This window comes from Oncorhynchus mykiss, chromosome 13, assembly GCF_013265735.2.
Source record: "Oncorhynchus mykiss isolate Arlee chromosome 13, USDA_OmykA_1.1, whole genome shotgun sequence".
NCBI classification, from domain to species: domain Eukaryota; kingdom Metazoa; phylum Chordata; class Actinopteri; order Salmoniformes; family Salmonidae; genus Oncorhynchus; species Oncorhynchus mykiss.
The window spans coordinates 26,574,344-26,718,522 of record NC_048577.1 but is presented as its reverse complement, the minus strand read 5'-3'; the positions used below and the strand labels follow the sequence as shown (position 1 = coordinate 26,718,522).

The 144,179-nt window shown below is 40.4% G+C and overlaps 3 protein-coding genes, 1 long non-coding RNA gene and 2 pseudogenes across 5 annotated transcripts; 5 read left to right on the top strand and 1 right to left on the bottom strand.

The window, feature by feature from the left end:
• The window catches only part of LOC110487361, a 10,744-nt pseudogene extending 1,211 nt beyond the window's left edge, over nt 1–9,533 (top strand).
• An 18,395-nt stretch (nt 9,534–27,928) lies between these two features.
• Nucleotides 27,929–43,284, bottom strand: LOC110487400 (zinc finger protein 2 homolog). The gene is made up of 2 exons (XM_036942381.1): nt 42,636–43,284; nt 27,929–30,428 (listed from the first exon to the last, which is right to left on the bottom strand). Exons 1-2 carry the CDS (start codon nt 42,955–42,957, stop codon nt 29,134–29,136), a joined length of 1,617 nt encoding a protein of 538 aa, XP_036798276.1. The 5' UTR covers nt 42,958–43,284; the 3' UTR covers nt 27,929–29,133.
• A 435-nt stretch (nt 43,285–43,719) lies between these two features.
• On the top strand, nt 43,720–50,222 carry LOC110487408. 2 transcript variants are annotated; one of them, XR_005035720.1, is made up of 3 exons: nt 43,720–44,263; nt 46,275–48,899; nt 49,356–50,222. It is a non-coding gene; the product is annotated as an uncharacterized LOC110487408 (long non-coding RNA). The 2 variants fall into 2 exon arrangements; XR_002468231.2 differs by having other exon boundaries at nt 43,721–44,263; nt 46,275–50,222.
• Nucleotides 50,223–85,559: 35,337 nt separating this feature from the next.
• On the top strand, nt 85,560–100,541 carry LOC118938434 (zinc finger protein 420-like). Its single transcript, XM_036942374.1, has 2 exons — nt 85,560–85,698; nt 96,077–100,541. Exons 1-2 carry the CDS (start codon nt 85,647–85,649, stop codon nt 97,873–97,875), a joined length of 1,851 nt encoding a protein of 616 aa, XP_036798269.1. The 5' UTR covers nt 85,560–85,646; the 3' UTR covers nt 97,876–100,541.
• Nucleotides 100,542–104,658: 4,117 nt separating this feature from the next.
• Nucleotides 104,659–123,455, top strand: LOC118938438 (annotated as a pseudogene).
• A 7,149-nt stretch (nt 123,456–130,604) lies between these two features.
• Nucleotides 130,605–138,953, top strand: LOC110487404 (zinc finger protein 883-like). Its single transcript, XM_036942383.1, has 2 exons — nt 130,605–130,765; nt 136,323–138,953. The coding sequence occupies exons 1-2, from the start codon at nt 130,615–130,617 to the stop codon at nt 137,732–137,734; spliced, it is 1,563 nt and encodes a 520-aa protein (XP_036798278.1). The 5' UTR covers nt 130,605–130,614; the 3' UTR covers nt 137,735–138,953.
• The last annotated feature ends 5,226 nt before the right edge of the window (nt 138,954–144,179 follow it).

The window sequence follows — 144,179 nt, the reverse complement described above, 5'->3', positions numbered from 1 at the left end:
CCATTAATTTGGTTGTTGACCAAATTCAACATTTTCCACGTTGGGTTGATAATTGTTTGCACTTGGATACAACCTACTGGCATGGATACAACCTACTGGCATGGATACAACCTACTGGCATGGATACAACCTACTGGCATGTCCTAGAAAGCTACAGTTGTTAAATTCCTGGATTTTAAATGAGTATTTTCCATATTAATGGTAAATTGTGTCTTCCTATCCACATGTGGGATCCCTCTCCTTTGTTGTCCTCTCTACACCAATAACAGACTACTACTGTGATACTGCCTGGATTCGAACCAGGGACTGTAGTGACACCTCTTGCACTGAGATGCAGTGGCTTAGACCGCTGCGTCCGTAACTATTTAACAGTACAAGAATGCTTCAAAGGCAGCAAAACATTTTATATCGGTTATCGGTTTCGTTTTTTGGTCATGAAAAATGTAATATCGGTGCATACCATTATTCAAAAATGTATTATATTATACTTTTTTCCCTCATCAATCTACACACAATACCCCATAATGCCATCACAATAACCCATAATGCCAAAGCAAAAACAGGTTTTATATTTTTTGCAAATGTATTAAAACTATTCCCCATGATAACTAGTCTTAATGTAAGATGTACGATCCCAGGATAACTAGTCTCAGAGTAATGTAAGTCTCAGATAGTTTTAACCCATTACAGTCTAAGGGGGAGGTTCTTCTAAGCCATATGGAATTGTTTAAAGAAGGTTTAAACAACATGAAGGGCTTCCCCTGTATTGTACTGTTTTAAGAAGGTTATACCAAGGATCATTTTGCTATTTGATTTTGAACTGTAAGACCCATGGAATTATCAACAAAAAAGATTTGTCCATACTTCTATATCTCAGTAAAAGGCACCTGACAGCCCGCTTGGAGTTTGCCAAAAAGGCACCTAAAGGACTCTCAGACCACGAGAAACAAGATTCTCTGGTCTGATGAAACCAATATTGAACTCTTTGGCCTGAATGCCTTTTGGCAACCTCCAAGCTGGCTATCATGTGCCTTTTACTGTGGAGTGGATTCCGTCTGCCCACTCTTCCATAAAGACCTGATCGGTGGAGTGCTGCAGAGATGGTTGTCCTTCCGGAAGGTTCTCCCATCTCCACAGAGGAAATCTGTAGCTCTGTCAGAGTGACCATCGGGTTCTTGTTCCCTTCCCCGATGAAGGCCCTTCTCCACCGATTGCTCAGTTCTGCTGGACGGCCAGCTCTTGGAAGAGTTTTGGTGGCTCCAAACATCTTCCATTTAAGAATGTTTTTTCGTAACCCTTCCACAGATCTGTGCCTCGACACAATCTTGTCTCGGAGCTCTAAGGACAATTCCTTCGACCTCGTTGCTTGGTTTTTGCTCTGACACCTGTGGGACCTTATATAGACACATGTGTGCCTTTCCAAATCATGTCCAATCAATTGAATTTACCACAGGTGGACTCCAAACAAGTTGTAGATACATCTCAAGGATGATTAATGAAACAAGATGCACCTGAAAGCAATTTTGAGTCTCATAGCAAAGGGTCTGAATACTTATGTAAATAAGGTATTTCTGTTTTTTTAACCTATTTTCACTTTGTCATTATGGTCTATTGATGACACCCCTCTGACACAAGATAGCCATCAGAAAAAAACCTCTTCCTTAGCCTACTCCTCCCGCTGCTGCTTGCCTTCGTAAAGTTTTTGGTAATAGGCTACACCAGCAGTCGTTATGCTCCTATAGTTTCTGGTAATAGGCTACACCAGCAGTCGTTATGCTCCTATAGTTTCTGGTAATAGGCTACACCAGCAGTCGTTATGCTCCTATAGTTTCTGGTAATAGGCTACACCAGCAGTCGTTATGCTCCTATAGTTTCTGGTAATAGGCTACACCAGCAGTCGTTATGCTCCTATAGTTTCTGGTAATAGGCTACACCAGCAGTCGTTATGCTCCTATAGTTTCTGGTAATAAGCTACACCAGCAGTCGTTATGCTCCTATAGTTTCTGGTAATAGGCTACACCAGCAGTCGTTATGCTCCTATAGTTTCTGGTAATAGGCTACACCAGCAGTCGTTATGCTCCTATAGTTTCTGGTAATAGGCTACACCAGCAGTCGTTATGCTCCTATAGTTTCTGGTAATAAACTACACCAGCAGTCGTTATGCTCCTATAGTTTCTGGTAATAGGCTACACCAGCAGTCGTTATGCTCCTATAGTTTCTGGTAATAGGCTACACCAGCAGTCGTTATGCTCCTATAGTTTCTGGTAATAGACTACACCAGCAGTCAGCAACCTGACAGCTGACACCTACAGCTGTAGGCTATTTGTGAAAGGGATAAGAAGTAATCAGGTATTTTGACATTTCCACTGGATCAGCGTATTACGTATTTCCCTTCCATGCCGAGTGGTTATCGAAAGGGCGAGAGCTGGAAATATTTTTCAAATACTTTGAGGAACTATTCTCATTTGCAATTTTGATTAGACTTTGTTTACTTGCTGTTTGAGGTGAATAAAACATTACGTTGAGAAGCTCCAGAACTCATTAGTGGTGGTGCGTTAAGACAATCAGAAATACTATCAGACATCCCCAAATGGGCACATTTATAGGCCTACATTTGCGTGCAGGCCAGGTAGACTAGTCCTACTTCTATATGCATAATTAGGTGTGCGTCCTTACTCAACATTGACAGGAGTGTTTCTAACAAAACACAAGTAATAAATTGACGCATCTTGCGGGGTCAGGTCTGGGTGGTCTGCTAGGGGCCGTTTCATTTAGTATCCGTTTAGGTCGGCATGGGGAATGATTATATTTTCCCATAGTATGTTTTACCGAAGTTGACCGACTGAAAGAGAGTGTAACTTTATGACTATTGTTGGATTCGGGCTAAACTTTGAACATTGAGATATTAAAGACATGATAGATCAGACGCAGAGTATATACATGAGTGAGATCTGTAGAAAGACAGAGTGGCTGTGGAATGTGCTGGGTGGACGGGAGGAGATCACAGGATTGGTTTAGGGGAAGAGGATGGACATCTGTGGATTAGGCGAAGGAGGGTTTGAGGTCAGGTCAGAACCCCTGAAAAGGGAGTAATAGGGGTTTAGTATCCTGTTACCTTCTTCCTGTCGACCCAGAAGATGTAATGATGCGAGAGAAGGAGGAGTGTCCAAAGTGGGGTATATATACTTGTAATGGTGAGAACATGTTTTTGTCTGAATTACAGCTGTAACGACCCTTTGGGAAGAATTCAACTTGGTTAATCTTCTCTAGTGTGCGTGAGTTATTTACTCTGAACGATTAGAACCCAACACTATAATTACTGTTCCCCGAAGGAGGGAAACGAGGTGCAACACCTGTTTGGCCCCGCCCCTTCCTGGGTCGGTGAAGAGCCGTATTATATTTAAGGAATAAACCCGAGCGAGGCGTGAATTTAATAGTATGTTGTATCTAGTTTCCCTCCTTCAGTGAACAGTAGTTATAGTCATAACGTTACGCTTGTCATATGATGAACTTCAACTTAAATACGGATCTTGCTGTTGGACAGTTTTTTTGTATTCTGAAATGCACTTAAACTATGTATCATTTAGTGGCTCCTTATGTTACGCTGGGAAAACAGTTTGTGGGCACAGAAATACTAAATCATTTCAGTGTTTACTAAATCTAATGTTTTTTAACAGAGTCAATCCAAGATGGCGTAGCAGTAAGACGTGTTTGTTGTTGTAAATGTTTTTTTTTTTGTCATTTCTTGTATATATTGCAAAATATTTAAATCTCTTTTTCCATGTTTAAATGAAATATACCTTCCGGCAACCCGCCTCACCCAATGTGATACGGATCTGCAATTTTCCGTCCTCATAGCTAGAACCTCCAACAGAAGCTAGCCATCAGAAGCTAACCAGCTAATTAGCTACTAGCTATGTAGTCATTGTTAGCCACTGCTAGCGGCCTTTACATTTTTAGCTCAGACACCAGCCTCTTTTAGCCTGGATAATACATGCCAGTCTACACAGCGCGATATGACCCTATGATCACTTGGCTACATAGCTGATGCCTGCTGGACTGTTCATTAATCACGGTACTCCATTTAGTTTATTTTGTTTATCTGTCGGCCCCAGCCTCAAACTCAGGCCCCGTGTGTAGTTAACTGACCCTCTCTGCCCATTCATTGCCATTTTACCTGTTGTTGTCTTAGCTAGCTCTCCCAATCAACACCTGTGATTGCTTTATGCCTCTCCAATGTCAATATGCCTTGTATACTGTTGTTTAGGGTAGTTATCATTGTTTTATTTTACTGCGGAGCCCCTAGTTCCACTCATCATGCCTCAGAGAACTCTTTTGTACCGCTTCCCGCACATGCGGTGACCTCACCTAGCATAACTAGTGCCTCCAGAGATGCAACCTCTCTTATCGTCACTCAATGCCTAGGTTTACCTCCACTGTACCCGCAACCTACCATACCCCTGTCTGTACATTATGCCTTGAATCTATCCTACCACGCCCAGAAATCTGCTCCTTTTATTCTCTGTTCCCAACGCACTAGACGACAAGTCAACAGAAGTTAGAAATTACACCATAAATATTCCCTTACCTTTGATGATCTTCATCAGAAGGCACTCCCAGGAATCCCAGTTCGTTCCATAAATGTCCATAAAGTCTATAATTTATGTCCAAATAGCCACGTGTTGTTAGCGTGTTCAACCCAGTAATCCATCTTCATGAGACGCAGACACTTCGTCCAGACAAAAACTCAAAGTTCCGTTAGTCCTTTAGAAACATGTAAAACGATGTATGGAATCAATCTTTAGGATGTTTTTAACATAAAACATAAATAATGTTCCAACCGGAGAATTCCTTTGTCTGAAGAAAAGCACTGGAACGAGAGGTAACTCTGTCGAGAGCGAGCGTCATGAGACCAAGGCACTCTGCCAGACCACCGACTCAAAGAGGTCTCATGAGCCCCTCCTTTATAGTAGAAGCCTCATTCAAGTTTCTAAAGACGGTTGACATCTAGTGGAAGCCGTAGGAAGTGCAACTTTATCCATATTTCAATGTGTATTCGGTAAGCCAAGCTTTAAAAAACTACAAACCTCAGATGTCCCACTTCCGGGTTGGATTTTTCTCAGGTTTTTGCCATACTCACAGACATCATTCAAACAGTTTTAAAAACTTCAGAGTGTTTTCTATCCAATACTAATAGTAATATACATATATTAGCAGGAGTAGGAGTAGGAGGCAGTTCACTCTGAGCACGCTATTCATCCAAAAGTGAAAATGCTGCCTCCTATCCCAAAAAGGTTTTAACAAATCTCCAAACAAGCTTCAATGCCATACAACACTCCTCCCGTGGCCTCCAACTGCTCTTAAATGCTAGTAAAACTATCTTTGCCCGTACCCGCCCGTCCAGCATCACTACTCTGAACGGTTCTGACTGAATATGTGGACAACTATAAATACCTAGGTGTCTTGCTAGACTGTAAACTCTCCTTCCAGACTAATATTAAGCATTTCCAATCCAAAATTAAATCTAGAATTGGCTTCCTATTTTGCAACAAAGCCTCCTTCACTCACGCTGCCGAACATACCCTTGCACAACTGACTATCCTACCGATTCTTGACTTCAGTGATGTCATTTTCAAAAAGGCCTCCAACACTCTACACAGCAAACTGGATGCAGTCTATCACAGTGCCATCCGTTTTGTCACCAAAGCTTCATGTACCACTGCTCTCGTCGGCTGGCCCTCGCTACATATTTGTCTCCAAACCCACTGGCTCCAGGTCATCTATAAGTCCTTGCTAGGCCCTCTTAACTCAGCTCACTGGTCACCATAGCAACACCCACCCATAGCACGTGCTCCAGGAAGTATATCTCACTGGTCATCCCCAAAGCCAACACCTACTTTGGCCGCCTTTCCTTCCAGTTTTCTGCTGCCAATGACTGGAACGAATTGCAAAAATCACTGAAGCTGGAGACTCTCCCTCACTAACTTTAAGCATCAGCTATCTGAGCAGCTTACCGATCGCTGCAGCTGTACACAGCCCATCTGTAAATAGCCCATCCAACTGCCTACCTCACCCCCATGTTTTTCTTTACTTTTTTTGCTCTTTTGCACACCAGTATTTCTACTTGCACATCATCTGTACATCCATCACTCCAGTGTTTAATTTGTAATTACTTCGCTACAATTGCCTATTTATTGCCTTACCTTCTTACTCCATTTGCACACACTGTATATAGCCTTTATTTTGTGTTATTGACTGTACGTTTGTTTATCCCAAGTGTATGTAACTGTTTTTTTTTTGTCACACTGCTTTGCTTTATCTTGGCCAGGTCGCAGTTGTAAATGAGAACTTGTTCTCGACTGGCCTACCTGGTTAAATAAAGGTGAAATACAAAGAAATCTTAACTTTATTAGCAACACCCAAATGTATACTGTCATTAACGCGGTTCTTCAATAATTACACATAATTCTTAATACTGTAGCAAAGATTATATTAAGCAGGACATTCAAACGAGCCTCACAATTATAATCCAAAGTAGTGTGAAATGTACTCATAAGCAACCTGGAAATGGAGATTACTCCCCTGTGTTTTCCCCCCATTCACATTCAGAATACATTGTGAAAAACTATAATCTTTGCTCACCATTTTTGCTCCTGGCAGATATACTACATCCATAACTATCGGTTTTCTCATTAGCAGGGAGGTGTTTCTGCAATCACCTTGTGTGCTTATCGCCCTCGTCCTGCAATTTTATTAACCACAGAAAGGGGCCTATATTGTAGACCAAAAGTTGTCTGGCACACTGCTTAGGATTTCAACAACATGAATAACTTATTTATAGTCTACAATCATCAGTGTTACTACTAATGGGAAAACAAGACAAAATGTGACTATTCTTGCTCATTTTAAGACAATTGTCCAATAATTTTAACATTCATTACAGACGTCAATTGTTGTACAACATCCTGACTACGCTGTTGGCATCACCTCTGACTTTGTTATTCACACAGGAGAGAGACGGGACTATCGTGGATCCTCTGGGGAGCCTCAACAACCTCATGATGCTGAAGAGGCAGAGAAGAGTCTCTCCAAATCAGAACACCTCAAGAAACACCTGCAGAGACCCACAGAGAGGAGAATTCACTGCTGCTCTGACTGTGGGAAGAGATTCACCTCCTCATCAGGCATTAAAATTCATCAGAGAACACACACAGGAGAGAAATCTTATAGCTGTGGTCAATGTGGGATGAGTTTTAGACAATCTGGAAGTCTGACAGTGCACCAGAGAATACACACAGGAGAGAAACCTTATAGTTGTAATCAATGTGGGAAGAGTTTTACTACATCTGGCTCTCTGACTCTCCATCAGAGAACACACACAGGAGAGAGACCGTATAGCTGTGATCAATGTGGGAAGAGTTTTGTTAAATCTAGCAAGTTAACTCAACACCAGAGAACACACACAGGAGAGAAACCTTATAGCTGTGATCAATGTGGGAAGAGTTTTACGACATCTGGCTATCTGACTCTACATCAGAGAATACACACAGGAGAGAAACCGTATATATGTGATCAATGTGGGAAGAGTTTTGTTCGATCTGACCAGCTGACATTACACCAGAGAACACACACAGGAGAGAAACCTTATAGCTGTGGTCAATGTGGGAAGCGTTTTGTTACATCTAGCTCTCTGACATTACACCAGAGAACACACACAGGAGAGAAATCTTGTAGCTGTGATCAATGTGGGAAGAGTTTTGTTAGATCTAGCTCTCTGACATTACACCAGAGAACACACACAGGAGAGAAATCTTATAGCTGTGATCAATGTGGGAAGAATTTTACTACATCTGGCTATCTGACTCTACATCAGAGAATACACACAGGAGATAAACCCTATATCTGTGATCAATGTGGGAAAAGTTTTGTTACATCTAGCTGTCTGACATTACACCAGAGAACACACACAGGAGAGAAACCTTACAGCTGTGGTCAATGTGGGAAGAGCTTTAGTAATTCTGGTGATCTGACAGTGCACCAGAGAATACACACAGGAGAGAAACCTTATAGCTGTGATCAATGTGGGAAGAGATGTACTACATCTGGCTCTCTGACTCTACACAAGAGAACACACACAGGAGAGAAACCTTATAGCTGTGGTCAATGTGGGAAGAGTTTTGTTTCATCTAGCAAGCTGACTCAACACCAGAGAACACACACAGGAGAGAAACCTTATAGCTGTGATCAATGTGGGAAGAGTTTTGGTCAATCTGGCAGTCTGACTCTACACAAGAGAACACACACAGGAGAGAAACCTTATAGCTGCGGTCAATGTGGGAAGCGTTTTGTTTCATCTACCAAGCTGACTCAACACCAGAGAACACACACATGAGATAAATCTTATAGCTGTGATCAATGTGGGAAGAGTTTTGGTCAGTCTGACTGTACACAAGAGAACACACACAGTAGAGAAACCTCTTATCTGTGACCAGAGATAATCTGATAAAGGATCTCTGATCAAATATCAGAAAATACATACATGGAGTTGTTTCATGATATCAATGAATTAATGTCACAATGTAGAATGTTTTAACATTGCAGTAGGAGTATTTTAATGTCACAATGTAGAACCTAAAAAGCCATTTCACCAGGAGAGTGAAATCCTGCTGGCCTTTGATGAGGAGAACAGCCATGCCCTCGAGGACGTCCCCATGAGACTTAGGGCTCTGCTAGGGCTGTTTTTCATTTTCCCTTAAATTTCTCAAAAATGTCAGAAAAACACTTATGTTCTTAAGTTACTGTGTTTTGGAGTGAAGTTACCAGGGCCGGTCATAAAGATGGCAAACTTTCTAACATAACTAAGTGAATATGATATACACACTAAAGCTAAAAAATCTGCATTTAGCAGTCTACAATATTGTTAGTTTACCTATGATTCATTTTTAATTTGTTTTTATTGTACATCATTATTTAAAAAATGTTTAAATGTCATTAAAAGCACTATACAAAGTAAATGTATTATTTATTATGGTCTGACATGTCTGCAGAAATGTTGCAATTTTGTAATGTGTTTTGTTTGGTCAATTGCTTTGTACATATCAATTCACATTTGTGGTGCCACTAAATAAACTATTATTTAAGTCAATATTGTTATAATGGAGGGAGGGTGGACAGGGAGTTAAAAAAATTAACCCCGAAAGGTTCTTTGAGGGACCATTTTAATGGGTTCCCGCACAGTTTCAATTTGAAGAACCCCTAAAGGATACACCATGAACCTTTTCTTTTTAGAGTCACCTTGTCCAAGAGACATTTACATAGTTATACACAGCCCAATTTGGGATGACTATATTGGGGCGAAATGGCAGCCACAACAGAGACCTGATATCGCCCATAATTCGATGTCACGGGCTGAGTGGGTATGACCAAAGTTATTCTATTTAGCTACACTTTGTAGTACATTTTTACACGTTAATAAATGTTTCTGATGCCACATCCCGCGTTTTCAAACGGGAGTCATTGGTTTTTAGGGGCAGTCGCTTTGTAGCTATTTGTCTGAAAGTATTTTCTCAGCTGCGATACCAACTCCAGTCAGCAGATGGCGATGTGCGTCTTTCAGGTGAATCTGCCACTGAGACGTATAATCTAGTGGACAAAACGCTTCTTCAACATCAACAGCTAGTCAGCCACCTTGCTTCACTCTAACTTTATGGAAAAATGTTTATTCAATAAATCTAGTAATGCCTCTCATACAAGGAAGACCCCCCCTCAGTCCTTAAGGGCAGTTGCATTTCAAATGTAGTACCCGGACAGAGAAAATCCAAGAAGCGTATTATAGTTACATTGTTAGGGTAACTTGCCCTAAAGTGGACACACTCCCTTCAGTTTCTGAGACAATTGCCCAGACTTTGTAGACTGTTTAATAATGCTTAAAACTCATCTTTATCAAATTATCCATTAAAGATACCAACTCAAAACCTATGTTTGTCTATATATGGGTTGTTTAAATTGTATCTAATTATATTCCCAGTATTACTTTATCAAATCTCTAGTGTCGTGTCTTTGGCTATACCGGATTAAGTGATATGACCTGCTATTCTATAAAATAATTTCTCCGTAATTACTATTACCTGATTCAGCTAATCATGTAAATGTAATTAACTAGAGAATCAGGCACCACAAAATAATATTTATAGAGCTGTTATCTTCTGAATAAACTCTTAAAGACCTAGTAATATTTTACATCCATAGCAGTCCATATCAATCATCACCTCAATTCAGTCTCATAATCTGAAAGTTGTAAATTCTTGGTTATCTGCAAGAACCCTGGCTAACAAGTTGAATCAGCAATGCAAAATTGTGTTTAATTATTTATTTACTAAATACCTAACTAATCACACAGAATTCACATACACACAATTAATCATAACTTGATTACAAATTACGTCATAAAGGAAAACGTCCCTAGCGGACGGAACAGATATGACAGCTGGTTACACAAAGAAAAGGGGATTGGGTTTGAGTGAAAGAGCGGGAAGACTGAGGAACAAAGGGAGAAGCGATGTCTCTATCGGGCCGTAGGCAGCTACTCTATCGTGAATACAGTATCTTATGCATTCTAAATTACCGCCCATTTGGAAAAGGAAAATGCAATAAATATTTACTCTGAGCTGCGCTTTGATGGGTTGGTTGTAGATGGATGGCCGTGATGCCCAACAGAGTCCTTTGTCCATTGAAGAGTGTCTCTGGTGGTGAACGGGAAATGTTGTAGTGTCGTCGTTGGGAGGTAGACGGGATACTCTGTCTGTCCTTTCCTAGCCCGTGTTTTTAGCTGCTGTTGCTAACTCAACGGCTAGCAGGTATCACTTCTGTAGTGAATAAGAGCTAAAAGTTCATACCATTCGCAACCAAAGCTCTTGCTGAGTTTGGCTTCATTCTGTAGTTATCTGAACCATTCTGACAACGGGTCGTTATCCTAATGTACCCGGATTTGGAAGTTCTGTTGTCGTCAAGGCTTTATATAGGAAGGGAGAAGAGGGCGTGTTTGAAATGTTTTATAGCCCATTTCCCTTCACAGAGGTGGGCCACTGAGTGAGCAGCCCTAACTTATGAAAACCCACATCTCACATTTTAGAAGCAAAAATCACATTTCATCCCGTCACAAATAATTTCATATTCAAACATTTAAATTGAACAACAATTCTATCTGAATCCGATAACTCTGATGTGTAGACTTTCCACTGTAGAGTTTGTCATCTTCTCATTGATGAGAATGTCTCAGATGACAATCGAACTGACATCATATTCATTAAGTACCACTGCATATGATCAATTGTTCGGATTACCAGAATATAGTTAATTTCCCCCAACATTCTGACGTTCCCAGAATCTCTATGTTAACAAAGGTTTTTTTAAATGTAACATCAGTAGGTTAGAGAGAGGAAAAAGCAGGGGAAGAGGTATTTATGACTGTCATAAACCTAAGCCCCAGGCCAACGTCATGACACTAGTAATCATTATACACACATACAATTCATCATATTTTCATAGAATCCATATAAAGCGTAAGAAATTCTCAGCTACTCACGACAACCATTCCATTTTTCTTTTTCAAGGACTCTCCGCAGCTACAAAGCAGCTCTCCAAACATACTCCCAGCAGAACAAAAATGTACTTTTGTTTCCCGGACAATGACTATGGGATCCCCAACGGTTCACTAACTTCCCAGAGACCACGGCAAAAATCAAGCCTCCCAGGAACTATAGATCTTCCGCTGCTTTCTAAAATATCATCCCGCTTATTATCCAAATTTCAATCATCTGATTAAGCATATTTCAATATGTTACTATCCAAACGTCAGATTAAGACTCATTTCCACATTCACACAATGTTATTTCCAAACATAGTCAAGTTTTTTTTCAACAATATTTTAACCTGCAGGATTATTTTCACATTTCTATGTCATGGTTAGTTCCTAGGATAATGTAACTCATACATTTAGAACTTTCAATACCTCTAAAATGGGGTACAGGTTTAAAACATCTCAAGGTTTAAAACAATTACAGGTACACCTTACTATCTTCTACTCTATCATAAATGGTCTTAACTAGTAAACACAGATTCTAGTTTTCATCCAGTTCACACAGATAGCTGACTGGGTCCTGTTTACACCTCCACACAGCAATACACACTCAGAGCCTACTAGGATTTTCTAAAAACTCCACTTTACGTGTTACGCTCGTCTTTCTTTTTTTAAAACTACGTTTGAGATGTGGTATCCACTCGGCTCGCTGCCTCTCAGATCAAAGGTTGGACCATCTGCTCCGTTCCCAAAGTGTGGTCTCCCTGAGATCCCATGTTTGAGGGATCCCTCATGCACGATTTACCCAGGTCGTCAGGAGCGGTCACCAAGTGAAGAATAACATCCCCATCACCAAATGTGGTTAATTTATTTAATATCAAATGAGGAAACAAACTTACCACACAAGTCAGATTTATTCTTAAACTAAATATTTATTCACTCATAAGGGAGCAGGTCAATACAACACACACATATAAAGTGATTCAATTGAGTCTCTATGATAATGATGGCTGGTCGACGAATCACCCCCAGATGATTCATTGAGAGCCACGATACAAAAGTACAAAGGTCTTTTACAGCCAAGATACACCCCTTTCAACCTACATGACCAACAATAGATGTATTGAATGATACTGTCTGCTGAGAGTTATAAGTATATGCTTTAAAAACAGTACTCTTTGTGTAGAGATCGGGGTCTGGACCTGAGGTCATCTCTCCCTGGTAACATACAGAAACATTAACTCATGCTCTGGAATGTGGTCTCTTTAGGTTTTATCACCCAAAAGACAATGTAAATCTCCTGTCAGTGTTTTCTCGAAGAAGCCCATCCTCAGTAGAACACAGACACAATATTTATAAGAACCATCTATTCTGTTGCATAAAACCACCATTTGATACAATAAAAGTATAATAACAATCTTGCAATTTTGCTCTCACAGTGTCCACTGAAAGTTGACTGGTAACAACAACTGGGACCTAAAAGACACCCACCATGAGACCCACTAAATCTGCCCAAGAAGAGGGAAACAAAAGAAAAACCTACATCAACCTTAAAGACAGGACGTAAACCAAAAAGTGGGATCGACTAAAGGTGTTCACTCTCCACACAAGACAACTGGAGCACTAGGCCAGACTCTTAAATAGAACCTGGACCAGCTCAGGTGAAACACCTTCCCACTAACGAGATGGACAAGCCAGCACAGGTGTAACACATACTTTTTCGAAAACAGCTGGCTACATTTTGAAGTGCTGCATTTTGATTCAAGTGGGTCACCAACGCAGTAAGTGTAACACAGCTCTTTTTTTGGTAGTCACTTTTTGTTAAATAATACTCTTTCAATTCAGAGCCTGGTTTTCCCCTGAGGCTAATATCCATATCATGCTGTAATCAATTGAACAGGGCAAACGATAAGGTCATTATTAAAATACTCCTACTAAAATGTTAAAACATTCTACACACATTGATCACAGCTAAAAGGCTCCTCTCCTGTGTGTGTTCTCTGGTGTACAGTCAGAGAGCTAGATGTAGTAAAACTCTTCCCACATTGATCACAGCTATACGGTTTCTCTCCTGTGTGTGTTCTCTGGTGCATTTTAAGTTCTGATGAATATGTGCAACCTTTCCCACAGTCAGAGCAGAAGTGAGATTTCTTCCTTGTGGGTCTTTGCTGGTGTTTCTTGAGGTGTTCTGATGTGGAGAGACTCTGCTCTGCCTCGTCAGCATCATGAGGTTGTTGAGGCCCCCCAAAGGATCCACAATAGTCACGTCCCCTTGGAACGAGCGCAAACAAAACTCATCTACAATAACGAAAAATGTGCAGTCAAAATAAATTAAGATCAATGGCAACGCATATCGATTTGGGAGGAAATCAGGTTGAACCTGCCCTTGAAAGTCACACAAAACAAAAAACACATGGAAATGGAAGATATATTTTACCTGACTGGTTAGACAACCTGCAGAAGACAGTCAGATACATTTGGGGTTGCTAAACAAAGAAAAATAACACTTATTTGTCATCACTCATAGAAATATCACGTTGACATCAATTGAGCGAGAGAGGGGAGATGAGGTTGCAGGTCCTGTTAAAACAAACAGCTCAAAAACCACACGGAATCTGGGAATAATGTGAACATCACTGGTTAGAGAACAATTTGTAGAAAACAGCTGGCCACATTTTGAAGTGTTGCATTTTGATTCAAGTGGGTAACAACTCTTTTTTTGTTAGTAACTTTTTGTTAAATCAGATAAATAGTACTCTTTCTATTCAGAGCCTGGATATATTTCATGTTGAAATCAATAGAATAGAGGACAAACATTTAGGCTTCTACATATTGACATCATTAAATTACTCCTTCTACAATAATAAAACATTCTACATTGTGACATTAATTAATTGATATCATGAAATAACTCCATGTTTTTTCTGATGTTTGATCAGAGATATTTTATCAGAGTACATCTTGTCACACTGATCACAGCTATGAGTTTCTCTCCTGTGTGTGTTCTCTGGTGTTGAGTCAGATGGCAAAATCGACCAAAACTCTTCCCACATTGACCACAGCTATAACGTTTCTCTCCTGTGTGTGTTCTCTGGTGAAGCGTCAGATGGCTAGATGTTGTACATCTCTTCCCACATTGATCACAGCTGTACGTTTTCTCTCCTGAGTGTGTTCTCTGGTGAAGAGTCAGATGGTTAGATGTAGTACAACACTTCCCACATTGATCACAGCTGTAAGGTTTCTCTCCTGTGTGTGTTCTCTGGTGTGATATCAGGCTGGTTGACTGAGTAAAACTCTTCCCACATTGATCAAGCTGTAAAGTTTCTCTCCTGTGTGTGTTCTCTGGTGTAGAGTCAGAGTGCTAGATGCAGCAAAACTCTTCCCACATTGATCACAGATATAAGATTTCTCTCCTGCGTGTGTTCTCTGGTGGAGAGTCAGAGTGCTAGATGCAGCAAAACTCTTCCCACATTGACCACAGCTATAGGGTCTCTCTCCTGTGTGTGTTCTCTGATTAATTTTAAGGCCTGATGAGGTGAGTCTCTTCCCACAGTCAGAGCAGCAGTGAATTATCTTCCCTGTGGATCTCTACAGGTGTTTATTGAGGTGTTCTGATCTGGAGAGACTCTTCTCTGCGTCTTCAACATCATGAGGTTGTTGAGGCTCCCCAGAGGATCCACGATAGTCCCGTATCTCTCCTGTGTGAACAACAAAGTCAGACATGATTAAAGGCCCACAACAGCAGAAATCCACCATAAAAGGTGATTTCAACAGCGTAGCCATGATGTTGTACAACAATTGACGTCTGTAATGAATGTTAAAATTGTCTAAGATTGTAGACTAGAAATATTATAAATAAGTTATTCATGTTGTTGAAACTCTAAGCAGTGTGCCAGACGACTTTTGGTCTCCAATATTGACCCCTTTCTGTGTTTAATAAAATTGCGGCACAAGGGCACACAATTTGATTGCAGAACCTCCTCCCTGCTAATGAGGAAACCGCTAGTTATGGATGTAGTGTATCTGGTAATGAGGAAACCACTAGTTATGGATGTAGTATATCTGGTAATAAGGAAACCACTAGTTATGGATGTAGTATATCTGCTAATGAGGAAATCACTAGTTATGGATGTAGTATATCTGGTAATGAGGAGACCACTAGTTATGGATGTAGTATATCTGGTAATGAGGAGACCACTAGTTATGGATGTAGTATATCTGCAATGGTGAGCAGAGGTTTTAGTTTTTCACAATGTATTCTGAATGTGAATGGGGGTAAACTCAGGGGAGTAACCTCCATTTCCAGGTTGCTTATGAGTGCATTTCACACTACTTAGGATTATAATTGTAAGGCTCGTTTGAACGTCCTGCTTAATATAATGTTTGTGTTCATCATCGCAAATCAACCGCTTTGTATTTAAAAAAAACACTTCAACCAGTAAAATGCTCTTTGGCTAGTTTTACCATCAGCCTGGCAATGAGTTTTTGTACACTGTTTGCCAAATCAGCCCATTACTTCACCTAACAACAAATATACCTATGTAATGAACGAAGAGGCACTTTGGTTGTTGTTGCATGACATACATAGGACCCATAACAATAACACTGTAGGACCCATAACTTCACCTAACAACAACATAGACCTACTGTAGGACCCATAACTTCACCTAACAACAACATAGACCTACTGTAGGACCCATAACTTCACCTAACAACAACATAGACCTACTGTAGGACCCATAACTTCACCTAACAATAAATATAGGAAAATAGCTCTGTGTGTGGTACAATAGCCAATACATCAAGGAACAGTTCTCTACACATTATGAGCTATCTCTTTGTCCAAACAGACTAACGGGACCCTACTGTAAATCAAGCAGACAATAACATTATAAACATCAATTTGTTAGGGATGTTGGATCCAACATGGACCATGGCATAACTGTCTTTATCAGAGTAATGAATGAAGAAGCACGTTGGTTGTTGTTGCATGTTGTGATGTTTGTCAGTTGACTGGAATTCATTAAATTATTTCCTGGATCAGATGATGATAAATGAACATGTGACTGTAACTAAACAGCTACAGTATTAAGAATTATGTGTAATTATTGAAGAACCACATTAATGACAGTATCCATTTGGGTCTTGTCAATAAAGTTAAGGTGACTCTCGGTTAGAACCATTGGATTTAGCAAACTCTGAAATTATTTAGGATTTATGTGCCCATGAAAACTGTTTTCCCATCGTAATATAAGGAGACACTAAATGTTACGTAGTAGGGTGCATTTCAGAGATCTGAATACAAAAAACTGTACTAACAGGACAATGACCTAAACCACAAGGCCAAATCTACATTGGAGGAGCTTACCAAGATGACATTGAATGCTCCTGAGTGGCCTAGTTACAGTTTGGACTTCTTGAAAGTCTATAGCAAGGCTTTAAAATGGCTTTCTAGCTATGATCAATAACCAAATTGACAGAACATGAAGGATTTTAAAAAGAATAATGAATATTCACATGAAGATCAGTCTCCTATTGGATGACATCATGACTTCCCATCAAGCCAACTCCTTGAAGGCCTTACTATGACATCACTCACTCCTTTTAGTTTCCAGTTGTCAAAAAAAAAAAACTTTTGCCCAAATCATTTATTTGTTTACCTTTAGTGTGTATATACTTTACTGTATTTATATATCACTTTTCAACAAGAAAAGTTTAAAAATCACTGGAGGACGTCATGAACAATTTATACAGTACAAAAACATATTCAAGTGTAGAATGCCCTTTTAAAAATCACACATTAGTTCAACAACTGCAGAGTTTGTGTCCCTGTTTTATAAGATAGTACTCACTAGTACTCACTACAGGTATTCACTGGTGTTAATCAGATCAATGTCCATGTTTTATAAGATAGTACTCACTATATTTACTGGTGTTAATCAGATCTCCTGTCTTCTCTTCTTCGTCATCCTCTAATGTGACAGTAATCTCCCCCTCTTCATTCTCCACTCCAAAAACTGCATCTTCCTCCTCTTCTTTCACAGTAATATCCTCCTCCTCTTTCACTCTGAAGGCATATTTCTCTGTAACGCCTTTCTCTACTTCTTTCACGGTAGCAGCCTCACCCTCTACTTGTTCTTGTATTGTAACAGCCTCCTCTTTGACGAGAGCTTCTTTCTCCATCCAGCAGACCTCATCTTCTTAAGAAGGAGGAGAGTAGCTTAGTGAACTCATGGTCGGAGATAATAGCTAGTTAGCATTAGCGACTAGACCCCTCCTGTCTCAGCCTCCAGTATTTATGCTGCAGTAGTTTGTGTCGGGGGGCTAGGGTCAGTTTGTTATATCTGGAGTACTTCTCCTATCCGGTGTCCTGTGTAATTTAAGAATGCTCTCTATTCTCTCTTTCTTTCTCTCTCTTGGAGGACCTGAGCCCTAGGACCATGCCTCAGGACTACCTGGTATGATGACTCCTCGCTGTCCCCAGTCCACCTGGCCGTGCTGCTGCTCCAGTTTCAACTGTTCTGTCTGTGATTATTATTATTTGACCATGCTGGTCATTTATGAACATTTGAACATCTTGGACATGTTCTGTTATAATCTCCACCCAGCACAGCCAGAAGAGGACTGGCCACCCCCTTTATTTTGTTGGTGTAACAATAGATCATGTAGATGTATATAATGAACAGACTAGATCTATACTGCTCCTACATGGTGTAACAATACATCATGTAGATGTATATAATGAACAGGCTAGGTCTATACTGCTCCTACATGGTGTAACAATACATCATGTAGATGTTATAATGAACAGACTAGGGCTATACTGCTCCTGCATGGTGTAACAATACATCATGTATATAATGAACAGACTAGATCTTTACTGCTCCTACATGGTGTAACAATAAATCATGTTAATCCTGATTAGGTTCAGTATGAACACATGCTGTTGGTCTAATGGTGCCCATTAAAACCCGGAATCGAAAACACATTGGTGTGAATCTTGAGACGAAACAATGGCAGAGGCAAAAAAAAAATGTTTAAAAAAAACTTTAGTGTGAATGAAAAAACGTTACCAAAACAAATGTTGTCAAACCATCCAGTTATTGAATGTAAAACCACACTGCTGCTACTGAGCAGTAGAACAAGCGGGTTGGGCTGCAATTTGCTGTGAATTCAATGGACATGTGACCACAAGAAGAGTACAACAACTTCAGGTGAGATATCTGCATTATTATTAGGATTACAAAAAGAAACAACAAATGGAGGTGAGATATCTGCATTATTATCAGGATTACAAGAAGAAACAACAACTAGAGGTGAGATTGCTGTATTATTATCAGGATTACAAGAAGAAACAACAACTAGAGGTGAGATATCTGCATTATTATCAGGATTACAAGAAGAAACAAATAGAGGTGAGATATCTGCATTATTATCAGGATTACAAGAAGAAACAACAACTAGAGGTGAGATATCTGCATTATTATCAGGATTACAAGAAGAAACAACTAGAGGTGAGATATCTGCATTATTATCAGGATTACAAGAAGAAACAACAACTAGAGGTGAGATATTTGCATTATTATCAGGATTACAAGAAGAAACAACAACTAGAGGTGAGATATCTGCATTATTATCAGGATTACAAGAAGAATCAACAACTAGAGGTGAGATATTTGCATTATTATCAGTATCACAAGAATAAACAACAACTAAAGGTGAGATATCTGGATTATTATCTGGATTATTATCAGGATTACAAGAAGAAACATCAACTTCAGGTGAGATATTTGCATTGTTATCAGGATTACAAGAAGAAACAACAACTAGAGGTGAGATATCTGTATTATTATCAGGATTACAAGAAGAAACAACAACTAGAGGTGAGATATTTGCATTATCAGGATTACAAGAAGAAACAACAACTAGAGGTGAGATCTGCATTATTATCAGGATTAGAAGAAGAAACAACAACTAGAGGTGAGATATCTGCATTATTATCAGGATTACAAGAAGAAACAACTAGAGGTGAGATACCTTCATTATTATCAGGATTACAAGAAGAAACAACAACTAGAGGTGAGATATCTGCATTATTATCAGGATTACAAGAAGAAACAACTAGAGGTGAGATATCTGCATTATTATCAGGATTACAAGAAGAAACAAATAGAGGTGAGATATCTGCATTATTATCAGGATTACAAGAAGAAACAACAACTAGAGGTGAGATATCTGCATTATTATCAGGATTACAAGAAGAAACAACTAGAGGTGAGATATCTGCATTATTATCAGGATTACAAGAAGAAACAACAACTAGAGGTGAGATATTTGCATTATTATCAGGATTACAAGAAGAAACAACAACTAGAGGTGAGATATCTGCATTATTATCAGGATTACAAGAAGAATCAACAACTAGAGGTGAGATATTTGCATTATTATCAGTATCACAAGAATAAACAACAACTAAAGGTGAGATATCTGGATTATTATCTGGATTATTATCAGGATTACAAGAAGAAACATCAACTTCAGGTGAGATATTTGCATTGTTATCAGGATTACAAGAAGAAACAACAACTAGAGGTGAGATATCTGCATTATTATCAGGATTACAAGAAGAAACAACAACTAGAGGTGAGATATTTGCATTATCAGGATTACAAGAAGAAACAACAACTAGAGGTGAGATATCTGCATTATTATCAGGATTACAAGAAGAAACAACAACTAGAGGTGAGATATCTGCATTATTATCAGGATTACAAGAAGAAACAACTAGAGGTGAGATACCTTCATTATTATCAGGATTACAAGAAGAAACATCAACTTCAGGTGAGATATTTGCATTGTTATCAGGATTACAAGAAGAAACAACAACTAGAGGTGAGATATCTGCATTATTATCAGGATTACAAGAAGAAACAACAACTAGAGGTGAGATATCTGCATTATTATCAGGATTAAAAGAAGAAACAACTAGAGGTGAGATATCTACATTATTATCAGGATTTCTCATTCATATTTTTGTGACATTACTTCTATTATTAAATTATATCTACCGTTATAGACTCCGTGGAAGAATCTTAAACCTGCTTTAGAAAGAGAGAAAGCAGAGATCAGAAGAGAGAGATTTACTACTGGTGGTGGACCACCAAAACCAGACAAGACTGATGAACTGAGTGACTTCCTGTCTGGAATAATAGAGCAGCAGCAACCTCTGGATGGTATACCGGATGATGACCAACCTCTGGATGGTTTATCAGATGATGATGACCAACCTCTGGATGGTATACCAGGTGATGACCAACCTCTGGATGGTTTACCAGATGATGATGACCAACCTCTGGATGGTATACCAGATAATGACCAACCTCTGGATGGTATACCAGATAATGACCAACATCTGGCTGGTTTACCAGATGATGACCAACCTCTGGATGGTATACAAGATGATGACCAACCTCTGGATGGTATACCAGATGATGACCAACCTCTGGATGGTATACCAGATGATGACCAACCTCTGGATGGTATACCAGATGATGACCAACCTCTGGATGGTATACCAGATGATGATCAATCTCTGGATGGTATACCAGATGACGACCCAGCTCTGGATGGTATACCAGATGATGACCAACCTCTGGATGGTATACCAGATGATGACCCACCTCTGGATGGTTTACCAGATTATGACTCACCCCTGGATGGTATACCAGATTATGACTCACCCCTGGATGGTATACCAGATGTTGACCATCCTCTGGATGGTATAACAGATGATGACCAACCTCTGGATGGTTTACCAGATGATGACCAACCTCTGGATGGTATACCAGATGATGACCAACCTCTGGATGGTATACTAGATGATGACCAACCTCTGGATGGAATACCAGATGATGACCATTTGGACAGTTCAGATGAAGAACTGAGCACAAATGGTACATATACCAACTCACTGTGTACTGGCTCTTATAACCAAAGACAGTAAATTGGTTACTTCCTTTGGTAAATATATTCCTCTGTCTGTGTCAATCTTTATTCTTCTTCATTCTAAGAAGCATATGAGTTTATTTGTGCTTCTAACCGTGTTCTTTTTCCAGAGGAAAGGAATGTTACTATGTAGTAAGTATTAGTAGACCATATTACTATGTACTAACTATTAGTAGACCATGTTACTATGTAGTAACTATTAGTAGACCATGTTACTATGTACTAACTATTAGTAGACCATGTTACTATGTAGTAACTATTAGTAGACCATGTTACTATGTAGTAACTATTAGTAGACCACGTTACTATGTAGTAACTATTAGTAGACCACGTTAATATGTCGTAACTATTAGTAGGCCACGTTACTATGTAGTAACTATTAGTAGACCATATTACTATGTAGTAACTATTAGTAGACCATGTTCCTATGTAGTAACTATGTAGTAACTATTAGTAGACCATGTTACTATGTAGTAACTATTAGTAGACCACGTTACTATGTAGTAACTATTAGTAGAACATGTTACTATGTAGTAACTATTAGTAGAACATGTTACTATGTAGTAACTATTAGTAGACCATGTTACTATGTAGTAACTATTAGTAGACCATGTTACTATGTAGTAACTATTAGTAGACCATGTTCCTATGTAGTAACTATGTAGTAACTATTAGTAGACCATGTTACTATGTAGTAACTATTAGTAGACCATGTTCCTATGTAGTAACTATGTAGTAACTATTAGTAGACCATGTTACTATGTAGTAACTATTAGTAGACCACGTTACTATGTAGTAACTATTAGTAGAACATGTTACTATGTAGTAACTATTAGTAGAACATGTTACTATGTAGTAACTATTAGTAGACCATGTTACTATGTAGTAACTATTAGTAGACCATGTTACTATGTAGTAACTATTAGTAGACCATGTTACTATGTAGTAACTATTAGTAGAACATGTTACTATGTAGTAACTATTAGTAGAACATGTTACTATGTTACTATGTAGTAACTATTAGTAGACCATGTTAATATGTTGTAACTATTAGTAGACCATGTTACTATGTAGTAACTATTAGTAGACCATGTAACTATGTAGTAACTATTAGTAGACCATATTACTATGTAGTAACTATTAGTAGACCATGTTACTATGTAGTAACTATTAGTAGACCATGTTACTATGTAGTAACTATTAGTAGACCATGTTACTATGTAGTAACTATTAGTAGACCATGTTACTATGTAGTAACTATTAGTAGAACATGTTACTATGTAGTAACTATTAGTAGACCATGTAACTATTTTTTATTTTATTTTATTTATTTTTTACCCCTTTTTCTCCCCAATTTCGTGGTATCCAATTGTTTAGTAGCTACCATCTTGTCTCATCGCTACAACTCCCGTACGGGCTCGGGAGAGACGAAGGTTGAAAGTCATGCGTCCTCCGATACACAACCCATCCAAGCCGCACTGCTTCTTAACACAGTGCCATCCAACCCAGAAGCCAGCCGCACCAATGTGTCGGAGGAAACATTGTGCACCTGGCAACCTTGGTTAGCGCGCATTGCGCCCGGCCAGCCACGGGAGTCACTGGTGCGCGATGAGACAAGGATTTCCCTACCGGCCAAACCCTCGCTAACCCGGAGGACGCTAGGCCAATTGTGCGTCGCCCCACGGACCTCCCAGTCACGGCCGGCTACGACAGAGCCTGGGCGCGAACCCAGAGTCTCTGGTGGCAAAGCTGGGGCTGCAGTACAGCGCCCTTAACCACTGCGCCACGCGTGAGGCAAACTATGTAGTAACTATTAGTAGACTATATTACCATGTAGTAACTTTTAGTAGACCATGTAACTATGTAGTAACTATTAGTTGACCACGTTACTATGTAGTAACTATTAGTAGACCATGTTACTATGTAGTAACTATTAGTAGACCATGTTACTATGTAGTAACTATTAGTAGACCATGTTACTATGTAGTAACTATTAGTAGACCATGTTACTATGTAGTAACTATTAGTAGACCATGTTACTATGTAGTAACTATTAGTAGACCATGTTACTATGTAGTAACTATTAGTAGAACATGTTACTATGTAGTAACTATTAGTAGACCATGTAACTATTTTTTATTTTATTTTATTTATTTTTTACCCCATTTTCTCCCCAATTTCGTGGTATCCAATTGTTTAGTAGCTACCATCTTGTCTCATCGCTACAACTCCCGTACGGGCTCGGGAGAGACGAAGGTTGAAAGTCATGCGTCCTCCGATACACAACCCATCCAAGCCGCACTGCTTCTTAACACAGTGCCATCCAACCCAGAAGCCAGCCGCACCAATGTGTCGGAGGAAACATTGTGCACCTGGCAACCTTGGTTAGCGCGCATTGCGCCCGGCCAGCCACGGGAGTCACTGGTGCGCGATGAGACAAGGATTTCCCTACCGGCCAAACCCTCGCTAACCCGGAGGACGCTAGGCCAATTGTGCGTCGCCCCACGGACCTCCCAGTCACGGCCGGCTACGACAGAGCCTGGGCGCGAACCCAGAGTCTCTGGTGGCAAAGCTGGGGCTGCAGTACAGCGCCCTTAACCACTGCGCCACGCGTGAGGCAAACTATGTAGTAACTATTAGTAGACTATATTACCATGTAGTAACTTTTAGTAGACCATGTAACTATGTAGTAACTATTAGTTGACCACGTTACTATGTAGTAACTATTAGTAGACCATGTTACTATGTAGTAACTATTAGTAGACCATGTTACTATGTAGTAACTATTAGTAGACCATGTAAATATGTAGTAACTATTAGTATACCATGTTACTATGTAGTAACCATTAGTAGACCATGTTACAATGTAGTAACCATTAGTAGACCATGTTACTATGTAGTAACTATTAGTAGACCATGTTACTATGTAGTAACTATTAGTAGACCATGTTACTATGTAGTAACTATTAGTAGACCATGTTAATATGTTGTAACTATTAGTAGACCATGTTAATATGTTGTAACTATTAGTAGACCATGTTAATATGTTGTAACTATTAGTAGACCATGTTACTATGTAGTAACTATTAGTAGACCATGTTACTATGTAGTAACTATTAGTAGACCATGTTACTATATAGTAACTATTAGTAGACCATGTTACTATGTAGTAACTATTATTAGACCATGTTACTATGTAGTAACTATTAGTAGACCATGTTACTATATAGTAACTATTAGTAGACCATGTTACTATGTAGTAACTATTAGTAGACCATGTTACTATGTAGTAACTATTAGTAGACCATGTTACTATTTAGTAACTATTAGTAGACCATGTTACTATGTATTAAATATGTAGTAACTATTAGTAGACCATGATACTATGTAGTAACTATTAGTAGACCATGTTACTATGTAGTAACTATTAGTAGACAATGTTTCTCACCCTAATATGCTCTTGGAAGTGCCCATATTCATAGAATTGCACTTTAAAGTTGGCTTGACCAGCAACATCAGTAAACTTGATGTAAAGACTCCTCAGTTCACAAATGGACCTGCAGACTTTGTGAACAATTAAACACACAGTTGCCTCATTGGCACCACACAAATCACCAGTTTCACAATGAAAGATTTCAGATTCCAAAAACCTCAAAGTGATCAGAACTTGGAGAGAATCGGGTAAAGGCCTTCCTCTTTGAGTCGAGGCTCAAGCAGGGATATTATCTCCAATACATTATCTTTGTACATAGAAAAGCAGTCTCAAAGTAATGTAATGGATGACTCCTATCCACAAGTACTGGTCTGGCCTCTGTAGTGCATGTTGATCTTCATTTAGACATTCCACATAGCCGGGCTCCCTCACAAATAGCACGAGGCACAAGGTAAAACTACCTCTTTGAAAGATTCATTTAAGCTTCAATTTAGTCCTACAGCAGCTCTAATCCTCCATCTTGCAATTTACTTTGTTGAGTCCAGAAGAGGCTAAATCTACCACTATTTTAAGAGAAGTCTGTGCAAGTCGCTTTGAGATAAGACAGCTCAAACAAGCATTTTAGTCTGGGACTAAGCTTAAGATTTGCTGGGAAACCGGCCCTGATTGTTGTATATAGTATGACTAAATGTGTTTCTTTCTGTGTTGCAGGGACAGTCAATAAATGGAACAGCAAGGCCACAGAACATGACATACGCAGATCTGTGGGAGACCACATCAAGCCCCCGGTAGAGCTGGGGTTGGTGTTTACCACTCCACCACACCTTCAGCAGGCTGGAAAAGTGGGATTGATCCATTTGTGTTTCAGTTTTCAGTAGTTGAATCCTTTGACGTATTGTTGATTTCAACATTTTTAATTTTCAACAAATTAACTGGGTTGGTTGAAAAGTGATATTAAACTTACATACCATGCATAGTGGGAGAGAAACAGAATTTATACTGTTTTTCATACTAAGATGGACCAAGATATGTTTTGCTTTTGCACATATTTGTTCATTGGTTTAGCAAGAGTCTGTTGATTGGTCAGTCATTGGGTTAATTTGTTTTACTATATGTTCAAATCAAGCTTTATTTATACAGCACATTTCAGACATGGATGCAACACAATGGCTTCACAGGAAAAAACAATGAAAATAAACAAATATTTACCACAACAAACATAAGAGGATAAAAAACAGAAGATTAACAACTGAAAGACTAATGAGCATCCTAAGAAAATGCCATTGATTAAAATATGAACAATTGGATGCAACATCCAACCCAAAATATCAGCTTGTTTTTACTACATTGTTTGTTTTTACGTTCCCCAGCAAGAAAACATGAATAGAAAAACCAAAGCCTGTAACACCTTCCCCCTTAGTAAGGCTAGGCCTCCCGCTAGCGGGTCACCTGCCAACAACATCCGGTGAAATTGGAGGGCGCGCAATTCACATAAATAATCATAATATTAAACATTTATGAACATTTTTTTATTTATTTTACCTTTATTTAACTAGGCAAGTCAGTTAAGAACAAATTCTTATTTTCAATGACGGCCTAAGAACAGTGGGTTAAATGCCTTGTTCAGGGGCAGAACGACAGATTTGTACCTAGTCAGCTCAGGGGTTTGAATTTACATACAAGTATCTTAAATTCTTGTTAATCTAACTGCATTGTCCGATTTACAAAAGGCTTTACAGTGAAACCATGCGATTGTTTGAGGACGGCACAACATATTTTCCAACCAGCACAGGCTTCATAAAAATCACAAATAGCGATTAAATCAATCACTTATATTTGAAAATCTTCCTGTTTGCAATCCCAAGGGTCCCAGCTACAACATGAATGGTTGTTTTGTTAGATAAAATTCTTGTATCCCAAAAAGTCAGTTCAGTTGGTGCCATCGATTTCAGTAATCCACTCATTCAACATGCAGACAAAGGAGTCCAAAAAGCTACCGCTAAACTTTGTATAAACAAGTCAAACTACGTCTCTATTTAATTCTCAGGTATCCTAAAATCTAAATAAACGATAAAATGTCATACATAAAGAAGTATGTTCAATAGAAAAGTAAAATTAGCAAGCGCACGCGGCGCCCTCTTCATAGTGCGCCAACAGACTGATATTATACCGGGACTCTTTGTACAAAAACTTCAAATTCTTGCTAGTTTTTTAAGAAACAAGCCTGAAACAATGAAGAAAGACTGGTGACATCTAGTGGAAGCTATAGGAATTGCAATCTGGGAGCTGGAATTACATATAACCCATAGCTTTCCATTATAAGACCCTAGGAGCTCCTAAACAATTCCCGTTGGTTTTTCTTTGGATTTTCGCCTGCCATATCAATTGTGTTATAGTCTCATACATTATTTTATGCCCAAAGTAAACTGCCTGTAGCTCAGGCCCTGAAGCCATGATATGCATATAATTGGTACCATTAGAAAGAAAACACTTTGAGGTTTGTAGAAATGCTAAAATAATGTAGAAGAATGGAGAAAAGCCAAAGAAAAACCAACCAGAGACCATCCTCTTAGAATCGCAAGAGAAAGGTCATATTGAAAATTAGCTCCCTGCATGCAATTCCTATGGCTTCCACCGGGTGTCAGCAGTCTATATTCAAGGTTTCAGGCTTGTAACTTCAAAAACGAATAAGAAATATCAGTTTTAGTAGAGGGACACAGTCCTGGAAATTCTTGTTTGCGCGCTATGAAGACATTACGCACCTGCTAAAATCGGTTTCCTGTTGAACATACTTCTTTCCAAAATAAATATTATAGTTTGATTACATTTTAGGGTATCTGAGGAGTAAATAGCATTTGCATTTTGACTTGTTGAAACAAAGTTTAGGGGTAGATTTTAGGATTCCTTTTGATGTCGGGCGCCGTCCTCAAACAATCGCATGGCATGTTTTCGCTGTAATAGCTACTGTAAATCAGACAGTGCAGTTAGATTAACAAGAATTTAAGCTTGTTAAAATCCATAATATTTATGATGATATATTCCAACAGGAAGTTGTCCCTCTAGCGGATCCATATTACCATGACTACCGGGACTCCTGTCCCTAAACTGATTATAGACTCAATTCATTATACTGCGTCCATGTGTATAACTAGCTGGACCCCTGTCCCTAAAACTGATTATAGATTTATTATACTGCGTTCAGGTGTATAGGCTGCAAGTACATTGAAATTAAATTGTCTTCTTTTCAACTTTCACTTTCAACTAAAACCAAACTTATATTGTAGATCGGGCATAGTCTTATTTTCAATAACATTTTGCTAAGTGGGATAGCCCCAATGTCACAGTCTTAACGTGTCCAAATCAATAGTCCAAATGCAAAAGCAGTTTGTGATAAATTGAAAACATAAAATGTACTATATACACAAACATCTGCCGCAATAATCGTATTTAAAAAAACAACCAAGCACCTTATTAACTGCAGAAGAACCAAAAACGCTGTTGTTTTGACAAGTAGAAATAAATCACTGATATCGATTAGGGGGGAAATCAGGTTGTATGTGCTGTTGAAACTAACACAACTAAAAAAAAACATGGACATGGGAGATATCTTTTATCTCACTGGTTAGAGGACAATCTGCAGAAGACAGTCAGCTACATTTTGGAGTGATGCATTTAAATGTAGGGGTCGCTAAACAAAGGAACGCAACACTTATTTGTCATCACTCATTGATATCATGTTGAAATCAATTGTGTGACAGGAGGGAGATGAGGTTGCACGTTCTGTTAAAACTAAAAGATCAAAACCCACACAACATCTGGGACTAATGTTAACATCACTGGTTAGAGGACAATTTGTAGAAAACAGCTGGCCACATTTTAAACTGTTGCATTTTGATTCAAGTGGGTCACCGACATGGTAAGTGTAACACAGCTCTTATTGTGTTAGTCACTTTTTGTTAAATCACATAAAAAGTACTCTTTCAATTCAGAGCCTGGATTTTTCCCAAGACTAATATCCATATCACGCTGAAATCAATTGAATGGGGCAAACGTTTAGGGTTCTACATTGTGAAATACCTTTGTGACATAAATTCACTGATATCACAAAATAACTCCTTCATGTATGTATTTTCTGATGTTTGATCAGAGATCTTTTATCAGAGTATCTCTTGTAACATTGATCACAGCTATAAGGTTTCTCTCCTGTGTGTGTTCTCTGGTGTGATGTCAGATGGCCAGATCGACCAAAACGCTTCCCACATTGACCACAGCTATAAGGTTTCTCTCCTGTGTGTATTCTCTGGTGAAGAGTCAGAGAGCAAGATCGACCAAAACTCTTCCCACATTGACCACAGCTATAAGGTTTCAATCCTGTGTGTGTTCTCTGGTGTAGAGTCAGAGAGCCAGATGTAGTACATCTCTTCCCACATTGTTCGCAGCTGTAAGGATTCTCTCCTGTGTGTGTTCTCTGGTGTATTATCAGCTGGCCAGATTGACCAAAACTCCTCCCACATTGACCACAGCTATAAGGTTTCTCTCCTGTGTGTGTTCTCTGGTGTAGAGTCAGAGTGCCAGATGTAGTAAAACTCTTCCCACATTGACCACAGCTATAAGGTCTCTCTCCTGTGTGTATTCTCTGGTGTGATGTCAGCTGGCCAGATCGACCAAAACTCTTCCCACATTGACCACAGCTGTAAGGTTTCTCTCCTGTGTGTATTCTCTGGTGCATTTTCAGGTGGCCAGATTGACCAAAACTCTTCCCACATTGACCACAGCTATAAGGTTTCTCTCCTGTGTGTATTCTCTGGTGTAGAGTCAGAGTGCCAGATGTAGTACATCTCTTCCCACATTGAACACAGCTATAAGGTTTCTCTCCTGTGTGTGTTCTCTGGTGTAATGTCAGCCGGCCAGATGTAGTACATCTCTTCCCACATTGACCACAGCTATAAGGTCTCTCTCCTGTGTGTATTCTCTGGTGTAATGTCAGATGGCAAGATTGACCAAAACTCTTCCCACATTGACCACATCTATAAGGTTTCTCTCCTGTGTGTATTCTCTGGTGTTGAGTCAGAGAGCCAGATCGACTAAAACTCTTCCCACATTGACCACAGCTATAAGGTTTATCTCCTGTGTGTATTCTCTGGTGTGATATCAGGCTGGTTGACTGAGTAAAACCCTTCCCACATTGAACACAGTTATAAGGTCTCTCTCCTGTGTGTGTTCTCTGATGAATTTTAATGCCTGATGAGGTGAATCTCTTCCCACAGTCAGAGCAGCAGTGAATTCTCTTCCCTGTGGGTCTCTGCTGGTGTTTCTTGAGGTGTTCTGATCTGGAAATACTTTTCTCTGCCTCTTCAGCATCATGAGGTTGTTGAGGCTCCCGAGAGGAGCCACTATAGTCCCGTATCTCTCCTGTGTGAACAGCAAAGTCAGACAGATGATTAAAGGCCCACAACAGTGGAAATCCACTGTAAAAGGTGATGCCAACAGCATAGCCATAATGTTGCACAACAATTGATGTCTGTAATGAATGTTAAAATTATTTGACAATTGTCTTAAAATGAGCAACAAGTCACATTTTGTCTAAAATTTCACATTAGTAGTAACATTAAGATTGTAGACTGGAAATACGTTATTCATGTTGTTGAAACTAAGCAGTGTGGCAGAAGTCTTTTGGTCTCCAATACAGGCCCCTTTCTGTGTTGTTAAAATTGCGGCACGAGAGCAATTTGTTTGCAGAAACTCCTCCCTGCTAATGAGGAAACCACTAGTTATGGATGTAGTATATATCTGGTGTCGTGGAAATTTCCTGTATTACCACATCATGAGAGAGCAAACCACACACAAGTCAGAGTTATCATAAAGTCCATCTTTTAATAACATGAACTTCACCATAGCCCTCTGACTCTCAGATCAATTCAGTGTCATAAATGAATTCTCTGAGAGTGCTTACAAAACAGTCCTTGGTATCATTTATAGCCAAGACACCCATCAAAACTCACATGACGAATAACAGATCTTAGGAACATTATACAAATAACCTTTTACCAGAAAAAGGAGTATCCCATAATTTATAGCATTACATTATACAAATAACCTTTTACCAGAAAAAGGAGTATCCCATAATTTATAGCATATAGCATTAGCTATAAATTATCGTTCAGTTTGGTCTCCTAAACCAAAGCTCCTATCTCGTTCTTGGTACCACTTAGAACCCAAAACATTACCTCATCCAATGGCATATATCAAATACACCCCTTCCTGGACAAGCTTACAGAGAGACGTGACTGGCACACAGACATTGTGGAGCCACCTAACTGGTTCCCCATTAATCACACAATCCCCTCACATGGTTTAGGAATAGTTTACAGACACATTCACAGATAAGACTAACCCAACCTCTCCCCCCTCTGGGCCCAAGTAACTTTTCCCCCACATAAGCATGCTTATGAAATTAATAAAACATCTTATTTATAAATGTTACCTAAAGAATTCTGATTCTGCCACGACACTGGTAATGAGGAAACCACTAGTTATGGTTTCCATTGAGGCGGCAGGGTAGCCTAGCCTATGGATGGAGTATATCTGGTAATGAGGAAACCGCTAGTTATGGATGTAGTATATCTGGTAATGAGGAAACCGCTAGTTATGGATGTAGTATATCTGGTTATGAGGAAACCACTAGTTATGGATGGAGTATATCTGGTAATGAGGAAACCGCTAGTTATGGATGTAGTATATCTGGTAATGAGGAAACCACTAGTTATGGATGTAGTATATCTGGTAATGAGGAAACTGCTAGTTATGGATGTAGTATATCTGGTAATGAGGAAACCGCTAGTTATGGATGTAGTATATCTGCCAGGAGCAAAAATGGTGAGCAAAGATTTTAGTTTTTCACAATGTATTCTGAATGTAAATGGGGGAAAACTCAGCAGAGTAACCTCCATTTCCAGGTTTCTTATGAGTGCATTTCACACTACTTTGGATTATAATTGTAAGGCTCCTGCTTAATATAATGTTTGTGTCATCACAACCGCTTTGTACTTAAAAAATGCTCTTTGGCTAGCTTTTCCATCAGCCTGACAATGAGGGTTTGTACACTGTTTGCCAAATCAATTTGTTACGGATGTTGGATCCAACGTGCAGCACGGCATAACTGTCTTTACCAGAGTAATGAATGAAGAAACACTTTGGTTGTTGTTGCATGTCGTGATGTTGTCATTTGACTGGAATTCAGAAAATGATTTCCTGGATCAGCTGATGATAGATGAACATGTGACTAACTAAACAGCTACAGTATTAAGTATGATGTGTAATTATTGAAGAACTGCGTTAATGACAGTATCCATTTGGGTGTTGTCAATAAAGTTACGATTTTTTATTTCACCTTTATTTAACTTCTTATGGCTGGGGGCAGTATTGAGTAGCTTGGATGAATAAGGTGCCCAGAGTAAACTACCTGCTCCTCAGTCCCAGTTGCTAATATATGTATATTATTAGTATATTTGGATAGAAAACACTCTGAAGTTAAGAGTACGGTGATTGACAGAGTCGAAAGCCTTGGCCAGGTCGATGAAGACGGCTGCACAGTACTGTCTTTTATCGATGGCTGTTATGATATCGTTTAGTACTTTGAGCGTGGCTGAGGTGCACCCGTGACCAGCTCGGAAACCGGATTGCACAGCGGAGAAGGTACAGTGGGATTCTAAATGGTCAGTGATCTGTTTGTTAACTTGGCTTTCGAAGACATTAGCAAGGCAGGGCAGGATGGATATACAGTGCCTTGCGAAAGTATTCGGCCCCCTTGAACTTTGCGACCTTTTGCCACATTTCAGGTTTCAAACATAAAGATATAAAACTGTATTTTTTTGTGAAGAATTAACAACAAGTGGGACACAATCATGAAGTGGAACGACATTTATTGGATATTTCAAACTTTTATAACAAATCAAAAACTGAAAAATTGGGCGTGCAAAATTATTCAGCCCCTTTTAGTTTCAGTGCAGCAAACTCTCTCCAGAAGTTCAGTGAGGATCTCTGAATGATCCAATGTTGACCTAAATGACTAATGATGATAAATACAATCCACCTGTGTGTAATCAAGTCTCCGTATAAATGCACCTGCACTGTGATAGTCTCAGAGGTCCGTTAAAAGCGCAGAGAGCATCATGAAGAACAAGGAACACACCAGGCAGGTCCGAGATACTGTTGTGAAGAAGTTTAAAGCCGGATTTGGATACAAAAAGATTTCTCAAGCTTTAAACATCCCAAGGAGCACTGTGCAAGCGATAATATTGAAATGGAAGGAGTATCAGACCACTGCAAATCTACCAAGACCTGGCCGTCCCTCTAAACTTTCAGCTCATACAAGGAAAAGACTGATCAGAGATGCAGCCAAGAGGCCCATGATCACTCTGGATGAACTGCAGAGATCTACAGCTGAGGTGGGAGACTCTGTCCATAGGACAACAATCAGTCGTATATTGCACAAATCTGGCCTTTATGGAAGAGTGGCAAGAAGAAAGCCATTTCTTAAAGATATCCATAAAAAGTGTTGTTTAAAGTTTGCCACAAGCCACCTGGGAGACACACCAAACATGTGGAAGAAGGTGCTCTGGTCAGATGAAACCAAAATGGAACTTTTTGGCAACAATGCAAAACGTTATGTTTGGCGTAAAAGCAACACAGCTCATCACCCTGAACACACTATCCTCACTGTCAAACATGGTGGTGGCAGCATCATGGTTTGGGCCTGCTTTTCTTCAGCAGGGACAGGGAAGATAGTTAAAATTGATGGGAAGATGGATGGAGCCAAATACAGGACCATTCTGGAAGAAAACCTGATGGAGTCTGCAAAAGACCTGAGACTGGGACGGAGATTTGTCTTCCAACAAGACAATGATCCAAAACATAAAGCAAAATCTACAATGGAATGGTTCAAAAATAAACATATCCAGGTGTTAGAATGGCCAAGTCAAAGTCCAGACCTGAATCCAATCGAGAATCTGTGGAAAGAACTGAAAACTGCTGTTCACAAATGCTCTCCATCCAACCTCACTGAGCTCGAGCTGTTTTGCAAGGAGGAATGGGAAAAATGTTCAGTCTCTCGATGTGCAAAAACTGATAGACATACCCCAAGCGACTTACAGCTGTAATCGCAGCAAAAGGTGGCGCTACAAAGTATTAACTTAAGGGGGCTGAATAATTTTGCACGCCCAATTTTTCAGTTTTTGATTTGTTAAAAAAGTTTGAAATATCCAATAAATGTCGTTCCACTTCATGTCCCACTTGTTGTTGATTCTTCACAAAAAAAATACAGTTTTATATCTTTATGTTTGAAGCCTGAAATGTGGCAAAAGGTCGCAAAGTTCAAGGGGGCCGAATACTTTCGCAAGGCACTGTAGGTCTAACAGTTTGGGTCTAGAGTGTCACCCCCTTTGAAGAGGGGGATGACCGCGGCAGCTTTCCAATCTTTAGGAATCTCGGACGATACGAAAGTGAGGTTGAACAGACTAGTAATAGGGGTTGCCACAATGGAGGCAAATCATTTTTGAAAGACAGGGTCCAGATTGTCTAGCCCAGCTGATTTGTACGGGTCCAGGTTTTGCAGCTCTTTCAGAACATCTGCTATCTGGATTTGGGTAAAGGAGAAGCTGGGGAGGCTAGGGCAAGTAGCTGCGAGGGGTGCAGAGCTGTTGGCCGGGGTTGGGGTAGCCAGGAGGAAAGCGTGGCCAGCCGTAGAGAAATGCTTATTGAAATTCTCAATTATCGTGGAGTTATCGGTGGTGTCAGTGTTTCCTAGCCTCAGTGTAGTGGGCAGCTGGGATGAGGTGCTCTTATTCTCCATGGACTTTACAGTCTCCCAAAACCTTTTGGAGTTTGAGCTACAGGATGCAAATTTCTGTTTGAAAAATCTAGCCATTGCTTTCCTAACTGACTGTGTGTATTGGTTCCTGACTTCTCTGAAAAGTTGCATATCATGGGGACTATTCGGTGCTAGTGCAGTACGCCACAGGATGTTTTTGTGCTGGTCGAGGGCAGTCAGGTCTGGGGTGAACCAAGGGCTATATCTGTTCTTAGTTACACATTTTTTGAAAGGGGCATGCTTATTTAAGGTGGTGAGGAAATTACTTTTAAAGAACAACCAGGCATCCTCTACTGATGGGATGAGGTCAAAATCCTTCCAAGATACCCGGGCCAGGTCGATAAGGCCTGCAAGTGTTTTAGGGAGCGTTTGACAGTGATGAGGGGTGGTCGTTTGACCGCGGACCTATAACAGATGCAGGCAGTGATCGCTGAGATCCTCATTGAAAACAGCAGAGGTGTATTTGGAGGGCAAGTTGGTCAGGATAATATCTATGAGGGTGCCCATGTTTACAGATCTAGGGCTGTACCTGGTGGGTTCCTTTATAATTTGTGTGAGATTGAGGGCATCTAGCTTGGATTGTAGGATGGCCGGGGTGTTAAGCATATCCCACTTTAGGTCACCTAACAGAACGAACTCTGAAGATAGATGGGGGGCAATCAATTCACTTATGGTGTCCAGGGCACAGCTGGGAGCTGAGGGGGGTCTGTAACAGGCGGCAACAGTGAGAGACTTATTTCTGGAGAGATTAATTTTTTTAATTAGAAACTCAAACTGTTTGGGAATGGACTGGAAAGTCAGGCAGGCTCTCTTTTTGACAGTTCTATCTTGACAGAAAATGTTGTAGTTGGGGATGGAAGTTTCAGAATTTTTGGTGGCCTTCCTAAGCCAGGATTCAGACACGGCAAGGACGTCAAGGTTGGCGAAGTGTGCTAAAGCAGTGAGTAAAACAAACTTAGGGAGGAGGCTTCTGATGTTAACATGCATGAAACCAAGGCTTTATCGATTACAGCAGTCAACAAATGAGAGTGCCTGGGGACACGCAGGGCCTCGGTTAACCTCTACATCACCCGAGGAACAGAGGAGTAGGATGAGGGTACGGCTAAAGGCTATCAGAACTGGTTGTCTAGTGTGTTGGGAACAGAGAATAAAAGGAGCAGATTTCTGGGCGTGGTAGGATAGATCCAAGGCATGATGTACAGAGAGGGGTATGGTAGGGTGCGGGTACAGTGGAGATTAACCTAGGCATTGAGTGACGATAAGAGAGGTTGCATCTCTGGAGGCACCAGTTATGCTAGGTGAGGTCACCGCATATGTGGGAGGTGGGACAAAAGAGTTCTCTGAGGCATGTTGAGTGGGACTAGGGGCTCCGCAGTAAAATAAAACTACTACCCTAAACAGTATACAAGGCATATTGACATTAGAGAGACATAAAGCAAGGTATAAAGCAATCACAGGTGTTGATTGGGAGAGCTAGCTAAGACAACAACGGGTAAGACAACAGTTAATCAGCTAAGACAACAACAGGTAAAATGGTGATGAATGGGCAGAGGGGGTCAGTTAACTACACACAGGGCCTGAGTTCGAGGCTGGGGCCGACAGATAAACAAAATAAAACAAAATGGAGAACCGTGATTAACATCTTATGGCTGCAGGGGAAGAATTGAGTAGCTTGGATGAAAGGTGCCCAGAGTAAACGGCCTGCTCCTCAGTCCCAGTTACTAATATATGCATACTATTATTAGTATTGGATAGAAAACACTCTGAAGTTTCTAAAACTGTTTAAATTATGTCTGTTTGTATACCAGAACTCATATGGCAGGCAAAATCCTGAGAAAAAATCCAAACAGGAAGTGGAAATTCTGAGGCTGGTAGAGTTTCAACCAAGATCCCATTGAAATCACAGCGAGATATGAATGAGTATTCCTACTTCCTACGGCTTCCACTAGAGGTCAACAGTCTGTAGAACTTTGTCTGATGACTCCACTGTGAAGGGGAGCCGAATGAGAGTAGAATGAGTCACCACTGCCATGAGGTGAACATTCTTTGACCACGCGCGTACATGTGAGGAGGACCTCCGTTCCACCGCTCATTTGAAGTCAATGTAATTCTCCGGTTGGAACGTTATTCAAGATGGAACAACAGTCTAAAGATTGAGTCAATACATCGTTTGACATGTTTCTACTGACTGTTACGGAACATTTGGACATTTCGTCAGGTTTAGTGAACGCGCTTCGTGACTTTGGAATTGTTTACCAAACGCACTAACCAAAGTAGCTAATTGGACATAAATAACGGACATTATTGAACAATCAAGCATTTATTGTGGACCTGGGATTCCTGGGAGTGCATTCTGATGAAAATCATCAAAGGTAAGGGAATATTTATCATGTCATTTCTGGTTTCTGTTGACTCCAACATGGGGGCTAATTTGGCTATTGTTCTGAGCTCCGTCTCAGATTATTGCATGGTTTGCTTTTTCCGTAATAAAAAAAAAAAATCTGACACAGCGGTTGCATTAAGAAGTATATCTATAATTCCATGTGTATAACTTGTATTTTCATCTACATTTATGATGAGTATTTCTGTTGAAACGATGTGGCTATGCAAAATCACTTGATGTTTTTGGAACTAGTGAATCTAATAAACCAATGTAAACTGATTTTTTTATATAAATATAAACTTTATCAAACAAAACATGCATGTATTGTGTAACATGAAGTCCTATGAGTGTCATCTGATGAAGATAATTCAAGGTTAGTGATACATTTTTATCTTGATTTCTGCTTTTTGCGAATGCTAGATTTCGCTGGAAAATGGCTGTGCTTATTGTGGTTTGGTGGAGACCTAACATAATCGTTTGTAGTGCTTTCACTGAAAAGCCTATTTGAAATTGGACACTTGGTGGGATAACAACAAGATTACCTTTAAAATTATATAAGACACGTGTTTGTTTTAGGAATTGTAATTATGATATTTCTGTGGTTTGAATTTGGCGCCATCAATTTTCACTGGTAGTTGTCATATCGATCCCGGTATTGGGATTGCAGCCATAACAAGGTACACCATTCGTGAAAATCTATTTTTACACTGGGAGCAGAAAATGCTTTTCTCCTGTGTGTATTCTCTCATGCCTTTTCAGGTTAGTTAACATGGTAAAACTCTTTTCACGCTGGGAACATTGGTAAGGCTTTTCTCCTGTGTAGTAGTCTCACATTCTTTTTTAGGTTTCCTATCTTAGTAAAACTCTTTCCACACTGGGAACATTGGAAAGGCTTTTGTCCTGTGTGTAGTCTCTTGTGCCTTTTCAGGTTAGCTAACACAGCAAAACTCTTTACACACTGGGAGCATTGGAAAGGCTTTTCTCCAGTGTGTGTCCTCTCATGCAGTTTTAGGTTCCCACAGTTTTAGGTTCCCACTATTTTCACAGTGGGAGCAGTGGTGTTGTCTCGCTGTTTTGGGCATCTCTGTGCCTGGTTCCCCTGAAGGACTCTTCCTGCTGTCAGAGTGAGAGTCTGGTTCCTCTCCTTGCAAAGACACACAGAGTATGTCATTAAACACAGACCTAAATGAAACCTCCACATGATTAAACTGTCTTCCTATGAGGTTTAATCTAGACTTGATCCCTCAATAAAAGAGCAGAACTGGTCATTACAGAGTGGCTGTAGTGCTTTGTAGGCTGGGTAAATCCATTTGATTTCAATAAATTTTTTGACAGCATCCCTTTTGATTGAAAAAAATATTTCCTTACATGTTTAACTATGGAAGAAGTGGTAAGAAAGTGACTTCATGTAACTGAATGTAAAAACATTCATGAGATATACAGTACCAGTCAAAAGTTGACACACCTAGTCATTCAAGGGTTCTTTTGTAATTTTACTATATTCTACATTGTAGAATAATAGTGAAGACATCAAAACTATGAAATAACACATATGGAATCATGTAGTAACCAAAAAAGTGGTAAACATTTAAAAATATATTTGAGATTTTTCAAAGTAGCCACCCGTTGCCTTGAAGACAGCTTTGCACACTCTTGGCATTCTCTCAACCAGCTTCACCTGGAATACTTTTCCAACAGTCTTGAAGGAGTTCCCACATATGCTGAGCACTTTTTGGCTGCTTTTCCTTCACTCTGTGGTCCAACTCACCCCGAACCATCTCAATTGGGTTGAGGTCGGGTGATTGTGAAGGCCAGGTCAGCTGGTGCAGCACTCCATCACTCTCCTTCTTGGTAAAATAGCCCTTACACAGCCTGGAGGTGTGTTGGGTCATTGTCCTGTTGAAAAACAAATGATAGTCCCACTAAGCGCAAACCAGATGGGATGGCGTATCGCTTCAAAATGCTGTGGTAGCCAGACAGGTGTGTGCCTTTTCAAATCATGTCCAATCAAGTTGTAGAAACATCTCAACGATGATCAATGGAAACAGGATGCACAGCTGAGCTCAAAGTAGAGTCTCATAGCAAAGGGTCTGAATACTTAAATAAGGTATTTCTGTTTTTTATTTTTTTTCTCTAAACCCATTTTCTCTTTGTCATTATGGGGTATTGTGTGTAGATTGATGAGGATTTGTATTTATTTAATCCATTGTAGAATAAGGCTGTAACGTAACAAAATGTGGAAAGAAGTGACAGGGTTAAATACTTTCTAAAATATATCTCTAGATAAATAAATATTTATATTTGTTATTATATCTCTCAGATAAAGGACAGACACTCAGAACAAACTTCCTTTAGATGTTTTGGGGGAAACAATGTTACTATGGTTACTGTTGTTCCATGTTGTGAATGTTATCTAATGTGTTACTATGGTTACTGTTGTGCCATGTTGTGAATGTTATCCAATGTGTTACAGCAGTACGGCCAAATCATGTTTTGACATAAATCAATGATCCTTGGTATAACCTTAAAACAGTACTATACTGGGGAAGCCCTTCATGATGGAGGGTGTTTCTACAGTACTATACTGGGGAAGCCCTTCATATTGGAGGGTGTTTCTACAGTACTATACTGGGGAAGCTCTTCATATTGGAGGGTGTTTCTACAGTACGATACTGGGGAAGCCCTTCATATTGGAGGGTGTTTCTACAGTACTACACTGGGGAAGCCCTTCATGTTGGAGGATGTTTCTACAGTACTACACTGGGGAAGCCCTTCATGTTGGAGGGTGTTTCTACAGTACTATACTGGGGAAGCCCTTCATGTTGGAGGGTGTTTCTACAGTACTATACTGGGGAAGCCCTTCATATTGGAGGGTGTTTCTACAGTACTATACTGGGGAAGCCCTTCATATTGGAGGGTGTTTCTACAGTACTATACTGGGGAAGCCCTTCATATTTGAGGGTGTTTCTACAGTACTATACTGGGGAAGCCCTTATGTTATTTAAACCTTCTTAAAACAATTCCATATCGCTTAGAAGAACCTCCCCCTCAGACAAGGCTTAGACTGTAATGGGTTAAACTATCTGAAACTTACATTACTCTGAGACTAGTTATCCTGGGATCTTACATTACTCTGAGACTAGTTATCCTGGGATCTTACATCTTACATTACTCAGACTAGTTATCATGGGGAATAGTTTTAATAAATTTGCAAAAAATCTAAACCTGTTTTTGCTTTGGCATTTAGGGGTATTGTGATGGCATTATGGGGTATTGTGATGGCATTATGGGGTATAGTGTGAAGATTGATGAGGATTTAAAAAATAATAATACATTTTAGAATAAAGGGATTACATTTTTGGCCAATATTTTCCTTCTCCCAAAAAACGATACTGATAACCGATATTTAAAATTTTAGCGGCTTTTTAAGCATTCTAGTACAGTTAAAAAGTTAACAAACACACACACGGACGCAGCGGTCTAAGTCACTGCATCTCAGTGCAAGAGGCGTCACTACAGTCCCTGGTTCCAATCCAGGCTGTATCACATCCGGCCGTGATTGGGAGACCCACAGTAGTTGTCTGTTATTGGTGTAGAGAGGATGACAAAGGAGAGGGTTCCCACAGTAGTTGTCTGTTATTGGTGTAGAGAGGAAGACAAAGGAGAGGGATCCCACATGTGGATAAGAAGATGCAAATGATCCTTATTACTAGAAAATATTCATTTTAGGAATTTTACAACTTTAGCTCTCTAGGTCAAGCCAGTAGGCTACAGTAGGTTGTATCTCTCTAGGTCAAGCCAGTAGGCTACAGTAGATTGTATCTCTCTAGGTCATGCCAGTAGGTTGTATCTCTCTAGATCAAACCAGTAGGCTACAGTAGGTTTTATCTCTCTAGGTCATGCCAGTAGGGTGCAACTCTCTAGGTCATGCCAGTAGGGTGCAACTCTCTAGGTCATGCCAGTAGGGTGCAACTCTCTAGATCATGCCAGTAGGTTACAGTAGGTTGTATCTCTCTAGGTCATGCCAGTATGTTACTGTAGCTTACATCTCTCTAGGTCATGCCAGTAGGTTACAGTAGGTTGTATCTCTCTAGAGCAAACCAGTAGACTACAGTAGGTTGTATCTCTCTAGGTCAAGCCAGTAGGTTACAGTAGGTTGTATCTCTCTGGGTTCATTTTCTAACACGGTGGTTGTGGAATTTCTCTGCTTTTTATTCAGGAAACACGTTCATGTGGTACAAAGAACTGATGTGTCAGTAGCACAGAGGGAATGAAGGAACATGGAATAAGTACTGTAATTGCTTTTGTGTTGAGGGAGTATTTTATAGAGAGCTATAATGGATTTATTACAGTAGGTTGCTTCTCTCTAGGTCATGCCAGTAGGCTGCAACTCTCTAGGTCATGCCAGTAGGCTACAGTAGGTTCTATCTCTCTAGGTCATGCCAGTAGGTTACAGTAGGTTGTATCCCTCTAGGTCATGCCAGTAGGTTACAGTAGGTTGTATCTCTCTAGGTCATGCCAGTAGGTTACAGTAGGTTGTATCTCTCTAGGTCATGCCAGTAGGTTACAGAAGGTTTTATCTCTCTAGGTCATGCCAGTAGACTACAGTAGGTTGTATCTCTCTAGGTCATGCCAGTAGGCTACAGTAGGTTGTATCCAAGTGGAAACAATTATCAACCCAATGTGGAAAGTGTCGAATTTGGTCAACAACAAAATGAATGTCTTATTTGCTACGTGAAGTTTGCTTGATCCAACAGAAGTGTCGTAATGATTAAGTTGTTATGTGGACACATGACATACCGACAACTTTGATAAAAACACTATAGGAGTTGTCTCCAGATCGCTATGCATATTCATGCTAGTAGCTTAGCATCTCTCTCCATTGAAAACAGGTGGTTGACCACAACAACCCTCATAGATTATAAACAATAGATTACAATAATAAGATGTATCCACCAATCCAAAGAAAGGATAGGCGGGAGCTAGACAACCCGCTGTGCCGCTTTGTGGACAACGACTCCCCTTGTTAGGGCGGAGAGACATCTTGTCAGTATATCCATAATCTTTGGTGTGGCCAACACAACTCTCACATGGCACTATTGGGGGGCACGGTGTGTAGTAAAACATCACTACACGAAAATCACAACATGCCGTGCCACCCAGTCTGCAGTCAGCAGATAGACCCTTCTCAAATATACATGTTAAGTGACTTTTTGGAAACGGAACGGAGAAAACAAGGGGTAGCTTGCTCTCTACGTCGTCTGATTCCAGACATATCAGTCATCATCCCAGGGCCCTCCGTTGAAGAGGTATTGACGAGCCAACTCCGAATATCCTAAATTAAAAACAAATTTAAGGTGGAACTTACTGGTGTTAATCAGATCTCCTATCTCCTCTTCATCTTTCAATGTGACAGTAATCTCTCCTTCCTTCTTCACTCCAAAAACGACATCCTCCTCTTCTTTTACTGTAACATCTTCCTTCTCTTTCACTCTGAACGAGTCTTCCTCTTCTTTCACTGAAACGTCTTTCTCTTCTTCTTTCACTGTAACAGCCTCATCCTCTACTTGTTTTACTGTAACATCCTCCTCTTCCCTCTCCTCTTTCACGACAATGTTCAGCCCCAGACCTTCTTTCTCCGTCCAGCAGACCTCTTCTTTAACAGGAGGGGAGTAGTTTAGGGAACTCATGGTCGGGGATGTTAGCTAGGTAGCTAATTATTAGCGGCTTGACTAGTGCTAATTTAACCAGCCAGCTGACTAATAGAAAATAACGTAATATTAAATTAAATAGATTAACAAGTATATACAACAGAAGTGTGTCTAAAACACAGTAGTCAATATACACCGAAAGCGTGTAAATAGCTTGAATATTTCGGCTGTATTGGCTAGCAAGCTAGCGAAGTGGTTGACGAGCTGTTTATGAAGAACTGTCCACTAGATTATACGTCACGCTGGGAGCGTCGCCTGAAAGACGCACATCCCCGTCTGCTGACTGGAGGGGAAACGCAGTTGAGGATCATATTTTATTTTCAGACAAAGTTCATTTTAAATGGATTTAATTAAATAATACTATTATATTGAGACATACATAGACAGGAATGTCTTGATTGATTAGTGCGAATAAAACATGTTTATTACTGCGCATTTAAGGCAGTTTCATTAAGTCAAACTAAATCTAAATAAGTAGCTAACAATACATCATGCAGATGTATATAATGAACAGACTAGGTCTATACTGTTCCTGCTAATAATATTTGTGTAATTCTCAAAACTTTTGGCCAGGACAGTACATTTTACTCAACTGCGTTACACTGGTGAGTAAAAACTCAGGCGTCTGATTCCTACCCTTTAACTTGTCTGAAAATAAAATAAACATTTTACTCAACTGCGTTTCCCACTCCAGTCAGCAGAGGGCAGTCTGGGAATTTAAGATTATGCTGTTGGTGTGACGTATAATCTAGTGGACGGAACGCTTATTTCAACAGCAGCAACAGTTTGTCAGACACCTCGGTAGCTTGCTAGACAAAATAGGCAAACCAATTAAGCTCTTTAGACGCTTTAGTGTGTATTAGCCACTGTGTTTTAAACCCACTTCTGTCGTCTAGTTAGTTATCAGATTTAATTTCATATTTACGGTGTGTTGTTATTAGTCAGCTAGCGGGCTGGTTAAGTTAGCATTGGCCTAGCTAACATCCCCGACCATGAGGTCACTAAGCTACTCCTTCTGCTAAAGAAGCGGTGGTCTGCTGGACGGAGGAATAAGTTATCGTGAAAGAGGAGGAAGAGGAGACTGTTTCAATTCAAAAACAAGTAGAGGGTAAGGCTGTTACAGTGAAAGAAGAGAGAGAGGATGATGCTGTTTTTGGAGTGAAAGATGAGATGACTGTCACATCAAAAAAGGAGGAGGAGGAAACTGGATGTCTGGGTCCGTTTTCCCAAATGCATCTTAAGACATCCAATGGTTCTAACGCTGAACGGGCCCTGATTAACACTAGTAAGTACTGTCTTAAAAACAGAAGCACAAAATCTGCGATTGTTGAACTGATGTGTGGTGTTAAAGGGGAAATTTGCAATTGCTACATCCATATTTTGACTTTTAAATTATTTTTTTTAATAGACATTGATTCTTCAAGAATATAACACATGCCTCATGAGCTTAGTTCAACTGTTGTACCCCATCAGAACCCCAAATAAGCTTTTTTTACTCCAATGTCTAGAAACAATGTAAATGTAAACCAACACTGTATAGCCTCAACATGGTTAAAACTATAATGTTGATATCATGGATGGTCAGTCCTTGCATCCATAGGTCTGTCTATGAATTTGAGAGTAGTTACATTGCTCCAGCCCCATAATCATCTTATTACCAAAACAGTGGTGGAATTACAGCTTTGTTATTGTTTCAACTGCAGATTGATTGCTTGTTGTGTGGCCTTTTTAAAGGGACAAACTAGGTTTTAAAAAGCAACAAAATGGCTGCCCAGAGACTTCGTTTCGTAAACAGCTGAGGGATAGGGGCTGGAGAAATGTAACTACTCTCGTGCCGAATGGTGAGAGCTGGAAATATTTTACGAGAATACTTTGAGGAACTATTGTCATTTAGCAATTGATTTCATTAAGACTTTGTTTACTTGCTGTTTGGAGGTGAAGAAAAAATTAAATAAATTGGTGTATCTAATGTGTTATTTTCTGCTTGATTTACAGTAGGGTCCCGTTAGTCTGTTTGGACACGGAGATAATTTGCTCAGAATGTGTAGAGAACTGTTCCTTGATGATAGGCTATTGTACAACACACAGAGCAATATTCCTTTATTGAGGACATTTAGAATTACCACACATTATAGAGTAGCCTAGTGGGAATATTCACAAAATTATCTGGTGATCTGGTTATGAAATGTCATGACGAAGCCATTTTAGTTTCCATGTTTCACCTAAAATATTAAATGATTTATAGTCCTAGGTCTGTGTTATTGTTAGGGAAAGTTATGGGTCCTACAGTAGGTCTATGTTATTGTTAGGGAAAGTTATAGGTCCTACAGTAGGTCTATGTTATTGTTAGGAGAAGTTATGGGTCCTACAGTAGGTCTATGTTATTGTTAGGGAAAGTTATAGGTCCTACAGTAGGTCTATGTTGTTGTTAGGAGAAGTTATGGGTCCTACAGTAGGTCTATGTTGTTGTTATACACTTAGTGTATAAACCCACATTGTCAGGCTGATGGCAAAGCTAGCCAGATAGCATTTTACTGGTTGAAGTGTTTAAGTATAAAGCAATTGATTTGCGGCAATAACACACATATTAAGCAGGAGATTCAAATGAGCCTTACAATTATAATCCAAAAGTTATGTGAAATGCACTCATAAGCAACCTGGAAATGGAGGCTATTATTGCTGTCAGCCTATGAGAACACCCCTGAGTTTTCCCCCATGGTGGTGAATTAGTGAATAGACACAGAGATTAATGTGAGTTTCATTGAGTAGCACTCCTGATCTTGCACTGTAATATTCAGAATACATTGTGAAACTAAAATCTTTGCTCACCATTTTTGATCTTGCTCTGATAGTGCGCTGTAATATTCAGAATTCATTGTTGAAAATCTCAAATCATAAAATAAAATGGCTCACCATTTTTGTTCCGGGCAGATATACTACATCCATAACTAGCGGTTTCTGCATTAGCAGGGAGGAATTTCTGCAACCAAATTGTGTGTGCATCGCCCTCCTGACGCAATTTTATTAAACACAGAAAGGGGCCTATATTGGAGACCAAAAGTCGTCTGGCACACTGCTTAGGATTTAACGTTTGAATAACTTATTTCTAGCCCACAATCACCGATGTTACTACTGTGAAAACGAGAAAACAAGACAATTGTCATAGAATTTAACAGACGCAAATTGTTGTACAACTTCATGGGTATGCTCTGGGCATCACCTTTTACCTCAAATTAACAGTGGATTTCTGCTGTTGTGGGATTTTAACCATCTGTCTGACGTTGTCGTTCACACAGGAGAGAGACGGGACTATCGCGGGTCCTCTGGGGAGTCTCAACAACATCATGATGCTGACGAGACAGAGAAGAGTCTCTCCACATCAGAACTGCTCAAGAAACACCAGCAGAGACCCACAGGGAAGACATCTCATTACTGCTCTGACTGTGGGAAACGTTGCAAATCTTCATCAGAACTTAAAATACACCAGCGAGTACACACAGGAGAGAAACCTTATAGCTGTGATCAATGTGCGAAGAGTTTCACTCAGTCAAGCTCCCTGAAATCACACCACAGAACACACACTGGAGAGAAACCTTTAATCTGTGATCAATGTGGGAAGAGTTTTACTCAGCTAAGCAGCCTGATAGTACACAGGCGGGGACATACAGGAGAGAAACCTTATAGCTTTGATCAATGTGGGAATAGTTTTACTACATCTAGCTATCTAACTATACACCAGAGAATACACACAGGAGATATATCTTATGGCTGTGATCACTGTGGGGAGAGTTTTATTCGGCTACAAACCCTGAAATCACAGCAGAGAACACACACAGGAGAGAAACCTCATAGCTGTAATCAATGTGGGAAGAGAAACATCAGAAAATACTTGAAGGAGCTGTTTCATGATATCAATTAATTAATGTCACAATGTAGAATGTCTTAACATTGTAGTAGGAGTATTTTAATGATGTCAGAATGAACCCTAAACATTTGTTAAATTGATATTAGCCTCAAGGAAAAAATCCAGTCTCTGAATTGAAAGAGTATTATCTATGAGATTTATCAAAAAGTGACTAACAAAAAAAGAGTTCTGTTACATTTAACATGTTGGTGACCCCCTTGAATCAAAATACAACACTTCGAAATGTTTAGGTTTTCAATATATCCCAAACTGTTTCTACATATTGGTTATTGATTTGGACACGTTAAAACTGTGTTTTGACATTGCGCTATTCCCACTTAGCAAAATGTAATTCAAAAGACGTTGGAAATAAGACTATGCCTGACATCCAATATATGTTGGTTGTAGTTAAAAGTGAAAGTTGAAAAGATGTCTTTTCAGGTCGTTTTTTCAATGACTTGAAAACAGCTTAATTTCAATGTACTTGCAGCTTATACACATGGATGCAGTATAATCATGGTCAATAATCATTTTGATTAACAATCCTACATCACTCCAGTATTTCTTGACAACATTCAAGTGCTAATTGTCATTATTCCACTACTAAAAGAAGCATGACTCAAATCACCTCATATTTCATTTCCACATATTTGCTTCCCTATTAGAGATTAGTTTTGTTTGGGCTTGTTCCAATGGGACGAGAGTTCTAGAAGCTAGTGAGTTTTAGGATTCTAAAAAATGAAAAAGTATGTTTTTTTTCTTGTTTTTAGCAAGTTGTTTTCTGTTGGTGGTGAGCAAACTTGTTCAACAAAAATATAGGATATATTTGTTGTCTTACGGGGGAAGGTGTTGCAGGCTTTGGTTTTTCCATTTATGTTTTGAGGTTGGACTTTAGCACGTCTAACTCGTTAGCACGTTGGGCGCACAGATTGGTGTCACCTCGTTAGTCAGTATGTGTTACACCTGTGCTGGCTTGTCCATCTTGTTAGTGGGAAGGTGTTTCACCTGAGGTGGTCCAGGTTCTATTTAAGAGTGTCTGGCCCAGTGCTCCAGTTGTCTTGATAGATGTGGAGAGTCAACACATTTAGTTGCTCCACTTTTTTGGTTTACTTCCTGTCTGTAAGTTTGTTGTGGGTTTTTCTTTTGTTTTCCTCTTCTTGGGCAGATTTAGTGGGTCTCATGATAGGTGTCTTGTATGTCCCAGTTGTTGTTACTAGTCAACTTTCAGTGGACACAGAGCAAAACTGCAAGATTGTTATAATACTTTTATTGCATTAAATGGTTGTTTTATGCAACAGAATAGAGGGTTCTTAGAACTATTGTGCCTGTGTGTTCTACTGAGGATGGGCCTCTGGGAGATAACACTGACAGGAGATTTACAATGTCTTTTGGGCGATAACCTAAAGAGACCGCATTCCAGAGCATGAGTTAATGTTTCTGTTCTATATGGTACCAGGGAGAGATGACCCCAGGGCCAGACCCTGGTCTCTACACAAAGAGTACTGTTTTTACATCAGATACTGTCTGCTGAGAATTATAACTATCTTTCATACAAATCTTATCTTTGTGACCCGTTCTATACATCTGTTAGTCGTCATGTAGGTTGAAAGGGGTGTATCTTGGCATATGTCATGAATACTTGAACCAGGTTATGTAGACAGACAGTGCAACCAATGACAATAGTGAGGGGTGTGTCATAATGATTAAGTTAATTCAAATTAATTAGTGAAATTGCTAGGGACGTCCCAAGGATGTATCTCTACCTGAAAATACATGATCTAAATGATTGATAGTTGGTATTCAGCAGTCATAAAGCCTAAATTACTTTAATGAACTACTAAAATAGTGATTTTGTCAGACAGCATAGACCGCAGCTCTACACTTTTTTGACTGACTGATCCAGTCATCCTTCCATCCCACCTCAGCCTTCCTCTCCTCTGAAGACCCAGTGAGGGTGGAGCTCAGTCAGAGAGCTGTTGATGGACTGGTTAGGAATAACTCTTCTACAGTCAGAGAGGTGAGAGGTCACATATGGTTTAGATGGTAAATATTTATGTCCCCTTAGCGGTTCATCACGACAGCAAAAGGGAATATGTTCCATCATCTATGTTTATTTACATGAGTGCAAATTTTCCACTGATATTGGTGTAGTTTCTCACCCCTGTCAGCTGTATGAAAGTTAATTTCCCCTCAGACACACATTTGTTCTTTGTTATTATGAAGGTCATTTTTGTCTGTTTTTCCCACCACTAATTCACCCCATCTCTTTACATTGCTTACGCATATTCAGTGGCCTGACCGTGTCCAGACTGTGTCAAAGGCCCATCCTGGTAGATCTGAACCTAATGCAGCTCTGAGTGATCAGATGACAGAAGTCACATTTAGGTGCCAGGTGTAACTGAGGCTGTAGATGCTCCATATCCATTACTTTGAGTTTTTATATAATATGACTAAATGTGTTTCTGTGTTGCAGGAGCAGTCAAGAAATGGAACGGCAAGGCCACAGAACATGACATAAGCAGAGCTGTGGGAGACCACCTCAAGCCCTTGGTAGAGCCGGGGGTGGTGTTTACCACTCCACCATGCCTTCAGCAGGCTGGAAAAGGGGGATTGGTCTGTTTTTCATACTAAGATGGACCAAGATACGTGTTGCTTTTACACATATTTGTTCATTGGTTTGACATGAGTCTCGATTGGTCATTGGAACGATTTGTCTTACAATATGTTCGAATCAAATCAAGCTGTATTTATACAGTACATTTCAGACATGGCTGCAACACAAAGGCTTCATGGGGAAAAAACAAATAAAAACCAATGAAAAAACAGAAATATTTAGTACACAAACATAAGATTTTAAAAAAACCATAAGACTAAACTGGAAGACTAATGAGCACCTCACTGGCAGCGTCGCCGGAACCTAAAAGACGCACATCGCCATCTGCTGACTGGAGTGGGTAATGCAGTTGAGGAACGAAAATTGTATTTTTCATTTATTTCACAAAAGGTTAATATTATATTAAGTTGTTCAAAGAGAAGCATGTGTTGATTGATTCGTGTTTAATGAGTGAGTATTTAAAACAAACTTTACACCCACTACACATTTGCATTGCATACTTCTGACATGGATCATTTTGACCCCAGAGGCATATCTTTTATCATAGCCAAAAATGTGGTTTATTCAATTCTTCCAAATTTTTCGACTTTGTCAATCAACTTGTTATTAATACATTTAAATATGGTTTAGTGTTTGTATCAATATGGACTTTTAACACATTCAAATCCTTTGGTCATTTTGACCCCAGCCAAAAGCACATTTGATAAAGAGGACGTTTATATCAAATCACATTTTATTTGTCACATACACTTGTTTAGCAGTTGTTATTGTGGGTGTAGCAAAATGCTTGTGTTTCTAGCTCCGACAGTGCAGTAATATCTAACAATTTCTCAACATATACCCAATACACACTCATCTAAGTATTGGAATCTTGGTCCATCCCACCAGAGGGTGGAGGGGCACCTGTATCAGTGGTTTTGACCAGATAGACACCCGCAGACACACAGTATAGTGTCTCCCATGTACTCTCCTAAGATTGGACTTTTCTATACAATGTATCACATGACTGTGTTCCTGCCAAGACAGCAGCTACTCTTCCTGGGGTTTATTATGGATCCCCATTAGTTCCTGCCCAGGCAGCAGTTACTCTTCCTGGGGTTTAAGGTCAGGGAGCGTGCCAGCCTTTCAAGCAACAGGTATAAATGATGGATTATGAATTAACAGGTATAAATGGGTTATGAATTAACAGGTATAAATGATGGATTATGAATTAACAGGTATAAATGATGGGCTATGAATTAACAGGTATAAATGGGTTTAAATGATGGGTTATGAATTAACAGGTATAAATGATGGGTTGTAAATGGGTTATGAATGAACAGGTATACATGATGGTTTAACAGGTATAAATGATGGGTTTAAATGATGGGTTATGAATTAACAGGTATAAATGATGGGTATAAATGATGGGTTATGAATTAACAGGTATAAATGATGGGTTGTAAATGGGTTATGAATGAACAGGTATACATGATGGTTTAACAGGTATAAATGATGGGTTGTAAATGATGGGTTATGAATTAACAGGTATAAATGGGTTATGAATTAACAGATATAAATGATGGGTTGTAAATGGGTTATGAATGAACAGGTATACATGATGGTTTAACAGGTATAAATGATGGGTTGTAAATGATGGGTTATGAATTAACAGGTATAAATTATGGGTTATGAATTAACAGGTATAAATTATGGGTTATGAATTAACAGGTATAAATGGGTTATGCATTAACAGGTATAAATGATGGGTTATGCATTAACAGGTATAAATGATGGGTTATGCATTAACAGGTATAAATGATGGGTATAAATGATGGGTTATGAATTAACAGGTATAAATGGGTTATGAATTAACAGGTATACATGATGGTTTAACAGGTATAAATGATGGGTTGTAAATGATGGGTTATGAATTAACAGGTATAAATTATGGGTTATGAATTAACAGGTATAAATTATGGGTTATGAATTAACAGGTATAAATGGGTTATGCATTAACAGGTATAAATGATGGGTATAAATGATGGGTTATGCATTAACAGGTATAAATGATGGGTTGTAAATGATGAGTTATGAATTAACACATCCCCTCCAGACATTTCAATACATTCAGGATTTATTCTAGTTTTTCACTTGGTGATGTTTCATTATACAGGATTTCTTACAGTAAGCATACCATGACATTAAATTGCTGAATATTCTTTTGGACTAACAGTATGAAGGACACAACTCATGTTATTCTGGTTAAACAGTGGGAGACTAGTTGATTAAGGAGTGGGGATTTTTTTTACAATTAGGAAATAATATGTACTTCAGCCAGCATTGTGAATGGTTAGGAAATAATATGTCATGTTTTACTCGTAACTCAGCCAGCATTGTGAATGGTTAGCAAATAATATGTCATGCTTTACTCGTACCTCAGCCAGCATTGTGAATGGTGTCTGAGGCAGTGACATACTAGACCATGGCAGTAAATCTAATACTTAGGTGTTTTTTGTCAGGCATGAAAGGTCTGTGGTTATAAGTTACATCTCTGGCCATGCTGGCAGGGTCTGAATCAAACCCAATGTCCAGTGGGATTGATCCGTTTGTTGTTTCAGTTTTTAGTAGTTGAATCCTTTGACGTATTGTTCATTTCAACATTTTTCATTTTCAACAAATGCACTGGGTTGGTTGAAAAGTGATACTAAACTTACAAACCAGGCACTATGGAAGATTTTTTATTTATTTATATATATTCACACACATACACACATATATGTAAAAGTTATTATGTGCAATGCCATTCATATAAAACAAAACCATCAATATTCCAAACAAACTCAAATATATGCATTTTAAAATTCTAAACGAGACAAAAACCCAACAACAAAAAATTCAGCAGAGCATCTTCCCTCCCCTTCATGCCTACAAACTACATCTCCCCGTCCCTAAACTATCCCCTTAAATCATCTAAATTAACCCCAGCCCTAAACCTCCCTTCCACCTCTCCCGGGCAATATGCTGCCCCCACTTCCTCTCCTCCCTCTTCATCCTCCCCCTCAAATTTCCTTCCAACCTCCTCACTATCCCCGCTACCCCCTAATCTCTCTCTGTCTTTACCAAGTCCTGCCTGGCTTCCCACAGCACCCATTTAAAGAGGCTTATGAGAAGTCAGAGCAGAAACCTGTCCCTGACCGTCCCCCTCACTCTCCATACACCTCTCTCTACCCTAGCCCAAGTTAAAACAGAATTCCCTTTCACCCACCAAACAACAGCCGTGCCCATACTACTCCGGCAAAAGCACAGTCCCAAAAGGTGTCTCCTCACCGCCATAAGATGGTCTTGGACAGGTGGGGGGTCGCGCCAAGCTATGCCTGTACATGATGGAACGTACCGGCAAGCACTTGTGGAGGCTCAACCAATTCAGGTCCTTGAGCTTGTTGTCCAGACCCCGCGCCTGCACTCCCTCCCAGACCATCTCCTTCCTGTCTGCCGCCACCTGTGGCCTGTACACCCCCACTAATCTATATCTGCAATCCCTTAAGGTGACATCCACCCCCAAAACCCTCCCCTGCATAACCACAAATGAACCCTAAACCTTTACCTCCCTGTGCCCACACAAAATCCCTACCCCTGATGAGTGCAACCCCCCCTATAACCCAAACCGAATCCCCCTTGTCCCACTCCCTCCTAAATCTATTAACATCCTAGGTGAACCCCCTTTAAAAAACAAAACTCAAAACCCACACCCTCTAAATAACTAAAAACCACCCTCCTCTTAACAAAATCCCTTAAACACTTACATTTAAACTAACAAAAGTTATAGTAGGCTCCATTAAAAAAATAAAAAATTCAAAAACAACCATCACCCAACTACTAACCCCCCCCCAAAAAACAAAAAACAAACAGGAGCCTCACTCGATGCTCTCCTGCTCCGTCTCTCCTCCCGACGTCCCCCAGTCTTCCTCCATCGCACCAACCCAGGATGCAGGAATGGTGTTTGGCTCCTGAGTGCCCTGCATCCTGGATTGACCACCAAACTCCTCCACTTCCCCAGCCCCGTATATGGTTGGGTAGAGAGTGGGGGAGCCCATGTCCCCAAACAGGAACTGCAACCCCCCCCCAGTTGACCAGCCCTGAGCCGTGCTTGGTGTATCAAGCTCCTCCAGCAGTTGAGGGGCTGGGGAAGCCAGCGAGGACACAGAAGTTTCTCCCACCCCAATCACTCGCTTGGCCACCCCCTCCATGCCCCCTTCCCTCTCGCTGTCTGTCGAGAGCCCCTTCCTCTTCCCTCTCTTCTTTTGCGATGGTGGTAACAGGAAGACACCACCCCCACCCCCCTCAAGTTCCTCCACCATTCCCCCATCACTTCCACGAGGACACTCGGCATTCTGCTGTCCCCCCACTCCCTCCACTGGTCCTGCCCCCGACTCCTTTTCCACCACCTCTCCCGCCATTGATGCTCTCTCTGGCTCCTCCACTCCCTTGCTTCCTTCCGCCTCTTTTCCCTCCTCTCCTCCCGGTTTTGCTGCTCCTGTGCCTTCTCTGTCCCCCTCTCCTCCTGCTGCCGCTCTTTGCTCCTCCTCCTTCCGTGAGGCCATCCCCTCTGGGCCTGTGCTTGGTTCTTGGTCTGGGCCTCCTCCCCTTCCCCCATCCCCCGCTCCTGCTCCCCCCCCAACCGCAGACACATATGACCTTTGACTAGCCGGGCATTCCTGCCACAGGTGTGCTGACGAGCCACACCCGTGGCACGCCTTGAGCTCGTCACAGTCCTTCGCATCGTGCTCCCCAGATCCACAAAATCTGCACTTTCTTGTGCTGCATGAGGCTAGGATGTGGCCGTAGGCCATACAACTCCTACAAAATGGGGGCTGACGTGCATAAAACAATGTCCCCTTGTCAGCCCCCAGGGAGAACATAGCTGGAGGATGAAGGTAGCCGCCCAGTCCCTTTGGGTCCTCCCTGAGGAGGGCCTGGAAGTCTCTCCTCCCATTCCAAAAACCCAGGGAGTCCTTGAGGTGCCTTGCTGAGGAGATGCCATCCATGTATCTCCCCAGAAAGGCCCTCACCTCCTTGTCCTTGACGTACGGGTTATAAATGTTCACAGTTACAATCCTGAAATTGTTTTTTGCCAAGCTGGTTACCTCGTAGTGGCACATCGGCCTCGCACCTCCCACTTCTCTCACCTTTTTCAGGATCTCATCATGTTTTTCTTCTGAGTGTAAAGCCACATCATAAGTTCCCTCCAACGGGTAACCTTGGAGGCAAAACACATCCTTCCCTGTCAGTTTAAGGATCCACATCAAGATAGTCCTTCCAAATGTTTCACGTCCGAATGGCTCAATCTCCTTGTCCTTCCACGCAAAGCGAACTGTATTCGCCAGCCCGATCCCAGGGACCAACCTATTTGAAGAATTTTGCGCCATCTCCACTCCTGCGCTCTTCTAAAAAAGGAAAAACTGAAAAGAAAAGCAATAATGGCTGAGAATCATTACCCCAAAAAAACTTTTACCGCCCTCCGGCCTTCGGCTTTCAGCTAAGGGGTTACGGTACCTCAGTACCCAACTTTAACTTAGCCACCCACACAAGAGAGAAGCCTTATAGCTGTGATCAATGTGGCAAGAGATACTCTGATTCAAGTGGTCTGATTAAACTTCAGAAAATACATGCAGGAGATCCACAGAGTGTAGAATGATCTCCAACACCAGACCTATGTACATCAAATCACATTTTATTTGTCACATACACTTGTTTAGCAGATGTTATTGCGGGTGTAGCAAAATGCTTGGAACTTAGTCTATGCCCCTCTGACATCACTCGTCCAAATATCTATATATTCTCAATTCCATTCCTTTAGATTGTGTGTATTACACAATCTAAAGGAATGGAATTAAGAATATATAAATATTTGGACGAGTAATGTCAGAGGGGCATAGACTAAGTTCCTCGGTGTACACATCACGAACAAACTGAATTGGTCCACCCACACAGACAGCGTTGTGAAAAAGGCGCAGCAGCGCCTCTTCAACCCCAGGAGGCTGAAGAAATTCATCTTGTCACCAAAAGCACTCACTTCTACAGATGCACAATCAAGAGCATCCTGTTAGGCTATATCACCGCCTGGTGCGGCAACTGCTCCGCCCACAACCGTAAGGCTCTCCAGAGGGTAGTGAGGTCTGCACAACGCATCACCGGGGGCAAACTACCTGCACTCCAGGACACCTACACCACCTGATGTCACAGGAAGGCCATAAAGATCATCAAGGACAACAACCACCCGAGCCACTGCCTGTTCACCCCGCTATCATCCAGAAAGCGAGGTCAGTACAGGTGCATCAAAGCAGGGACCGAGAGACTGAAACAGCCATCAGACTGTTAATCAGCCACCACTAACATTGAGTGGCTGCTGGAAAACATACTGACAACTCCAACCACTTTAATAATGGAAATTGATTTAAAAATATGTATCACTAGCCACTTTAAACAATGCCACTTAATATAATGTTTACATACCCTACATTACTCATCTCGTATGTATATACTGCACTCAATACCATCACTGCATCTTGCCATGCCATTCTGTACCATCACTCATTCATATATCTTTATGTACATATTCTTTATCCCTTTACACTTGTGTGTATAAGGTAGTAGTTGTGGAATTGTTAGGTTAGATTACTCGCTGGTTATTACGGCATTGTCGGAACTAGAAGCACAAGCATTTCACTACACTCGCATTAACATCTGCTAACCATGTGTATGTGACAAATAAAATGTGATATACAGTAGAACAGGATAGGAGACAGTATATACATATGAGATGAGTAATACATAGACTACGATACAGTAGAATAGGATAGAATACAGTATATACCAGAGGTGGGACCAAGTCATTGTTTTACAAGTCACAAGTAAGTCTCAAGTCTTAGCACTCAAGTGCCAAGTCAAGACAAGCTATGGGGCGCAATCAGGCGATGTAGGCTTGAACACAATCGCCCAACCTTAACACACACATCCTCTCTGTGTGTGGTTACAGTAGGCTAACGTATGTCAATGGTTTTAGGAACAGCAGTAACATCAGGCACTGATGAGTGCAATGTTCACGTTCCCGCACTGACTGTGTGGAGGCTCATTGATTTAATGTTACATTAGCCTACATGCTATACTAGCAAAATAATTAATTGTATAGCTGTCGGCTATATTAGCCACGACTTACCGTTCTTTGTGCAGCTTCAAATGTCGAACAAATTCGGAAGCCTCCGTCTGTAATTTTCTTCCTGGGTGTTTTGCAAGTTGCAATCCGTTTTTTTGTTGAGACGGCGTAGTCTTTATATCCGAAAATAATAATGACTTAATTACATCAAGTGTTCCAATGGCAAAACGTTTGATTTAATTACATCAAGCGTCCCAATGGTAAAACGTTTGATTTAATTACATCAAGCGTCCCAATGATAAAACGTTTGATTTAATTACATCAAGCGTTCCAATGGTAAAACGTTTGATTTAATTACATCAAGCGTTCCAATGGTAAAACGTTTGAGGTCATTGTGACACGGTCACGTTGCGTGCTGTGTATTGCCAGTATTGCCACGTTGGGATGCAACCTTTTTTTAATATCATTTTTTAAACATTTTTTAAAATTTGTAATAATTTTACCCCCGTTTTTTTCTCCCCAATTTCGATCTTGTTTCATCTCTGGGGGAGGCGAAAGTCAAGTCATACGTCCACTGAAACATGACCCGCAATACCGAGCTTCTTCACATCATCAGCCCGCTTAACCCGGAAGCAAGCTGCAACAATATGTCGGAGGAAACACGGTTCGTTCACCTGACGACCGAGATCAGCCTGCAGGCGCTACAAGGAGTCGCTAGAATGAGATGAGCCAAGTAATGATGTATTGTTACACCGTGTAGAAGCAGTAAAGACCGACAGTAGCTTGCTACTTATTTAGATTTAGTTTGACTTAATGAAACTGTCTTAAATGTGCTGTAGTAAAAAAAAATTATTCGCACTAATCAATCAACACATTCAGGTGTTTATATGTCTGAATATAATAGTATTATTTAATTAAATCCATTAAAAATAATCTTTGTCTGAAAATAAAATATGATCCTCAACTGCGTTTCCCCTCCAGTCAGCAGACGGCGATGTGCGTCTTTCAGGCAATGCTGCCTGCGTGACGTAGAATCTAGTGGACAGTTCTTCAGAAATAGCTCGTCAACCACCTCGGTAGCTTGCTAGCCAACATAGCCGAAAGATTCAAGCTATTTTTACGATTTCGGTCAATATTAGCTACTGTGTTTTAGACACACTTCTGTCGTATCTACTTGTTAACCTATTTAATTTGATATTACGTTATGTTGTATTAGTCAGCTATAGTAGCTGGCTGGTTAAGTTAGCACTAGACTAGTCGCTAATGATAGCTAGCTAGCTAACATCCCCGAACATGAGCTCCCTAAACTACTCTCCTCCGGTTAAAGAAGAGGAGGTCTGCTGGACGGCGAAAGAGGGTCTGTGGCAGAACATTGTTGTTGTGAAAGAGGAGAAGGAAGAGGATGATGTTACAGTAAAACAAGTAGAGGGTGAGTATGTTACTGTGAAAGAAGAAGATAAAGACGTTTCAGTGAAAGAAGAGGAAGACTCGTTCAGAGTGAAAGAGGAGGAGGATGTTACAGTAAAAGAAGAGAAAGAGGAGGATGCAGTTTTTGGAGTGAAAGAGGAGGAGGGGAGATGGCTGTCACATTGAAAGAGGAGAAGGAAGAAGAGGTTGGAGATCTGTTTAACACCAGTAAGTACCGTCTCTGCAGTCGTTGAACCAATATGCAGTAAAGGGGTTCTACACTTTAATGTTGTTCTGTCGGAATGGCTGAAACTACACTAACATGTAGAACATCAAGAGTGGACCATCAACAAAACGTTAACAATTGATCAAATGCATCTAATGACAATGCCTGAAATACTGTAATCCTCAATATCTCTTATTAGTTTAGCCCAATATGTAGTCTTAAAGGGGCAATCAGCAGTTGTTACATCCATTTTGGGACTTATACATTAATGATATGTACCCATTGTTTCTTGAAGAAATCACTTATAAATGCCTCATGAGCTTAGTTCAACTGTCGTACCCCATCAGAAAAATATAAGCTTTTTATACTCCAATGTATATCAGTAAATGTAAACAAACACTGTATATCCTCAAAACATGATTAATTGACTTGAGTCTCAAGCATTCCTAAAACATTTAACATTTTCATTTAATTCTTTAGAAAAAAATCTAATTTGGAATAAGTAACGTAACAAAATGTATAAAAAGGGAAGCGGTCTGAACTTAATGAATGCACTAGGGCCCCAACTAAAAAATATCATGGGTCAACCAAGAGTCGTCTTTTCTTTCAAACGATTGGTAGAAATGTTATAACGTGTATTTTTCCATATATAGACACACCCCATGTGTTTTTAATCAAATCAACTATATGTACTGAACTGCTCTGATTCTTTAAGCACGCTGTTTGATTAAGACACACAAATGACTCGGGAGCCAGAGATCAAGACCACCAGAAAAAAACTCTTTCTCCTCCAGCTGCTGCTGGCCTTCGTAAATTCTGATCTTATGCTCCTAAAGTTTCTGATAATAGGCTACACCAGCAGTCGTTATGCTCCTATAGTTTCTGGTAATAGGCTACACCAGTGGTCGTTATGCTCCTAAAGTTTCTGGTAATAGGCTACACCAGCAGTCGTTATACCCCTATAGTTTCTGGTAATAGGCTACACCAGTGGTCGTTATGCTCCTATAGTTTCTGGTAATAGACTACACCAGCAGTCATTATGCTCCTATAGTTTCTGGTAGTAGACTACACCAGCAGTCGTTACGCTCCTATAGTTTCTGGTAGTAGACTACACCAGCAGTTGTTATGCCCCTAAAGTTTCTGGTAATAGACTACACCAGCAGTCATTATGCTCCTATAGTTTCTGGTAGTAGACTACACCAGCAGTCGTTACGCTCCTATAGTTTCTGGTAGTAGACTACACCAGCAGTTGTTATGCCCCTAAAGTTTCTGGTAATAGACTACACCAGCAGTCATTATGCTCCTATAGTTTCTGGTAATAGGCTACACCAGCAGTCATTATGCTCCTATAGTTTCTGGTAATAGACTACACCAGCAGTCATTATGCTCCTATAGTTTCTGGTAATAGGCTACACCAGTGGTCGTTATGCTCCTATAGTTTCTGGTAATAGACTACACCAGCAGTCATTATACTCCTATAGTTTCTGGTAGTAGACTACACCAGCAGTCGTTATGCTCCTATAGTTTCTGGTAGTAGACTACACCAGCAGTCGTTATGCTCCTATAGTTTCTGGTAATAGACTACACCAGTGGTCGTTATGCTCCTATAGTTTCTGGTAATAGACTACACCAGCAGTCATTATACTCCTATAGTTTCTGGTAGTAGACTACACCAGCAGTCGTTATGCCCCTAAAGTTTCTGGTAATAGACTACACCAGCAGTCAGCAACCTTTTCCATTCCATCCATCCTTTGGGTTCCTTTTGGCAAACTCCAAGCAGGCTGTCATGTGTCTTTTAATGAGGAGTGGCTTCCGTCTATCCACTCTACCATAAAGGCCTGATTGTTGGAGTGCTACAGAGATGGTTATCCTTCTGAAAAGTTCTCCCATTTCCACAGAAGAACTCTGGAGCGCTGTCAGAGTGACCATCAGGTTTTTGGTCACCTCCCTGACCAAGGCCCTTCTCCCCCAATCGCTCAGTTTGGCTGGGTGACCAGCTCTAGGAAGAGTATTCCATTTAAGAATGATGGAGGCCACTGTGTTCTTGGGGACCTTCAATGCTGCAGAATTGTTTTGGTACCCTTCCCCAGATCTGTGCCTCGACATAATCCTGTCTTGGAGCTCATAATTTCTTCGACCTCATTACTTGTTTTTTTCTCTGATATGCACTGTCAACTGTTGGATGTTATATTGACAGGTGTGTGCCTTCCAAATCATGTCCAATCAATTGAAATTATCACAGGTGGACTCCGCACAAGTTGTAGATGCATCTCAAGGATGATTAATGGAAACAAGATGCACCTGAAAGCAATTTTGAGTCTCATAGCAAAGGGTCTGAATACTTATGTAAATTAGATATTTATGTTTATTATCTGTTGTCATTATGGGCTATTGATGACATCCCTCTGAAACAAGATAGCCTAACCATCAGAAAAAAACTCTTCCTTAGCCTACTCCTCCCGCTGCTGCTGGCCTTCGTAAATTCTGATGTTATGCTCCTAAAGTTTCTGATAATAGGCTACACCAGCAGTCGTTATGCTCCTATAGTTTCTGGTAATAGGCTACACCAGCAGTCGTTATGCTCCTATAGTTTCTTGTAATAGACTACACCAGCAGTCGTTATGCTCCTATAGTTTCTTGTAATAGACTACACCAGCAGTCAGCAACCTTTTCCATTTGTAGTGCCAATTTATCTGACCATTTCTACTGATCTGGTGCCAGTTAGGATTTTCATATTCACATTTTATTGGAACAGTTTCATTTAATTTATAATATTAATAATAATTATTAGTCTTTATCTCAACATCATTCTCTGTGGTTAATCTACATTCTATTTAAATGAAAATTATAAAGATTTTTTTGTTGCCATTGCTAAGTTTTTTTTAATAACCTACATAAAGCTAAAAAAATGCTAACATTGCAGCCTGTATGTATAAAATATCCCAATAAATAAATATCACATATCTCATTGGCTACACATGGCCTGTCTGCAACGAACTGGAAACATTGGATCAACTATCAACTGGGTCGGCCCAAAAATCGAGGTAGCAAGCTTGCAACGTTGTATAAAATATTCTGGGCCCTCAGTTTCCCCTGCCAGTGAGTTCTCAACCAACACAGCTGTAGGCTATTTGTAAAGGGGATAAGAAGTAATTAGGTATTTTGATATTTCCACTGGATCAGCGCATTATGTTTTTCCCTTTCGTGCCGAGTGGTTATCGAAAGGGTGAGAGCTGGACATATTTTTCAAGTACTTTGAGGAACTATTCTCATTTGCAATTGATTCTGATTAGACTTTGTTTATTTGCTGTTTGAGGTGAATAAAGCATTACTTTGAGAAGCTCCAGAACTCATTAGTGGTGGTGCGTTAAGACAATCAGAAATACTATCAGACATCCCCAAATGGGCACATTTATAGACCTACATTTGCGCTCAGGCCAGGTAGACTAGTCCTACTTCTATATGTGTAATTGGGTGTGTGTCCTTACTCAACATTGACAGGAGTGTTTCAAACAAAACACAATAAATAAATTGACAAAACTGACGCATCTTGCTGGGTCAGGTCTGGGTGGTCTGCCAGGGGCCGTTTCGTTACATATTCGTCTCCAAACCCACTGGCTCCAGGTGATCTATAAGTCTTTGCTAGGCCGCCTTAACTCAGCTCACTGGTCACTATAGAAACACCCACCCATAGCACGTGCTCCAGGAAGTATCTCTCACTGGTCATCCCCAAAGCCAACACCTCTTTGGCCGCCTTTCCTTACAGTTCTCTGCTGCCAATGACTGGAACGAATTGCTAAAAATCACTGAATCTGGAGACTCTCCCTCACTAACATTAAGCATCAGCTATCTGAGCAGCTTACCGATCGCTGCAGCTGTACACAGCCCATCTGTAAATAGCCCATCCAACTGCCTACCTCATCCCCATGTTTTTATTTACTATTTTTGCTCTTTTGCACACCATCATCTGCACATCCATCACTCCAGTGTTAATTTGTAACTACTTTGCTACTATGGCCTATTTATTGCCTTACTTCAATCAATTTGCACACATTGTATATAGCCTTTCTATTGTGTTATTGACTGTACGTTTGTTTATCCCAAGTGTAACTCTGTTGTTTTTTTGTCGCACTGCTTTGCTTTATCTTGACCAGGTTGCAGTTGTAAATGAGAACTTGTTCTCGACTGGCCTACCTGGTTAAATAAAGGTGAAATATAAAAAAAAATCTTAACTTTACTAGCAACACCCAAATGGATACTGTCACTAATGGGAAAACAAGACAAAATGTGACTATTCTTGCTCCTCAATAATAACACATATTTCTTAATGCTGTAGCAAACATTATATTAAGCAGGACATTCAAACGAGCCTTACAATTATAATCCAAAGTAGTGTGAAATGTACTCATTAGCAACCTGGAAATGGAGGTTACTCCCCTGGGTTTTCCCCCATTCACATTCAGTATACATTGTGAAAAACAAAAATCTTTGCTCACCATTTTTGCTCCAGGCAGATATACTACATCCATAACTATCGGTTTCCTCATTAGCAGGGAGGTGGTTCTGCAATCAACTTGTGTGCTAATTGCCATCGTGCCGCAATTTTATTAACCACAGAAAGGGATCTATATTGGAGACCAAAAGTCGTCTGGCACACTGCTTAGAGTTTCAACAACATGAATAACTTATTTCTAGTCTACAATCATCAATGTTACTACTAATGGGAAAACAAGACAAAATGTGACTATTCTTGCTCATTTTAAGACAATTGTCAAATAATTTTAACATTCATTACAGATGTCAATTGCTGTACAACATCATGACTACGCTGTTGGCATCATCTTTTAATCAAATCAAATCAATTGTATTTATATAGCCCTTCGTACATCAGCTGATATCTCAAAGTGCTGTACAGAAACCCAGCCTAAAACCCCAAACAGCAAGCAATGCAGGTGTAGAAGCAGGTGGCTAGGAAAAACTCCCTAGAAAGGCCAAAACCTAGGAAGAAACCTAGAGAGGAACCAGGCTATGTGGGGTGGCCAGTCCTCTTCTGGCTGTGCCGGGTGAAGATTATAACAGAACATGGCCAAGATGTTCAAATGTTCATAAATGACCAGCATGGTCCAATAATAATAAGGCAGAACAGTTGAAACTGGAGCAGCAGCATGGCCAGGTGGACTGGGGACAGCAAGGAGTCGTCAGGTAGTCCTGAGGCATGGTCCTAGGGCTCAGGTCCTCCGAGAGAGAGAAAGAGAGAATTAGAGAGAGCACACTTAAATTCACACAGGACACCGAGCTGTCCTATGTGAGAATGCTGTTCATCGACTACAGCTCGGCATTTAACACCATAGTGCCCTCCAAGCTCGTCATCAAGCTCGAGACCCTGGGTCTCGACCCCGCCCTGTGCAACTGGGTACTGGACTTCCTGACGGGCCGCCCCCAGGTGGTGAGGGTAGGCAACAACATCTCCACCCCGCTGATCCTCAACACTGGGGCCCCACAAGGGTGCGTTCTGAGCCCTCTCCTGTACTCCCTGTTCACCCACGACTGCGTGGCCACGCACGCCTCCAACTCAATCATCAAGTTTGCGGACGACACAACAGTGGTAGGCTTGATTACCAACAACGACGAGACGGCCTACAGGGAGGAGGTGAGGGCCCTCGGAGTGTGGTGTCAGGAAAATAACCTCACACTCAACGTCAACAAAACTAAGGAGATGATTGTGGACTTCAGGAAACAGCAGTGGGAACACCCCCTATCCACATCGATGGAACAGTAGTGGAGAGGGTAGTAAGTTTTAAGTTCCTTGGCGTACACATCACAGACAAACTGAATTGGTCCACCCACACAGACGGCATCGTGAAGAAGGCGCAGCAGCGCCTCTTCAACCTCAGGAGGCTGAAGAAATTCGGCTTGTCACCAAAAGCACTCACAAACTTCTACAGATGCACAATCGAGAGCATCCTGTCGGGCTGTATCACCGCCTGGTACGGCAACTGCTCCGCCCACAACCGTAAGGCTCTCCAGAGGGTAGTGAGGTCTGCACAACGCATCACCGGGGGCAAACTACCTGCCCTCCAGGACACCTACACCACCCGATGTCACAGGAAGGCCATAAAGATCATCAAGGACAATAACCACCCGAGCCACTGCCTGTTCACCCCGCTATCATCCAGAAGGCGAGGTCAGTACAGGTGCATCAAAGCTGGGACCGAGAGATGGAAGCTGTTTTTCCTTATTTATTTTGTACAATAAAACCGGACTAAAAGTTTAAATCCCCACTTTCTCCTTGATTATCGATAATAATTCCGGGCATTCAACAAAACATATAGCGTCCTCCATTAGTCTGGGTACAGCCTACCTCTGAAAACAATCTGCAAACCTGGTCACATTTGACATTTCAAGCTTTTGCCATTATAGCCAGTTGGCAGGCATGCTGTAGCGTCTCTTTTGCCAGTCAACATGATTAAACACAACTGTTACAGTGGCTTAAATTAAGGAATGGAATGGAACACTATAAATAGAGGAAAAGATGGAATGGAACACGATTTGATTCTAAATAGAGGAAAGGAACACTATTATATTCCTTATAGAGGAAAGGATGGAATGGAACACGATTTGATTCTAAATAGAGGAAAGGAACACTATTAGATTCTAAATAGAGGAAAGGATGGAATGGACACTCAGATGGAAACTAGCAGTGATGTCACAAACATGTCCCATCCTCAAGTCTCTCTCTTTGAAGTGAGTTTGGAAAATCACTATGCATCATCTTAAAAATAGTTTTCAAACACACTTTATATGTCCGAACTTAGAATCAAATAGACTTCCCAAAAATAATATGGCATTTACTTTTTTTCACCTTAATTTAATCAGATATGTCAATTGAGAACCAATTCACATTTACAATGACAATCTAAATTAAGAAATTGCATTCAACCAATCTTAAGTTCATAATCAAAACATCATATTTTTTTACACTATTTTAATCTGATTTTCGACATGATCATGTTTTGAGCTGGAAAACAAAATGTAGACCTATTTTTCAGTATGATTTCATTCGTACAATATGATTTAATGTAGCATGAACAAAAACCCAATTTCTCAATCAAAAACATAAGTCAGAACACAGCCTCACTCTTCTCTCGTGTGATTTCAGGTCCTCTGACTGGGAAAATGTATTTTCACAATGAGAGCAGTGGTATGTCTTCTCCTCCTGTGTCTTAGTATGTTGGAAAGGCTTTTCTCCTGTGTGTTCTCTCTCATGCTTTTTCAAGCTCCCTAACCGGGTAAAACTCTTTTCACCCTGGGAACATTGGTAAGGCTTTTCTCCTGAGTGTATTCTCTCATGGGCCTTTAGGCTCGCATACCACCTAAAATTCCTTTCACAGTGGGAACAGTGATAAGGCTTCTCTCCAGTGTGTCCCCTCTGTATTATTCAGGTCCTCTAACCCAGTAAATATCTTTCCAGACTGAGAGCAGTGGTAGGTCTTCCTATCTTCTGTGTGTATTTCTTCATGTTGTTTCAGGTACCGTAACTGGGTAAACCTCTTTCCACACTTGGAACATTGGAAACGCTTTTCTCTTGTGTGTGTGTCCTCTCATGCTCCTTTAGGTTCCCTAACTTGGTAAAACTCTTTCCACAGTGGGAGCAATCATAAGGGTTTTCTCCTGTATGTGTTCTCTCATGTACATTCAGGTTCCTTAACCCCTTAAAACTCTTTCCACACTGGGAGCAGTGGTGTTGCCTTGCTGGTTTGGGCGTCTCTGGGTCTGGTTCCCCTGAACGACTCTTCCCGCTGTCAGAGTGAGAGTCTGGTCCCTTTCCTACCAAAGACAAACAGAGTATTTAGTTAAATACTAAACAGAGAACTGAATTAAACCTCCATAAAAATAAAATTGTCTTCCTGTGAGGCTAGATTCCTCAAAAACCTGAAGTCAGTTTTCAGAACATTCCATAATTTAATAAAAAACATAATAATAATGTAGAACATAAAATCTAATCTTACTCATGTTTATAGCAGAGCTCGATAATAGGGAAAGGGGGTAATATTAGATAATGTCATGTATGTCATGTATAGGCTGAGCAGAGCTCTATAATAATAGATAATGTCATGTTTTAGGCTGAGCAGAGGTCTATAATAATATATATTACTATTTCAGTCAATGTTATAGGCTGCATGCTTCTTATTTGATATATTTCTCCAACATTATTTAGAAATCTGATTTTTTGAGGGTTTACACACTCAATGCAAGGTCTACAATAGACACACGTCAAACGTTTCACTTATAAACTATATAAACTTATATGTTTGCCATTCTGTGAGACAATTAAGTTGTGATTTTGTGGGGGGGGGGGGGGGGGGGGGGGGGTCTCTGATGGTATACACATGTTACAGTTAAGCAATAAAACCCAAGGAAGTGTGGTATATGGCCAATATAGCATGGTTAAAGACTGTCCTTTGTACGACGCAACGCAGAGTGCCTGGATACAGCCCTTAGCCGTGGTATATTGGCCATATATCACAAACCCGAGGTGGCTTATTGCAATTATAAACTGGTTACCAATGTAATCAGAACAGTAAAAATACATGTTGTCATACCTATGGTATACGGCCTCATATACCACGGCTGTCAGCCAATCAGCATTCAGGGCTTTAATTCACCCATTTTAAAACGTAGCTTTAACATTATATAATAACATAAATTCCTATAATACAGAACAACATTTTCAAGTATAGCATTTCAGTAGCATGCTGCTACATTCGTTCAAAAACTTTGAAGAGTTAGTGCCCTTTTTTAAGACAGTACTTACTGGTGGTAATCAGATCTCCTGACTCCTCTGTCAATAACACAGTTCTCGCTCCCTCTTTCTCGTCATTCACTTCAAAAACTTCATCCTCCTCTTTCCCTTCCTCCTCTTGTTTTACTGTAACATCCTCCTCTTCCTTCTCCTCTTTCATGACAACGTTCAGCCCCAGAGCTTCTTTCTCCGTCCAGCAGACCACCTGTTCTTTAGCAGGAGGAGAGTATCTTAGTGAGCTCATAGTCGGGGATGTTAGCTAGCTAGTTGTTAGCATGAGCGACTAGTTTAGTGCTAGGCTAACTTATAAAGCCAGCTAGTTGACTAACAATGTACATGTAACATTTAAATGGGGGCAATTAACTAGATGTCAGAAGTATATTTAAAACACAGAGGCAAATATGCACAGAAACAGTCTAAATGTTTCGGCTGTTGGCTACCAAGGTGGCAGACTCGTTGATGTTGCAGTGTTCCGTCCACTAGATTATACGTCACGCTGGCAGCAACGCCTGAAAGACGCATATCGCCGTCTGCTGACTGGAGTGGGTAACGCAGTTAAGATACGTTTGTTTATTTTTCATTCCTTTCATTAAATAATAATATTATATTGAGACGTTTAAATAGAGCAGTGCATATTTTGAGTGAGAATTTAAAACATACTGTCCTTCACATCTGTATTTAACCTGTTGAATCTACGGGGGCGCTATTTCATTATTGGATAAAAAAACGTGCCCGTTTTAAGCGCAATATTTTGTCACGAAAAGATGCTCGACTATGCATATAATTGACAGATTTGGAAAGAAAACAGTCTAACGTTTCCAAAACTGCAAAGATATTATCTGTGAGTGCCACAGAACTCATGCTACAGGCAAAACCAAGATGAAACTTCAAACAGGAAATAAGCAGAATTTCTGAAGCTCTGTTTTCCAATGTCTCCTTATATGGCTGTGAATGCACCAGGAACGAGCCTGCGCTTTCTGTCGTTTCTTCAAGATGTCTGCAGCATTGTGACGTATTTGTAGGCATATCATTGGAAGATTGGCCATAAGAGACTACATTTTCCAGGGGTCCGCCCGGTGTCCTTTGTCTAAATTGGTGCGTAATCTTCAGTTGCGGGCATTTTCTCCTGGGATTCAGGACAGAAAGCACACTTCCACGAACGATATATCATCGAAGAGATATGTGAAAAACACCTTGAGGATTGGTTCTAAACAACGTTTGCCATGTTTCAGTCGATATTATGGAGTTAATTTGGAAAAAAGTTTGGCGTTTTGATGACTGGATTTTCGTATTTTTTTGGTAGCCAAACGTGACGCACCAAACGGAGCGATTTCTCCTAAACAAATCATCTTTCAGGAAAAACTGAACATTTGCTATCTGAGTCTCCTCATTGAAAACATCTGAAGTTCTTCAAAGGTAAATTATTTTATTTGAATGCTTTTCTGTTTTTTGTGAAAATGTTGCCTGCTGAATGCTAACGCTAATGCTAACGCTAAATGCTACGCTAGCTATGAATACTGTTACACAAATGATTGTTTTCCTATGGTTGAGAAGCATATTTTGAAAATCTGAGATGACAGTGTTGTTAACAAAAGGCTAAGCTTGAGAGCTAGCATATTTATTTCATTTAATTTGCGATTTTCATGAATAGTTAACGTTGCGTTATGCTAATGAGCTTGCAGGGATAAATACACTCCTGGATACAGGTTTTTTTGGTAGCCAAACGTGATGTACAAAACGGAGCGATTTCTAATACACAAATCTTTTTGGAAAAACTCAACATTTGCTATCTGAGTGTCCTCATTGAAAACATCTGAAGTTCTTCAAAGGTAAATTATTTTATTTGAAGGCTTTTCTTGTTTTTGTGAAAATGTTGCATGCTGAATGCTACGCTAAATGCTATGCTAAATGCTACGCTAGGTATCAATACTGTTACACAAATGCTTGTTTTGCTATGGTTGAAAAGCATATTTTGAAAATCTGAGATGACAGTGTTGTTAACAAAAGGCTAAGCTTGAGAGCTAGCATATTTATTTCATTTCATTTGCGATTTTCATGAATAGTTAACGTTGCGTTATGGTAATGAGCTTAGGTCTATAAATAGGATCCCGGATCCGGGTTTGCTCGCCGCAACTGTTAAGGCAGTTTCATATTCATTTATTTAAAAAAAACACTGGTCACACTGGTTAAATTCTCTGTCAAACTAGGAACGCTTTGCAGCCTAGTTTAACAGTGATCTATGTTCTATGAAAGCAGCTGGGAGCAAACTGGAGAGTAGCTAGAGGAAACCAAAGCTAACTGCATCCCCAGGCCCTGGTACATCATCAGACTGCATACAAATCTAACTGCATCCCCAGTCCCTGATATATCATCAGATTGCAAACAAACCTAACTGCATGCATAGTCCCTGGTATATCATCAGACTGCTTTGACAACCCTCCCACTCCAGCTGCCGAATTCTTTCTCTTTGCTCTTGTTTTCCTTAATAGGATGTCGGTGGGTGGAGTCGGGAGGGTCGTCAGTGAAATGGGACACACCTGGGCTCGGGTGTGTCCCAGGATAAATGCACCTCTTCCCCATTCATTGAGGAGACTCTCTCCATGCAGACACAGACAGATTTTTGTTGTTTGCGTTGGCACCGTTCAACACCCCTCATTATCACATGTATAAACGCGACCACTTACACTACTGACAAAACACACCAGTGTTAATTGTATTTACGTTACTTCAGTTAATAAATATATTTGTTATTCTTTATCTCCACGTTGTCTCACATTTTGTCACGGTCTTCGAGCCGGTTCGTGACACTATGGTCAGCGAGCTGGAGCCCAACTAATGTTAGAACCCAACTAACAAAACCCAACAAAAACATGACTGCAGATCAGAAGAGCAGAGACATACAGAATGATGGCAGGGAAAATCCCCCAAATTCAAAATAGATAAGATTCCATGATGGTGAAACTAAGCTTCCTGAAGCATCGACGCTTTACAGCCAATAGTCTCAAAAATAGGTTCATTACTCAAGGCTTTGAGCAACACAGAATTTAGATCAGCCAAATTATTTTAGATGACATCCCACACCGTAGCACGTAGCAGAATAGCCTTTGTGTCATTGTTATAGATGAGATCCCACACCGTAGCACGTAGCAGCAGAGCCTTTATGTCATTATTATAGATGACATCCTACACCGTAGCACGTAGCAGCAGAGCCTTTATGTCATTATTATAGATGACATCCCACACCGTAGCAGCGTAGCCTTTATGTAATTTACTAAACCACTGGCCGTGTTCGAGAGCATCAAATCCATGCTGCATTGTGGGTAAATTATGACTGGCTGACTGATTTATAAATAATAATGAGTAGTTATTTATGATGCAAGTCAGTCGCCTGCAGTATCGAACCAGCCCAAAACCAAACCAATCAGGTGGTGGTACGATGAAATGAAGCTTCAGACGTCATTGATCACGTGCTGCTGATAAAGTGATACAGGCATCAGCACACTGCTTTGAAGTTTACTGCTTAGCGATTTGGACACATGCCTCGTAGCTCCGGAATCAAACATAACTTCCCTATCGAAAAGTTGACCAAACAAAAAGGAGCAAGCAGGTATGATTTTCAAAACTCATGCTTCCTACACTTCAACTTGTTGTCTGAAAATTAAATATACATTTTACTCAACTGCGTTATCCACTCCAGTCAGCAGATGGCGAAGTGAGACTTTAACGCGATGCTGCTGGTGTGACGTGTAATATAGTGGACGGAACGCTTCTTTCAACAGCAGCAACAGTTAGTCATCCACCTCGGTAGCTTGCTCGACAAAATAGCCGAACCAATAAAGCTCTTTAGATGCTTTTGTGTATATTAGCATCTGTTTTAAACCCACTTCTGTCCTCTAGTTAGTTATCCAATTTAATTTAATATTTACGTTGTTGTTGTTATTCAGCTAGCGGTCTGGTTAACTTAGCATTAGCCTAGCTAGCTAACATCCCCGACCATGCGGTCACTAAGCTACTCTCCTCCTGATAGAGTGATAGAGAAGAGAGGTGGGTATCACAGTAAAACAAGAAGTAGAGGGTGAGGCCGTTACTGTGAAAGAAGAGGAAGACATGTTCAGAGTGAAAGAGGAGGAGGAAGCGTTTTATGGATTGAAAGAGGAGGAGGGGGAGATGACTTTCACATTGAAAAAGGTGGGGGAAGAAGAGGAGGTACCTGGATATCTGGGTCCCGGTTTCCCAAATGCATCTTATGGTGGCCGATGGTTCTAACGTTGAATTTAGCCATAAGATGGTTTTGAGAAACTGTTCCCTGATTTAACAAATCAAATCACATTTATTTATATAGCCCTTCGTACATCAGCTGATATCTCAAAGTGCTGTACAGAAACCCACCCCAAACAGCAAGCAATGCAGGTGTAGAAGCACGGTGGCTAACACTAGTAAGTAAATGGTAGAAACAAAAGAACTGTCAATCTCCCTCGGCCTGGGGCTCCATGCAAGATCTCACCTCGTGGAGTTGTAACCACGGTCATGAGAACGGCAAGGAATCAGCCCAGAACTACACGGGAGGATCTTGTCAATGATCTCAAGGCAGCTGGGACCATAGTCACCAAGAAAACAACTGGTAACACACTACGCCGTGAAGGACTGAAATCCTGCAGCGCCCGCAAGGTCCCCCTGCTCAAAAAAGCACATATACATGCCCGTCTGAAGTTTGCCAATGAACATCTGAATGATTCAGAGGACAACTGGGTGAAAGTGTTGTGGTCAGATGAGACCAAAATTGAGCTTTTGGCATCAACTCAACTCGCTGTGTTTGGAGGAGGATGAAGGCTGCCTATGACCCCAATGGGACAGGACAACTTCACCGCATCAAAGGGACAATGGACGGGGCAATGTACCGTCAAATCTTGGGTGAGAACCTCCTTCTCGAAAATGGGTCGTGGATGGGTATTCCAGCATGACAATGACCCAAAACTCACGGCCAAGGCAACAAAGGAGTGGCTCAAGAAGAAGCACATTAAAGTCCTGGAGTGGCCTAGCCAGTCTCCAGACCTTAATCCCATAGAAAATCTGTGGAGGGAGCTGAAGGTTTGAGTTGCCAAACGTCAGTCTCGAAACCTTCATGACTTGGAGAAGATCTGCAAAGAGGAGTGGGACAAAATCCCTCCTGAGATGTGTGCAAACCTGGTGTTGCCAACTACAAGAAACGTCTGACCTCTGTGATGGCCAACAAGGGTTTTGCCACCAAGTACAAAGTAATGTTTTGCAGAGGGGTCAAGTACTTATTTCCCTCATTAAAATGCAAATCAATTTATAACATTTTTGACATTAGTTTTTCTGGATTTTTGTGTTGCTATTCTGTCTTTCACTGTTCTAATAAACCTACCATTAAAATTATAGACTGATCATTTCCTTGTCAGTGGGCAAATGTGAAAAATCAGCAGGGGATCAAATACTTTTTTACCTCACTGTAGTATATTCTAGAATTGCCAGTGTAGATTTCCTGTGGGGGTCAAATTGTTACAGCTGTTGATAAGTCATTGTGTAATATTCAGCCAATTTATTTTCATGCCATTACGTTAAAGGCGAAACATACCTAGATTCAATTACATTCATGAATTAGTTTGAAACCTTTGTTTTAAAACCTTCTCAAAGTTGGTGCCTTGACGGATTTGTAGAAAATGGTTTGTCATAAAACAATAATTTTTATTTATTTAAATGTAACCTTTATTTAACTAGGCAAGTAATTTAAGAACAAATTGTTATTTACAATGACTGCCTACCCCGGACAACGCTGGGCCAATTGTGCGCCGCCCTATGGGACTCCCAATCACGGCCGGTTGTGATGCAGCCTGGATTTGATCCAGGGTGGTGTAGTGACGCCTCAAGCACTGAGATGCAGTGTCCGCTGTGCCACCCGGGAGCCCCAAAATCATGTTCTAGTGTTGTCCCCAACTAAAATATATCTTGGTCAACCAAGAGTCATCTGTTCTTTATACTAATCACCCCATGTTTTCATAAAATCAACTATATGTGCGTAACTTTTCTGATGCTTTAAGCATGCTTTTTGATTAAATAATTACAGTTACACAAATTATTCGAGGGACCCAGTCATCAATATAACCGAGAGAAACTCTTCCCTCCTCCTGCTGCTGCTGGACTTTGTAAATTCTGCCGTTATGCTCCTGAAGTTTTCAGTAATACACGACACCAGCGGTCGTCAAACTTTTTCCATTAGGAGTGCCAATTTATCTTACCATTTCTACCAATCTGCATGCAAGTTATGATTTTCATGTGCTAATTTGTTGTGGAACAGATTCATTTAATTTATAATAGTATCTCAAAATCATCATCTGTGATTCATTTTTATTTATTTATCCGTTATTTTACCAGGTAAGTTGACTGAGAACACGTTGTCATTTGCAGCAACGACCTGGGGAATAGTTACAGGGGACATTAATCTACATTCTATATAAATCTAAATGAAAATTAAACAAATCTCAATGTAACTTTTATTGCCATTGCCAACTATGGAAAAATAGCCGACATAAAGCCAACAAATAAAAACATTGCAGCCTACAGGTAGAAAATATCCTGATAAAAATACATATCCTGTAAATCACATTGGCTGCACATGACCTGTCTTCAACAAACTTTAAACATTGTATCAACTATCAACTGGGTTAGCCCGAAACTCGGTATAGCAAGCTTGCAACATTGTATAAAATATTCTGGGCCCTCTGAGTTTCCCGGCCAGTGAGTTTAGGACAGACCGCTGTCGGCTATTTGTGTAAAGGATAAGAAGTAATCAGGTATTTTATGACATTTCCACTGGATCAGAGCATTACATTTTTCCCTTTTATGCTGAGTGGTTATCAAAAGGGCGAGAACTGGAAATATTTTATGAAAATACTTTGAGGAACTATTGTCATTCGCAATTGATTTTGATTAGATTTTGTTTACTTGCTGTTTGAGGTGAAGAAAAAATTACTTTGAGAAGCTCCAACTCATTAGTGGTGGTGCGTTAAGACAATCAGAAATACTATCAGACATCCCAAATGTAACTTTGACTATAATTACGTTATGACTATAACAAATGTTCCCTGAAGGAGGGAAATGAGGTACAGCCTGTAGCTCAGACACAGAACCAAGGATATGCATATTCTTGGTACCATTTGAAAGAAAACACTCTGAACTTTGGGTGAATGTGAATTGAATGTAGGAGAATAACACACCATAGATCTGTTTTAGATAAAACAATGGGAAAAAAAACATACGTCTTCCTCTCTACACCAATAACAGACTGTGGGATCCCTCTCCTTTGTCGTCCCCTCTACACCAATAACAGACAACTACTGTGGGTCTCCCAATCACGGCCGGATGTGATACAGCCTGGATTGGAACCAGGGACTGTAGTGACGCCTCATTCACTGAGATGCAGTGACTTAGACCTCTGCGTCCGTGTGTGTGTGTTTGTTAACTTTTTAACTGTACTAGAATGCTTAAAAGGCCGCTAAAATTTTAAATATCGGTTATCAGTATCGTTTTTTGGGAGAAGGAAAATATTGGCCAAAAATGTAATATCAGTGCATCCCTTTATTCTAAAATGTATTATTATTTTTTAAATCCACATCAATCTTCACACTACCCCATAATGACATCACAATACCCCTTAATGCCAAAGCAAAAACAGGTTTAGATTTTTTGCAAATTTATGAAAACTATTCCCCAGGATAACTAGTCTGAGTAATGTAATATGTACGATCCCAGGATAAATATTCTGAGAAATGTAAGATGTAAGATCCCAGGATAAATAGTCTGAGAAATGTAAGATCCCAGGATAAATAGTCTGAGAAATGTAATATGTAAGATCCCAGGATAACTAGTCTGAGAAATGTTAGATCCCAGGATAACTAGTCTCAGAGTAATGTAAGTTTCAGATAGTTTAAACCATTACAGTCTAAGCCTTGTCTGAGGGGGAGGTCCTTCTAAGCTATATGGAATTGTTTTAAGAAGGTTTAAATAACATGAAGGGCTTACCCGGTATAGTACTGTAGAAACACCCTCCAATATGAAGGGCTTCCCCAGTATAGTACTGTAGAAACACCCTCCATCATGAAGGGCTTCCCCAGTATAGTACTGTAGAAACACCCTCCAACATGAAGGGCTTCCCCAGTATAGTACTGTTTTAAGGTTATACCAAGGATCATTTGGCTTTCTGAGTTTGAGTTGTAAGATGCCTTGAAGTATGAACAAAAAATATTCAACAGTTGATTTATGTCAAAACATGATTTGGCCGTACCGCTGTAACACATTGGATAACATTCACAACATGGAACAACAGTAACCATAGTAACACATTAGATAACATTCACAACAGTAACCATAGTAACACATTGGATAACATGGCACAACAGTAACCATAGTAACACATTAGATAACATGGAACAACAGTAACCATAGTAACATTGTTTCCCCCAAAACATCTAAAATAAGTTTGTTCTGAGTGTCTGTCCTTTATCTGAAAGATATATTAACAAATATAAATATGTATTTATCTAGAGATATATTTTTTAAAGTATTTCAACTTTAAAAACTTTAAACACTTTTTTTGTCACTTCTTTCCACATTTTGTTACGTTACAGCCTTATTCTACAATGGATTAAATAAATACAAATCCTCATCAATCTACACACAATACCCCATAATGACAAAGATAAAATGGGTTTAGAGAAGAAAAAAACCCCAGAAATACCTTATTTTAGTATTCAGACCCTTTGCTATGAGACTCTACTTTGAGCTCAGCTGTGCATCCTGTTTCCATTGATCATCGTTGAGATGTTTCTACAACTTGATTGGACATGATTTGGAAAGGCACACACCTGTCTGGCTACCACAGCATTTTGAAGCGATACGCCATCCCATCTGGTTTGCGCTTAGTGGGACTATCATTTGTTTTTCAACAGGACAATGACCCAACACATCTCCAGGCTGTGTAAGGGCTATTTTACCAAGAAGGAGAGTGATGGAGTGCTGCACCAGCTGACCTGGCCTTCACAATCACCCAACCTCAACCCAATTGAGATGGTTCGGGATGAGTTGGACCACAGAGTGAAGGAAAAGCAGCCAAAAAGTGCTCAGCATATGTGGGAACTCCTTCAAGACGGTTGGAAAAGCATTCCAGGTGAAGCTGGTTGAGAGAATGCCAAGAGTGTGCAAAGCTGTCATGAAGGCAAAGGGTGGCTACTTTGAATAACCTAAAATATATTTTGATTTGTTTACCACTTTTTTGGTTACTACATGATTCCATATGTATTATTTCATAGTTTTGATGTCTTCACTATTATTCTACAATGTAAAAAATAGTAAAGATAAAGAAAACCCCTGGAATGAGTAGATGTGTCAACTTTTGACTGGTACTGTATATCTCATGAATGTTTTTACATTCAGTTGCATGAAGTCACTTTCTTACCACTTCTTCCATAGTCAAACATGTAAGGAAATATTTTTTTTAATTCACAAGGGATGCTGTCAAAAATGTATTGAATTCAAATGGATTTACCCATCCTACAAAGCACTACAGCCACTCTGTGACGACCAGTTCTGCTCTTTTATTGAGGGATCTAGTCTAGATTAAACCTCATAGGAAGACCGTTTTATCATGTGGAGGTTTCATTTAGGTCTGTGTTTAATGACATACTCTGTGTGTCTTTGCAAGGAGAGACTCTCACTCTGACAGCGGGAAGAGTACTTCAGGGGAATCAGGCCCAGAGATGCCCAAACCAGCAAGACAACACCACTGCTCCCACTGTGAAAATAGTTTTTGCTGGATAGGGAACCTAAAACTGCATGAGAGGACACGCACTGGAGAAAAGCCTTTCCAAAGCTCCCAGTGTGGAAAGAGTTTTACTAAGATAGGAAACCTAAAAAAGCATGCGAGACTACACACAGGAGAAAAGCCTTACCAATGTTCCTAGTGTGGAAAGAGTTTTACCATGTTAACTAACCTGAAAAGGCATGAGAGAATACACACAGGAGAAAAGCATTTTCTGCTCCCAGTGTAAAAATAGATTTTCACGAATGGCGTTCCTTGTTATGGCTGCAATCCCAACACCCGGATAGATATGACAACTACCAGTGAAAATTGAGGGCGCCAAATTCAAACCACAGAAATATCATAATTACAAACACGTGTCTAAAACAAACACGTGTCTTATATAATTTTAAAGTTAATCTTGTGTCCGATTTCAAATAGGCTTTTCAGCGAAAGCTCTACAAACGATTATGTTAGGTCTCCACCAAACCACAATAAGCACAGCCATTTTCCAGCGAAATATAGCATTCACAAAAAGCAGAAATCAAGATAATTCAAAGTTAGTGATTAATTTTATCTTCATTAGATGACACTCATAGGACTTCATGTTACACAATACATGCATGTTTTGTTTGATAAAGTTTATATTTATATCAAAAAATCAGTTTACATTGGTTTATCAGATTCACTAGTTCCAAAAACATCAAGTGATTTTGCATAGCCACATTGTTTCAACAGAAATACTCATCATAAATGTAGATGATAATACAAGTTATACACATGAAATTATAGATATACCTCTCCTTAATGCAACCGCTGTGTCAGATTTCAAAAAAACTTTACGGATAAAGCAAACCAATGCAATAATCTGAGACTAAGCTCAGAACAATAGCCAAATTAGCCCCCGTGTTGGAGTCAACAGAAACCAGAAATTACATGATAAATATTCCCTTACCTTTGATGATCTTCATCAGAATTCACTCTCCGGAATCCTAGGTCCACAATAAATGCTTGATTTGTTCGATAATGTCCCTTATATATGTCCAATTAGCTACTTTGGTTAGCGCGTTTGGTAAACAATTCCAAAGTCACGAAGCGCGTTCACTAAAACCTGACGAGATGTCCAAACGTTCCGTAACAGTCCATGAAGAATAAGAGCACCTCATCCCAGCTGCCCACTACACTGAGGCTAGGAAACACTATCACCACCGATTAACTCCACGATAATGGAGAATTTCAAGAAGCATTTCTCTACGGCTGGTCGCAGATCGCAGATGTTCTGAAAGAGCTGCAAAAGCTGGACCCGTACAAATCAGCTGGGCTAGACAATCTGGACCCTGTCTTTCAAAAATTATTTGCCTCCATTGTGGCAACCCCTATTACTAGTCTGTTCAACCTCTCTTTCGTATCGTCTGAGATTCCTAAAGATTGGAAAGCTGCCGCGGTCATCCCCCTCTTCAAAGGGGGTGACACTCTAGACCCAAACTGTTACAGACCTATATCCATCCTGCCCTGCCTTACTAATGTCTTCGAAAGACAAGTTAACAAACAGATCACTGACCATTTCGAATCCCACCGTACCTTCTCCGCTGTGCAATCCGGTTTCCGAGCTGGTCACGGGTGCACCTCGGCCACCCTGAAAGTACTAAACGATATCATAACAGCCATCGATAAAAGACAGTACTGTGCAGCCGTCTTCATCGACCTGGCCAAGGCTCTAGACTCTGTCAATCACCGTATTCTTATCGGCAGACTCAACAGCCTTGGTTTCTCAAATGACTGACTCACCTGGTTCACCAACTAACAAACTAACAAACCTCCAAACGAGCTTCAATGCCATACAACACTCCTTCTGTGACCTCCAACTGCTCTTAAACGCAAGTAAAACTAAATGCATACTCTTCAACCGATTGCTGCCTGCACCCACCCACCCGACTAGCATCACTACTCTGGACGGTCCTGACTTAGAATATGTGGACAACTACAAATACCTGGGTGTCTGGTTAGACTGTAAACTCTCCTTCCAGCTGACGGTCTTCTGCAGGTTGTCCTCTAACCTGTCAGGTGAAAGATATCTCCCATTTCCATGTGTTTTTTTAGTTGTGTTAGTTTCAACAGCACGTACAACCTGATTCCCGATGTGGAGAGTCAACACCTTTAGTTGCTCCACCTTTTTTGTTTGCTTCCTGTCTTTAAGTTTGTTTGTGGGTTTTTCTTTTGTTTGGGTGTCTTATGTCCCAGTTGTTGTTACTAGTCAACTTTCAGTGGACACCCCAATAGTCTTTCAGAACCCCTCCTTTAAAAACAAGCTTATGTTTTAAGTTGGATATTGCATCCAATTGTTAGTTAATATTTTAATCAATGGCATTTCCTTAGAATGCTCATTAGTCTTTCAGTTGTTGTTCTGTTTTTTATCCTCTTATGTTTGTGTACTAAATATTTCTGTTTATTTTCATATTTTTTTTTCCTGTGAAGCCATTGTGTTGCATCCATGTCTGAAATGTGCTGTATAAATAAAGCTTGATTTGATTTGAACATATTGCAAAATAAATTATCCCAATGACCGACCAATCAACAGACTCTTGGTCCATCTTAGTATGAAACACAGAATCAATTCCACTTTTCCAGCCCCGGCTCTACCAGGGGCTTGAAGTGGTCTCCCACAGCTCTGCTTATGTCGTGTTCTGTGGCCTTGCTGTTCCATTTCTTGACTGCCCCTGTAACACATTTAGTCATATTATATAAAACACTCAAAGTAATGGATATAGAGCATCTATGGCCTCAGTTACACCTGGCGCCTAAATGTGACTTCTGTCAATGTGATTCACAATGTGCTGCATTAGGTTTAGATCTGCCAGGATGGGCATTGTGTTCGGAATTTGAGTCGGGCCTCCGAATATGCATAAGCAATGTAAAGAGATGGGGTGAATGAGTGGGGAAAAATACATTTGACACAAATGACCTTCATAATAACAAAGAACAACTAAGGGGACAAATATTTACCATCTAAACCAAGTGTGACCTCTCACCTCTCTGGCTGTAGGAGTGTTCTTCCTAACCAGTCTCTCAACAGCTCTCTGACTGAGCTCCACTCTCACTAGGTCTTCAGAGGAGAGAAAGGTGAGGAGGGATCGGAGGATGAATGGATCTGTCACTCAAAGTTTAGAGCTGCTGTCTATGCTGTCTAACAATATCACTATTTTAGTAGTTCACTAAAGTAAATAGGTCTTTATGACTGATGAATACCAACTATCAATCACTTAGATCACGCATTTTCAGGTAGAGATACATCCTTGGGACGTCCCTAGCCCGTTGAAGTTGACATTTAAAATGGTTAAGGTCAGGGTTTAGGGTAGAGATGTCCCAAGAATCCCAGATGGCATTGAACATTGTACATTTGTCTGTCTCTTTTACATAGCAGGTGTAAAGTAAACAGACAAGACAAGTAGACACACAATGCATTATGGTCATTGTAGTTCAATTATACACGCAGTGGATGACGGAACATATTCCCTTTTTTTCTTCCTTTATTTAAATTGACAAGTCAGTTAAGTCAAATTGTCAGAACAAATTCTTGTTTACAATGATGGCCTAGGAACAATGTGATTGTCAGCCCTAACAATCCATTCTAGCACCACTAGGAACAGTACCTTCCTAGACAATGTGCTGGATGGTAATTATTTATGTGGCCCATGTACCCAGTGTAACTTTACGAGAAAAAAAATACCAAATTTTCTCCGCGGACTGCAGGCGACAGGCTCAGGACACAGTTGATTGGCTATCAGACAAGGTTCATTACACTGCTAGCTGGTAGGACTGCTTTGCTGGATTATACTAGAGCTGAGATCCCAATACCCATGTAAACATAGCTTACTGACTGATCAATGAGGTCAGATCCCAATACCCATGTAAACATAGCTCACTGACTGATCAATGAGGTTAGATCCCAATACCCATGCAAACATAGCTTACTGACAGATCAATAAGGTCAGATCCCAATACCCATGTAAACATAGCTTACTGACAGATCAATAAGGTCAGATCCCAATACCCATGTAAACATAGCTTACTGACAGATCAATAAGGTCAGATCCCAATACCCATGTATTGCGATAGAAGAATGTGGAAAGACCCACCTCATTGGTTAATATTCCCTGTAGTAGAAACATCTGTTGGGTTGGTAGAATGTGGAAAGACCCACCTCATTGGTTAATATTCCCTGTAGTAGAAACATCAGTTGGGTTGGTAGAATGTGGAAAGACCCACCTCATTGGTTAATATTCACTGTAGTAGAAACATCTGTTGGGTTGGTAGAATGTAGAAGTAGGTTTTAAATTCATACTTATTACAAATCTGCAGATGTCTGACTATTATGTTATTATTTAATGAAAGAAATTTAAAAATTCACTTTTTGTCAAAATAAAATACTTTCACCTGCGTTAACCACTCCAGTCAACAGATGGCGATGTGCGTCTTTCAGGCGATGCTATCAGTGTGACGTATGAGCTTGGAAAGTCTATACATTCTAGTTATCACTAGTTGTGCAATTTAAATGTTTAAATATGAAATGTAATTTTAGCTTCTAAATGAGAGAATTGTTTTCAATAAGTAAACTGGGCTCAATCAGTGGCCACTCCCAAGTGAACAGACATTGGTTGAGAACCATGAAACACGCCCTTCTCTGCCCCACTACAAAAGCCCATTGACGGAAGTCAACCTCATGTTCCTGATGAGGTGTACATACGTTTAAAAGGGCTAATTTCAACCCTGGCGGTGACGATCACCACGCTGGAAGGATGCATTTCGACTACACCAGCCAGAATATAGTACGAGCTGCGTTGAGGCAACTTGGTAAGAACTTTGAACTCTTATTCACTGAAGAAGAAGTGATACATCCTAGATGTCGAGTTATCAGCTGCAGCTGTAAACATACAGGAAAGGACAATCTCCTGAGAACGACAGGGTACAACGTATCCGTTCTATGAAACCACGACCAGGCAGATTCTACAAGGGACGAGGGCGATCTCTGCTGGGCAAGCCAGTCTTCCATTGTCGATCCGTCATGACACAGGCACAAGAATGTCAATATACTTTTATAATATTCTACAGGAAGGCCGTCCAGACCAGGTGATTTCCCTGCTTTCATAGATAAAATGGCGTCTCTAACCTCCTCTTCTGTTATAGTCCAGTCCAGGTCCTCTACCTGGCTATCTGATAATCTAGGTAATTCTATACCAGACAAAGAAGTGTCCATATCTATGGGGCTGAACAGGAGGATGTATATACATCTTCATAATAACATTAAAACACACTGTTAATCTCTTTGGATGAGGTCAACATCTTAGTGTCCTTCTCAATGGCTGGAATTACGTTCCAAGTGTTCTGCATTTCTAGTTGTCTTGCTAGTAGCCTGCCTGTCTTCTCACCTCCCTCATTAAACTGGTTCTAGGTCTAAACAGAGCATATTCTTCCTTTTTGTTCTACATTTCCTGCATCTGAAATGTGAATTTGCAGGCAGTTTTGAAATGTGCGATCTGTGAAATGTCCAAATCCCTTTCCAGACCACATCTCTGTTTCTAGTCTTTTCAACTGCTTCAGACCTTCTCTCTTCTTTCTGCATGTCATTTTCCCAATAATACACCAGAGCCATAATACATGGTGTAGAGGTTCCCACACTGTGTTATTTCCCCTCTAATACACCAGAGCCATAATACATGTTATAGTGGTTCCCACACTGTGTTATTTCCCCTCTAATACACCAGAGCCCACCGTAATACATGCTTTAAAGGTTTCCCACACTGTGGAAATCCTTTCAGTTGAGCCCATCTGCTTGTGACTGGATAAATATCTCATCTTGTAATAGCATGGTGTTGAGTCTAAATCTAACCTTCCTCTGATAGTGACTGGATAAATATCTCATCTTGTAATAGCATGGTGTTGAGTCTAAATCTCCTCACACTTTCGGAGTTTATATCAACATGTAAGTCTACTAGTACACACCTGACTGCAGGACATTAAGGAAAATGTCTCATTGGGCCAGCTGATGGGCCCTGGGCAAATCTCTTGTACTGGAAGTACTCTGACATGACTTCCTCTGGTGTAATCATGCCTTAGTCAAGAGTTCCTTGTAAAAGGCAACCAGACTCCTCAACTCCTCCTGACCATACTGACTGAAGGCCTCTCTGACTAAGATCCACACAGAGACATGCATTTTGTAGTCGGTTTAATAATACTTGTGAAAACTGACTGGTGATTGAGGGATCTAGTATAGATTAAAGGTACTAGGAAATTTTATCATGTGGAGGTTTCATTCAGGTCTCTGTTTAAGAGAATACACACTGGAGAGAAGCCTTACCACTGTTCCCAATGTGGAACGATGTTTACCCAGTTAGGGAGCCTGAGAACACATGAGAATACACACTGGAGAGAAGCCTTACCACTGTTCCCAATGTGGAATGGCGTTTACCCAGCTAGGGAGCCTGCAGATGCATGAGAGGGGGGACACAGGGGAAAAGCTTTTCCAATGTTCCTATTGTGGAAAGAGTGTTGGCCTGGTAGGAAACCTGAACAAGCATAAGAGGACACACACAGGAAAGAAGACGTACCACTGCTCCCACTGTGTAGAGAGATTTACCCGGTTAAGGTACCTGAAAGAGCATGAAAGAATACATACAAATACACAGGAGGAGAAGACATACCCCTGCTCTAATTGTGGAAAGACATTTTCCCAGGACCTGAAAACATGAGAGAATAGAGAGGCTGTGTTCTACTTGTGTTTTTGACTGAGAATGTGTGTTTTTGTTTGGGCTGTCAGACTCAAGATAACTTTGTGTAATGTTAGTGCACTATTTTTTTAAATTGCGATTAATCGCATTGTCTGAAAGGGTTAAAAATACACTGAAAACATCCAAAATACATACTATATACCGCTAAAATCTACAATGCCATGTTGACGTGGAGGTTAAATAAAGTGTGCTTTATCAATGTAACATATTTTGACACGTCCACTTTGGGGCGCTGTAGAGTCATAATATTCATAACAACTACAGGTCAAACAGGGAAATGGTTCACATCGTTTTTCCACCATACATTTTTCCCACATGGCTGTGTTTTGTTTAGGCTCACCCTGGTGTGACGTTTTAATAACCATGTAAATCTCTCTAAGACAAGGTGACTGAGGGTACACCGTGTGTTGTGAATGTATTGTAATGTTTTTAATATTGTATAACTGCCTTTATTTTGCTGGACCCCAGGAAGAGTAGCTGCTGCCTTGGCAGGAACTAATGGGGATCCTTTATTCACGGATTTGAAAATGGTATTTAGCATCAAAGTAGACGACATGCAAGACTACAAATAATAATAAACTTCTTCCATTAAGCATGATAGAGGTCACTGTATTCTTGGGGACATTCAATGCTGCAGAAATTTGAGTGTTGGCAGAGTTTTCTACCGTTGGCAGTTTTGTACAGTCATGTGATATGTGGTATAGAAAAATCCATTCTTAGGAGAGGACATGGTAGACACTATACTGTGTGTCTGCAGGTGTCTATCTGGTCAAAACCACTGATACAGGTGCCCCTCCACCCTCTGGTGGAATGGATCATGTCTACAGAGAAACCTAGATTTGAATACTTAGATTTGTGTGTATATGTTGTGAAATGGTTAGATATTACTTGTTAGATATTACTGCACCGTCGGAGCTAGAAACACAAGCATTTCACTACACCCGCAATAACATCTGCTAAACACGTGTATGTGACCAATATAATGTGATTTTGATTTGATTTGAAATAAACGTCCTATTTATCAAATGTGCTTTTGGCTGGGGTCAAAATGACTCCAAAGGATTTGAATTTGTTAAAAGTCTATATTGATACAGAAACACTAAACCATTATTTAGATTTATTAAGAACAAGTTGATTGACAAAGTCATGAACATTTTGAAGAATTGAATGAACCACATTTTGGCAATGATAAAAGACATGCCTCTGGGGTCAAAATGATCCATGTCAGAAGTATGGTTCAATGCAAATGTGGGTGTAAAGTTTGTTTTAAAATCTCACTCATTAAACACGAATAAATCAACACATGCTTCTCTGTGAACGACTTAATCTAATATGAAACTTTTATTCAATAAATGAAAAATGTACTTTTGGTTCCTCAACTGCGTTGCCCACTCCAGTCAGCAGATGGCGATGTGCGTCTTTTAGGTTCAGGCTACGCTGCCAGTGTGACGAATAATCTAGTGGACGGGACGCTCCTTCAAGAACAACAGCTCGTCAGACACCTCGGTAGCTTTCTAGCAAACACAGCAACAACATTCACTCTCTTTACACTGTTTTAGTGTACATTAGTCAATGTGTATTAAACACACTTCTGTCGTATGTACTTGTTGGCCCATTTAATTATATATTTACGTTGTTTGTCAGCTAGCTGGTTTGCTAAGTTAGCTTAGAACTAGGCTAGTCGCTAATGCTAACTAGCTAACATCCCCGACCATGAGTTCACTAAACTACTCTCCTCCTGATAAAGAAGAGGTCTGCTGGACGGAGAAAGAAGGTCTTGTGAAAGAGGAGGAGGAAGAGAAGGATGTCACACTACAAAAACAAGTAGAGGGTGAGACTCTTACGGTGAAAGAAGAAGAGAAAGACGTTTCAGTGAAAGAAGAGGAAGACGCGTTCAGAGTGAAAGAGGAGGAGGATGTTACAGTAAAAGAAGAGGAGGCTGAGAAAGAGGGTGCAGTTTTTGGAGAGGAGGAGGAGGAGATGACTGTCACATTGGAGGAAGAAGAGGATGTTGAAGATCTAGTTAACACCAGTAAGTACCGTCTCTTCAGTCGTTGAACCAATATGCAGTAAAGATGTTCTACACTTTAATGTTGTTCTGTAGGAATGGCTGAAGCTACACTGTAACGTGTAGAACATCAAGAGTGGACTATCAACAAAACGTTAACAATTGATCAAATGCATCCAATGACAAAATCTCATATTAGATTAGCCCAAGATCTACTCTTAAAGTGGCAATCAGCAGTTGTTACATCCATTTTTGGACTTATACATGAATGACATGTACCCATTGTATCTTTAAGAAATCACTTATAAATGCCCGATGGGCTTAGTTCAACTGTCGTACCCCATCAGAACCCAAAATATAAGCGTTTTGTTTTACTGCAATGATTGTCAGTAAATATAAACAAACACTGTATATCCTCAAAACATGGCTAAATCTATAATGTTGATATCATGGATTGTTGCATTTCTCCAGCCCCATCCCTCAGTTTTTTGCTAAAACGGGCATGAAGTACGCTTTGTTATTGTTTCTAATAGAGGTCGACCGATTGTGATTTTTCAACGCCGATACCGATTATTGGAGGACCAAAAAAAAGCTGATACCGGTTAATCGGACGATTTAAATGTTTTATTGTTATATATATTTATATACACACAAAAATGTGTAATATTGACATTTGCCACAATACTGAATGAACAATGAACACTTTTATTTTAACTTAATATAATCCATAAATAAAATCAATTTAGTCTCAAATGACATGAGAACATATGTTGACAGGAAGCAGCAGCTTTCATGGGTCTTCAATATTCCCAGTTCAGAAGTTTTAGGTTGTAGTGCCGAAAGCAGAGCTTGTCTGCATGTTCCCCTGTCAGTCAGCTCCTCTACTTATCATAAATGTTCCCCACCTCACTGAACACTCTCTCTGCTTGGGACCGAAGAAGGAGGGGGACAGAGAAACTTGTTTGCCAGTGGAGCGAGTGATTAAAGTCTATCCTCATTCTGCTTCCACCGCTCCAAAAGCAAGCCGCTCTTTCTGTCAATGACAGGCTCTGTGAGGTAACGCTCAAACTCAATTTCAAAACTGCACTGGACTTCAGCCCTGCCCTCTTGGCTTCCAATGATTCTAGCGTAGAGGCTGTCCACCAGACTGGGTGGCTGATCTACCTGGTCTTCAGCCCTGCCCTCTTTGTTTCCAATGATTCTAGCGTAGAGGCTGTCCACCAGACTGGGTGGCTGATCTACCTGGTCTTCAGCCCTGCCCTCTTTGTTTCCAAGGATTCTAGCGTAGAGGCTGTCCACCAGACTGGGTGGCTGATCTACTTGCACTCTTTGCTTTTTTGCACCTGGGTCCTCCTCTTCACTTGTCCCTTATGCTGTGGCTCTGGGATTTGGTTTCCTTAGTAGGTCAGACTCCTCCTTCAGCCACTCTTTTGCTTTCTCTAGTGCTGTCCCTGAGCTGAAGGCATAGCTCTTGTAACGTGGATCCAGGACAGTTGCCAGCACCAGGCACTTTGTCTCCTCGGCCTTGGAGAACCTCCTTGTCAGACTGTCCAACATGGTGTTCCGTAAAGTTTTGATGCCTTGAGTAGAAGAACCCTCCTGCTGCAGCATCAGCCTCAGCACCGACACACTGGGGATGCTTCATGCTGCTGTAGAGTTGGAGTGGCTCATCTCCAGTGTCACCTCCTCCATAGGTGCCAGAGTCTCAATTAGGTTAGAGACAATGTCCCATTGTGCAGCAGACAAACTGCTGATGTGTCCGTATTCACCTGCATACACATTCAGTGCATGCCTCTGTTCAAACATCCTCTGCAACATGTGTAGTGTTGAGTTCCAGCGAGTTTGAACTGCTTGGATGATGCTGTGTTTGGGAAGGCCAAGCTCTTCCTGAATGGCCCTCAGCCTCTGTTTGGCCAGTACAGAGTGCTCAAAGTGAGTTGCACAGCTCTTCAACATGGCAATAATGTCTAGCACAGCTGTCTGACTGGATAGGCCATCATTGATTACAAGCTGTAGGATGTGTGCACTGTAGCTGAAGTCTGGAAGCTCTGCCAGTCTCATACCTTTCACCATGTTTGTCCCACTGTCCCTGAGGACCAGCACTACACGTTCTGTGTGGATTTCCCAGTATTCCAACATGGTCAAAAACATCTCTCTGATGTAGTTTCCTGTGTGTGATCCAATCATAGTCTTGACATTCAGCACAACCTGCTTTCTTGTCTAGACATTGTCAATGAAATGTCCCGTAAGGTTCATCAGGGACTCTAGTGCCTGACCAGCAGTCAGTTGTGAATGCCATGTGTGGAGCGTTCACTGGTGCCACCAGATTCTTCACTTTCATCACAACTCTTTCATGTGTTTTATCTAGCATTTCGGTGCGAAATATATTTTTAATCTTTGATCCTGTACCGGGATTCAGCAAGAGTAATCAGCCGCTGAAAACCAACGTCAGACACCACTGTGAATGGCTGGTTGTCAGTTGCAATCATCTCAATAATTGCTACATCCATCTTCTTGGCCCTTGGGTCTTTGTCCTGCCATTTTACTTGTTTATTAAAAAGTTGTAAGATTGTAGCCTGCGATGTCCCTGTATCACTTTTTCCTTGTAAACAATTTGCGTTTGCTTTTTTCATTATTGCTTCCTTATGGGCTTCTGGGTGGGTGTTCTTAAGGTGATTCCACAGGTTGGTGGTATGTTTTGATTTAGCTGTTGCTGACACCATGCTTACATCTTTATCACAAATAAGACACACACACACACACACACACACACACAGCTCTGAAGTGACAACGATACTGAAGAGTCTGCTTAGGAGACAAATACTCTCAACTGTTTGAATAAAAATGTAGTTTAAGTTACCTGTGATGAATGTTGAAAACAAAAACTGTAATTTATATATGTAGGAAATCCTATTTTAATAATGGGCATGGTAAGAATTGACTACCAAAGTGCGAGTCATAATTCCCATGACACCTAGCAAAATCTGAAAAGCGGTTCCTTCATTCAATTATTCCATAGGATATTTTTATATTCACTTAAAATAAGGTTTGTGTTTCGTGTAGGCTTACACCACCTTGCCAATTTGATAACTGTGTAGATATCCATAGGACAAGGTAACTGATCAATATAAGCGAAGATAAAACTATTTGTAGAGTCGATTGATGAAAATATGTTGACAAACGTTACCTTATCCTAGTGAGATTTACATGGGTATCAAAACGCCGAGGCGGTTTAAGCCTGAACGAAACACAGAACTTATTGGAAGTAGATCAAGACATTCTCTATGGAAGACATGAACGGTAAAATAACGAAGGAACCCCTTTCAAGTTCAGCCGCATGTTATTATAGGAATTATGACGCGTCAACTATTTCTCTCTAAACCATATACCTTTGACTATTACGAGCCTGCTGCTGCCTACCACCGCTCAGTCAGACTGCTATATCAAATCATAGACTTAACTATAATATAATAAACACACAAATACGAGCCTTAAGTCATTATGGTCAAGTCCGGAAACTATCATTTCGAAAACCTTTATTCTATCAGTGAAATACGGAACCGTTCAGTATTTTATCTAACGGGTGGCATCCATAAGTCTAAATATTGTTGTTACATTGCAAAACCTTCAATGTTATGTCATAATTATGTACAATTCTGGCAAATTAATTCGCAACGAGCCAGGCGGCCCAAACTGTTGCATATACCCTGACTCTGTTGCACAGAATGCAAGAGAAGTGACACAATTTCCCTAGTTAAAATAAATGCATGTTAGCAGGCAATATTAACTAAATATGCAGGTTTAAAAATATATACTTGTGTATTGGTTTTAAGAAAGGTGTTGATGTTTATGGTTAGGTACACATTGGTGCAAGTGTAATGGATGTGAAACAGCTAGCTTAGTTAGCGGTGGGGCGCGCTAAATAGCGTTTCAATCGGTGACGTCACTTGCTCTGAGACCTTGAAGTAGTGGTTCCCCTTGCTCTGCAAGGGCCGCGGCTTTTGTGGAGCGATGGGTAACGATGCTTCGTGGGTGACTGTTGTTGATGTGTGCAGAGGGTCCCTGGTTCGCGCCTGGGTATGGGCGAGGGGACGGTCTAAAGTTATACTGTTACACAATGACACTGCTTTTTTCGCAAAATGCTTTTGTTAAATCATCACCCGTTTGAAAAGTAGGCTGTGATTCAATGATAAATTACCAGGCACCGCATCGATTATATGCAACGCAGGACAAGCTAGATGAACTAGTAATATCATCAACCATGTGTAGTTAACTAGTGATTGTTAAGATTGATTGTTTTTTATAAGATAAGTTTAATGCTAGCTAGCAGCTTTACCTTGGCTCCTTGCTGCATTCGCATAACAGGTAGTCAGCCTGCCACGCAGTCTCCTCGTGGAGTGCAATGTAATCGGCCACAATCTGTGTCCAAAAATGCCGATCGCCGATTGTTATGAAAACTTTAAATCGGCCCAAATTAATCGTCCATTCCCATTTAATCGGTCGACCTCTAGTCTGCACAGTGCAATATCAACCCTGAACATGTCGGACTGTTTTTCTCCACTACATCACTGTATTCCTGACATAAGCTCTGGACCATTACACCGGATAATCGCAGCTAGCTAGCTGCTACCGAGTGGACCAGCCCCGAAGCTAGCCTTGAGCCAGGCCCATCTCCCGGCCTGCTCACTGGACCCTATGATCACTCAGCTACACAGCTCATGCCTCCCGGACTCTTCACTAAGATGACTACATCACCGGATTCCTGCTGTAAGCTCTGGACCTTTGCACCGGAGTGGCTATAGTGGCTAACGCCCTTGTCCCGAAGCTAGCACCAGTTAGCCTCGAGTCAGGTGCATCTCCCGACTAGCAAACAAAATGACTCCAGCTACAATACCTCTTTTGCCAATGGCCTGGACCATTTGTCGACACGGAACCCCGCCGATCCATCACGTCTGGTCTGCCGACATAATTCTGTCCGATGTGCCCTAAACCGGCCTTTGCCGGACGTCGATGATGCCCTGGTCCTGACGCTAGCACCAGTTAGCCTCGAGCCAGGCGCATCTCCCGGCTAGCGTAGTAAAGACTACCTAAGGGCTTCCCTGTTTCATATTCCTGTTCACTGGACCCTATGATCACTTGGCTACATAGCTGATGCCTGCTGGACTGTTCATTAATCACAGTACTCCATTTTGTTTATTTTGTTTATCTGGCGGCCCCAGCCTCGAACTCAGGCCCTGTGTGTAGTTAACTGACCCTCTCTGCCCATTCATCGCCATTTTACCTGTTGTTGTCTTAGCTTGCTCTCCCAATCAACACCTGTGATTGCTTTGTACCTCACTTTACGTCTCTCTCTAATGTAAATATACCTTGTATATTGTTTAGGGTAGATATCATTGTTATATTTTACTGCGGAGCCCCTAGTCCCACTCAACATGCCTCAGAGAGCTCTTTTGTCCCACCTCCCACACATGTGGTGACCTCACCTATCATAACTAGTGCCTCCAGAGATGCAACCTCTCTTATCGTCACTCAGTGCCTAGGTTTACCTCCACTGTACCTGCACCCTACCATACCCATGTCTGTACATTATGCCTTGAATCTATCCTACCACGTCAATAAATCTGCTCCTTTTATTCTCTGTTCACAACGCACTAGACAACCTTCTGATAGCCTTTAGCCGTACCCTCATCCTACTCCTCTGTTCCTCGGGTGATGTAGAGGTTAACCCAGGCCCTGTGTGTCCCCAGGCGCTCTCATTTGTTGACATTTGTAACTGTAAAAGCCTTGGTTTCATGCATGTTAACATCAGAAGCCTCCTCCCTAAGTTTGTTTTACTCACTGCTTTAGCAACCTTGATGTCCTTGCCGTGTCTGAATCCTGGCTTTGGAAGGCCACCAAAAATTCAGAAATGTCCATCCCTAACTACAACATTTTCCATCAAGATAAAACTGCCAAAGGGGGAGGAGTTGCAATCTACTGCAGAGATGGCCTGCATAGTTATGTCATACTTTCCAGGTCTATGCCCAAACAGTTTTAGGTTCTAATTTAAAAAATTAATCTCTCCAGAAATAAGTCTCGCACTGTTTCCGCCTGTTACTAACCCCCCTCAGCTCCCAGCTGTGGCCTGGACACCATATGTGAATAGATGCCATCAATCTCATAAATATTATCAAGGAACCCACCAGGTACAACCCTAAATCTGTAAACATGGGCACCCTCATAGATATCCTGACCAACTTGCCCTCCAAATACACCTATGCTGTTTTCAATCAGGATCTCGGCGATCACTGCCTCATTGTCTACATCCGTTATGGGTTCGCGGTCAAACAACCACCCCTCATCACTGTCAAACGCTCCCTAAAACACTTCTGCGAGCAGGCCTTTCTAATCGACCTGGTCCGGGTATCCTGGAAGGATATTGACCTCATCCCATCAGTAGAGGATGCCTGGTTGTTCTTTTAAAAGTAATTTCCTCACCAACTTAAATAAGCATGCCCCTTTCAAAAAATGTAGAACTAAGAACAGATATAGCCCTTGGTTCACTCCAGACGTGACTGTCCTTGACCAGCACAAATACATCCTGTGGCGTACTGCACTAGTGTCGAATTGTCCCCGCAATATGCCATTTTTCAGAGAAGTCAGGAACCAATACACACAGTCCGTTAGGAAAGCAAAGGCTAGCTTTTTCAAACAGAAATGTGCGTCCTGTAGCTCTAACTCCAAAAAGTTTTGGGACACTAAAGTCCATGGAGAATAAGAGCACCTCCTCCCAGCTGCCCACTGCACTGAGGCTAGGAAACTATGTCACCACCGATAAATCCACAATAATCAAGAATTTCATTAAGCATTTCTGTACGGCTGGCCATGCTTTCCTCCTGGCTACCCCAACCCCGGCCAACAGCTCCACACCCCCCGCAGCTAGTTAACCAAGCCTCCCCAGCTTCTCCTTCACCCAAATCCAGATAGCTGATGTTCTGAAAGAGCTGCAAAACCTGGAGCCGTACAAATCAGCTGGGCTAGTCAGTCTGGACTAAAGTTATCCGCCGCCATTGTTGCAACCCCTATTACTAGTCTGTTCAACCGCTCTTTCATATCGTCCGAGATTCCTAAAGATTGGAAAGCTTCTGCAGTCATCCCACTCTTCAAAGGGGGTGACACTCAAGACCCAAACTGTTTTAGACCTATATCCATTCTGTCCAGCCTTTCTAAAGTCTTCGAAAGCCAAGTTAACTTCTCTAGGGTATGTGGGATGGTAGCGTCCCACCTCATCAACAGCCAGTGAAACTGCAGGGTGCCAAATTCAAACAACAGAAATCCCATCATTTAAATTCCTCAAACAAACAAGTATTTTACGCCATTTTAAAGATACACTTGTAAATCCAGCCAAAGTGTCCGATTTCAAAAAGACGAAAGCACACCAAACGATTATGTTAGGTATGAGCCAAGTCACAGAAAAAGACAGCCATTTTTCCTGCCAAAGAGAGCAGTAACAAAAAGCAGAAATAGAGAGAAAATGAATCACTAACCTTTGATGACCTTCATCAGATGACACTCATAGGACTTCATATTACAGAATACATGTATGTTTTGTTCTGTAATTTATATCCAAAACTCTGAGTTTAGGCAAGACACTACTGTCTCACTTGGCAAAAAGCCTGAGAAAATGTAGATCGCAAAATTAATTACTTTGAAAATTACTATAAAATGAAACTTTCATTAAATCACACATGAAAGATACCAAATTAAAGCTACACTGGTTGTGAATCCAGCCAACATGTCAGAATTCAAATAGGCTTTTCGGCGAAAGCATACGATGCTATTATCTGAGGATAGTACCATTGTAAACAAAGAGAGATAAGCATATTCAACCCTGCAGGCGCGACACAAAACGCAGAAATAAAAATATAATTCATGACTTTGACGAGCTTCTGTTGTTGGCACTCCAATATGTCCCATAAATATCACAAATGGTCCTTTTGTTCGATTAATTCCGTCATTATATATCCAAAATGTCAATTTATTTGGCGCGTTGTTGAGACTGTTGACATCAGTGGAAGCGGAAGGAACTGCAAGCATGTCCCTTAGAAATCTGGATGGTTTGTCCTCGGAGTTTCGCCTGCTAAATAAGTTATGTTATACTCACAGACATGATGCAAACAGTTTTAGAAACTTCAGAGTGTTTTATATCTAAATCCACTAATAAAATGCATATCTTATCTTCTGGGTAGCTGGCAGTTTAATTTGGGCATGCTTTTCATCCACAATTCTGAATGCTGCCCCCTACCCTAGAGAAGTTAACAAACAGATCACTGACCATTTCGAATCCCACCGTACCTTCTCCGCTGTGCAATCCGGTTTCCGAGCTGGTCACGGGTGCACCTCATCCACACTCAAGGTACTAAACGATATAACCGCCATCGATAAAAGACAGTACTGTGCAGCCGTCTTCATCAACCTGGCCTGTTGTCCGGACCTCTGGGAGTCTCTATGGGGGTACCACAGGGTTCATTTCTCGGGCCGTCTCTTTTCTGTATATATCAACGATGTCGCTCTTGCTTTTCTGTATACATCTGGCCCTTCTTTGGACAGTGTTAACAAACCCCCAAATGAGCTTCAATGCCATACAACACTCCTTCTGTGGCCTCCAACTGCTCTTAAACGCTAGTAAAACTAAATGCATGCTCTTCAACCGATGGCTGCCCGCACCCGCCCGCCCGACTAGCATCACTACTCTGGACGGTTCTGACTTAGAATACGTGCACAACTACAAATACCTAGGTGTCTGGATAGACTGTAAACTCTCCTTCCAGACTCATATTAAGCATCTCCAATCCAAAATTAATTCTAGAATCGGCTTCCTATTTCGCAACAAAGCCTCCTTCACTCACGCTGCCAAACATACCCTCGTAAAACTGACTATCCTACCGATTCTTGACTTCTGTGATATAATTTACAAAATAGCCTCCAACTCTACAGGAAACTGGATGCAGTCTATCACAGTGCCATCCGTTTTTTCACCAAAAGCTCATATACCACCCACCACTGCGACCTGTATGCTCTTGTCGGCTGGCCCTCGCTACATATTCGTCACCAAACCCACTGGCTCCAGATAATCTATATGTCTTTGCTATGTAAAGCTCTGCCTTAACTCAGCTCACTGGTCATCATAGCAACACCCACCTATATCACGCGCTCCAGCAGGTATATCTCACTGGTCATCCCCAAAGCCAACACCTCTTTGGCCTTCTTTCCTTACAGTTCTCTGCTGCCAATGACTGGAACAAATTGCAAAAATCGCTGAAGTTGGAGACTTATATCTCCCTCACTAACTTTAAGCATCAGCTATCTGAGCAGCTTACCGCTCGCTGCAGCTGTACACAGCCCATCTGTAAATTGCCCATCCAACTAGCTACCTCATCCCCATTTTTTGTGACTTTTTTCTCTTTTGCACACCAGTATTTCTACTTGCACATCATCATCTGCACATCTATCACTCCAGTGTTCATTTCCAAATTTGTAATTACTTCGCTACTATGGCCTATTTATTGCCGTGCCTCATTACTCCATTTGCACACACTGTATATAGACTTTTCTATTTTGTTATTGACTGTACGTTTGTTTATCCCACGTGTATGTAACTCTGTTTTTTTGTCGCACTACTTTGATTTATCTTGGCCAGGTCACAGTTGTAAATGAGAACTTGTTCTCAACTGGCCTACATGGTTAAGTAACGGTGAAAACTAAATTTAATTAAATATACATTTAAAAAATCATAACTTTATTGACAACACCCAATTTGATACTGTCATTAACGTGGTTCTTAATACGGTAGCAAACATTATATTAAGCAGGACATTCAAGCGAGCCTTACGATTATAATCCAAAGTAGTGTGAAATGCACTTGTAAGCTTCCTGGAAATGGAGGTTACTTCCCTGTGTTTTCCCCCATTCACATTCAGAATACATTGTGAGAAACTATAATATTTGCTCACCATTTTTGCTCTAATCAGATATAGTACATCCATAACTATCGGTTTCCTCATTAGCAGGGAGGAGTTTCTACAACCAAATTGCATGTGCATCGCCCTCGTGCCGTAATTTTAGGAAACACAGAAAGGGCCGTATATTGGAGACCAAAAGTCGTCAGGCACACTGCTTAGAGTTTCTACAACATGAATAACTTATTTCTAGCCTACAATCATCGATGTTACTACTAATGTGAAAACAAGACAAAATATGATTATTGTTGCTCATTTTAAGACAATTGTCAAATAACTTTAACATTCATTACAGACGTCAATTGCTGTACAACATCATGGCTACGCTGTTGGCATCACCTGTTACAGTGGACTTCTGCTGTTGTGGGCCTTTAATCATCTGTCTGACTTTGTTGTTTACACAGGAGAGATACTTCACTATCGTGGATCCTCTGGGGAGCCTCAACAACCTCATGATGCTGAACAGGCAGAGAAGAGTCTCTCCAGATCAGAACACCTCAATAAACACCTGCAGAGATCCACAGGGAAGAGAACTCACTACTGCTCTGACTGCGGGAAGAGATTCACCTCATCAGGCATAAAAATTCATCAGAGAACACACACAGGAGAGAAACCTTTTTGCTGTGTTCAATGTGGGAAGAGTTTTGGTCAATCTGGCCATCTGACAGTGCACCAGAGAACACACACAGGAGAAAAACCTTATAGCTGTGGTCAATGTGGGAAGAGTTTTTCAACATCTGGCTCTCTGACGCTGCACCAGAGCACACACACAGGAGAGAAACCTTATAGCTGTGGTCAATGTGGGAAGAGTTTTGGTAGATCTTGCTATCTGACTCAACACCAAAAGACACACACAGGAGAAAAACCTTATAGCTGTGGTCAATGTGGGAAGAGTTTTGGTCAATCTTGCCATCTGACTCAACACCAGAAGACACACACAGGAGAGAAATCTTATAGTTGTGGTCAATGTGGGATGAGTTTTCTTCGATCTGGAGAGTTGACAGTGCACCAGAGAATACACACAGGAGAAAAACCTTATAGCTGTGATCAATGTGGGAAGAGTTTTGCTGCATCTAGAACTCTGACTCAACACCAGAGAACCCACACAGGAGAGAAACCGTTTAGCTGTGGTCAATGTGGGAAGAGATGTTCAACATCTGGTCATCTGACTGTACACCAGAGAATACACACAGGAGAGAAACCTTATAGCTGTGATCAATGTGGGAAGAGATGTTCAACATCTGGTCATCTGACTGTACACCAGAGAGTACACACAGGAGAGAAACCTTACAGCTGTGATCAATGTGGGAAGAGTTTTGGTCAATCTGGAGAGCTGACAGTGCACCAGAGAACACACACAGGAGAGAAACCTTACAGCTGTGATCAATGTGGGAAGAGTTTTGCTGCTTCGAGAACTCTGACTCAACACCAGAGATTACACACAGGAGAGAAATCTTATAGATGTGGTCAATGTGGGAAGAAATGTACAACATCTGGCTCTCTGACTGTACACCAGAGAACACACACAGGAGAGAATCCTTATAGCTGTGATCAATGTGGGAAGAAATGTACTACATCTGGCTCTCTGACTGTACACCAGAGAACACACACAGGAGAGAATCCTTATAGCTGTGATCAATGTGGGAAGAAATGTACTACATCTGGCTCTCTGACTGTACACCAGAGAACACACACAGGAGAGAAACCTTATAGCTGTGATCAATGTGGGAAGAGTTTTACTACATCTGGCAATCTGACTGTACACCAGAGAACACACACAGGAGAGAAACCTTACAGCTGTGGTCAATGTGGAAAGAGTTTTGCTCTATCTAAAACTTTGACTCAACACCAGAGAATACACACAGGAGAGAAATCTTATAGCTGTGATAAATGTGAGAAGACTTTTGGTCAATCTTGCCATCTGGTATCACACCAGAGAACACACACAGGAGAGAAACCTTATAGCTGTGGTCAATGTGGGAAGAGTTTTGGTCAATCTTGCCATCTGGTATCACACCAGAGAACACACACAGGAGAGAAACCTTATGGCTGTGCTCAATGTGGGAAGAGTTTTACTACATCTGGCTCGCTGACTCTACACCAGAGAACGCACACAGGAGTAAAATCTCATAGCTGTGATCAGTGTGACAAGAAATACTCTGATAAAAGATCTCTGATCAAACATCAGAAAATACATACATGAAGGAGTTTTTTCATGATATCAATGAATTAATGTCACATAGTAGAATGTTTTTAACATTGTAGTAGGAGTATTTTAAGGAATTTCACAATATAGAACCCTAAACATTTGCCCCATTTAATTGATTTCAGCCTTAGGAAAAATCCAGGCTCTTGAAAGTGTACTATTTATGTGATTTAACAAAAAAGTGACTAACACAAAAATAGCTGTGTTACACTTACCATGTTGGTGACCCACTTGAATCAAAATGCAACACTTCAAAATGTGGCGAGCTGTTTTCTTCAAATTGTCCTCTAACCAGTGGTGTACACATTATTTCCAGATTCCGTGTGGTTTTTGAGCTGTTAGTTTTAACAGGACGTGCAACCTCATCTCCCTCCTCTCGGCACAATTGATTTCAACATGATATCGATGAGTGATGACAAATAAGTGTTGTGTTCCTTTGTTTAGCGACCCCTAAATTGAAATGCATCACTCCAAAATGTAGCTGACTGTCTTCTGCAGGTTGTCCTCTAACCAGTGAGGTAAAAGATATCTCCCATTTCCATGTTTTTTTTTTCTTGTGTCAGTTTCAACAGCACGTACAACCTGATTTCCCCCCTAATCGATATCAGTGATTCATTGCTACTTGTCAAAACAACAGTGTTTTTGGTGCTTGTGCAGTTTATAAGGTGCTTGTTTTAAAAATTACAAGTAATATGATTATTGTGGCAGATGTTTGTGTATATTGCACATTTTATGTTTAGGTTTTCAATTTATCCCAAACTGTTTCTGCATATTGGTTATTGATTTGGACATGTTAAAACTGTGTTTTGACATTGGGGCTATCCCACCTAGCAAAATGTCATTGAAAATAAGACTATGCAACTAAATATTTCATATTTACTTTTCATGTAACATTTAGTAATCATAATTATGTAACCAACTGACAATTTTTGGTACAATTATATGGACCCACTTTTAGAATATCAGGGTTAATTCTCAGATGTGCCAACTCAAATGTACTAGAGCATGACATTGGGGACTGGGCCCCGATCCAACAACATACCTATCTAGTGAACCCTGAAAAGAGAGAGAAGCTCTGCGGTGAGGTGGAAAGTTATTACAGATATTGCAGGAGTTTCCTCTTGAAATCAGACATGTCCGTGGTAAGGACAACTTGGATGCTGATTGTCTCAAAGGTGGGCAGTCAAAAATATTTGTGTTTTGCGTTTAGCCAGTGCGTTGCCATGGATCACAATTTATTTTGACTGCACGTTTTTTTTGTATTGGGGATGAGTTTTGTTTGGGCTCGTTCCAAGGGGATGAGAGTTCTAGAAGCTAGTGAGTTTTAGGAAGAGGAGAGTTCTAGAAGCTAGTGAGTTTTAGGAAGATGAGAGTTCTAGAAGCTAGTGGGAAAACAATCGTTTTTTTCCACCTATTTTTACTTGTTGACAGTAGATACCATGTTTAAATTGGTAAAGATGAATCATTGTAGTTGATAATGTGAAATGTAAATTGTTTTCTGTTGGTGGTGAGCAAACTTGTCCAACAAAAATATAGGATAAAGTTGTTGTCTTAAGGGGGAAGGTGTTACAGGCTTTTGTTTTTCAATTTATGTTTTGAGGTTGGACTTTTGCCCGTGTAGCTTGTTAGCATGTTGGAAGAACCGATTGGTGTCACCTCGTTAGTTAGTATGTGTTACACCTGTCCATCTCGTTAGTGGGAAGGTGTTTCACCTGAGTTGGTCCAGGTTCTATTTAAGAGTGTCTGGCCCAGGGCTCCAGTTGTCTTGATAGATGTGGAGAGTCAACACCTTTTTGGTTTGCTTCCCGTCTTTAAGTTTGGTGTGGGTTTTTCTTTTGTTTGCCTCTTCTTGGGTAGATTTAGTGGGTCTCATGGTGGGTGTCTTTTAGGTCCCAGTTGTTACCAGTCAATTTTTAATCGATGTCACCGTAGTGTCTTTCAGAGCCCCTCCTAAAAAACAAGTTATGTTTTGGGTGGATGTAGCATCATATTGTTAATATTTTAATCAATGGCATTTCCTTTGCAAAGCTCATTAGTCTTTCAGTTTTTTAATTTTTTTATCCTCAATATTTCTGTTTATTTTCATTGTTTTTTCCTGTGAAGCCATTGTGTGGCATCCATGTCTGAAATGTGCTGTATAAATAAAGCTTGATTTGATTTGAACATATTGAAAAACAAATTAACCCAGTGACTGACTAATCAACAGACTCTTGGTCCCTCTTAGTATGAAAATCAGTATCAATCCCACCTTCCCAGGCTACTGAAGGTGTGGTGGTGTGGTAAACACCACCCCTGGCTCTACCAGGGGCTTGAGGTGGTCTCCCACAGCTCTGCTTATGTCATGTTCTGTGGCCTTGCTTTTCCATTTCTTGACTGCCCCTGCAACACAAAAACACATTTAGTCATATTATATAAAACACTCAAAGTAATGGATATGGAGCATCTATGGTCTCAGTTACACCTGGCACCTAAATGTGACTTCTGTCATCTGATCACTCCAAGCTGCATTAGGTTCAGATCTCCCAGGATTTGCCTTTGACATAGTCTGGACACAGACAGGCCACTGAAATGCATAAGTAATGTAAAGAGATGGGATGTTTCTAACTAAATGCTTGTGTTCCTAGCTCCAACAGTGCAGTAATATCTAACTAAATGCTTGTGTTCATAGCTCCAACAGTGCAGTAATATCTAACAATTTCACAACAAATACCTAATACACACAAATCTAAGTAAAGGAATAAGAATATATAAATATATGGACGAGCGATGTCAGAGCGGCATAGACAGACACAGTAGAATAGGATAGAATACGGTATGTACATATGAGATGAGTAATACAGAGACTAAGATACAGTAGAATAGGATAGAATACATATATACATATGAGATGAGTAATAGAGACTAAGATACAGTAGAATAGGATAGAATACAGTATTTACATATGAGATGAGTAATGCGTAGACTAAGATACAGTAGAATAGGATAGAATACATATATACATATGAGATGAGTAATGAGTATGTAAACATGCAGGAGATCCATGAAGGAAAGATAGTGATGGTGCTCAGTGATGTTGTTGCAAATGGTGGGTAACAACCAATTTCGGCATTTTTTAAATAATTTTACCCCTGTTTTTTCTCCACATTTTCGATATTGTGATGTCTACAGTGCTGTTGGCTGTTCGTCATTAACCTTGCGTAGGCTTAAACACTGGTATACACTGATTTTTAAGGCCATATTGGGTAAAATGCCATTTCATCTCTGTTCTTTTTTAGTCAGGTCGGTAAATAAATATAAATTACGGTCCCCTTCTCATTTGCTTCTAACAGTACCAAAAATTAGAACAGGTCATGGTAGAAATTGTTTTAGTTACTCAGCTCCGTGGTCCTGGAATCCTCTCCTGAACATTTAAAAATGTGATGATCTAGTTTCGTTGGTGGAGCATAAACACTTGATCGATGTATATATCATTGAAGAGTGTAATTGTTTTTAGGACAGCTGTTTTTAGTCAAACTTTTGTGTTTTTAAGGTAAAATTTGTATAGCTTTGTTTAATGTTGTGTTAGTGTATGTAAGTTGTTTTGTCTGAAACGTTGTTCCCCCTGTTGCTATTGGACCAGGTGTTTCTTGGAAAAGAGATGTTATCTCAATGAGAAAAACCTTTATAAATAAAGGTAAAATAAAAAATAAAAATATTGTCTCATTGCTGCAACTCCCCAAAGGGCTCAGGATTCGAAGGTCGAGTCATGCGTCCTCTGAAACATGACCAGCCAAACCGCGCTTCTTAACAGCTGCCCGCTTAACCCGGAAGCCAGATGCACCAATATGTCGGAGGAAACACTGTTCACCTGACGACCGAGGTCAGCCTGCAGGCGCCACAAGGAGTCGCTAGAGTAGTAAAGCCCCCCTCCCGGCCAAATCCTCCCCTAACCTGGGCAACGCTTGGCCTATAGTGTGCTGTCCTATGGGACTCCCGATCTCAGCAGGTTGTGGTACAGCCCGGGATCAAACCCGGGTCTGTAGTGATTCCTCAAGCCCTTTGATGCAGTAGCTTCAACCGTAGCACTACTCGGGTATAACCTTTTTTTTTACCAATTCTGATGTTTGTTAAAAGTGTGATTTTGACATTATTACCGTTATATCAACACACTTGACACTCCCAACTATCAATGTCTTTGGTATCGTAGACATCAAGTCACTTGACAATAATGTTTCATACAACGTTGCATTCCATGTTTGAAAGGTCTATCATTTTCATTGAAGACAATCAAAGTTAACATTCCATAAAATTTAAATTCAAGGCTGAGTCTCATAGTCGCCTGTCCATTTTAATAGCCGGGTAATGGCACACATTATAGCAAATACATTTTGGGTCTGAATTAAAGGAGCTACAATCATAATTTAATTACTTGTTTTAAATAAAATGTCCATAATATCTGCATTAATAGTGGAATGATCGTGTTTCACATATCTTCTATTGTGTTGTTGACTGAATGTTTGTTCATGTGTAACTCTGTGTTGTTTTTGTCGAACTGCTTTGCTTTATCTTGGCCAGGTCACAGTTGTGAATGAGAACTTGTTCTAAACTGCCTACCTGGTTAAATAAAGGTGAAATAACACATAATAATACATACAAATTTAGGAGCAGTATAGACCTAGTCTGTTCATTATATACATCTACATGATGTATTGTTACACCATGTAGGAGCAGTATAGACCTAGTCTGTTCATTATATACATCTACATGATGTATTGTTACACCATGTAGGAGCAGTATAGACCTAGTCTGTTCATTATGTACATCTACATGATGTATTGTTACACCAACAATAAAAGGGAAATTATATTATTTTATACTGATACAATTGAAAAAGATAATGACATTAAAATGTTTTATGAGATTAGAGAACACATTGGGTGGGATCTTAGACCATTCCTCCATACAGAATCTCTCCAGGTCTTTGATTTATTTAGTCTGCGCTTATGGACTGCCCTGTTCCATTCAAACCACAGGTTTTCATTGGAGTTCAAGTCCGAAGACTGAGATGGCCATTGAAAATGTTGATTTTGTGCCCAATTAACCATCTCTTTGTGGATGTGTCTTGCTGGAAGATCCACTTATGGCCAAGTTTCAGCCTCCTAGCACGCCTCCAACTCAATCATCAGGTTTGCGGATGACACAACAGTGGTAGGCTTGATTACCAACAACGACGATACGGCCTACAGGGAGGTGGTGATGGCCCTCGGAGTGTGGTGTCAGGAAAATAACCTCACACTCAACGTCAACAAAACTAAGGAGATGATTGTGGACTTCAGGAAACAGCAGAGGGAACACCCCCCTATCCACATCGATGGAACAGTAGTGGAGAGGGTAGTAAGTTTTAAGTTACTCGGCGTACACATCACAGACAAACTGAATTGGTCCACCCACACAGACAGCATCGTGAAGAAGGTGCAGCAGCGCCTCTTCAACCTCAGGAGGCTGAAGAAATTTGGCATGTCACCAAAAGCACTCACAAACTTCTACAGATGCACAATCGAGAGCATTCTGTCGGGCTGTATCACCGCCTGGTACGGCAACTGCTCCGCCCACAACCGTAAGGCTCTCCAGAGGGTAGTGAGGTCTGCACAACGCATCACCGGGGGCAAATTACCTGCCCTCCAGGACACCTACAGCACCCGATGTCACAGGAAGGCCATAAAGATCATCAAGGATAACAACCACCCGAGCCACTGCCTGTTCACCCCGCTATCATCCAGAAGGCGAGGTCAGTACAGGTGCATCAAAGCTGGGACCGAGAGACTGAAAAACAGCTTCTATCTCAAGGCCATCAGACTGTTAAACAGCCACCACTAACATTGAGTGGCTGCTGCCAACACACTGACTCAACTCCAGCCACTTTAATAATGGGAATTGATGTAAAATATATCACTAGCCACTTTAAACAATGCTACTTAATATAATGTTTACATACCCTACATTATTCATCTCATATGTCTACGTATATACTGTACTCTATATCATCTACTGCATCTTTATGTAATACATGTATCACTAGCCACTTTAAACTATGCCACTTTGTTTACATTCTCATCTCATATGTATATACTGTACTCGATACCATCTACTGCATCTTGCCTATGCCGTTCTGTACCATCACTCATTCATATATCTTTATGTACATATTCTTTATCACTTTACACTTGTGTGTATAAGGTAGTAGTTTTGGAATTGTTAGCTAGATTACTTGTTGGTTATTACTGCATTGTCGGAACTAGAAGCACAAGCATTTCGCTGCACTCGCATTAACATCTGCTAACCATGTGTATGTGACAAATAAAATTTTATTTGATTTGATTTAGGTAACCAGGTTTTGGGTTAACATATTCTGGTAGTGGGTAAAGTTGATTTATTTATTTCATACAGTAATTTTTGCTCATCTTTATCAAGGGTATCAATAACTAGGTGCTTATTTTGAAATCTAGTTATTTGACTGACTGAATCAGAAATATAGATGTGGAGTTGATGTAGAGTTTGTTTTAAAATCTCATAAAAAATGGAACTAATGAAATAACACTTGTTGCTCTTTGTACGTGTTGATATAATATTCTTATTTAATGGAGAGGAAAAAAACGTTTATCTAAACTGCTTTATAATATAATTCAATGAAGAAGAAAAAAAGTTTTCCCTCCTCAACTGCGTTTCCTCCCTCCAGACAGCAGATGGCGAGATGTGTCTTTCAGGCGATGTTTCTACTGTGACGTATAATCTAGTGGACGGAAAGCTTCTTCAACAAATGCCACCTCGGTAGCTCGCTAGACATCAAAGTCGGAACATTCAAACAGCAATTTACTGGTTTATTTGCCACTATGATGTAAACTTACTTATGTGCAAACAACTAGCTACCTCATTTAATTTAATATTTACGTTGTAAGTCAATTAGCTGGCTGGTTAAGTTAGCACTAGTCTAGTCGCTAATGCTAACTAGCTTTTATCCCCGACCATGAGTTCACTAAGCTACTCTCCTCCTGATAAAGAAGAGGAGGTCTGCTGGACGGAGAAGGAAGCTCTCGTCAAAGAGAAGGCTGTTACAGTACAAGAACAAGTAGAGGGTGGGGCTGTTACCGTGAAAGAGGAGGAGGAGGAGGAAGACGCGTTCAGAGTGAAAGAGGAGGAGGATGCAGGTTTTGGAGAGAAGGAGGTTACTGTGACAGTGAAAGAATATGAAGACGTTTTTTTAATGAAGGATGAAGAGGGGGAGATTACTGTCACATTAGAGGAGGACGAAGAAGAGAAGACTGGAGAACTGATTAACACCAGTAAATATAGTGAGTACTATCTAATAAAACAGGGACAATGATCTGATTAACACCAGTAAATACAGTGAGTACTATCTTATAAAACAGGGACATTGATCTGGTTAACACCAGTAAATACAGTGAGTACTATCATAGCAGGGGCAATGATCTGATTAACACCAGTAAATACAGTGAGTACTATCTTATAAAACAGGGACATTGATCTGATTAACACCAGTAAATACAGTGAGTACTATCATAACAGGGGCATTGATATGATTAACACCAGTAAATACAGTGAGTACTATCATAACAGGGGCATTGATATGATTAACACCAGTAAATACAGTGAGTACTATCATAACAGGGGCATTGATATGATTAACACCAGTAAATACAGTGAGTACTATCATAACAGGGGCATTGATATGATTAACACCAGTAAATACAGTGAGTACTATCATAACAGGGGCATTGATATGATTAACACCAGTAAATACAGTGAGTACTATCATAACAGGGGCATTGATATGATTAACACCAGTAAATACAGTGAGTACTATCTTATAAAACAGGGACATTGATCTGATTAACACCAGTAAATACAGTGAGTACTATCATAACAGGGGCATTGATATGATTAACACCGGTAAATTCAGTGAGTACTATCTTATTAAACAGGGACACAAACTCTGCAGTTGTTGAACTAATGTGTGATTTTAAAAGGGCTTTCTACTCTTGAATATGTTTTTGTATTGTATGGATTGTTCATGACGTCCTCCAGTGATTTTTAACTTTTCCTGTTGAAAAGTGATATATAAATATAGTAAAGTATAAACACACTAAAGGGAAACAAATAAATGTTTTGAGAAAAATAGTGTTTTTTTTAGACAACTGGAAACTAGAAGGAGTGAGTGATGTCATAGTAAGGTATTCAAGGAGTTGGCTTGATGGGAAGTCGTGATGTCATCCAATAGGCGACTGATCTTCATGTGTAATTCATTATTCTTTTTAAAATCCTTCCTGTTCTGTCAAGTCGGTTTTTGATCTAGAAAGCCATTTTCAAGTCTTACCAGAGACTTTCAATACGATTTAAGTCCAAACTGTAACTAGGCCACCCAGGAACATTCAATGTCATCTTGGTAAGCTCCTCCAGTGTAGATTTGGCCTTGTGGTTTAGGTGATTGTCCTGTTAGTACATTTTTTGGTATTCAGATCTCTGAAATGCACTCTACCTACGTAACATTTAGTTTCCTTATATTACGTAGGGAAAACAGTATTCATGGGCACAGAAATTATAAATCATTTGAGTTTGCAAAATCCAGTGGTTCTAACCAAGAGTCACCTTAACTTTATTGAACACCCAAATCAATACTGTCATTAACGCGGTTCTTCAATAATTACACATCATTCTTAATTCTGTAGCTGTTTAGTTACAGTCACATGTTCAACTATCATCAGCTGATCCAGGAAATAATTTTCTGAATGACAGTCAAATGACAAACATCACAACATGCAACAACAACCAAAGTGCTTCTTCATTCATTACTCTGGTATAGACAGTTATGTCGTGCTCCACATTGGATCCAACATCTCTAACAAATTGGTGTTTATAATGTGTCTGCTTGATTTACAGTCGGGTCTCGTTAGTCTGTTTGGACACAGAGATACTTTAGCTCATAATCCTTGATGGATAGGCTATTGTACAACACACAGAGCTATTTTCCTTTATTGAGGACATTTAGAATGACAACACATTACAGAGTAGCCTAGTGGGATTATTCACAAAATTATCTGGTTATGAAATGTCATGACAAAGACATTTTAGTTTCCATCTATCACCTGAAATATGAAATTATGTATAGTCCTAGGTCTATGTTGTTGTTACGTGAAGTTATGGGTCCTACAGTAGGTCTATGTTATTGTTAGGTGAAGTTATGGGTCCTACAGTAGATCTTTGTTGTTTGGGGAAGTTATGGATCCTACAGTAGGGCTATGTTGTAGTTAGGTGAAGTTATGGGTCCTACAGTAGGTCTATGTCGGTCGGAATGGCCGATTAATTAGGGCCGATTTCAAGTTTTCATAACAATTGGAAATCGGTATTTTTGGACACCGATTAACCCACTGTTCCTAGGCCGTCATTGAAAATAAGAATTTGTTCTTAACTGACTTGCCTAGTTAAATAAAGGTTAAAATAAATGTTATAAAAACCAATCAATCAATCATAATCACTAGTTATAACTACACATGGTTAAAGATGTTACTAGTTTATCTAGCGTGTCCTGCGTTGCATATAATCTGACTGAGCGGTGGTAGGCAGAAGCAGGCGTGGAAACATTCATTCATACAGCAATTTTGGGCGTTTTGCCAGCAGTTCTTCATTGTGCATCAAGCATTGCGCTGTTTATGACTTCAAGCCTATCAACTCCTGAGATGAGGCTGGTGTAACCAATGTGAAATGGCTAGCTAGTTAGCGCGCGCTAATAGCGTTTCAAACGTCACTCGCTTTGAGCCTTGGAGTGGTTGTTCCCCTTGCGCTGCATGGGTAAAGCTGCTTCGAGGGTGGCTGTTGTTGTTGTGTTAATGAAATACAAATGGTATAGAGGGAAATAGTCCTATAATTCCTATAATAACTACAAACTAAAACTTCTTACCTGGGAATATTGAAGACTCATGTTAAAAGGAACCACCAGCTTTCATATGTTCTGAGCAAGGAACTTAAACGTTAGCTTTCTTACATAGCACATATTGCACTTTTACTTTCTTCTCCAACACTTTGTTTTTGCATTATTTAAACCAAATTGAACACGTTTCATTATTTATTTGAGGCTAAATTGATTTTATTGATGTATTATATTAAGTTAAAATAAGTGTTCATTCAGTATTGTTGTAATTGCCATTATTACAATTAAATAAAAATAAAAAATATCGTCCGATTAAACGGTATCGGATTTTTTTGTCCCTCCAATAATCGGTATGGGTATGGGCGTTGAAAAATCATAATCGGTTGACCTCTAGTCTATGTTATTGCTAGGTAAAGTTATGGGCCAATTTCTTAAACACTTAGTGTACAAACCCGCATTGTCAGGCTGATGGCAAAGCTAGCCAAAGAACATTTTACTGGTTGAAGTATTTTTTAAAGTATAATTCAGTTGATTTGCAACAATAAAACACACATTTTATTAAGCAGGACATTCAATCGAGCCTTACAATTATAATCCAAAAATAGTGTGAAATGCACTCATTGGTGAATTAGTGAATAGACACAGAGCTTAATGTGAGTTTCATTGAGTAGCACTCCTGATGGTGCTAATATTTAGAATACAAAATGAAAATGAAAATCGTTACTCGCCATTTTTGCTCCAGGCAGATATACTACATCCATAACAATTGGTTTTCTCATTAGCAGGGAGGTGTTTCTGCAACCAAATTGAGTGTACATCGCCCTCGTGCCGCAATTTTAGCAAACACAGAAATGGGCCTATATTGAAGACCAAAAGTCGTCTGGCACACCCCTTAGGGTTTCAGAAACTTTAATAACTTTCTTCTAGCGCACATCACTAGAACACTCATCGATGTTACTACTAATGTGAAAACAAAATTATAGGACATAAACTCGGGAAAAAAAGAAACATCCTCTCACTGCATTTATTTACTAGTGTAAATATTTGTGTGAACATAAGATTCAACAACTGATACAAACTGAACAAGATCCTCAGACATGTGACAAACAGAAATGGAATAATATGTCCCTGAACAAAGAGGGGGTCAAAATCAAAAGTAACAGTCAGTAAGTATCTGGTGTGGCCACCAGCTGCATTAAGTACTGCAGTGCATTTCCTCCTCATGGATTGCACCAGATTTGCCAGTTCTTGCTGTGAGATGTTGCCCCACTCTTCCACCAAGGCACCTGCAAGTTCCCAGACATTTCTATGGGGAATGGCCCTAGTCCTCACCCTCAATCCAAAAGGTCCCAGATGTGCTCAATGGGATTGAGATCCGGGCCCTTCGCTGGCCATGGCAGAACACTGACATTCCTGTCTTGCAGGAAATCATGCACAGAACGAGCAGTATGGCTAGTGGCATTGTCATGTCAGGGTGACTGACAGAGATGCAAGGAAAAAGCCATATCTCAGACTGGCCAGTAAAGAGAAAAGTTTAAGATGGGCAAAATAACAGACACCGGGCAGAGGAACTCTGCCTAGAAGGCCAGCATCTCGGAGTCACCTCTTCACTGTTGACGTTGAGACTGGTGTTTTGCGGGTACTATTTCATGAAGCTGCCAGTTGAAGACTTGTCTGTTTCTCAAAAAAAGTGAACGGGTCTGAATACTTTCCAAAATATAAGACCAAGCTGGAAGTGGAAACGCCAGCCCAGCCACAATCCTAGAGGTTCACTGATGATCAACCTCCTCCTTCACATCTGACTCCTGATGATCAACCTCCTCCTTCACATTTGACTCCTGATGATCAACCTCCTCCTTCACATCTGACTCCAGTGATCAATCCAGAGCGTCTTCTTTTTTGGGCTGAATCCCGATGGACGACGTCATCCAATAGGCCGTCATCACCACCACAAGTTATTTGTCATTCAGGTTATCAATAGGAAGAGCATCAGCAATATGTCCTGTCTGGTAACTTGTCTCGTTTAATGGATTTAAATTGGAAGGTGCACAGGGAGAAACCCCATTAAAATACTTTTGGAAGTCTTTAACTGTATCAAAGTCTGTGACCTGTGATGTTGGGACAAATGATAGTCCCTTATTATACAAGAGGCCAAATTCACAAATTCTACAGCACTACGGCAGAGTCATGTCTTAAGTGTAAAACTAACAATGACTCAATAATCCTTCTGGGAATGTTATGATGTCATAAAGTTATGGACGGAGTTAGAAAGTTGGCTGTCAGAAGGAGTACAATGTAAATTCTGTCTGCATATTTCAAGACATGGCATATGGGGGTGCAGTGAGTTCCCCGATGGTTTTCTCTTCAATCATCTTAAATACTGTACTTAAAAACTGGAAGTCAACCTATCCTCCTTGAGCTAGCTACCGAGCTAGCATACAAACTCTGTAAGTTGATCATCGATATGACGTTGATAAATAGTGCATTGTGGGTAGCTTAGAAGAAATAAGTTAATAAATATGTAACAACGCAAAAACATAACTGTTTGTACTCATAGGTAACCAGATTGTGACTACAAGTTACAAAGTCTAACCACACTGTGTTGTTACACTGGTGAGTAAAAACTCATGCTTCCTGCACTTTAACTTGTCTGAAAACAAAATAAACATTTTACTCAACTGCGTTACCCACTCCAGTCAGCAGAGGGCGGTCTGGGAATTTAAGGTTATGCTGCTTGTGTGACGTATAATGTAGTGGACGGAACGCTTCTTTCAACAGCAACAGTAAATCAGCCACCTCGGTAGCTTGCTAGACAAAATAGCCGAACCAATAAAGCTCTTTAGATGCTTTAGTGATTATTAGCCACTGTTTTAAACCCACTTATGTCGTCTAGTTAGTTATCCGATTTAATTTAATATCTACGGTGTTGTTATTAGTCAGCTAGCGGGCTGGTTAAGCTAGCATTAGCCTAGCTAACATCCACGACCATGAGGTCACGAAGCTACTCTCCTGCTGAAGAAGAGGTCTTCTGGACGGAGAAAGAAGCTCTGGGGCTGAACATTGTCGTGAAAGAGGAGAAGGAAGAGGAGGATGTCACAGTAAAACAAGAAGTAGAGGGTGAGGACGTTACAGTGAAAGAAGAGCAAGACGTTTCAGTGAAAGAAGAAAAAGACGCGTACAGAGTGAAAGAGGAGGATTCCGTTTTTGGAGTGAAAGAGGAAGATGGGGAGTTGACTGTTACATCGAAAAAGGAAGAGGAGGAAACTGGATATCTGGGCCCGGTTTCCCAAACGCATCTTAAGACATCCAATGGTTATAACGATGAACTTAGCCATAAGGTGGTTTTGAGAAAACAGGCCCTGATTAACACTAGTAAGTACTGTCTTAAAAACAGAGGCACAAAATCTGCAGTTGTTGAACTGATGTGTGATGTTAAAGGGAAAATATGCAATAGCTTCATCCAATTTTTGACTTTTAAATGATTTATTTATAGCCATTGATTATTGAAGAATATAACACATGCTTCATGAGCTTAGTTCAACTGTTGTTTTTTTTTTTACTCCAATGTCTAGGAACAATGTATATCAACACTGTATAGCCTCAACATGGTTAGAACTATAATGTTGATATCATGGATGGTCAGTCCTTGCATCCATAGGTCTGTCTATGAATTTGAGATTAGTTACATTTCTCCAGCCCCATCCTCATCGTATTACCAAAACAGTGGTGGAATTGCAGCTTTGTTATTGTTTCAACTATAGATTGGTTGTGTGGGTTTTTTAAACAGCAACAAAATGGCTGCCCAGAGACTTGGTTGGGTTAACAGCTGAGGGATGGGGGAAGGAGAAATGTAACCACTCAAATTAATATTGAACGCTATTGTAGCAACCGTAACCCAAACCTAGCGATATATAGTATATTCTAGAATTCATCCATGATGTCATAATGTTAGTTTATCCAGGTTTCCAGGCTATATAGTATATTCTAGAATTCATCCCCAATGTCATAATGATAGTTTAACCAGGTTTCTAGGATATATAGTATATTCTAGAATTCATCCATGATGTCATAATGATAGTTTAACCAGGTTTCCAGGCTATATAGTATATTCTACAATTCATCCATGATGTCATAGTGATAGTTTAACCAGGTTTCTAGGCTATATAGTATATTCTAGAATTGCCAGTGAATATTTCATTTGGGGGGAAATTATTAGAGCTGTTGATAAGTCATTGTATAATATTCAGCCATTTTTTTTCATGCTATTACATTAAAGGCAAGACATACCTAGATTTAATTACATTCATGAATTGGTTTGAAACCTTTGTTTTAAAACCTACTCACAGTTGGTGTCTTGGCGGATTTGTATAAAATTGTTTGTCATGAAACACTTTGTATTTATTTAAATGTAACCTTTATTTAACTTGGTAAGTCAGTTAAGAACAAATTCTTATTTACAATTACTGACGACGCTGGGCCAATTGTGTGCCGCCCTATGTGGGAATCCCAATCACGACCGGTTGTAATACAGCCTGGATTTGATCCAGGGTGTCTGTAGTGGGACCTCAAGCACTGAGATGCAGTGTCCACTGCGCCACTTGGGAACCCCAAAATCATGTTCTAGTGCTGTCCCCAACTAAAATACATCTTGGTCAACCAAGAGTCATCTGTTCTTTCTACCAATCGCCCCATGTGTTTTTATAAAATCAACTGTATGTACTGAACTGGAATGATGCTTTAAGCTATTTGATTAAATAAGACACACAATGACTGGAGGGAGCCAGAGAACAAAAGATAACCTAACCAGAAGAAAGAAATTCTGCCGTTATGCTCCTGAAGTTTCCGGTAATGGGCTTCACCAGCGGTCGGCACACTTTTCCATTTGGAGTGCAAATGTATCTTACCCATTTCTACCGATCTGTGTGCCAGTTATGCTTTTCATATGCACATTTTCGTGGAACAGTTTCATTTCATTTATGATAGTATCTCAAAAATATTAATCTACATTCTATCAAAATTAAAATTATATAACTCTAAAAGTAACTTTTATTGCCAACTATATCATTTTTTTTTGCCAACATATAAAAACTGCAGGTAGAAAATATCCTGATAAAAATAAATATCCCATCAATCACATTGGCTGCACATGGCCTGTCAGAGTTTCCCCGCTAGTGAGTTCGGGACAGACACAGCTGTTGGCTATTAGTGCAAAGGATAAGAAGTAATCAGGTATTTTAATCAGACATTTTCACTGGATCAGAGCATTACATTTTTCCCTTTCCACCGAGTGGTTATCAAAAGGGTGAGAGCTGGAAATCTTTTACAAAAATACTTTGAGGAACTATTGTCATTCGCAATTTATTTTGATTAGACTTTTTTTGAGATGAAGAAAAAATGTATTTTAAACTCATTAGTGGTGGTGCGTTAAGACAATCAGAAATACTATCAGACATCCCCAAATGGGCACATTTATAGGCCTACATTTGCGCTCAGGCCAGGTAGACTAGTCCTACTTCTATATGCGTAATCAGGTGTGCATCCTTACTCAACATTGACAGGTGTGTTTTCAAACAAAAGACAATGAATAAATTGACAAAACTGCCGCATCTTGCGGGGTCAAATCAAATGTAATTGGTCGTGTCTTTGGCAGCATTAAAGTGAAGACTTGTTTTATCAAATAAATTCTCTGTAATAATTATTAGGTAATTAACTAAGTTTTGTGCCAATTTGGCGAACACAGTGTACAAACCCTCATTGTCAGGCTGATGTTAAAGCTAGCCAAAGAGCATTTTACTGGTTGAAGTGTTTTTTTTAAGTATAAAGTGATATTTGCGATGATAACACAAACATTATATTAAGCAGGACATTCAAACGAGCCTTACAATTATAAAACAAAGTAGTGTGAAATTCACTAATAAGCAATCTGGAAATGGAGGTTACTCCCCTGAGTTTTCCCCCATTCACAGATATACCAGATATACTACATCCATAACTAGTGGTTTCCTCATTAGCAGATATGGTACATCCATAACTAGTGGTTTCCTCATTACCAGATATACTACATCCATAACTAGCGGTTTCCTCATTAGCATGGAGGAGTTTCTGCAACTAAATTGTATGTGCAACGCCCTTGTGCGGCAATTTTAGCATACACAGAAATTGTCCTATATTGGAGACCAAATGTTGTCTGGCACATTGCTTAGGGTTTCAACAACTTGAATAACTCAATCATCGATGTTACTACTAATGTGGAAACAAGACAAAATATGACTATGCTTGCTCATTTTGTGGGCCTTTAACCATCTGTCTGACTTTGTTGTTCACGCAGGAGAGAGACGTGGATCCTCTGGGGAGCCTCAACAATCTCATGATGCTGACAAGGCAGAGAAGAGTCTCTCCACATTTGAACACAAGAAACACCAGCAGAAACCCACAGGGAAGAGAACTTACCGCTGCTCTGACTGTGGGAAGAGATTCACCTCATCAGCGGGCATTAAAATTCATCAGAGAATCCACACAGGAGAGAAACCTTTTAGCTGTACTCAATGTGGGAAGAGTTTTACTCAATCATCCAGCCTAATATCACACCGTAGAACACACACAGGAGAGAAACCTTATAACTGTGCTCAATGTGGGAAGAGTTTTACTAGGTCAACCGGCCTGAAATCACACAAGAGAACACACACAGGAGAGAAACCTTATAGCTGTCTTGAATGTGGCAAGAGTTATGTTACATCTAGCAGTCTGACTAAACACCTGAGAACACACACAGGAGAGAAACCTTATAGCTGTGATGAATGTGGGAAGAGATTTGTTACATCTAACAGTCTGACAAAACACCGGAGAACGCACACAGGAGAGAAACCGTATAGCTGTGCTCAATGTGGGAAGAGCTTTATTGAGTCTAGCTGTCTGACTAAACACCAGAGAACACACACAGGAGAGAAACCTTTTAGCTGTACTCAATGTGGGAAGAGTTTTACTCAATCAGCCAGCCTGAAATCACACCGTAGAACACACACAGGAGAGAAACCTTGTAGCTGTGCTCAATGTGGGAAGAGTTTTACTCAATCAGCCGGCCTGATATCACACCAGAGAAAACACACACAGGAGAGAAATCTTATAGCTGTGCTCAATGTGGGAAGAGTTTTACTACGTCTAGCAAGCGGACTACAAACCATATAACACATACAGGAGAGAAATCTCAGTTGTGATCAGTGTGACCAGAGATAATCTGATAAAATACCTCTGATCAAACATCAGAAAATGCATTCATGAAGGAGTTGTTTCATGATATCAATGAATTAATGTCACAATGTAGAATGTTTAAACATTGTAGTAGGACTATTTGAATAATGTCACAATGTAGAACTCTAAACGTTTGCCCCCTGTTCTATTGATTTCAATTTGATAGGGATATTAGCCTCACGGAGAAATACAGGCCTTGAATTGAAAGAGTTACTATTTATGTGATTTAACAAAAATTGACTAACAAAAAAAAGAGTTGTGTTACACTTACCAAGTTGGTGACCCACTTGAATCAATATGCAACACTTCAAAATGTAGCAAGCTTTTTTCTACAAATTGTCCTCTAACCAGGGATGTACACATTCCCAGATTCCGTGTGGTTTTTGAGCTTTTAGTTTTAACAGGACGTGCAACCTCATCTCCATCCTCTCGCACTTATTATTTTAACGATGAGTTATGACAAATAAGTGTTGTGTTCTTTGTTTAGCGAACCCTACATTTAAATGCATCACTCCAAAATGTAGCTGACTGTCTTCTGCAGGTTGTCCTTTAATCTCCCGTTTCCATGTTTTTTTTAGTTGTGTTAGTTGTACAACCTAATTTCCCCCCTAATCGATATCAGTGATTTCTTGCTACTTGTCAAAACAACAGTGTTTCTGGTGCTTGTACAGTTTATAAGGAGCTTGTTTAAACAATACAAGTAATATGATTATTGTGGCAGATGTTTGTGTATATAGCCCATTTTATGGTTAGGTTTTCAGTTTATCCCAAACTGTTTCTGCATATTGGTTATTGATTCGTAAACGTTAAAACTGTGTTTTGACATTGGGGATATCTCACCTAGCAAAATGTAATTGAAAATAAGACTATGCAACCAAATATTTAATATTTACATTTCATGTAACATTTAGTAATCATAATTATTTATGTAACCAACTGACAATTTTTGGGTACAATTATATTGACATTGTTGCCCTGCTTTTAGAATATCAGGATTAATTCTCAGATGTGCCAGCCCAAATGTACTAGAGCATGTGGTAAGGACAACTTGGTTGCTGATTGTCTCAAGGGTGGGCAGTCAAAATATTTGTGTTGTGCATTTAATAACCAGTGTGTTACCATGGATCATGGATCACAATTTTTTTTTTTTTCCATGTTGGAGATTAGTTTTATCTCTTCTTATCTGTATTTTTTTTTAAACTGCACTGTTGGTTAGGGGCTCATAAGTAAACATTTCACTGTTAGGTCTACACATGTATTCAGCGCATGTGACTAATACAATTTGATTTGAGTTTTGTTTGGGCTCGTTCCAAGGGGACGAGAGTTCTAGAAGCTAGTGAGTTTTAGGAAGACGAGAGCAATGTAAAGAGATGGGGTGAATGAGTGGGGAAAAGTATATTTGACACAAATTACCTTCATAATATCAAAGAACAAATGTGTGCCTGAGGAGAAATGAACTTTCATACAGCCAGAAGGGTGAGAAATTACACCAATATCAGTGGTCAATTTGCACTAATGTAAATAAACATAGATGATGGAACATATTACCTTTTGCTGATGTGATGAACCACTAAGGGGACACAAATATTTACCATCTAAACCACGTGTGACCTCTCACCTCTCTGGCTGTAGAAGTGTTTTTCCTAACTAGTCCCTCAACAGCTCTCTGACTGAGCTCCACCCTCACTGGGTCCTCAGAGGAGAGGAAGGCTGAGGAGGGATGGAAGGATTAATGGATCAAGTCAGTCAAAGTGTAGAGATGCTGTCTGACAAAATCACTATTTTAGTACTTCGTTAAAGTAAGTTAGGCTTTATGACTGCTGAATACCAACTATCAATCACTTAGATCATGTATTTTCAGGTAGAGATACATCCTTGGGATGTCCCTAGCCCATTGAAGTTGACATTTAAAATTGTTAGGGTTTTAGGGTAGGGATGTCCCAAGGATCCCGGGTAGAATTTACCTTTACATAGCAGGTGATGAGTTCTGAACTAGAAAATATGAAATATCCTTATGTAAAATTGAATGAAACAATTATGTATGTTGATGCTAATATAATGTACAATATTCCATGATGTTTCTATATGATAACAAGAGTAATATATTTAATATGCCATATACTATTTTTTAACAGTTTCACTAATTAACTTAATCTTTATGATTCAAGGTCAGTTCACCGTCTCACCTCATACTGTATTGGAGCAGCAGCAGCTGACTGCCCAGTTCACCGTCTCACCTCATACTGTATTGGAGCAGCAGCAGCTGACTTGTTCGTTGATGCTAATCATCATGTTGCGAATTTGAGAGTAAATAGAGCCGACTACAACTCTAAAAATGAAGGGTTCAACTGGAATTGTTCTCAGATCCCCTAAGAACCTTAGGGTTCTTGGTCAATGAAAAACAGCCCCAAAAAGGTTCTTCAAAGAACTTGTTAGAAGGTGGGTTCATCGAGGAACCTCCGTTGTTGCTGGACTTCTTCCGGGAACTTCACAATTACAACTGAAAACGATGGTGACAAGTTTGGATGCGACAACAAGTTAAAGAGGTTAAGTTGGGTTGATGTTTGGCTCTGAATATGTCTCGAAATAATTAATATAATAATATAACATACTAATAATGAATAACGAAGACAATGATGGTTTTCAGTGAATATCTTCCGTAACGTTACTATAGTTAATTACCGTAAATATTAGAAAGCCGGGTTTGACCGTTGGCGTTGTATGAGCTACAGTACAGTACCGTTATCTAGCTAGATAACGTTATGTCCTAACTAGGCACAACTAGATTTGGATTATTTCCCTCAACTATATTCGTTCCCATATATTGCATATCGTTTCCATAAAGCCAACATGGCTTTACACTCATTAACGTAAGTTTCCAATCTAGAGCAGTTCTCAGTTTTGTGATAATGAACTAGCAAACGTTAACTAACTAAGGACGGTGACCTGTCCTTACGAGATGTTACAACAAACTGAATCGTCAATGGAGGTCTTCCTCTTTATATAGCCCGCTACAGCATGCAATACTATTAACTCACAAGGGGGCATAACGTTACATGTACAATACTATCCCATTTTGGAAACGTTGCAGGTCCGCGTTAATTATCTTAATTATCTTTTCTGATCTTCTCCAAAATGAATCAAGTCCATGGAATGTGTAGCGTCTTAACACTTAGTACTTATTTATGTAATAAGAAAGACTGAATACAAGCAATTGAACTGGAGCTTCACATTTACTCAAACGAGTTAGTACCAGAATAACATAGAACAACACTGCGCATGACCAAGGGTGCTCCATCCTTAAAGGGGACATCAGTAATTAACAGAACATAACATTCCTTCTCTTATACAATCAGAGTTACTTTTACCAAACCACAACTGAAACATTTCCCAGAACTTGTTGTAGTTATTTTGCATCTTTTAATTTGAACTTGAACAGTTCGTTTGTTTATAAGTCTAGTCTGTCTGGTGGACGGTGCCTTCGTTCTGGGTAGCGCCTCGGATTGTCTGGAGACTCCTGAACATCCTCAGTGTGTGCTTGTTCCATTATAGCTTCTGCTATAGCAGCACCTTCATCAACACGTTCCCTTCTTTCAGCCTGGGGTTTCTTTACTGCCCCACCGTCCTCTACAGTTCCCTGTGTGTCCCTCTCAGGATCTCTCTGTGCCTGTTCTCTCTCGATTGTTGTGCTGTTTTCCGTGGAATGCATTTGGTTAATGTGACGCCGCCACATTATGTCTGGGCTCACTTGAACCTGGTAAGTTCTGGGTCCCGTTTGTGTGTGTACAGTCCCTCTTGTCCATTTCCCTCCTCTTCTGTAGTCTCGCACCATCACTTCCTGTCCTGTTTGGAGATGGCGCTCCCGGCCACCGGAGAGCATCTTGGCTTGTTTGTTCAGCACTTCATTACGCCTGTTTGGCTTCATGATGTCCAGCTGTGTGCGGAGAGGCCTCCCGAACATCAGTGCGGCTGGGCTTTCATTTGTCGTGGCATGTGGGGTGTTTCGGTAGGAGGCCAGGAACTTGGCCAGTCTTGTTTGCAAAGTCCCTTCGTCTCGTTTTGCTGCACGGAGTCCTTGCTTTAGGGTTTGCACAAAGCGTTCTGCCAGACCATTGGTGGCAGGGTGGTACGGAGCTGAGGTTGAGTGTTTGATTCCATTTACTGACATGAATCTTGTAAACTCGTCACTTACAAAAGCTTGCACGTTGTCACTTACCAGCTGCAGTGGCAAACCGAAGCGTGCAAACGTTGTTCTGAGACACTCTATCGTCTGAGCTGAGGTGGAGGAGTCAGTGCAAAACACTTCTGGCCATTTGGAATGGGCATCAACTATAACCAGAAACATGTGCTTTTCAAAGGGACCAGCTTAGTCCACATGAATTCTCTGCCATGGCTCTGCGGGCCATTCCCATGGGTGGACTGGGACAGGAGCAGGCATGTGAAGGGTTTCCAAACATCCGCTACAGTTCTTTGTCATATTTTCCAGACCTGGCCACCAGAAGTGGCTCCTTGCGAGCAGCTTCATTTTGACAATTCCAACATGACCTTCATGTAGTTGCTGCAAGACTAGATGTTGGCATTTCTGGGGTCTCATGACTCTCATTCCCCACATCAAATATCCTTGGTACGTTGTAATTTCGTTTCTCCGCTGGAAATACGGAGTCAGCTCCTTTCTGCCAGTAGCTGGCCATCCTGACATGGTGTAGGTGTACACTTTTGACAAGGTCACATCTTTCCTTGTCTCCTGTTTGATAACTGTGCTTGTGACTGGTAGTGCCTCGAGCTGAGCGGTATGGAACATGTCCACTGCATCCACCCTCCTTTGTCTTTCTCTTGTGCACGGCAGTCTGGATAATCCATCTGCATTTGTGTGGAGGGATGACGGCTTAAACTCAATGTCATACATATGACTGGCAAGGAACAGGGCATATCACTGTAACCTGGCTGCTGTCATTGCCGGAATGCCTTTCTTTGGACTGAAAATGGAACGCAACGGCTGGTGATCTGTAACCAGTGTGAAACGCTTGCCATATAGGTATGCGTGGAATTTATTGACGCCCCACACTAGTGCCAGTGCTTCTTTGTCGATTTGTAAGTAGTTTTTCTCTGCATCATTCAATGTTCGTGACGCAAATGCAACTGGCCTCTCTGACCCATCTTTCAGTGTGTGTGAAAGGATTGCTCCTAATCCATAAGGGGACGGATCACAAGCCAACTTCACTGGCATTTCAGGGTCGTAATGCATCAGGACCTGTTCTGATGTTATGAGCCGTTTTGCCTCCAGAAATGCATTTTCACACTGCTCTGTCCACCGCCATGTCCTATTCTTTTCCAGGAGCTGATTTAGAGGCTGGAGTACTGCTGAAAGGTTTGGGAGGAATCTTCTGTAGTAATTGATCAGTCCCGTGAAAGATCTCACTTCTGTGATATTTTGTGGTCGTGGTGCCTGTACCACTGCCTCAATTTTGTCCTGTGTTTTGTGCAATCCATTGCAGTCAGTATCATGTCCACAGAAGACAATCTTGTCTTTGAAGAACTCACACTTCTGTAAGTTTGCATGTAGACCATACTCTTTCAGTCTTTTCAGGACCTCTTCCAGGTTAGCCAGGTGCTCTTTGTCGGTGCGTCCTGTTATGATCATGTCATCCAGGATACACTGGGTTCCTGGGATTCCTTGCAAAATCTGGTCAATAGTTCATTGCCAAATGGCTGGGGCTGATGCAATGCCAAAAACCAGGCGGTTATACCTGTATAGACCTTTGTGTGTGTTTATTGTCAGGTACTGTTTGGAACTCTCTTCAACCGGTAGCTGCAGGTAAGCCTGTTTCAGATCGATTTTACTGAAGTGTTTCCCACCAGCTAGTGCAGCAAAGATGTCATCCAGACGTGGTAGGGGGTATTGGTCCACATGCAACATTGAATTCACAGTTACCTTGAAGTCCCCACACATTCTAACAGACCCGTCTTTCTTCACAATAGGAACTATGGGTGTGGCCCATTCGCTTCTGTCCACTTTCGTCAGGATCCCTGTATCCTGCAAGCGATCGATTTCTGCTTCCACCTTTGGTCTCAAGGAGTATGGAACAGATCTGGCTTTTCAGAATTTTGGGGTTGCGTCATCTCTTAGTACAAGTTTTGCTGTGAAGCCTTTTACTGTTCCCATCTGATCACTGAAAACTGTGTTGTATTTCTTCCGCAAGTGTTCCAGTGTTTGGTCTGTGCCTTTCTCTTTGGACTGGAACGTGTGGAGCATTTTCAAGTCACACCAATTCAGCTTTATTTTTGAAAGCCATTCCCTGCCAAATAATGGGGGGCCAGTTCCAGGCACCACATACAGCTGTAACTGCTGTGTTTGCCCCCCATAATGCACTCTGACCTGCAACGCCCCCATTGGGCTCAATCTCTCTCCTGAGTATGTCTTCAGCAACACATTTGTGTTCTTCAGCTTGATAGCCTTAAAGTGCTCATTGTAGACGGTAGTGGAAATGATAGACACTGCAGATCCTGTGTCCAGCTCCGTTTTGAGGGGTTTGCCTTCGATATCTGGTGTCACCCATATTATGCTACTGCTGGGAGAAGTCACTGTGTTTAACTCCATTGTACCAATTAATCGTTCATCTGAATCACTGCCACTGTTCTCTGCTAGTGCATTCACAGACCCTTTCATTTTCTCAGTTTTCCTGTTGTGACTGAATTTTGCTTTGCATGCTCTTTGAATGTTCCCCCTTCTACTGCATTTGTGACAAATTTCGTCTTTGAAACGGCAGTCCTCTGGTCTGTGACCATCTCTGTCACACCTGTTGCATTTTTCGGCCACACGGGGCGCTGTCGACTGCGTGAAAACTTGTGCAGGGAAATTTGTGACAGGTCAGTACTTCTTTTACTTTGCAACTCAAATGCATCTTTAGTCGTGATTTCCATAGCCACAGCAATTTCAACAGCCTTTGCAAACGTGAGCTCTGAATCTGTGAGCAAACGTTTTTGAATGTGTTCATGTTTCAGTCCACAAACAAATCTATCCCTTTAATGTGTAATTTAGGTTCTCTCCAAACTGGCAATGTTCAGACAGTTTCTTCAACTCTGCTACATATGTACTAACACCCTCATTCTGATCTCTCTTGTGGAAACGAAAACGTTCAGCGATGAGGAGTGGTTTAGGTGATAGGTGATTTTGCAATATCTCCACAATCTCTGTGAATGTTTTATTTGAGGGCTTCAGAGGGGCAGTCAGATCTCTTAGCAAACTGTATGTTTTTGGGCCAATTAAACTCAACAACGCTGGTACTCTTTTGTTATCAGCAATGTCGTTTGCAATGAAGTACTGTTCCAGTCGTTCAATGTAAGTTGCCCAGTTTTCTTGCGTGTCATCAAACACATCTATTTTCCAGATGCTAGCCATTCTCTTTTACCTCCGGCTCCACGGGTCTTTGATCTGCCGCCTCGTTGTCGTCAGCTCTCCCCAAAACGAGATATCAAGGACTAGCAGAGGTAGAGAGGCAGGGGTGAGGACATCATCCTGGTATTTTGACAGTCCCCGAAGGACAATACAGAAGAGGGATTTGCTCTTGTTCCTTCCCTTTCTCTAATGTATTTTGTAATAAAATTTGCAAGTGTAGTAAGATCAATGCTTTACTAGGACTGGAGACCACAGCAGCGATTCTGCTCTTGCCCAACCTCTTCAATGAGGACCCGAGTGGCCTTTATGTCCGTGACAAGGTATGCCTATGCACCAATCATCTGTTTCTTCATAAACATAAGTGTGCATGGTTATATAAAACTACAGCTGAACATTTGTTATGTTCTTTGTTAATTGTATGTGTATTAATCTTTTCTTACTTTTGTTGACACAGATTTCACCGCTCTTCACTCCTTTACTGCACATCAGCGGAAATCCATTTCACCATGAGAGTGAAATCCCACTGGCCTTTGATGGGGAGAACATCCACAACATCGAGGACGTCTCCATGGGACTTGGGGCTCTGCTATGGCTGTATTTTTTATTTTCCCTTAAATTTCCCAAAAATGTCAGAAAAACACATGTTGTTAAGTTACTGTGTTCTGGGGAAAAGAGAAGTTGGGTGACGTTACCAGGGCCGGTCATAAAGATGGCAAACTTCCTAACATAACTAAGTGGATATGATACACACTAAAGCTGAAAAATCTGTATTTAGCATCAAGTCTACAATATTGTTAGTTTACCTATGATTCATTTTTAATGCATGTTGTTTTTATTGTACATCATTATTATTATTTTAAATGTCATGAAAAGCATTTTACAAAGTAATGTTATTATTTAATATGGTCTGACATGTCTGCAGAAATGTTGCAATTTGTAATGTGTTTTGTTTGGTAAATTGTAGTGTAAATATTAATTCACATTTGTGGTGCCACTAAATAAACAATTCATTATTTAAGTAAATATTGTCAATATTATTATATGTTTTTATAATGGAGGGAGGGTGGACAAGGAGTTAAAAAATGAACCCCTAAAGGTTCTTTGAGGAACCATGATAAGGGGTTTTTCAAATAACTTATAGGGGTTCCCACAAAAGGTTCTTCAAATAACTTTTTGTCTGAAAGTATTTTCTCAACTGCGATACCAACTCCAGTCAGCAGATGGCGATGTGCGTCTTTCAGGTGATTCTGCCACTGTGAGGTGTATTCTAGTGGACGGGACGCTCCTTCAACATCAACAGTTTGTCAGACACTTCGGTTCACTCGAACTTGATGGAAAAAAAGGTTTATTCAATAAATCTAGCAGTTCCTCTCATACTGGGAAGACCCCCACAGGCATTAAAGGTAGTTTTATTTCAAATGTAGTACCCGGATGGAGAAAATCCAATAAGCGTTTTATAGTTTCATCTTTAGGGTAATTTACCCTAAAGTGGACACACTCCCATCAGTTTCTGAGACAACTGCCCAGACTTTGTAGACTGTTTAATAACGCTTAAACCTCATCTTTATCGAATGATCCATTAAAGATACCAACTTAAAACCTACGTTTGTTTACATATGGGTTGTTTAAATTGTATTTCATTATATTCGCAGTTTTACTTTATCAAATCTATAGTAATCATTATACACAATAACAATTCATCATATTTTCATATATTCACAGAATCCATATAAAACGTAAGAAATTATTTGGTACTCACGAAAACCATTCAATTAGCTTTTTCAAGGACTCTCCATAGCTAAGAAGCAGCTCTCCAAACGTACTCCCAGCAGAATTTTAAAAATAACTTTTGTTTCCCAGACAATGACCATGGGATCGTCAACGGTTTTCTATCCTCTCAGAGACCACTGGAAAAATCAAGGCTCCCAGGAACTATAGACCTTCCGCTGCTTTCTAAAATATCATCCTGTTTATTATCCAAACTTCAATAATCTGAGTTAGCATATTTCTATATGTTACTATCCAAACGTCAGATTAAGACTCATTTCCACATTCACACAACTCTCATATCAGTCACACAATGTTATTCCCAAACATACCTAATCAATTAGTTGTTTTTCAACAATATTTTAACCTGTAGGAATATTTTCACATTTCTATCTCATGGTTAGCTCCGGGGATAATGTAACTCATACATGTACATCTTTCAATACTTCTAAAATGGGGTCCAGGTTTTAAAAAATTACAGGTGCACCTTACTATCTTCTACTATATCATAAATGGTCTTAACTAGTAAACACAGATTCTAGTTTTCATCCAGTTCACACAGATAGCTGCCTCGGCCCTGTTTACACCTCCAAGGTGCCCCCCTCACACAGAAATACACACTCAGAGCCTACGAGGATTTTCTAAAAACTCCTCTTTACGTGTTTCGCTCGTCTTTCTTTTTTTAAACTACGTTTGAGATGTGGTATCCACTCGGCTCGCTGCCTCTCAGATCAAAGGTTGGACCATCTGCTCCGTTCCCAAAGTGTGGTCTCCCTGAGATCCCATGTTTGAGGGATCCCTCGTGCACGATTTACCCAGGTCGTCAGGAGCGGTCACCAAGTGAAGATTAACATCCCCATCGCCAAATGTGGTTAATTTCTTTAATATCAAATGAGACAAATTTAGGAGAGTAGTTTAGGGAGCTCATGGTCGGGGATGTTAGCTAGCAATCATTAGCGACTAGACTAGTGCTAATTTAACCAGCCAGCTACTATAGCTGACTAATACAAAATAACGTAACATTAAATAGGTTAACAAGTAGATACGACCTAAGTGTGTCGAAAACACAGTAGCTAATATTCACCGAAAGCGTATAAATAGCTTGAATCTTTCGGCTATGTTGGCTAGCAAGCTGAGGTGGTTGACGAGCTGTTTATGAAGAACCGTCCACTAGATTATACATAACGCTGGCAGCGTCGCCTGAAAGACCCACATCGCCGTCTGCTGACTGGAGGGGAAACGCAGGTGGATCATATTTTATTTTCAGACAAAGATTATTTTAAATGGATTTAATTAAATAATACTATTATATTGAGACATACAAAGACAGGAAAGTGTTGATTGATTAGTGAGAATAAAAAATGTTTACTACAGCACATTTAAGGCAGTTTCATTAAGTCAAACTAAATCTAAATAAGTAGCTAGCTACTGTAGGTCTATACTGCTTCTACATGGTGTAACAATACATCATGTAGATGTATATAATGAACAGACTAGATCTATACTGCTCCTACATGGTGTAACAATACATCATGTAGATGTATATAATGAACAGACTAGGTCTATACTGCTCCTACGTGGTGTAACAATACATCATGTAGATGTATATAATGAACAGACTAGGTCTATACTGCTCCTACGTGGTGTAACAATACATCATGTAGATGTATATAATGAACAGACTAGGTCTATACTGCTCCTACGTGGTGTAACAATACATCATGTAGATGTATATAATGAACAGACTAGGTCTCTACTGCTCCTACGTGGTGTAACAATACATCATGTAGATGTACACTACCATTCAAAAGTTTGGAATCAATTAGAAATGTCCTTGTTTTTGAAAGAAAATCAAATGTTTTCATTTATTTACCTGTTTTTGCTTTGACATTATGGGGTATTGTGATGTCATTATGGGTTATTGTGATGTCATTATGGGGCAATGTGATGTCTTGTGGGATATTATGATGTCATTATTGGGTATTGGGTGTAGATTGATGAGGGAAAAAATGATTTAATCCATTTTAGAATAAGGCTGTAACGTAACAAAATGTGGAAATGGTGAAGGGGTCTGATTAATTTCCGAATGCATTGTATATATAGGCAGCACTTAGTGACATCACTTCCTGAAACAAGAGGCACAAATATATAACATAGGTTCACAATATAAACATTCAATGTGTCAAAATATATGACCAAGCTGGAAGTGGAAACGCCAGCCCAGCCATAATCCTAGAGGTTCACTGATGATCAACCTCCTCCTTCACATCTGACTCCTGATGATCAACCTCCTCCTTCACATCTGACTCCTGATGATCAACCTCCTCCTTCACATCTGACTCCAGTGATCAATCCAGAGTGTCTTCTTTTTTGGGCTGAATCCCGATGGACGACGTTATCGAATAGGACGTCATCACCACCACAAGTTAATTGTCATTCAGGTTATCATTGGGAAGAGCATTAGCAATATGTCCTGTTTGGTAACTTGTCTCGTTCAAAGGATTTACATTGGCAGGTGTAAAAAAAACAAAACTCAGTCGATCTCAAACTGCAGAAAAACGTTTTGTAAGTCTTCAAAGTAGTGTGATGTAGTTAATGGAGATGGAGGTGTGTTCTACGGGTCTGGGCAGGTTTTATGTAGTTCATGGAGATGGAGGTGTGTTCTAGTGGGTCTGGGCTGGTGTGATGTAGTTAACGGAGATGGAGGTGGGTTCTAGTGGGTCTGGACATGTGTGATGTAGTTAATGTAGATGGAGGTGGGTTCTAGTGGGTCTGGGCAGGTGTGATGTAGTTCATGGAGATGGAGGTGTGTTCTAGTCGGTCTGGACAGGTGTGATGTAGTTAATGGAGATGAAGGTGTGTTCTAGTGGGTCTGGGCTGGTGTGATGTAGTTCATGGAGATGGAGGTGGATTATAGTGGGTCTGTGAAGGTGTGATGTAGTTCATGGAGATGGAGGTGTGTTCTAGTGGGTCTGGGCAGGTGTGATGTGGTTAATGAAGATGAAGGTGTGTTCTAGTGGGTCTGGGCAGGTGTGATGTAGTTAATGGAGATAAAGGTGTGGTCTAGTGGGTCTGGACAGGTGTGATGTAGTTAATGGAGATGGAGATGTGTTCTAGTGGGTCTGGGCAGGTGTGATGTAGTTAATGGAGATGGAGGTGTGTTCTAGTGGGTCTGGGCAGGTGTGATGTAGTTATTGATGTAGTGGTGATTTGTAGATCAATCAGTCGCCTGCAGTGTCAAACAAGCCCAATACCAAACTAATCAGGTGGTTGTTCGACGAAATGAAGCTTCACGTGCTGCTGATAAAGTGATACAGGCATCAGCACACTGTTTAGTGATTTGGACGCATGGCTCGTAGCTCCGGTATCAAACGTAACATATCGACAAGTTGACACAACATAAAGGAGCAAGCAGGTTGATTTTCTCTTTTGATTTGAACCCATGGCAAGAAGGCACCAGAGCCCACCGTGCTAACAGGTTCCCACTAGATAACACAACCACACAGCTCATGAAAAGCATGAGGTGAAGCTTGAGCTAGATATCAACCTAGCATGACCTTCCAAGATATCGAGCAAGTTCCTAGTCCCTTCCCTCAAGTCAGTGAGTCAACACAGGAAGGAGCAATGGATGGATAGTTCATTTATTTCCAAAGCTGCAATGATGGGACACACACAGTATGGAAGAATGATCAGTAGTGACGGGATATAAATAGCACTCCCACAGCAATTCTACATAAATCTACCCTATAATATACTGACAAAAAAACAGTTGAAATGTCTATCAAAGTCATTGTGATCGTATAGTGGATTTAACAATTCATACTAATTCCTACTTTACTATAATAAATTAATCAATTGTTTCCATGTGTCTCATATTCACTACATCAGAATAAACTGTCATCCATTTTAGTGTCAAAATATATCAAATGAACCTGAAAATTACTTAATGTCTGGTGGCGAAGAAGTATAATACACCTAAACTAACAATACCGGGCTAATAAACTAGCTGGTGTTAATTTTTATTTATTTATTTTTTATTTCACCTTTAACCAGGTAGGCTAGTTGAGAACAAGTTCTCATTTGCAACTGTGACCTGGCCAAGATAAAGCATAGCAGTGTGAACAGACAACACAGAGTTACACATGGAGTAAACAATTAACAAGTCAATAGGGTCTATATACATTGTGTGCAAAAGGCATGAGGAGGTAGGCGAATAATTACAATTTTGCAGATTAACACTGGAGTGATAAATGATCAGATGGTCATGTACAGGAAGAGATACTGGTGTGCAAAAGAGCAGAAACGTAAATAAATATCAACAGTATGGGGATGAGGTAGGTAAAATTGGGTGGGCTATTTACCGATAGACTATGTACAGCTGCAGCGATCGGTTAGCTGCTCAGATAGCAGATGTTTGAAGTTGGTGAGGGAGAAAAAGTCTCCAACTTCAGCGATTTTTGCAATTCGTTCCAGTCACAGGCAGCAGAGAACTGGAACGAAAGGCGGCCAAATGAGGTGTTGGCTAAAGGGATGATCAGTGAGATACACCTGCTGGAGCGCCTGCTACGGGTGGGTGTTGCCATCGTGACCATTGAACTGAGATAAGGCGGAGCTTTACCTAGCATGGACTTGTAGATGACCTGGAGCCAGTGGGTCTGGCGACGAATATGTAGCGAGGGCCAGCCGACTAGAGCATACAGGTCGCAGTGGTGGGTGGTATAAGGTGCTTTAGTGACAAAACGGATGGCACTGTGATAAACTGCATCCAGTTTGCTGAGTAGAGTGTTGGAAGCAATTTTGTAGATGACATCGCCAAAGTCGAGGATCGGTAGGATAGTCAGTTTTACTAGGGTAAGTTTGGCGGCGTGAGTGAAGGAGGCTTTGTTGCGGAATAGAAAGCCGACTCTAGATTTGATTTTCGATTGGAGATGTTTGATATGAGTCTGGAAGGAGAGTTTACAGTCTAGCCAGACACCTAGGTACTTATAGATGTCCACATATTCAAGGTCGGAACCATCCAGGGTGGTGATGCTAGTCAGCGGTGCAGGCAGCGAACGGTTGAAAAGCATGCATTTAATTTTACTAGTGTTTAAGAGCAGTTGGAGGCCACGGAAGGAGTGTTGTATGGCATTGAAGCTCGTTTGGAGGTTAGATAGCACAGCTACAAATTGCCTACAGTGATAACATATAAAGAGGCTTATTTGACGACAAACCAACAACAGTAGTTACTGAAACATAAATTGCTAATGTATGATGTAATGTCAACTTTATACATTTCCATCCCAGAACCACTCAATTGTCAAATTCTCCAAAAATCTGCTGTGGATTACCCAGAGTTCCATACCTAATGTAAACAACATGAGCAACGGTCTAAGGTACTGCACCTCAGTGATAGAGGGGTCACTACAGGCTGTATCATAACAGGCCGTGATTGATAGTCCCATAGGGCAGCGCACAATAGGCCCAGCATCGTCTGGGTTAGGGTTTAGCCGGGGTAGGCCGTCATTGCAAATAAGAATTTGTTCTTAATTGACTTGCCTAGTTAAATAAAGGTTAAATATATATAAAACATGTAACTTCATTACACCGTTACACTGGTATACAAACTCAGTAGCACAGAGATCATCCATATGACGTTGAGAAATACTGCATTGTGGGTAGTTTAGAAGATTTCCTGAAATAAGTTAATAAATATGTAATGACGCAAAAACATAACTGTTTGTACTTATAGGTAACCAAATCGTGACTACAACTAGCTTAGTAAGATTTTAACCACACTGTAGTGTAACGCTGGTGAGTAAATATAATGCTTCCTACACTTTAACTTGTCTGAAAATAAAATAAACATTTTACTCAACTGCGTTATCCACTCCAGTCAACAAATGGCGGTCTGCGACTTTAAGGCGATGCTGCTAGTGTGACGTATAATCTAGTGGACGGAACGCTTATTTCAACAGCAGCAACAGTTCGCGATACACTTCGGTAGCTTGCTAGCCAAAATCGACGAACCAATAAAGCTCTTTAGACGCTTTAGTGTATATTAGCCACTGTGTTTTAAACCCACTTCTGTCTTCTAGTTAGTTATCCGATTTAATTTCATATTTACGGTGTTGTTATTAGTCAGCTACCGGACTGGTTAAGTTAGCATTAGCCTAACTAGCTAACATCTCCGACCATGAGCTCACTAAGCTACTCTCCTGTTAAAGAAGAGACGGATAACACAGTAAAACAAGAAGTAGAGGGTGAGGCCGTTACTGTGAAAGAAGAGGAAGACGCGTTCAGAGTGAAAGAGGAGGAGGATGTTACAGCAAAAGGAGAGGAGGATGTTACAGTAAAAGGAGAGAAGGATGTTACAGTAAAAGGAGAGGAGGATGCAGTTTTTGGAGTGAAAGAGAAGGGAGAGATGACTGTTACATCGAAAAAGGAGGAGGAAGAAGAGGAGGGACCTGGATATCTGGGCCCGGTTTCCCAAACGCATCTTAAAGAACCCAATGGTTCTAACGATGAATTTAGCCAAAAGATGGTTGTGAGAAACCGTTCCCTTATTAACACTAGTAAGTACTGTCTTAAAAACAGAGGCACAAACTCTGCAGTTGTTGAACTGATGTTTGGTGTTAAAGCGGAAATCTGCAATTGCTACATCCATATTGTGACGTTTAAATTATTTATTTATAGCCATTGATTCTTGAAGAATATAACACATGCCTCATGAGCTTAGTTCAACTGTTTTCCCCATCAGATCCCCAAATAAGCTTTTTTTTACTCTGTTTAGAAACAATGTAAATCAACACTGCCAGCCTCAACATGGTTAAAACTATAATGTTGGTATCATGGGATGGTCAGTCCTTGCATCCATAGGTCTGTCTGTCTGTAGTTTCATTTCTCCAACCCCATAATCATCTTATTACCATAACAGTGGTGGAATGACAGATTTGTTATTGTTTGAACTGCAGATTGCTGGGTTGTGTGTTTTTTTAAACATCAACAAAATGGCTGCCCAGAGACTTGGTTTGGTGAGCAGCTGAGGGATTGGGGAAGGAGAAGTGTAACCACTCTCAAATTCATAGAGAAAGCTATTGTAGAAAGCGTAACACAACACCTAGCGACCTCGTCAAGAAGTTCAGACATTTTGCCGTAACAGTTATAAGGTGTTGACTTGACAGTCGCTGGACCCAAGTTTGAGTTCAGCTCAGGGCTACCCCCTGAATTCACTACACTATGAAGATTAAGGACTGGCCATCCATGAGGTCATAATGATAGTTTAACCAGGTTTCTAGGCTATATAGTATATTCTAGAATTCATCCATGATGTCATAATGAAAGTTTAACCAAGTTTCTATATAGTATATTCTAGAATTCGTCCATGATGTCATAGTGATCGTTTAACCAGGTTTCTAGGATATATAGTATATTCTAGAATTGCCAGTGAAGATTTCCTGTGGGGGGCCAAATTATTAGAGCTGTTGATAGGTCATTGTATAATATTCTGCCAATTTTTTTTCATGCCCTTACATTAAAGGCAAGACATACCTAGATTCAGTTACATTCATGAATTGGTTTGAAACCTATGTTTAAACCCTTCTCACGGTTGGTGCCTTGACAGATTTGTAAGAAATGGCTTGTCATGAAACACTATATTTCTATTTCTATATATTTATTTAAAAGTAACCTTTATTTAACTTGGCAAGTCAGTTAAGAACAAATTCTTATTTACAATGACTGCCTACCCCGGACGATGCTGGGCCAATTGTGCGCCGCCCTATGGGATTCCCAATCACGGTCGGTTGTGATACAGCCTGAATTTGATCGAGGGTGTCTGTAGTGGTGCCTCAAGCACTGAGATGCAGTGTCCTCTGCGCCACCTGGGAGCCCCAAAATCATGTTCTAGTGCTGTCCCCAACTAAAATACATCTTGGTCAACCAAGAGTCAGCTGTTCTTTCTACCAATCGCCCCATGTGTTTTTATAAAATCAAATATACGCACTGAACTTGTCTGATGCTTTAACCTGTCTGGCAACAGCAAGTGAAAGTGCACGGCACCAAATTCAAAACAACGGAAATCCCATAATTAAAATTCCCCAAACATACAAGTATTATACACCATTTTAAAGATAAAATTCTCGTTAATCCAGCCACAGTGCCTGATTTCAAAAAGGCTTTACAGCGAAAGCACCACAAATGATTGTTAGGTCACCACCAAGTCACAGAAAAACACAGCCATTTTTCCAGCCAAAGAGAGGAGTCACAAAAAGCACAAATAGAGATGAAAATTAATCACTAACCTTTGATGATTTTCATCTGATGACACTCTTGGACTTCATGTTACACAATACATGTATGTTTTGTTCGCTAAAGTGCATATATCAAAAAATCTCATTTTACATTGGCGCGTTATGTTCTGTAGTTCTCAAACATGCAGTGATTTTGCAGAGAGCCACATCAAGTTACAGAAATACTCATCATAAATGTTGACAAATACAAGTGTTACACATGGAATTATAGATATACTTCTCCTTAATGCAACCACGGTGTCAGATTTTTAAAAAACTTTACGGAAAAAGCAAACCATGCAATAATCTGAGTACAGCGTTCAGACAACAAAGCAGCCAAAAAGATATCCGCCATATTGGGTAGTCAACATTAGTCAGAAATAGCGTTATAAATATTCACTTACCTTTGATGATCTTCATCAGAATGCCCTCCCAGGAATCCCAATTCCACCATAAATGTTTGGTTTGTTCGATAATGTCCATCAGTTATGTCCAAATATCTTCTTTTGTTAGGGAGTTTGGTAAACAAATCCAAAAGCGCATTCAGGTCGCGCCGAATGTCGGACGAAAAGTTTAAAAAGTTCCATTACGGCCCGTAGAAACTTGTCAAACTAAGTATAGAATCAATCTTTAGGATGTTTTAAACATAAATGTTCAATAATGTTCCAACAGGAGAATTCCTTTGTCTGTAGAAAAGCAATGGAATGAGAGCTAACTCTCTCGTGACCGCCCATCAAAAGCCCAAGTCACTCTGCCACACCACTTACTCAAACAGCTCTCACGAGCCCCTCCTTTATAGTAGAATCCTCAAACGAGTTTCTAAAGACGGTTGACATCTAGTGGAAGCCTTAGGAAGTGCAACATAACCAATATCCCACTGTATTTACAATAGGGGCTGAGTTAAAGAAAACTACAAGCCTCAGATTTCCCACTTCCTGGTTGGATTTTTGCCTGCCATGTGAGTTATGTTTTATTCACAGACATCATTCAAACAGCTTTAGAAACTTCAGAGTGTTTTCTATCCAATACTAGTAATAATATGCATATATTCGCATCGAGGACAGAGTAGCAGGCAGTTTACTCTGGGCACCTTATTCATCCAAGCTGCTCAATACAGAAGTTAACAACCCTCCAAACAAGCTTCAATGCCATACAACATTCCTCCTGTGGCCTTCAACTGCTCTTAAACGCTAGTAAAACTAAATGCATGCTTTTCAACCGATCGCTTTCTGCACCCGCCAGCCCGACTAGCATCACTACACGACTTAGAATATGTGGACAACTACAAATACCTAGGTGTCTGGTTAGACTGTAAACTCTCCTTCCAGACTCATTTTAAGCATATTCAATCCAACATTAAATCTAGAATCGGCTTCCTATTTAGGAACAAAGCCTCCTTCACTCACGCTGCCAAACATACCCTCGTAAAACTGAATATCCTACCGATCCTTGACTTCGGCGATGTAATTTACAAAATAGCCTCCAACACTCTACTCAGCAAACTGGATGCAGTCTATCACAGTGCCATCCGTTTTGTCACCAATGCCCCATATACTACACACCACTGCGACCAGTATGCTCTCGTCTGCTGGCTCTAGCTACATATTCGTCACCAAACCCACTGGCTCCAGGTAATCTATAAGTCTTTGCTAGGCCACCTTAACTCAGCTCACTGGTCACCATAGCAACACCCACCCATAGCACGCACTCTAGGAGGTATATCTCACTGGTCATCCCCAAAGCCAGCACCTTTTTGGCCGCCTTTCCTTCCAGTTCTCTGCTGCCAATGACTGTAAGGAATTGCAAAAATCACTGAAGCTGGAGACTTATCTCCCTCTCTAACTTTTAAGCATCAGCTATCTGTAAATGGATGGGCTATCTGTAAATAGCCCATCCAACTAGCTACCTCATTCCCATTTATTTTTTAATTGACTTTTTTTGCTCTTTTTCACACCAGTATTTCTACTTGCACATCATCATCTGCACATCTATCACTCCAGTGTTAATTTGCTAAATTTGAATTACTTCGCTACTATGGCCAATTTATTGCCGTGCCTCCTTACTCGATTTGCACACGCTGGATATAGATTTTTCTATTGTGTTATTGATTGTATGTTTGTTTATCCCACGTGTAACTCTGTTGTTTTTGTCGCACTGCTTTGCTTTATCTTGCCCAGGTCGCAGTTGTAAATGAGGACTTGTTCTCAACTGGCCTACCTGGTTAAATAAAGGTTAAATAATTTTTTTACATTTAAAATAAAACAGATACTGTCACTAACTTCACTAGGCTACCCACCTCTTCAACAGCCAGTGAAACTGCTCGGCGCCAAATTCAAATACAGAAATACTCATTATAAAAATTCAGAAAACAAAACTTATTTTACTTAGGTTTAAAGATGAACGTCTTGTGAATCCAACCACGGTGTCAGATTTAAAAAATGCTTTATGGCGAAAGCATACCGTACGGTTATTTGAGAACATAGCCCACTAGACAATTCATTACAAACAGTAACCAGCCAAGTAGAACAGTCAGAAATAGAGATAAAAATGAATCCCTTACCTTTGATGATCTTCATATGGTTGCACTCAGCAGACATTCATTTACTCAATAAATGAAAAAGTCTCTTTATATACAAAAACCTCAGTTTTGTTTGTGCGTTTTCTTTAGTAATCCACAGGCTCAAATGCAGTCAAAACAGGAAGACAAAAAAGTCCAAATTGTATCTGTAAAGTTCATAGAAACATGTCAAATGATGTTTATATTCAACCCTCAGGTTGTTTTTAGCCTAAATAATCGCTAATATTTCAACCCGACAATAACGTTGTCAATTTAAAAGGTAAACAAGAATTGCTATCTCTCTTTCGCACGCATGAAAAAGCTCTGCGACACTTTAGTCATTCCGAATGCTCTTATTCCCTCATTTTTCAGAATACAAGCCTGAAACTATTTCTAAAGACTGTTGACATCTAGTGGACGGCATAGGAACTGCAATTTGAGTCCTAAATCAATGGATCCTGTAATGGCATTGAATAGAAAACTACAAAAAAATATATATATATGCTTCCTGAATTGATTTTTCTCAGGTTTTTGCTTGCCAAATCAGTTCTGTTATACTCAGACACTATTTTAACAGTTTTGGAAACTTTAGAGTGTTTTCTATTCAAATCTACCAGTTATATGCATATCATATCTTCTGGGCCCGAGAAGCAGGCAGTTTTATTTGGGCATGCTTTTCATCCAAAATTCCAAATGCTGCCCCCTACCCTAGAGAGGTTAAGGACATTCAGCAGGACATTCAAACGAGCCTTAGAATTATAATCCAAAGTAGTGTGAAATGCACTCATAAGCAACCTGGAAATGGAGGTTACTCCCCTGAGTTTTCCCTCATTCACATTCAGAATACATTGTGAAAAACTAAAATCTTTGCTCACCATTTTTGTTCCAGGCAGATATACTACATCCATAACTATCGGTTTCCTCATTAGCAGGGAGGTGTTTCTGCAATCAAATTGTGTGTGCATCGCCCTCATGCCGCAATTTTATTAAACACAGAAAGGGGCCTATATTGGAGACCAAAAGTCGTCTGGCACACTGCTTAGGATTTCAACAACATGAGTAACTTATTTCTAGCCTACAATCATTGATTTTACTACTAATGTGAAAACAAGACAAAATATGACTATTCTTGCTCATTTTAAGACAATTGGCAAAAAAAAATGCATTCTTTGCACACGTCAATTGTTTTACAACATCATGGCTATGCTGTTGGCATCACCTTTTACAGTGGATTTCCGCTGTTGTGGGCCTTTAACCATCTGTCTGACTTTGTTGTTCACACAGGAGAGAGACGTGAATATCGTGGATCCTCTGGGGGTCCTCAACAACCTCATGATGTTGAAGAGGCAGAGAAGAGTCTCTCCAGATCAGAACACCTCAACAAACACCTGCAGAGATCCACAGGGAATAAATCTCATTCCTGCTCTGACTGTGGGAAGAGATTCACCTGCTCATCAGGCATTAAAATTCATCAGAGAATCCACACAGGAGAGAAATGTTTTAGCTGTACTCAAAGTGGGATGAATTTTACTCGGTCAACCAGCCTGATATCACACCAGAGAACACACACAGGAAAGAAATTGTATATCTGTGCTCAATGTGGGAAGCGTTTTAGTCAATCTAGTGTTCTGACAGTGCACCAGAGAATACACACAGGAGAGAAACCCTTTAGCTGTGATCAATGTGGGAAGAGTTTTATTACAAATAACATTCTGACTGTACACCATAGAACACACACAGGAGAGAAGCCTTATAGCTGTGCTCAATGTGGGAAGGGTTTTGGACAATCTTTTGCTCTGACAGTGCACCAGAGAATACACACAGGAGAGAAACCCTATAGCTGTGATCAATGTGGGAAGAGTTTTATTACATATAACATTCTGACTCGACACCAGAGAACACACACAGGAGAGAAGCCTTATAGCTGTGCTCAATGTGGGAAGGGTTTTGGTCAATCTTTTGCTCTGACAGTGCACCAGAGAATACACACAGGAGAGAAACCCTATAGCTGTACTCAATGTGGGATGAGTTTTACTCGGTCAACCAGCCTGATATCGCACCAGAGAATACACACAGGAGAGAAATCTTATATCTGTGATCAATGTGGGAAGAGTTTTGGTAGATCTGGACAGCTGAATGTACACCAGAGAACACACACAGGAGAGAAATATTTTAGCTGTGATCAATGCGGGAAGAGTTTTGGACATTCTAGCGTTCTGACAGAGCACCAGAGAACACACACAGGAGAGAAACCTTATGTCTGTGATCAATGTGGGAAGAGTTTTGGTAGATCTGGGCAGCTGACTGTACACCAGAGAACACACACAGGAGAGAAACCTTATAGCTGTGATGAATGTGGTAAGAGTTTTTGTGGATCTGGACAGCTGACTGTACACAAGAGATCACACACAGGAGAGAAACCTTATAGCTGTGGTCAATGTGGGAAGAGTTTTATTACATCTAGCATTCTGACTCAACACCAGAGAACACACACAGGAGAGAAGCCTTTTATCTGTGATCAATGTGGGAAGAGTTTTGGTAGATCTGGGCATCTGACTGTACACCAGAGAACACACACAGGAGAGAAACCTTATAGCTGTGATCAATGTGGGAAGAGTTTTTGTCGATCTGGACAGCTGATTGTACACAAGAGATCACACACAGGAGAGAAATCCCATATCTGTGCCAGGAGATAATCTGATAAAAGAGCTCTGATTTCAATATCAGAAAATACATACATGAAGGAGTTGTTTCATGATATTAATGTCACAATGTAGAATGTTTTAACATTGTAGTAGGAGTATTTTGATAATGTCACAATGTTGAACCCTAAACATTTGTCCACTGTTCTATTGATTTCAACATGATATGGACATTAGCCTCGGGGAAAATCCCGGCTCTGAAATGGAAGAGTACTATTTATATGATTTAACAAAAAGTGACTAACAAAAAAAGAGTCGTTACACTTACCATGTTGGTGACCCACTTGAATCAAAATGCAACACTTCAAAATGTAGCTAGTTGTTTTCTACAAATTGTCCTCTAACCAGTGATGTACACATTATTCCCAGATTCCATGTGGCTTTTGAGATGTTAGTTTTAACAGGACATGCAACCTCATCTCCCTCCTCTCGGCACAATTGATTGTGGTCTAGGTTCTATTTAAGAATGTCTGGCCCAGTGCTCCAGTTGTCTTGATAGATGTGGAGAGTCAAAACCTTTAGTTGCTCCACCTTTTTGGTTTGCGTCCCTTTTTTACTTTTGTTGTGGGTTTCTCTTTTGTTTGCCTCTTCTTGGGCAGATTTAGTCGGTCTCATGGTTGGTGTCTTGTATGTCCCAGTTGTTGTTACTAATCAACTTTCAGTGGACACTGAGAGCAAAACTGCAACATTATGTTATAATACTTTTATTGGATCAAATGGTGGTTTTATGCAACAGAATAGAGGGTTCTTATAACTATTTTGTCTGTGTTCTACTGAGGATGGGCCTCTGGGAGAAAACAATGACAGAGATTTACAATGTATTTTGGGTGATAAAACCTAAAGAGACCGCATTCCAGAGTATGAGTTAATGTTTCTGTTCTATATGGTACCAGGGAGAGATGACCCCAGGGCCAGACCCTGGTCTCTACACAAATCAGGTACTGTCTGCTGAGAATTATAACTATCTTTCATACAAATCTTGACCTTGTGACCCGTTCTATACATCTGTTGTTTGTCATGTAGGTTGAAAGGGGTGCATCTGGGCTATTAAAGACATTTGTACTTTTGTATCAGGACTCTCAACAAATCATCTGGGGGTGATTCGTCGACCAGCCATCATTATCGTAGCGCACTCAATTGATTCACTTTATATGTGTACGTTGTCTTGACCTGCTCCCTTATTATAAGGCGAATAAAGATTTAGTTTAAGTATAACTCTGACTTGTGTGATACGTTTGTCACCTCATTTGATATGAAAGAAATCTACAACCACATTTGGCGATGGGGCGTGAATCTTGACTTGGTGACTGATGACCTGGCTAAATGGTGCACGAGAGATCCCTCTAACTTGGGATCTCAGGGAGACCACACTTCGGGAACGGAGCAGATGAACCCACCTTTGATCTGAGTGGATACCACCGCTCAAACCTAGTTTTTAAAAAAGAAAGAGGTGAGTGAAACACGCAAAGTGTAGTTTTTAGAAAAGCCTCATAGGCTCTGAGTGTGTATTCCTGTGTGGTGTAGGCCCAGGCTCTGAGGCCGAGTCAGCTATCTGTAATTATTTTTAACATTTACTCTTTTTAAACCTGTACCCCATTTTAGAAGTATTAAAATATGTAAATGTATGAGTTGCATTATCCTAGGAACTAACCATGAGATAGAAATGTGAAAATATTCCTGCAGGTTAAAATATTGTTGAAAAACAACTAATTGCTTTGGTATGTTTGGGAATAACATTGTGTGACTGTGATATGAGAGTTGCGTGACTGTGGAAATTAGTCTTAATCTGACGTTTGGATAGTAACATATAGAAATATGCGTAATCAGATGTTTGAAATTTGGATAATAAATGGGATGATATTTTAGAAAGCAGCGGAAGGTCTATAGTTCCTGGGAGGCTTGATTTTCCAGTGGTTTCTGGGAGGTTAGAGAACCGTTGGGGATCCCATGGTCATTGTCCGGGAAACAATAGTTTATTTTTGGTTCTGTTGGGAGTATGTTTGGAGAGCTGTTTCGTAGCTATGGAGAGTCCTTGAAAAAGCAAATGGAATGGTTGTCGTGAGTACCTGAGAATTTCTTACGTTTTATATGGATTCTGTTAATATATGAAAATATGATGAATTGTATGTGTGTACAATCGATTACTAGAGATTTGATGAAGTAATACTGGGAATATAATTACATACAATTTAAATTGTAACCCATATGAAGACAAACGTAGGTTTTGAGTTGGTATCTTTAACCTCTGACTCCCCATCCCGCATGAGGGAGCGTAATCATCGCCTGACACTAATTAGCATAACGCAACGGACATAAATATTCCTAGAAAATATCACAAATGAAATATATTGAGACACAGCTTAGCCTTTTGTTAATCAACCTATCATCTCAGATTTTCAAAATATGCTTTACAGCCAAAGCTAGACAAGCATTTGTGTAAGTTTATTGATAGCCTAGCATAGCATTTTGTCCAGCTAGCAGCAGGTAACTTGGTCACGGAAATCAGAAAAGCAATCAAATTAAATCGTTTACCTTTGATGAGCTTCGGATGTTTTCACTCACGAGACTCCCAGTTAGATAGCAAATGTTCCTTTTTTCCAAAAACATTATTTTTGTAGGCGAAATAGCTCCATTTGTTCTTCACGTTTGGCTGAGAAATCACCTGGAAATTCCAGTCATGAAAACTGCGAAAAATATTCCAAATTAGCTCCATAATATCCACAGAAACATGGCAAACGTTGTTTATAAATCCTCAAGGTGTTTTTCAAATATCTATTCGATAATATATCCATCGGGACAATTAGATTTTCAGTAGGACCGATTGCAGTAATGGCTACCTCTGTATTTTATGCGAGAATCTCTCTGGGAGCATCAGGTGACCACTTGCGCAATGTAGCCGCTTACGGGTATTCTTCAACATAAATGCGTAAAACTATGTCACAATGCTGTAGACACCTTCGGGAATACGGAGAAAGAGTAATCTGGTTGATAGCCCATTCACTGCTCAATAGGGACGCATAGGAACGCAGCGCTTTCAAAACATGAGGCACTTCCGGATTGGATTTTTCTCAGGCTTTCGCCTGCAACATCAGTTCTGTTATACTCACAGACAATATTTTTACAGTTTTGGAAACTTTAGTGTTTTCTATCCTAAGCTGTCAATTATATGCATATTCTAGCATCTTGTCCTGACAAAAATGTTTTCCAAAAATGAAAATACTGCCCCCTAGTCACAACAGGTTTTAACCCTTTCACACGTACCATCACACGGGTGTGGTCGTTCTACAGTGGTCCCTGAAGCGTACGATCACACCCCGTGTGATTAGAACACTCATTTAGAATGCTCGTTTAGAACGGCAGTTTCGAATGACGCAACAATCAGCGTTTGAGCTGGCCACACTTTTTTCACAAACTATTTACACAAACACAGTCCTTACAAAGTTATGTCCAGAATGTCAGCAGTTTATTTTTGGATGCATTGTTCAGATATTCACAGAAGTAAATATAGCATAACACGATCATCCTAACCGAAAAAATGTAGGCTACATTTGTCCTAGCGCTGAGGAAAGATTGACCCAACACAAGCAGTCATATTTTCTAACTCTCGGCTGACATAAACTACAATATGAATTAGCTAATAGCAATATATAATTAATCACATCACGGGTGAGCTCACCATTGATGAAATAACTAGGTAAAACACTTTATAGAAATCGAAAGTAATCTGACGATTAGTTTCAGCGCGCAGCCATGCATTTTTTCCTCACAGAAACCGAAGATAATAAGAGAAGACGAGATGAGTTTGGTCTGTTTATAGTATGCATGTTGAAGGGGTGTGTCATCTACCGTTGTTCACATCCCACCATTAATTTCCGGAAGTCCTCAAAAAATGTGTGAACTCTTACTCACCTCATTTTGTTATAACATCTTTGGTCAAACAGACTGAATCCCAGAATGCATTGTATGTCAACAAACATGGCTACACAGCTGGAATTAGCTTAGCTCATCATAATCAGTACAACCTTCAAAAAAGTATTTTACACACATAATATGTGCCCATTACAATCTGTGCAAGAATCGGAATGCATGATTTGTCACCTAGAATTGAAAACATGTGAATAAAACCGTAAATACACAAATAATTGCCACACAAAACATTTTCTGATAGTGATTTATTGATACAAGTGGCGCGTGCCGGCAGTCAACCACGTAACCTCCCACTCTGGGCCATTCAGTGTTGTTGTTTATGTATGTAGCTAGTGAGCTAAGCTGTTGCATTAACAATGTCTTTCAAAAGGAGACAACTCACAAATGTGGAAATGCTGGAGATTTTTTAAAATTCTGACAATGAGTCTGAGTATGAAAGTCAGGAATCAGATTCTGACAGTGAGGAGCTGCCCCTGGCAGTAAAGTGGCATGACAAGCGAGACGTCCATGTCCTCTCCACTGTCCATACAGCAACCATGTCGGCCACAGGGAAGGTGGACCACCTGACCGGAGAGAGGTTGATCAAACCAGATTGTGTGCTTGATTATAACCTCAAAATGGGGTCCGTGGATAAGGCGGACATGATAAACAGCTTTGTGGAATGCACTCGGAAAACGACCAAGTGGTATAAGAAGATATTTTTCCATCTGATCGACACTGCTGTCCTCAACGGCAGCGTAGTTCACCGCCAACTAACAGGTGAGATGATTACTGAACAAGGTATTTTTGTAATTGAATGTACAGTTCACATACAAATCCATTATGCAACTATAGTGACAATATCTCGCCCACCTACCCACTGCCTCATCATCCTCTAACTTCCCTCATCCTCCCCACTCCCTCATAGGTAAAGTAATTACCTACCAAAAATACAGAGAGAACCTCTTGAGAGAGCTGCTAGAGGAGCACCACACCCCTCGGCGCCCATCCACTGGGGGCCGTCCTGCTGCAGACAATCCCCTACGCCTCACTGCACGGCATTTTCCCTGCAAAGTCCCTCAAACTGCTTCTCAAGGTAGTCGCACACGGAGGCATTGCAAAGTCTGCCTGTCTGGCGCCAGGAGAAGTAAGCAGAGGAAGATGACAAAATACATGTGTTTAGCTTGTGATACACTTCTATGTATTTCACCATGCTTTGAGGAGTATCACATGCTCAAGCATTATTGAGCACATCTGCAGCAATAAGTGACTGACTGACCTGACAGGTGACCTGACATGTGACTTGCCATGATACTATGCCTTTAGAGATGGGGGGTGGAAATGCCGTTGTTGTTCAGTCACTGCATGAATATTAAATATGGGTTATGCATATTCAGTTTTTTGTCCTCTAGTAAAACAAGTTGTTGAACCAACTACCAATACTGCAATAAAACAGATGAATATTACATATTGGCATATGTGTTTTCTTGCTGTGTTTTCATCCAGTAAAACTGTTAAGGAGTGTACGTTAGCATACAAAAGCTGTCCTCATTCTTCAGCTCCAAAGATGTCCAGCTCCAGTTATGATATTGGCAAATAATGTTTCTGGTTTCTGAAAGTACAGAATAAAGAGGAATTATTCATTAGAATACAATATAAGGATATAGCAATAAAACAATACTACAAAGAAGTAACATAATAAACACTGCTAGAAAAAATAGTTTATTGCATTGACAAAATCACAGATTTGAGTTATAACAGTAAGAAACTAACTTTTTTTGTGGAGGCAAGGCAAAACAGAGCTATGCTGAATAGACTAAATAAACAAACCATGGTCATATTTGTATTTTATTTAACTAGGCAAGTAATTTAAGAACAAATTATTATTTACAATGATGGCCTACACCAGCCAAACTCGGACAACGCTGGGCCAATTGTGCGCTGCACTATGGGACTCCCAATCACAGCCAGTTGTGATACAGCCTGGATTTGAACCAGGGTGTCTGTAGTGACGCCTCTAGCACTGAGATGTAGTGCCATAGACCGCTGCGCCACTTGGGAGTCATAAGGCCAGGGTAGCTTCAAAATACAACACAAGCTAATAGTTTTCTGACGCAACTAGCATGGTTTTACAGAGCTAATAGAATAATGTAGCTAGGTAAGCATGATTGACAATAACACCATAAAGGTTATAAAATGTGTAACGTTACCTCACGTGTCCGCAGTTATAAGGAATATATTATGATCTACAGCAGAAACGGCATACGGAAACTATTATTATAACTATTATAACGTAATAAGGCACTTACTTTGATAGAAACACAGCCTGGATTTGAACCAGGGAGTCTGTAGTGACGCCTCTAGCACTGATGTGCTGTGCCTTTGACCACTGAACCACTTTGGAGTCATAAGGCCATGGTAGCTTCAAAATGCAACACAAGATAATACTTCTCTGACGCATTTAGCATTGTTTTACAGAGCTAATAGAAGAATGTGGCTACATAAGCACGATTGACTATAACACCATAAAGGT

Excerpts from the sequence above, each read along its gene's own strand:
- LOC110487400 (XM_036942381.1), bottom strand. The coding sequence starts at position 42,957 with ATGAGTTCCCTAAACTACTCCCCTCCTGTTAAAGAAGAGGTCTGCTGG. Across the intron at positions 30,429-42,635 it reads AGGAGATCTGATTAACACCA|GAGAGATACGGGACTATAGT; the intron begins GTAAGTTCCACC and ends CTGTTCACACAG.
- LOC118938434 (XM_036942374.1), top strand. The coding sequence starts at position 85,647 with ATGACTGTCACATTGGAGGAAGAAGAGGATGTTGAAGATCTAGTTAAC. Across the intron at positions 85,699-96,076 it reads TGAAGATCTAGTTAACACCA|GAGAGATACTTCACTATCGT; the intron begins GTAAGTACCGTC and ends TTGTTTACACAG.
- LOC110487404 (XM_036942383.1), top strand. The coding sequence starts at position 130,615 with ATGACTGTTACATCGAAAAAGGAGGAGGAAGAAGAGGAGGGACCTGGA. Across the intron at positions 130,766-136,322 it reads CCGTTCCCTTATTAACACTA|GAGAGAGACGTGAATATCGT; the intron begins GTAAGTACTGTC and ends TTGTTCACACAG.